The 121896-nt window shown below is 38.6% G+C and overlaps 2 protein-coding genes across 4 annotated transcripts; both read left to right on the forward strand.

Annotated features, from left to right (window-relative positions):
* Positions 1-50381: 50381 nt before the first annotated feature.
* Positions 50382-117265, forward strand: CPB1 (carboxypeptidase B1). Of its 3 annotated transcripts, none has more exons than XM_037407139.1 (11): positions 50382-50479; positions 96091-96166; positions 97806-97930; positions 100378-100477; positions 102389-102490; positions 103800-103901; positions 106259-106369; positions 106468-106558; positions 107311-107513; positions 115737-115821; positions 117038-117265. In XM_037407139.1, the coding sequence occupies exons 2-11, from the start codon at positions 96161-96163 to the stop codon at positions 117223-117225; spliced, it is 1113 nt and encodes a 370-aa protein (XP_037263036.1). In that variant the 5' UTR covers positions 50382-50479; positions 96091-96160; the 3' UTR covers positions 117226-117265. The 3 variants fall into 3 exon arrangements, with proteins under 3 accessions (XP_037263036.1, XP_037263035.1, XP_037263037.1); XM_037407140.1 differs by lacking the exon at positions 50382-50479 and adding an exon at positions 95914-95984; XM_037407138.1 differs by lacking the exon at positions 50382-50479 and having other exon boundaries at positions 95869-96166.
* Positions 50387-73883, forward strand: AGTR1 (angiotensin II receptor type 1). Its single transcript, XM_037407141.1, has 2 exons — positions 50387-50479; positions 66314-73883. The coding sequence occupies exon 2, from the start codon at positions 66367-66369 to the stop codon at positions 67444-67446; it is 1080 nt and encodes a 359-aa protein (XP_037263038.1). The 5' UTR covers positions 50387-50479; positions 66314-66366; the 3' UTR covers positions 67447-73883.
* Positions 117266-121896: the final 4631 nt, after the last annotated feature.

The following is a 121896-nucleotide window of genomic DNA, read 5'->3' on the forward strand; positions in this document are numbered from 1 at the left end:
ACATTTAAAAAATGACTGAAAAATACAGATATATTTTAAAGTTCTTTCTCCACAGAGCCTGATTCACAGTTCATGCCATGAAAAATAGTTTCTCGGGGGGGGAGAAGTTAGAAGTTGGGGACAACTGTATGAAAACAGTAAGTACAGCACTGGTTGCAAATATGGTAATCAGGGCTACACTACATGCCCTTCCTGATGGGATTACTGCTCCAGGTTTGCTCATTAAATTGTGAAGAGTTGGCTGTTCACAGTCTTCTGTCAGGTGCTATCTGATGACAGGAAGATCTTCCCAGCCCATTACAGCTACCAAGTGGCTTGACAAACGTCCTGCAAAACTGGAATATTGTATCTCAGCAGTATGCAATGGAGTTTTGCCAAATGCCTAACAGCCCTATTATTTCTCCCTGACAGGCTGTTTTACAGAGGTTATTATTTTCTGATTACACTAAATTAAAGTATGGGTTGCTGGACAGAACAGAAGGATATTTACATTGGACCTCTGGCATCATTATAATGAGATAAAGGGCAAATACAAGCCAGAAATGATCCACTCAGAGTGACATTACAACTTGTTATACTGTATATTTACCAAAAAAAAAAAAAAGTAAATTAATCCTTATTGCAATACAGATTCCCCCCCCCCCCCCCAAAGGTGAGGCCACCAAGAAATAAGATAAAGCAGCTAAGAATAGGGAAATACTGGATATTTCATTGAAGTGGGAAGAACTTAAGAGCAATGGGGCTGTAATAATTCAGACCAGTTGGAGATCCAGTCTCAGCAAAACAAGTCTTATACTCAAAGTTATTAACCCTCAAGAGTCAATAACATATATGCTATTAAATTGTGAGACAAATGTGTATCTTAACAAGTAAAAAAATACATTGATAACAAGACAATCCTGATTTTAAATAAACCTCAGACTGAACTTGCCCTACAGGTGTTTTGTGTTGAGGAGAAGTATCTGCCTACTGCTGTCATTTACCTCACTTCTTAGGCACATAGATTTCAAATCTACGAAAACTGAAACAAATGGTTTCAATTTGGCAGCATCAAGGTCCTATGAAAAGCAACCTCCATAGAGATACAAGCTATGAAATTATATCTAATAATTCACTCTCTTTTCTGTACCACTCAACTGGGCATGGAGCGGATGAAAATGGACATGGAATAGGCAGAGTCCCATTAGCCATCCCAGCATCATCCAACAAAGGTGAGGATGCATCCAAGAGGAAATAATAGTATGGCAAACAGAACTGGTTTTTTTCAGACAACAAAAGAGCAACAGTCTGTTTTTCTTTGCATACCTTCTGCACGGAGGGGAAAGTTACATGTGTTCCATAAGCAGCATGCTCTATTCATATGTTGATATACACAGCAAACAACCATATATTTTCTTCCAATTTCAAAAAGATCAGCCTAATTGTAAATGGTAATTAAGACATAATTATTCTAACCCCACATCCATTACCATAAAAATTAAATCTTCATGACATTTGTAGTTTCCAGCAATACAGTAAAATAAAGCTGCATAGAAAAGAAACAGGGCTTACATCTGTTATTTTAACCATGGGGAAAGAAGAATGGTACATATGTTAAAGATTAATCCTGATCAAATTACATAGAAATCTGGGCTCATAGCAATGCCAAAGATGAGGAAACTGAAAAAGCTATCAAGGGTCATATTTGAAATTTAAGAATCAGAACATAACAATCTTTCCATTTTAGTTCAGAATGCATCACTGACCCATGTAGGGACCAGCACTGCAGTACCAGAAACAATATAATGTTGTTGGTTTTGAGGCTGAACTTCCTGTGCAGGTTTTATTGGTATAACATCCATTTGATATCAGTAAAGACACTTCTGAGCTGCACCAGAATAACAACTTGACAGCTGCAGTTATTTAAATTGCTACCATTGCCCTTTTAGCTAGCCACAGCACAGAGCTGAACATCATCTTACCTGTAAGTGTAACTAAATTTTTTCTCTATACAACCCCTAGTATCAAACAGCAGTCCTCGTTTGACAAAAGCAAAGCCTACTGTCTTGTCTGTCTGCAATTAAAAAAGAAGTGATCATAGGAAAAATGAAACCATCAAATTAAATATCTTGATGACTTAATGAATAGAGTTATTCACGTGACACCAACTTCAACTTTACAGCTCCAGTCTAAAGTCTTTCAAAGCTAGCAAGACTTCCATTCAACCAAAAGGCATAAACATCATCCTAACAGTGAGATACTCAAGGATTTAAAACACTTATCACTATTACAGCTACACAGGCTGGGAAGTGAAAGGCAGGAGTGTCTTTCTGAGCTGGATTCAATGGTTTCAAACTCCAGGACCCAGGTTTGAAATACACAGGCTACCTGGAAAAGTCAGGTCCAGGCAAGACCCACTCTGACTCTTGATTAAAAATCGAGTAGGGCATTTAGTGTATAGAGTGAACGTCAGTTCTTTCTGGCTGTAATTTTCCTGCACCTAAAGTACAAAATATATTGGGTTTTTTTTTCAAAATTCAGTTTCTTGTCACATACTTGTTAGGCTGCAGATCCTTCCTGAACTATACCTGCAAGGTAAGTTAAGTGGTATTGCTTTGGCACTTTCACTGTATGGCTTCCCAAAGAGAAAGTGATCGTAACATGTCAAAGGAAAAATTAAACAATCCTCAAAATGTGTTCTGTACTCTATTAGTATTGTGACTAAAAATCTCATTTTAAACTTCTACATGTACATTCCATGTCATTCTTTGATTAAAGAAAATTCTTCTATATAGGAGGTCTCCACAAAGACCCTGTGAATAATACGTGTAACTTGATGCACAGACCACTAGTGAGGGTTGGTCAGCAGTGAATTCATGGAAAGCAAAAAGCAGAAAAAACTAAAATCAAGTCTGAATTAGCTTTTTATTTTCCTTTCTGTCCCAGACCCTAGTCCTAGCTGTAATTCAAACCTGGATGGTAATGTGCCAGAAATATCAGGACAGCTGACCACAACTGGCATCTTCTGAAGGGAGAATTGTTTTTGCCAAATCATACTGAACCAAGTCATTAGTTCCTCCGCATATACTACTGAAGCTTAAACAGAAAATCATAACCACAGTAATACAGGATTTCAAAACAGCAGCTTACTCCACAGAGACAGCTAGATCACAGAATCTGCAGTCGATCTGGTGTTCACACAAAAGGAGTGAAACAGTCGAGGTGAAGAACTTCTCGGACATGAAAAACAAACTATATCTATAAGGATGAAATATTTGCCTGAATACTTTTAAATGCTTATTTCATTGTGATTGAATAAGTTTTTTTCCTTCCCAAACCATTTTATGCTGCACTATTAAGGATTAGGTAAATGAGTTGTCTTGGGCCACCAATCTGGAGATTCAGCTTCGACCCACAAAAAGTGTTCAAACAACTGTTGCTTTGAAAGCATTCATCCACTGACTACTGTCAACCTGGGATTAGATCTAGAAGTTTGTTACTCCCGTCTCAAAAATACCTTTCACCATGCACTGTCTGAAGAGAAGGTGATTACATATAACATTAACAAATGTTTCAATTTCTCCTTCTGTTTTTAAAAACAAATAAAAAATACTGAAGTAACTAGACAATTCCAAAACATTCATGTTGTTACAATTAGAAACTTTTTTTAAAAAAGAAATAGAATTAGTTCTAAATTTATGCATGGCTATTTGGTACCATTTGGACAGTATTAGGTGAAGTACAAAAAGAAGTTCTTCTCCTTCCTGATATAAACAGTCACAATAGCCTCTTCAGCTTTTTGTTTTTGACACTGAATAAGTCATATTTCTTCATCTCCTCTTGTACAGGGAGTTCTCCCTTCTTCCGATGATCCTGGCTGGACATTCCAGTTTGGATCCACATCTTTCGATCATGAGTGATTTGAGTTGCTCACAACATACCCAGAGGTCTCCTGAGTGCCTGAACTTGAGTATCAGTACTCACGCTTTGAGAGTATTTCACTGGATACACATTTCATTTTTTCCATGGCCATGTCACACTGATGGTTCAATACTCTTCCTGTGTAGGAAGACTATGCAATCAGTGTACACAGATCCTCTTCTTTTGTGACTACTTCCAGCTGCAAGCCTCCAGAAGAGATACATTGATTCCCAGGTGCCCAGCCTTGGGGTTTATTTTATTGATTTTCTATTACTTTGGTTTCCAAGGCTGTCCTGTTCTTTCCTTTATAGTACAAAATAACTGTCTTTATAGTCCCTCCTAAATTTTTGTCATCAATAGATTTCATCAGCATAATCCCATTGTTTATGCCAAAGTCATTAATAAAAAACACAGAACAAAAGTAATTCTCCCCAAGACAATCCTTGAGGAAATAAGTAATCTCTATCCAGACAATCTTTTTTTCATAACTATTAGTTGTTGACATATTTTAAGCAGTTCCTTATGTGCTGTGTACGTTTTCTACCACTTACCATCATAACTAATAATTTGCCATTATTTCTCCCAGTCCCTAACTAATAGTTTCCCAGTGTTAGATTTAAATTGCAAAGACTCCAGAGAATAGTGAAGTATAAAGTATTTAAAATTTCTCCATAAACTGCTGCATTGAAAATATTAACTCTCTTGTTTGACCCATGGGGTGTGAATTATTCTCTTTTCCCTCATGCAAAAATAGATGTAGATCCCAGTTCCGATGAGACTTTGAAAAGAGCAGACAACTACGGAAACCAAACTTGCAAGAATATTTACAATATCCATCACATCCAGCAGAAAACTCAGAGAGTTCCAGCAGGAAACTTCTACAATATGGAGTTAAAGATTTTTCAAGGAGAATTGCATTATCTAAAACAAAACCATGTTGTATTTCAATTTCATCCTTCCTTAAAAGGGCCTCCATTAGATATCAGTATGTCTGAAAAGGCTGTGCTATGAATCCTTACTATGGTCAGCTCTATTTATAAACTGTCAGTTACATATTCAAACTTTTATGAACACAAAATCCAGAGAGTAATTTTGTATTCATTTAGGAATTATTTTTGAAAAAAAACTCACACATTTCTACAAACATTTACTTCCTATAAAGCAGCAGTCTTCATATATTTAACCGAAGCTTCTCTCAAAGAACACTCCACCCCCCAAAAAACCCACCCAAACCAAACCACCAACAACAACTCCCCCCAGGTTTACAGTTCCCTGAATAAACTATATTTCATAGTTATTTCCTAGATTTTTTTTTATTTCTTAGATGTTCTAACTCAAAACCATTTTTTATTATTATTTTTGAGACTAGTACTTTGGTCCACCAGTTCACTATTTGTTTACTCATTCACCATTATTTTTGCATCTTTTCTAATATTCACACCTTACAAGTTTAAAAGTCAGCAAGATTCATCCCAGTCTCCAACTGTATGCATGAAAATGTTTGCACTGCACCTGCAGCATGGAAGTAACACACATGGTAGGTGATAACATTTCCTAAGGTAATAAAAGTTCCTACGACAATGTTAGCCACGTGGAGTGGGAATGCTGGAACACAGTCCTTAGCCTCTATCTCTTGCGGTTCCAAATATTTTTAAATTAAATGCTATAGGTATTTGAGAGGTCCTCTCTGCAGTAGGCTGCTAAAAGCAAGAGATATCCATTAGCAAATTCCAAAATAGATTGTGCGAGGTCTTTCATATATTTTCAGCTTTAAAGACCAACAGACTGTTTTAAATAAAGCAAGGCTTTGGCAACGAATTTAAAGTTTCTGGTTTTAGCAGCACTAGCAGAAAGCCACAGAGGTTACGGCACAAGGGATCCAGGAAATCGATTTCTAAACTCAGTTTCCCAAGCTCAGAGAATAATAGCAGTTTTTGCTGTAAGAGTCCTTGACAGAATGCCCCAGTTTTCATACCCTTAACTGTCTGATTTTCAGGGATACAGCCACCTAAAATTCCAACATTTGCAAGCACTAGGAGCCTGGTCAGAGCCTAGGCTCCATGAGTCTTTGTATCTCTAGGAACAGTTTAAGTCAAGTTTTGTCCATCACATCCTTATCAGACAGCTGGAACCCAAAATGACAACATCTATTGCCAGCCCCCGTTACAGCTGCCTCTTTGCAAATTCTCACTACAGGTGTCTATCTCTTGCTAAATGTTAACTCTTCAGAAATCAACAGCATAAATATACCCCAACACATTTGCACACAGGAAGAAAGCTTGGCACAGAATTTCTGGTAGCAACATTGTGAACAAAAAAACCCCAGGGCTTGCAAACTATTAAAAAAATTCTGTGCTGTGCTGTTTCATTTGCATAGCCTTTCCTTGGGAATCCATTCCTGCTCAGGAATGACTGGGGTTCACCATTTGCTTCTTCACATTTTTCTTCCAAAACTACCTTAGCTCTCCCATCACTGGGAAGCATGTTCACTCCCTCTACCAATCAAAGCTTATGCCCCCCAGCTTCTCTTTCAAAGACCTTTTAAAATTATTTTTGTAATGGTTTCTCTTGTTATCAGTAACTTTCCAAAACTCCAACCACTGTTTCACTATTTTAAAAAATACTGGCAAGCTGTTGCTTACCTTCTGTTATCCAACTTTCTAGAATACCGTACACAACAGCAGACTTCCACTAAAAATAAAATTTCATTAAAACCTAACATATCCATTAAATAACAAAATCCTACCAACTTATAATGAAAATATGTAATGGAGATTCTTGGTCCTTTTGCATATTCTTACACTTATCACATATTATTTCTATGTTTCATTTCTTCCTCTATAGTGCTGGAGCAATACTTCATTGTTCCTGGTTTTTGACTGGTCTCTAGGCTCAAATCCTGCAATGTAGTGTATTTCTGAGGAGTCCCAGAGGATATTTTTCCTACTATATGTTTACAGTACCTTGCAGAAAAGGATTCCAATCTTCAATAAATTATTTCAGTACTATTTTAATATAAATACTGCTGCAAATATGTAAGAAAGTACCATAAGTTAAATGATTTCTTGTGTGGTCCTTGGGATCTCAGCCACAAATACCAGAAAAAGTACAAGAAGTAGTCTACAGAAATAGAAGGTTAGGAATTAGATTAAAAATAACCCAGGACAAAAGAATACCTATCTTATTTAAACTTAGGTTTAAAAATAAGATGGTTTTATTCTGTAGTATTAACCAAATACTCCAAGTCAGGTCTTGCCATGAAAAGAGAAACAGCATGAGTAGCAAAAAACAGCCATTAGAATAAACACCAGTGAATTAGTTTTCCATGGAAACTGAAAAAGAAAATAAAAGGTGCAAAAGCACAAAGTTCTGTAGGGAAATAAACTCATGACAGTGTATTACAGTGGATGTTACATGTGGTCATTGGTCATTATAGTATTGTGAGAATTTGTCACCACAAGATTTCTGTAAAGCAAGGAGCTGATGGAGCCGCTGGCTATCCTGAAAGATAGAGCTTTGCCAAAAACAAAAATACGTGAGGGTGAACAACAGAATAAAGGAATCAATAATAATTTGTAGTCATTAAGTCCCAATCACAGACTAGCAAGGATGATATATACATACAAAAAAAGTAACATTATTATATAAAATCAGATCTGGACCACAACAATGCAAACATACTGCCTCTGACTGATTTTAAGCATTTCTCCAGAGGCAGCCATCATCCCCCAAACTAACAATTGCAGATTAGTTTGTCCATAGACATTCTTACTTTGATTCCAATGGCTACATTTTCACCACTGATAAAAACACATTCCAAGAACGTTCTCAGCACTGACTCGTTCTCCATCCATATGGTCAATACAAAGGGTAGGAGAACCATGAAGTAGGGGGATTTGGCATCTTTAGTGTATCACAGGTGCAGCAATCAAGGAAAGAGTTCCCAAGTAGGTACCTCAGAAGACCTACCGAGCAGAAGGACACCACCTTATCAAGGAACTCAAAGATACCTTACTACTTATGTCTTGATCACCCAAGCACCAATACTACTTGCCCAGTTCCCAGCCCACCCTTTAATACAACGATGAACAGTTAAGTACATCATATGCAAGATACTAAAGTGCCTATGCTTCTCATCAGCACCCAAGTAACACTACCTGGAAAACAACGTAGGTAAATAATATTCATCACCAAATTGCCCTAACAGGCTCAAATTCAACTTTTTATTCCTTTTCCTCATGAACAGAGAGCATCTCAGGAGCCAAGAGTTGGCCTGACCAATCCCAGTAAAACTGGGACGTCAGGATACTCCTACCCATTCACCAAAGCCCATATACACCTTTAAAATCCTTTCATGGAAACAGAAGTGTGGATGTTTTGTGGAAGAGCTTAGTCTCATTCTAAACAAATATGGCAGCATACCAAAGCAGGCAACCATCAGCAAAGTGAGAAAGCTAAAGACATTAGCATGCATCCAAAGTCAGCATGCAATCAGCCAGATTTTCAGCTAATACAAAACAGCATTAATCTCATTAACTTCTTTGGCTCGTAATCGTCTTCTAGATTTACAACACACACATACCACACGTGACTTCCCCCATCAAATTTTTCATGAGCCAAATCTCAGCCTCACCCACCTCCTTCTCCCACAGCCCCTCGGCTGTATCCTGTTACCAACACAACTGGGCTTCATTATCACATCTTCCGCAACCCTGCAAAAGCACGTCCTGCACAAAGTGCTTCTTTTGCTTCTGTCTTTGTGCTAGAGAAGCTTGAAAGCACCATCTAATGGCACAAGTAGTATCTTTAATATTAACTTTTAAAACTGCTTCTAGAGTACCTTAAGGAGATATGAATTCATATAAGTAATTTTAGTGGACGCTTTCCATAGAATGTAAGGTACAAAAATGGGAAATATTATTTTACCCCACGTCAAGGACAAGGCATTGTACTTTACTAAGCCATATTTATAGAAAAGCGTACCTTTCTATATTGTATGTCAGAGTTTTCTGATATCCTCAATTTCCAAAATGGCTTAAATATGAAGTTCATTAGTGCAGTGACCACAGTTCTGTTTCTGCATTTAGAAGTGAACTGAGTGAACTCTACTGGAGATAATAAACAAGGACATTTCTGCTGTTAACTGTATATGAAACAAAACAAAACCAACAACAAACAAAAAAAAAAAAAGAAAGAAAAAAAAAAGAAAAAATGTGCTGCACAAGATATTTCAGGATCTTAGCTGCGGGCTGTCTCATATCGCTAGTACTTACTAACAGAAACTGGAACAACTGGAAGCTGTCTGATTTCTTACTTTATCCAGACTTTACCACTTGGCTAACTGTAACGTTCCCAACTACTTTCAAGAGTACAAATGAAATGGAACACCGATTTCATTCACAACAGTTTGGAGTGGATTTTGGCAGGACACTACAGATGGTTGTGGTCAGCCTCTGACTCTGAAGTAAACTGCTTATTATTTTATTCAATCCTGAGCAGATTGAATAAACACCCTTCTTGCCACCATTCTCACCACAAGCAGCCAGAACAGCAGTTAGTGATCTGCATATGCCTATTTATATCCTTTACATTTTAGTATCCAAACATGCAGACAAGTGGCACATTATGACAAACAGAACTTACATTGCTCCAGCACCATCAGTATTTTTATCTGTATAGAAAGAATTATGCAAGATGAACTGATGATAGTCTAACAGTAATAATAATTCTACCTTCTCATCTCAAATGTTTCTTTTCTGCAAAAATACTATTTCTGCAGGTAGAGAAACACAGACAAAAAGAAATTAAAAGATTTACCTACATTTCACACAGCAGGTCAGTCGCAGATCTAGAAACAGAATGCAGTATCCCAGCCCTGTTCCAAAGCTCCATTCACTCAACTGTATACAAAGCATATGTCATGCAATGATTTTAATCAAAGCAATAGCAAAGCATCATCTTCCCAGCTTCCAAGTCTTTCTCAGATGAAAAACTTAGAAATATTGGCAATGCCATTCTTCTGGTTCCAACTCCTTGATCTAGCTTTATTTAAAATAAAAATAAAAAAACCCAAATAAATTTCCTTTGTGAAAGCAAATATGCATAAAAGTAGGTCTCCAGCATTGTTACAGGAACTTGAGTGGCCTACAGGTACTAGACATTGGAAATATGAAACGTAAATAAAAATGTCAAGAGAATAAGGGACAAAAGAGAACATTTTCTTTTTCTTTTAATAGAACCAGCTTTAAAAGTGAGGGTGTTGGAACAATTCTGTCATACACAGGAACTTCCATGTAGAATTTACAGCTGCCAGCAGGCTATAAACTTTTAATACGGAGTGCACGACAACCAAACGTTCAGAAGTCACACAGCCTCCTCTGACACAAAGGAACAAGTGTTATTCCCCCTTAAAAGCTATACAAACATGGATCCAAACATGAATGTACCTGTACAATCTTTAATGTCAGTTATTCTTAGCTATTGAGACACAGATGTTGTCTCTAGCTAGGGGGTATTTATTTTTTCTTTCCTTCATTTAAGTCGTGTAAATCTCTTATTCTGATCCCTATTTTAATTTCCATTTGATGTTGCTTTATCTGTCTCTGACGAATGGCTACCAAATGAAGCTTTTGGAAAGGAAAAAAATCTACCTACTTTGAAATAAGCTGATATTGAAGCGATTTCCATATGAACTAGCAAAAAAACGTACCTGTAAATCCTTATTACCTACACTGCAGCTTCTCTATACAGCTTTATTTGACTTGCAAACTTTTTTTATTAGCCAAGTCATGGTTTTCCCACATGAAGATCTATTTCATGGAAGATTCACTTCTCTTTGGAACCTCAAGGCTTTCACTAAGACCAGATCCAAAGCATTTTGAAGTTTGACTAGGGCTTTGGAGTTTACAGTGAAAGATGTTTCTATTTGACTCAGATGTACTAACTATATGTTAGTCTCATATTTGCTTTGTTTGTTTTGGTTTTTTTTTTTTTTTCTTATTCTGACTGCAGAGAGAAAATACTAATACTAGCCAAATGAACAGAGAACCAATCCGAGCCTGGGATCATCTACAAACAAGGAATAGAGAACGAAAAATAGATCGTTCCATTTGTTACAGATTATAGCATATTTTTACAATGTGTTTTAACTTTTCCATGCAATTGCCTGTTATACTGGGTATATGCACTAAACCGCAATATTTATCATACTGAGTACTGCTTGTCTATCTTGTATTTGGAATTGCTTGCTGTGTTTATGTTTAAACCAGATAACGCAGATGGTTACCCCCTCCACAACTGAATAATAAATCTAAACTGTAAATCCCTATTTATTTTGACTGTCTTGACAAAACTTCTTTGAAATTATCATGTATTTCATTTAAAGGATTTTTTGATTTTCCCATGTTAAAGGAATCTCCTGGGAAGGAAAAAAAGGCACCTTCAAAACAAATAAGTTCTATTAATAGAAAAATATTTTTAAATGGTAAAAATGGAGCAGATTCAGAGCTTACTATTTTTTGTCTACAAATCGTTATTGGGGTATTTTTCTGGTTTTTTGTCCTTTAAATTAATATAAATAGGGCTAGTGGGAGAAATTTTTTTGCTTGGGTTTTATAGCTTGAATTGTAACTGAAGAATTACGTGCCATTGCATATTACAGTCTGTTTTCATTTTATCTCTACCAGTTCAACTGATGGTATGATTACCAAGTGGCTTAGCAGGTAGACACCTGGAAATTGGAAAATCTGTGCTCTACTTTTGTTTCTAGCACTGTCACTCAGTTTCTCTAAAACGCACTGGCATTACACAAGAAACAACATACTAAGTTTTGTCTGTTCAAACTTCATAATAAACCACAAATATACAAGGGGGAACAAGTTATTCAACGGATAACAAGTCAAATTATTATGACAAAGTCCTCAGCTCCAGTCATAGGGTATATCAGATCTCCTTACAAGATATTTGCCAGTCAGGCGTGCTAAAAAAAAAAATAGCATAATTAGATGTAGATCAGGATTGCTATTTAATTAAAATTAGGATCAACAATACAATGGACAAACATAAAATTGTTAAGAAAGTGTAAAAATATTATGCTGAATTCACCATAAGCATACTTCTGCCACTCTTGGAGAGGAGCTGCATTCACTTGGAGAGTGATTAGATACCCCGCAACACCTCCACACCTATTTCTTGTTCACAGAGCTCAAAGGGCTTCTGAAAAGCAAGAAAATTATAACTAGGTTCTGTTTACAGATGGGACAGCCAAAGGGCAAAAAAAAAAAAAATGTTCATGTAACAAGTCATTAGAAGAAAGAGGTATTCAACTAGTTATCAGGCCACTAACATTCTCAGTTAAACTGTTCACAAAAAATCAGCGCATTACAGCTGCAAAGAGGTGCTTGGTCTTTTTTCTTGCCCTTTCACGGTCCTTACCACACCTACACCCTAAATGTATTTCTCCATGGCAGTTTCATTTAAGAAAAACATGAAGTGAAAACCAGAATGTGAGAAGGATGCTATAGTGAAGACAAGCAGACCAGAAAGGTCACCATGAAGAGGAGCTTGGCAATCAAAGATGGAAAAAACCCCACTCTTCTGAGCAGTCTTCCAAGGAAGTAATTCTTGCATGATCACATCAGCACCTCACACTAACTTTAGAACACACTGCCCAAGTTCAACCAAATCTGACAAAGGCCTGTAGGTTTCAGACAAGAACATTCTGCAGCAAATGCCCGGAGGCTTTGTACAGGCCCATGGTGTCCCTAAAGCCACTTATTTCAAGTGCAGCAGCCAAGAGTCAGGGCTTTCCACAGACTTTCCAAGCAGTCAGGAGAAGCAGCAAACTTGAAAGAACATTGGCAGGTCAGTCTTTATATGCACAGCCCTGGTATTTCCTCCTGTCCATAGGCAGGAGAAATGTGATACCACACACAATGTAGGGAAGCCAAGCTTTGTTAGTTTTATTACTCCGAGTAATTAGTCATATGACTAATTATATGCAGAAGAAAATCCACAAAGGAGAAATAATAGACATTGTAGACTTTTTTACTGTTCATATTGATAAAGGGCAGGATGACTGGTGATAATTTCTTCTCCTTTACAGCATTTACTCAATTAACCCAAGCCCCTTACCCATATTCAGGGTTGTATCACATTACAAAGTGTCGAAACCTAGAGTAGAAAATTGACCAGATTATACAGACAGTACTCAATGTCTACATAGGCATGCCTGCCTGCCACCCTTCATATTTCCATGTTGCCAGGAACCAGCAAGACTGCTGGCAATGCTGACGTTTTTTTCCATATCACATTTTTCCTCTCATGAATTGATGCTTAGATTTCACTCTAACCTTTGGAGGGTGGGGGCCAGCACCTGGCCTATTAATTCTCCATTATTCTAAACATATATAGGAACAAAATATTATTTTTGCCTTTCATGGATTAAATGTTTGGGTTTTTTAAGTGGTGTACCTGAGAGTCCAGATATCCTCGCACATCATGATATCTGATGAAATACATCCCAATTTAAATGAATATGAGGGTTGGGACAGACTAAGACTGGCAAAACATGCTTAAAGATCTGTGGAGATGCATGGGAGGTTGCATATCCTCTGAAAGAGGCAAAAACCAGGACAACCCTTAAAAAAAAAAAAAAAAAAAAAAAAGCAGAATGACTCCCAGTAGTTAGTTTAAAAGAAATTTGCATGTTTGCTTCTGGACAGAAGCTAAGAGAGCACCAACATGGACTTTAAGAATGAAAATATTAGGACAATATAAAGTAATCACCATGCACTTGCCCTTACTAGCAAGGATAGTTATTTTTTTCAGCATAAGAACCAAAGTTTCATTAGATTTCACTAAAATTCTTTTTTTTTTAAAAAAAAAAAAAAAAGAAAAAGAAAAAAGAAAAAGCAGTTCTGGAACACTAAAGCATTCTGACTGAGTTCAAGTAAGGAACTAAGAGATTTACTCTTTAAGTTGCTCCATTTCTTTAAGTAATAAAGGGAGCCTTTCCATTACTTCAAGGGAAGCCAGATTCAGCTCCCACAGAGTTCAGGTGGAGGTTGGGCACTAAAATCCCATAACACACACAGAAGAGAACAGCCTTTTGTGTTTATACCAAACACAGTCCATAGAAACCACTCAGTGATGGCAAATTATAACATTAAGTGGACACACACACAAAAACAAACCCCAAAACACGTTCTCATAGGAACTGAAACTAAATCATTAATTTGGTTCTAGTTTGGTAAGTTTTGTCCAGCAATCATTTTTTAAAATATCATATGTCAAAACACTTCATTAGCTCATTGCCCAACATTTCAGTGCATTAACAAATGGATTTTGCTTTGGACATGATGCCTTAGAAGATACCAATGCCTTTGCAAGTATTAAATCAGCTGTTACCATGCAGCTGAGAGGATTTGCACCTCAGTCTTATTTTGAGCTCAAGCTTCAGGTTGGGTGTCTCATCCTATGGTCAAGACTATACTAATTACTGCCTCAGGATGTCCCTGGGTGGACATGCCCTTTGTCATGCAAGCAAGTCATATAAGTGATGTAAAATTTGTAGAAATTGCCTGGAAAGGGGGGAGGAGGGGAAAAAAAAAAAAAAGGGTTATCTGAAAAAATACCACTAATCACACAAAGCCACCATTAACTTATAAAAAAGAAATGCTGCCTACGCTTATTCAGAGAATGTAGCTCACCAAGAATGCCTTTTCCAAATAACTAAGAGTAAGAGATCGGTTGTGCCAAGAAGGAAAACACATTATTTCAAAGTTGTCCAGATCAATGGAATACAGGTTTGGAAAGATGTCAACAGCGTAGGAAGAATGAAATCTTTCTGTCCCTTTTATATGCTTCAGTTAAGCTGAATTTGCAATGCAAAAAACCTTTCAGGTATTCTCTGAGCCATTTCTATTGGTTGCCTTTATGCCCTTATAAATTATTTTTTTAAAATGTTTATGCCCCTCTCTCCTTCCAAGTGTTTTAACTCCACTATAAAAATCAGATGCTGTTTCACAGACAAAGATATCTCAGTCAAAATAACTTCTGGAAGAAGCACTTGAATAAGCCTAAGCAAACTGGTGCCAAACCTCCTCCTGCTTCTGTGCTGAGGGGGAGCTGGCTGGATACACCAGGATTACAACCACGTGACACTGCTCCACAAGAGCTCCATTTTGAAGACCTTTTTAGGATTATTTTGCATTACTCCATCAGTTTGCAAATCAGACTGTTCTTAAATGAAAGACTGGGGATAGGGGAGGGCAGAAAACCATAACATTACCATGTGGTGAATGTTTTTCTGTTAGCTGATGAACTCCTACAACACTTCCATGGATACCTCTTAGATTATTTTATATATCTATCACTAAAAGCAAAACCTCCACAAACAGATTTAGATTGGTAACACAAGGCAGTAAAGCAGAAAGCCTAAGAGAACCAGATGCAATTTCATCTTTAAAACGTTTCAGTTGACTTTATGGATTTTAGATTTAACTATTTTATTGCACAGCAACAAGGACTACAAGTGAAGGAAGAACCATTTCATAAAAGGCTGAATATATCCTTTGATACCATTTCTACATTGTCTTTGGTTTTGAAGAGTTTAGTAAAAAAGGCAGATCACTATACGTAGATACATATTGTGGCAAGTAGATCTAATAATTCAGTACTGAAAAAGTTAGACATGTATGTTCAAAGGCCACACCACACTTAAGCTCTGTTTTTATAGAAACTACCTCAGCACATATAAACACCCCTTAAAAGGTCTGCTAGCCAGAAAATTATGTTGGCTGTATGCTATGGAGTACTGCATTGGGTCTGGCTGAGCCCCACAGCAGCCCCCATAGTGCTGTGCTTGTATCGGTAGCTGGGACGGTGGTGGTGACACACCAGGGTCTGGCTGCTGCTGAGCAGCGCTCACACAGCATCAGGGCTGCTCACCAGTAGGCTGGGGGTGGGCAAGGTCTTGGGAGGGGACACAGCCAGGGCAGCTGGCCCAAATTGACCAAGGGGATGTCCCATAGCATATGATCTCTGCTCAGATATAAAAGCTAAGAGAAAGGAGGAGGAAGGGCAGGCATTTGTTATTAATGATGCGACCGCTACCCATATTGAAGCCCTGTTTCCTGGGAAGTGGCTGAACATCACCTGCTGATGCGGAGTAGAGAATAACATCTTCTGTTTTCCTTCACTTCCACGTGTGCAACTTTTGCTATTCCTTCATTAAACTGTATCTTGACCGACAAGTGTGGTTCTCCCACCCACCCACCCCCCCCATCTTATTTTCTCCCTCCCTGTTCTGCTGAGGAGAGGAGTGGTAGAGCAGCTTGGTGGGCACCCAGCATCCAGCCAAGGTCAACCCACCACAAGTACAGGTGCACTGTAGGACTGCAGAACAGAGTGCACCCTCTTGTGCTGTGCATGTCAGTCTCATATTTCCAGGGCTGGTATATAACTTTCACATATGTAATCCACTTCACCTTCCAAGCAAGAGTAGAGCAAAGGCTTTCCTTTTGTAACATGGATTTTGGCCAAAATGTAATGTTTACGAAATCAAGCATTTGAGAAATTTTATTACTGAGTATATTCCCAGAAAGAGGGGAAGCTTTAAACCATGCCTTATTCTAGAGTAGAAGTCAAGCTGAAACACCTAACTGCCTCTCCGCTTCCTGACATTTATTAGGTTGGCTTTATAAACCCAGGACAAAGAACAGGTAAAAGTGGTTGGACCCACTCTTTCAACATTTGTTAGCAACAGCTTTTCGCAATTATTTTTTTCCAGAAAATTCATCAACTAACAAAAATTGTTTATCAGCAGCTTGCAGATGTACGCATAAGAGAAAAGCAGTTCATGGATCACAAAACAGAGAATACAATTCAGAGAAAGCTTGGAATTTTCAGATCTACACAGAAATCCCCGCTTGCACTGCTGACCGATAGCTGCAATACACCCATGGCCTCCCTGCTCTCCTTATGAAGCATCAGACCACACATTCCCTACCTTCAGACCCAACACACAAATGCAAGGCATCAGACATGAGCAATTCACAAAGCCGGCGTTTTTGACTTTTTCCACAAAACAGCATGTGCAAAAAGTGACTAAAGCCATTTTTCATGCAGAAATATCCTGCTCCAAAGCATAGGGCCTCTAATATTAAAGTTCTCTAAAATATACCCTCCTGTTAAAAAAAAAAAAAAAAAGAAAAAATATTCTCTCAAAATTCAATACACAGTTCTGACTAAAAGCTTGCAAAATTTTTCAGTTTCAGATGAGCAACCATTACAGAAAATAGCAGAGCACACCAAGACACAGCAATGTTGTAACCATCCAAAAAGAGTAACAGGAAACAAACATCCAACTTTTGATCTGTACTGCAAAACACTCAAGAACAGCCTACAGTCCCAGCTCTGCAATAATTCATTAGGTACTTACTGTCAACTGGACCAAATTCTTGATCCTATTGAAGTCAGCGGCGTAACTCCCAATTCGCTACTCTTCACATAGCTCTCTGGCCTCAGTTTAGCTTGGGGATGTTTGTTTTAAAAAAGTCTTGAATGTTTCAAATGCGCCTCGTATTATCAATCAGCAAGACATTTATATTTCTCTTAAATGCAACATCTGGTATTAATCACAAAATAAGAATAATTTACCCCACATACCCATTCAGGAGCTAAATGGTTTTCCCTGGAAACACCAGCTTTATTGTGCTGTTGGGAAAGAAGAAAGCTTTAAAATATTACTTTCTGAATTAAATTTAGACACTTTCTGATTTCTAAATCTCATCCCCCTTACTGAATTTAGTAATCGATCCAGATACTTTTCTTGAAAGTTGTTTTTCTCCTGTCTCAGGGATAACAAGAGTCCTGAATCATCCATTCATTCCTTCATTTTTCACACATTTAAACTCAAATCTCATAATACTTCAGCTCTGACGCCAAGGGGAAATGACCACAAGTCTGATTGATGCTCAAAGAAAAAGCATCAATTGAACTTTACAGTGTTTTCTAAGACCAAAATGTTTCCTTCAGAGGCTTTAATAAAGGTCATAGGTTTCATTTAAAAATGGAAGAAATGTTTTTAATTTAAGCTATTAAAAAAATGACAGTTTCCACTACTAACACAAGAAAAAAAATCCTATGAGGCTGTCTTTAGTGTAAAAATCAACATCTCTCTTTTGATGAATCAAAATTAGGTATTATTATAGGACCCTGATAGCAACCAAAAAAAAAGATCAGAAAACGAACTCCTGGGGGCTGGAGAGGTGGATGTACTTTGCTTTACTATACAAGTACAACAATAGCCAAAATCCTTATCCAAATTAAAATGTCCAGCCACACTACAGCTCAAATAAATAATATTACTGGAAACAAGAGTGTAGAATTTGGAGAAGATCAACTACTTTGTGATGCTATAAATGCATTATATGCATAAGGTGGTCCTTCATGCACACAGACCAGCTACAGGGCATTGCAAGCCGCAGCATGGATTCCATCCTGCTGTTAGCTGGGAAGGATTGAAGTACCCTCATTAGCATGGGCCATTCATAAGGTCTGTAAATTGACTAAACTTCTGCACCTTTCAGCTAACAAGCAAGATTGCATACCTCAAGGTTTACGCGTACTTTTAACATCTTGTGTCTGATATGCCACTGTTCTGCATGGCTACACAGCACAAACACAGAACTTCACTTTCACCAGCTAGTTCCCATACATGGGTAGAAGTTGTACTGTGCTTACAGTACCATAGGTACAACAAGAAATCCAAAGAATTTTAGTCTCTTGACCTGTTCCTGATAACAAATGTTCTTTGTACCTCCTTTAAAAGCAGCCTCGACAGACAGCTCACATTATTCTTTAATGCCACTGGCCCCATGGCTCCAAATCTTTGTTTGCATCACTACTCTCAAACATATTACTGACATTTAATACTTATGGGAGAGGGAAAAGCTACGACCTCTTCTATCAGGAAGTTGTTCATCACTGGATTTTATCCAAGGGGAATGTTAATGATGATACAGAAAAGTGGTTAACCATTTTTCATAAATATAAAAGGCATCTCCTGTTAAGGATATGTTTCCGGCTTACTGTGGGAAATACACTAAGAGGTGACATATTAACCTCAGTTTGTTTATATGAACTCTTATCTTCAAATATGGACAAAACGGCTCCAAAATTATTCTACCTAACAGCTGAGGGACTATTCCAATTTGTCCACTCAAGACAAAAGGAAGGTTTAGACTAATTATGTGAGGGATTGGACCAGGTCCCTGTGCATACATTGTACTGTACACACACACTCCACACAGCAGCAGTAAGAAAAACTATTGAGGAGAGTACATCAGCATGGTCTCTGCAGCCACTCTGCCTTGCGCAGTATCTACAGCTTACCTTGATTAGGAATGCCAGAGGACACATCTCTGCCTATTCCCTTTAGCATCCTAACAGATATGGGCAATGGTCTCTGCCTCCCTCTCAATAGCCTTCCCAAGAACATCCAACATTTTGTTGGCTTTTTTGACCATTGCACGCTGATACAATGATTCCAGGGAACTGTCAATGATAGCTCAAAGACTTTCCTGAGTTTTAACTGCCAGCTCCAAGTCGAAGATCATGCAGGTGTGTTCCCTCCACAATGCATTACCTGCACTGCTTATGCTGAATCTTATCTACCACCTTTTTGTCCATGTAGTTTTGTAGAGTTCCTCCCTATCTGCTCTAAGAGTCAGTAAACTCAAGGCAGTGCTATCATATCACAGACACATCAAGTAATATCTGGTAACTGAGTGGTAAAAATGGATAAATTAAAATCCAAGGAGTTATTCTGGTTAAAAATGAGAATTTTGTTTAGAGTTATAATAGGCAATTATTGTTATATTTTTCATTCAGATTAGTAAACTAGGAATTTAAATATAGTCATTCCTTTCATGCAGTAAGTAACTAGGACTTGTGGTTGAAGGAATAAATTAAAACTTCATTGAGTTGTGTTGAAAAAAGAACGGTAGCACCAGCTCCACAGCTACTTACACAGTGAATACATACACGTAGCTTTAATTGCTAAATCATGACTTTGGCCAGACTTCTCTGCACCACTAGAGTTAGCTTGGGCAGCAGTTCATACACCGCACAGCTAAGACCAAGCAGGGTCAAATACACGTCCCATGATATAGCTCCCCATAAGCAACAAAGCATCAAGAACGTGACCTACAGTGTATCAGGTTTGACAGCACTTTATAGCTCCATCTCTGCGGCACCTGTGCCGTTGGAAGGGCACAGCCATTATGCTAGTGAAAGGAGCCAGCAGAGCTGCAGGGGGCTTTTTGCTTCCTAAGGAAGGATTCCTCTCACTTGCTGTTCTCTTAAGACAGCAAGCCTGCTCTCTCACACCAAGCATGCTGAAGCACAGAGCAGAGCCATAGAAGGCAGTCGATATTGCAAATTTTTTCAAAGAATTTTAAAGAAAAGTACTTGTATCTATTTTGGAGATCTCTTGGTCCCTCTCCAGCAGTTCCCTTTTGCTATCCAACTCAGATAATAGGAAGGTGCTCTTCAAGTCATTCTTAGTAAAAAAAAAAAAAAAACAAAAAAAAAAAACCCACAATCTCCTCCTTCACCATACTGGAAATGGATTAATTTTGCTGAACTTCAAAGCAATCAGCAATTTTATCAGTGTTAAATGAAATCAAATCCTTATTTACCAATGGAGCTGTTCACACAAATGAAGACAGATTACACAATAAAAATGTCCAGAGTTATAGTCCTAAATAATGTCCAATTACCATTAGGTTTTGTGTTTCGGACTTATTTTACAGAACGTTGAATACTGCTGTATTACAACATATTTAAAATCTCTGCTTTCTGAAATGTTACTGGCACAGCGTCTCCTGTATTTCAGAACTAAATTGTTTAGCAATTCATTAAATAAATCAGACAAATCAGATTCTAGCACAGCATGTAGCAGAATGGACTTGAGTCACTGGTATTTAAGATGCTTTGCAATTGAAAGCAAACAGGCCCTACCCAATTATTATTATGAGGTTTTTTACTTGTAATTTTGTTTATATAAATAGTAGCTCTTTATACAAACAGTAGCTGTCGAGTTGCATTAGAAGTGAATGTGTATACATGCAGAAGATATATATAACAAGGATTTTTATATACTTTGTATAAAAAATTATATATTATCTACACACAATGCACCTAAATTTTTGCATTAACAGCTTTTTTCAACATACTGTCATGAGTTATGAATCTTTATTAATTTAGGATTTAGTCTATTAGTGTCGTGTAAAGCCAGTTTATCAGCCCTTTCAAATCTACCAAGTTGTTTTATTAGCAATGTAAATCATTTGCTCTAAGTTGCTCTGCAAATCTCCTTTCCCCGCAAATGAAAATATGATTAGACACAGCACCATGCAGTACTTCGGAGGTGAGAACAAATGTATGAAGTGTGAAATAGATGTAGCAGTACATGAATCTCGCATTCCTAACAGCTGTTTGGCAGTACAATGTGTGTATGTGACAGTAATGACAACACACTGTCCTCAAGAGGTAATGAGACTTATATCTCAATGAGCACAGAAGATACATCATAGTTCCAGGAAGCCCCAGGACAGACATCGTGCTGCACAAAATGCATCACTTTGGGTTACAGGAAACCAGGGAGCAAGCATCCCTACAAGCATTGGGGATTTCCCTACCCAGGTGGGAAAGCAGTATTGATTTGTGGTGTGATTACCAAAGTGGCATGGTTAGAGCTGGTCTAATAATATATTATTCCTTGCTGTTAGGTACTGAAATGCAGGTCTAAGGCCCTACTTTGGTCTCCTTTAGAGCAACTGTATATTTAATTCTATTTGAGTGAGTAAATAGGAAGTTAAAAATCAGAGCCTTTTTCTTCTATTAGAAACTTTTGTCATTGCTGACAAGGGAACAGGGCAACACAACAAAGCTGGGATGACTACATCAAAGAAACCACTGAGAGCTTCTAGTGGAATACGAGCAAACAAGACGGTCATGCAAAATCTACTGCCAGAAATCCCAAAAGACACATCCAGCACAGAAGGGGAGCAAGTATCAGGAAAGCTTTTCTAGTTTCTATTATCCCTTCTCTCTGGTGAGGTCTTTCCAAAAACAATCCAGGTCATGAAAATTTAGAAATGCCATAAAGACCCAGTCATCCACAGAAGTAACCAGGCTTACTTGTGAGAAACCATGCTCTCCTCCAGGCAGACTTTTCATTTATTCCTGTTCTATCGGAACCAGCACCTCAGGCAACAGGACAGGCACAGCTGCCCAGTTCATCACACAAGAAGGACACATCCCGATACACAAAAAGGGGATGTGCTGCCTTGCTCAGCTCAGGTATGAGCCTTCCAGTGTGCAGCACCACTGGGACTGCTCAGTGAAGGTGCAGTGTCTCTTCCTCAAGGACCTCTTACCTCAGGTACCACTAAGTCCCTTCTCTTGTGAGGGGAGAAACTATGCACAGGGTGCCAGAGATGGAGTGCAAGATATAAGGCTCACCAAAATGCATCTGATTTTCATTACCCAGCAAAATCATTGGTACATGATTCCTCAAGTGTAAAGCAGTTGATTACAGCTCTGTATCGTCACCTATTCATTAATTTAAAATACTACATAGCTTGAAGAAAATAATCAATAACAACTTGTTTTGGGTTAGAAACAAAATGCTCTTTGTCCTGCATAACATAAGGGAAGATATTTGTCAGCTCACAAGGTACTACTTTCTGTTGCAAGCACAGGGAACAAACAAGCAAACAAACCCCAAAACAAACCACAAAAAACCCAAACAAAAATATGCAGATTGATGCACATTTATCAGCAGAAAAATGACCTGGAAGTTTCTGAAGGGCCAGCACTGCCTAAAAATTGTTGTTAAACCATACATACATGCTGGATCTCCTGCAAAGTCAGTATTTGATTGCACACAGACCAGCCCCATAGTCCTCACTCCTATCAACAACCAGTTAAAACCCAGTACTATTCTAACAGTATAAATGTAATGCACTCTTCAATAGTAACAGAACCTGTGCAAAATATGCAGAAAAACACAACTGTTCGTTTAACTAGGCAATGCTAAATGGCAGACAAAAGTAATTCTCATTTTTCGTAGAGCTATGCTCCCTTCTCTGTCTACTTTCCAAGCACAGTTTTCAGGACACAAGATGATACTTGTTGGTGTTTTGGTCTGATAAAAGTAAATTTGGGATGTCACAAATCTAGATAGTATTCAGTCTTTCCTGACTTCTCATAAAAATCAGAATAGTTGATAAGGATCACGCTCTGAAAAATTTGACATCATATTTTTTAGCTAAGAACCTTTTGCTTTTTTGTTTACTAGCAATTTATCCAACAGCAGGGAAAAAGAATAATCTGCTGGTCAGCCATTGTATTTCAGGGGGATTAAATGGGTTCTTAAGAAAGGAAAAGATATTAGTGACGAGGAGAAGTGAGTTCTCCCCAATTACCGCTCTTGAGGGCATGCATGGGAAGGACAGATTCAGAGAATGCTGCAAGGCTAATTGTTTTATGAGGGTTAGGGTTTTTTTAAAACTTTTTTTAAAGCAGATATAATCTTATAAAGAATTTGCCCAGAATACAACCTGATTCACTTTGGAGCCAAATGCCATATTTTAACTATTTATAAAGCTAATATCTAGTAAAATTAGAATTTATCAACACTACTTACATATACATTAAATGTCATACTCAGACCATTTATACTTCAGGGCAACTGTCCTTCAGTCAATGCACCAAAACATGCAAAAATATTATTTAGCACACGGGATGTCGCAAGATTCAGGCAGACAGGCACTTGCTATTCTGCTAGAAACTCACTAACGCATTGTGATTTTCTGAAACCTAAATCCTAAAAGCAAGCATGGCCGAAGGAAATCAGGTGTGTTTCAGATCAGGATCTTCTCCATATAGAACAGTAAACACCACACAGTGCTTGCCTGCAGATAAAATATTTCACCTTGCAAATAGAAACATTAGGAAGCAGATGGTTAAACAGCAGCAAAGCATCACACAAGGAAGAAAGGAAGGCAGACAACTTCTCTTTAATATGTATTTCTATGATTCCTGGATATAAGAGAATCTAATTCCCAGAGTAAAACTGATGAAAGGGCCAAAGCCAGAGACATCTGAAGCAGTAACAGAGGTCTGCTTCCATCTGTGTTACACAGCTCTGCCAGAAGCTAAGTCTGAATATTTTCCTGCAGCCACCTTGATGCTAAGCTTGAACATCGAATTCTACCTTGGACTCCAAGGCAAGTAAGGCTCCATAGGCCATGTTAGCTCATGGAAAGCCAGGACTCGCAATGGTCAGGTTTTGCTTTGTTTAAAACAGACAAGCTAAAGTTCTGCTGGCAGGCAGGTGTCCAGGATGAGACTGCATTGCACTCTTCCTCCTGAAGGAGGAAGACCGCGGTCAAGTGTGAAGAAATATGTTAATAAGACAAGCCAGAACAGGTAGATAATTAACCAAACGACTCACCCAACAGTCTGCAACTGGAGACCAGAGAGGAGTCCAGAGAGAGGGAGGGAGCTTAACTGAACAACAACTGAAGTGTTTCAGTTTTGAAACACTGATAAGTAATTGCAAGGAGGAAGGACTCGGGTGACCTGAAGTGAAGGCTTCACAGCTTACAACACAACACACAGCTCTTTGCTAAAAAAAATATGTACTGAGCCCTATATTTAAAAAACACTGTTATCAAAAAAGACAAACGATGGGGTAAGAATGATTCATCACAGCAGGTACAAAAAGGACGGGATTAATCAAATACACAAGTATCCAAAGTTAACATCCATGCGTGGTAGACTAACATATTAACACAAAATAACTTTCATAAATTGACAAGGTGTTCTCGGTGCAAGGGACTGTAGAACAACCAAATACTGAGCAATTCCATATGGAACAGATTTTCAGGACAACATTGTGAAAGGTGCATCTTCCAAAAATTCATTCCATAAGTGAGAAGTACTTTTTCCTACCACTGATTTCATCATTCCATCATGACCAGAAGATTTAGCAATAATCTGTGACATGCCACCTTCCACAGAAGTGCAGTTTTACAGTGCATCCAGATCCACTTTTTGCACAGGAGACAGAATTCATTGTAAAGAACCACACTCATTCAGGTACTGAGGCTGAGTATTAATTTTCTGAGTCTGAAGAACAGAACACAGCAAATACTGTTTATGCATTTCTAAACTTTAGTCAAGATCTCATTTATCAGTATTACTCCCTTTGAATTTGCTAGTATTTCTCAAAGTGGAACCAGTCTCACTGGATCTTTTATTTGACTATCGACTTTTGCTGGTGCTGCCACTGACCACCTTGGCAAGCATGTCTGCTCCTGTGGCTATGACCACTGCATATATTCACACAGTAAAAGAACAATGCAACATATGTTTTCACAAAACTGTTGTGACTAAGAGGAATGTGCTACTTATCATGCAATAAACACCATAATTAAAACCAGATATGTGTGTGTCCTTTATCCATTTTAATTAGCAAACTTAGAAACATGTAGGAGGCCAGACACAAGACAGACACTGACAAGGAGGTTTCTTATCATTTACTGCAAAATAAACAGCTGTGCACTTTACCACATTTGAGATTTTTTTCCACATACAAAACAAGACATGGCAAGACTGTACTCCAACCTGCCTCAAATGTATTTCTACAAAGCATCAAGTAAAACAGTTGACCATTTCATTGATACTGAGCTAGGTTGTGAAGTTCACTTCAACCAAAATACCAGCAACTCATCACAAGGCAATCTGGGATAATATTTTAATTAAATACCCCACGTTTGCAACACTTCCAATTTTACCAAAAGGACAAGTTAGCTATTGGTCTTGTGCTTTCACCACTCCAGTAAACCAAACAGAAAACTATCCTTGTCTCTCCCTCTCCTGCATGATACCATATCTTGCTCACTTAATTTCACAGTTATAACAAAAAGTGACAAGACATGCCAGACCTTGTGCTTCATTTTTTTCACAGGCCATTTACGTGCACGCTTTGGGAGAGATGGCCATATGGGCATCTGCAGTTCTGTTTTCAGTTTTTACAGTCCTCACTGATGAGCAACATCAGATAAAAAGCTATTCAAAGTCAACTGTGTGCCAGCAACAGAAAGAGAACTTGAAGGTGTCAGACAAATGACATTTCTCTTTATCAGCCTCATTGAAGGGGTCTTTTTGTATTATCTAGTCTGAAGTCTTAATTTTGGGAGGAATTGTCAAATCCAGTAACTTCAGTCCCTTATTGTTCATCCAAAGTCATGAAAATAATACAGATTTTAAACTATGGAACAAAAATCAGATTTAATTTTCAATGGCTTTTCTCTTTAACATTTAGCAGTAGAGAAGACCATCATATCTCTATAAGCCACATGAAGGCTCCAAGGATTGATGGTCTTCTAGATAGCTGACACTTGTCTAGCACTGCTAATAAGTTAAAATTTTTAGATAAAAACCTTCAAATTTTACCTTACAGTGCAAGAAAAGTAATTGCACTTTAATCTTTTCATAGGTACAAATAAAAGCGTAACAAGACATTAATTAGTTGCTTTATTTCAAGTCAAAGTTAGCTATTCTTTCAGTAGAGTCCTACTCCAGGAGGCAGCAATGAGGTGAGGTCCTCCAGCAGAACATGAGTTACTCTACAGCTTGCTACCCACATGGCTCCTAACCCTGAAAGCACACAAAAGAGCCAAACACCTCAAAAAAGCCAGAAGACTTACCCAAATCTGACATCAAAGTTAGAAACAAAAGCTCTCTCTCTAAACTCCTATTTATTGTGTTTAGTTTTTCCTCCTGAGAGGCTTTTTGTAATAATCTGAACTTTTACACATCATTCATTTTACAGAGATTTAGAATTTTGCTAGTCTAGGCGAAGGAAACTACGGTTTTTAAGTAACATTGTGTCCTCCAAGAATGCGTGAAAAGAAAATGAGAAGGGCAATAAATTAAAATAAGGCTAAAATATCTGTGATTGCACATACATACTCAGCTATCCAGGTCTTACTCAGTCCAAGTTTCACAATGCATAAAGGTGTAAGAGAAAGTACATATTCTGAGAAAAGGAGACCCAAAGTTCTCCAGCCACTCTCAGAAAAAGACTAATTAAGGATGGCATCTTATCCTCACAGATGAGCCAAATTAAATTACAAACATTTTTTTTAAAAAAATCACACTGCCTATTTCCTCACTAATAGAAAAGCATACAAACAATACAAAGTTCTCTGGCAGAAACTGCATTTAAGAATTATATGTACATGCCCACCACAATCTCCTTCAAATCCGTTTTTATAGATGGGAACATTAGCTTTCATTTCTGCCTCCCTTGTTTCCTGCTTTCCCTGCCAGTGTCAGACAATGTTTTTTCTTGTACCAGCACTGAGCTAAGTGTGAGCTCCCTAAGGCAAGACTAATCCAGTGGACCACATCTGCCTTACTAAGGGCATAATCCTTTCTCTGCAGTTTTAAAGGTCTTGAGACAACAGGTTGCCATTGAGAAATTTCTGGCTGGAGGGAACAAGGACTGTGAAGCAGACTTAACAAAGACAAATACATAGCAGTTAATCAAGAACATTTCTGCCAGCTGCTTTAATTTCAGTGTTCTGAGTATATCATGAGGTATTACATGATCTAGTTCTGCCTGCAACATCCAGACAGCCCAGGTTGCGAGGTGTTCAATGTTGGAGCTGTACCCAGCCACATTTATAACCTCCCAGTTTACTAGTGAGCAAAAGACACCAAAACCAACAAATTACCACACTAAGAAAAAGAAACCCTGGGTTGCATCACCTCTTCCTACTTCAGCCTCCACTTCCAGTGTTTGGCATTTTTCACAGGTGGGGCAGGCAGAAGCTAACAGCACTCACAGCACCTCATTAACCCCAGGTGGGCTGTCATTACTTCAAAGCTGTTTCCAATATTCAAGCATTTTTAATCATCTGCTATCTATCCCCATCAATCACAATCACCATGAGTGCCTTGAAGCCCTTTTCAAATTGATAATGCCTTTCTAAGATCAACTCTGAAACCTACGTTAGAGCAAGTGTACAGAAGTCAGCCAAATGTAACACACTAAGCCAGATTTGGGGAAAGAAGGTAGTTATGCAGTTGAAAATACAAACATCAGTTAGCCAGCCAGATACAAAATTAATCCAATTCTATATCCCTATATGCTTTAGGGAACACTTACATTTCTTTTTAGCTGGGAACATCCATATTAACCTTGAATAACGCTGTATGCTCTGATCTCTCAAAGGCAGATAGAGCTCCTAAAGGTACGAAAAGACTGATTAGAATAACAAAATATACTTAAGCATCAGTTTCCACCCTTGTGGGCTCTACAATAAGACAACTGGCGGAAGCAAGTTACACATCTTGAGCTGCAGGCATCAAAATTAATTATTTTACACCAAAGCATGCCTCAAAAGGGACCACTGTAATTAGGATAATAAGCATTAGTGCACATTGTGAATTTTATATGTTGGGTTTTTTTAAGTTTATAAATCCCTTTTGTACATGATCGTTTTGTTATTTGAAATAAAAACACAAGCCAGAAATTTAAAATCTTATTAAAATATATGCAGTTAAACATGGACTAAAGTGTACATAATCCTCTCCCAATTTCAGACTTTATAGACAATATCTATCATTCTAAGTCTTTAAGTATATTAATTGCATGGATTTTAAGTACCATTAACATTCATTCAATATTGTTATTCCAGAAAGCTTCCAGCTAGGATTAAGACCTTTTGGAAACAAAATTTAATTTGCAGGGAAGATAATCATAACATTTTAATCTATTTCAATGTATTAAAATTAAAGAAAAAAAACCCCAGCCAATATTGTTTTTAAACACTGGAGACCTGGCCCACAGTTTACAGAAATTAAAACCAATCCCTCCATTGATGGCAGAGTGTAGACCACGCTATAAGCTAACTGGGGCCCCAGTTGGGGTAGTTCACTACTTATTACACATTTACTGCTGCATGGGGGGTGCGAGCTAATGCACCTTTTCATACTCTCACCACCTCATCCAAGGCCCCTAAGAGAGGGAACAGATGCTGAGGTGGAAGCAGACAGTGCATTGATTGCTTCTTTTAGGATTAGCATTAAAGTGTGTAATATATAACATTTAACCCTCACAAAACACCCTCTGCTCCTGCACCTTTTGATCAGCCACTAGCACACTGCACAATGACAAAAAAGATTTTACCTTAAGCCAACAGAACATTTATAATCATTTGACTTTGTAGGAACAGCATAGATTAATCTTGCTATTGTTTTTGAATGTGGTATTTGTTTGCTTTCAAAAGTGCTACAAGGCAACATTAGGTTGTTGTGCCAGATACCATATTTATAATTACATCTCAGAGTCAATTTATAAAACAATTTGTTAACATACAAAAACTGTTGCTGGTAGAAGGAAAATTTTTGAAGGGCAGTTCTGCATGTAGTCACTATGAAATTCGTAGTGATTTCTCTGAAAGTTATGTTTGTTAACCTCAGGCTTCAAGCAATTTTTTCTAATTAATAACCAATTTCCTCCCTAATTTTCTCCAAAATTTTAGTTGTCACAATATGTGCAATTTCCTCCCTCAGATTATTTCATCATATCACAATTAGCTTTAAAACAACTATCACTTTCCACTCAGAACTTGCTATGTTTTAGAAGTGAACAAAATTTTTTTTTCTACTTTTAGATCTGTTGTAAAACCTAATTAACATCTGTAAAGTACTCCAATATCTTGGATACAGACTAAGTAAGTGTAGGAAAACAGTTGTTATCAGTGCTCATTAATTTCTTCAGGAAAGCGGAGGGGGAATTCTTCTACCAATTTCTTTCCACTGTTCCCTTTTAATAGGAACATTATATGGCATAACATTTGACAAAAAAAATCACAGTTTTGTTGTGAAGAACTGTGACATGTGTTCTTTGAAATATCCCCTTTAGAGAGGGGATGTGCATGCTGCAAGTGCTGCCTGAAAGAAGAAAGGAAAATTCCACTGAGAATTTAATCTGCCACTTACCATTGCTGAAATAACGGCTGATAACACAGATCACACTAACTAATCACACTGTTAACATCTCTTTCCACATAAGTTTCAATATTACTTAGATCTCACACCTGAATCCATCTTAGTTGTTTATGTTACAGATATACCCTTCAGGGCGCAAGCATTTGTGATCCAAAGCTAACGGAAACCTTTTGCTTTATGTTGGTGGGCTTTGGGTAAGTCCCCTGAGCTCCAGACAGTGACAGAACACGCACCTGGGCTGTATGAGCCAGCAGCTATGAAGTCCTCATCTACAAAATAATAAAGGGAAACCTCACAAAGGTAAACTTCCAGGACTAGTACCATAATCAAGTAATCTAAGGATGCAAAACCAGCCTCAACAAGTTTATGTGCAGCAGAACTAGAGCATTTTAATTAACTAACAGAAATGTTAAGTGGTGGGGTTTTTTATAAAGTAAATAAGACACACATCTGTGAAGACCTTCAGAAGACACATTTCATTCCATGTGTAGGTAAGGAGAAACAGCGAAGGGAGGCAAACAAAGCATTGGTGATTATATGACACTCACCAGTGTGAAAGAATACAAGGAAGATAAACTGAACTATGTAAATTTTAATCAGCAAAACAAGCGTGTTTAGATTTGTCCCAAATGAAAGGAGGGGACTGACTGCAGTAGTATCTGGCTTATGGCAAGCCTCACATCATAAATGCTTTGGATAAATATCTGCTGACCAAACCCTGACTTGTTCAGGGCTTCCCAGTAATCATTATAGAACAGACTAACTTTGGTCTGCTTCAGAATCTGTTTGTAGCCTACACGAGGAATCCAGACATACTGAAGACTAGCTGAATATTGCGATTCATGCTTTCACATCTACCTGAATGGATGACTGCCATTACCACAAAGAAAAAAGCAAGCTCTAAAACAGGTGAGAGGCTTAAAAACAGGAGGCGGCCACTCCTGGACATATCAAAATTGTTGATAATTTTTAGGAAGCAGAATAGGAAAACAGCCGAACAAATGCTGACACTATGCAATGCTTATAATTCATTTCAAACAGGTGGTGACCAACCTCAGCACACACAGGAGTACATGAGTCATTATAACTCTATACAGCTCCTAAACTCCAAGAGTACAAACACTGGCAAGGGCCTCTCTTCTGAACTCTGGATACAAACCAGAGGTAGAATATTGCTATAGGGAAGAAAGATGCTACTGTATAAAGCATTTTCCAACACAAATCAAAACCCCCAGACATTTACAAAGGAATACAATTAGACTGTGTAAGACAATATACAATCCAGCTGCCGCTGATAGCGGGGTCTGGACTTGATAGCAAGTTGAACTTCCTACAAGCCTATACCCCAAGACCTCAGTCGCTTGGTTACCCCTACACAGGCAAAATGCAAACTGCCTAAAAAGGCTGATAGAAAATGCATTTTCCTACCACCTACCTACTGCATTTCTGAGAAGTTAACCAGGCCTTTTCCTAACATCTCTATCAAATGCACATCAATTTGCTACATAGCCTATAAAACTAGCTTTTGCCACTCCTTCTTTGGCTACCTTTTGGAAACACAACTACAATTTACATACTCAATCACTAGTTACATTTTAAGTTTCCAGATACCTAATGGTTCTAAAGCAATTAACTTCTGGAAGTCACCACAACAGTAACCGTAACACATTTTGTTCATTTCCATATTCCTTACCTGGATCACCACATCCATTTTTCTCCAGGTGCTTATGCACCACCTGAATTCTTTTCTTGTATTGATTGTATTTAAGGAAAGAGTTTCATTACATTTCTGCAGGTCAGCCCCAGTTTTTAATAACTTTATGCCTTGCTGAGGGAGTAGCTTTTGACACACACTACAAGCAGTATCAAACCTTTTTGAAGTCAGATACATGTTTACATTTCCTCCAGCCACCTACCTTTTTCAATTTTTTTTCCAGCTTACTTATTCCCCCACTCTAGAACTGGCATTTCATATGCTTACTCCTTATAAAGCCTGTTTTCTTTCAGATGCTTGACCCCTAAGTCATTGTTTCTCTCTATCACCCAAGTTTTGCAGCTGTGGCTCCTCATCATTCAGCTGGAGTTCAGCCCATTCAAGCCCCTCATGAGCTGGAGGATTTAACCCTGAAGAGGTCCTTCCATTTTTCTACAGCTGACAACAGTTACTCTCCTTAATGAATCCTAGTTATGGCTGATTTCTACTTCCTCTTATTTTCACTATCAGAATAGGTCCTCACCAAGTTCTTCTCTTCTTTCCCATCCATTTATTTCCTCCTAAGTGAGGCACATGGATGCACTTTGGTGAGATTATCGCAATTTAGCCCTCTCTCCCATCTTTCCACAACTGTATCAGCTGCTTCCTTGGGGTCTTAGCATTCCTATTCCTTCTTCCATAAAATAACTTTGCTGTGCTACATTTTAAGCATTCGGAATATGCTGGTTTATCATTTTCAAAAGAAAGCCATCTCATCTGGCTGCTCCACCAGATGGGACTCTTCCCACCGCGTGACAGGACCCACCGTACCTCATGTATACTCCAGTCCCTGCTAACGACAGAATTTAAGTACTCAGCTCCCCCAGACAGGAGTTTCAGTAGCCAGATTCAAACATTGTGGAAGTTCTGCCCATGACTCTTAGAAACTGTTAGCTTTTGTTTGTTTACTTACATAGTCATGGGGTTGGAAGAGTGAGCATGCCCTCCCCAGGTGCATGGTGTTGACTCCCTCTAGGTACCATCTTCCAAACCTTTTCTGTAACCTTTTATGCATTTCAACCATTTTTGTTCCCCAGTCGCCATCTGTGTGTCCTCTCATTGTATTTAAGCAGAACAGGTTTATTCATTCCTCTGGATTTGTAAGCAATTTTTCAGCTTGTGAAAAGCTTCAAACAAAAGCTGCCATGTGATTTGCCTTTTGGATGTGATAATTGAGCTATCCCAATTCTTTGTTCACACTTACCCTGTTGGGTTAATGTATAGCTCTAGTATGATGTCTCTCTAACACAAATAGTTGCCAGCAAACTGGTAAGCTGAGGCACATTAAAAAAATTAATACTACAGGAACCTCCCACTTTCTCCATAAAGCAACTTATCAAATGGACAAAAACAAAAAAAATTATCTGTGAGCTCCAGTAAGTAACTACAGGCACCCCAGAGACAACACAGGACAGCATGAAATACATCAGGTAGTTCACACCTTTTTTCCATAAAATCATACCATAAGAAAAAGGAATATGGAGTATTCATGTTCATATAACCCTTGCATTTAAAGACATGATAGAATTTGGGTGTCTGAATTGGCAGATATTCTTTCCAGAAATATTTTGGTTTTCTGATCAGTTCTTTTTCCATTTATATTTTATTCAATTCCACCACTTTTTTAAAAAAAAAAACATTTTAAATAAAATCCTGTTGCTATTTGTTTCTGCCAATTTTGTTCTACTGAATTCAGTTTTGCCTACAGCAGCATTTCAATTCAGACTTACGACTTTCACTAGTAAGGCCAATTAAACTGCATGATTCCACTTTCATTTAACCTAAACAGAATTAACAGCTTACCTCAAAGCAGATTGGTTTTTTCTAAGTCATATTTTAAGTGATACAGGAATGTGAAAAAAAAAACCCCAGCAACAACAAACAGAAACAAAATAAAACAAGACCAAGTTACAGATAAGAAAATACTGTGTTGTCCAAATGCATTTGCGAGCACTGGCTGTTTTAAGAAATGTATTCCATGAAAGGCTCAAAATGAGCCTTGGAGATACTGGAGATAGAATATTGTAAGCATCGGTGATATTTCAGCAAAATTAAATACAAACATGGCCAAGGAGAGAAAAAATAATAGTAATAATTTCTGATTTAAAGAGCCTCCTTATCAGGGTCTGCTCCTCCTTCACAAGCAAAAAAGTGTCCTAAACTCTTACTATGAGTTCCTACTATCTACATCCTACTGTACTTAGCTGAACTCTTGTTTTTACTACAAGTTTCCCCACTATCAACAAGCTATAGACATATCACTAAAACCAGGAAGAAACATACCAGACAGGATTTTAATCCTTGTATTTTCCTCACATTATCTCTGTGATCTGCCTGTAACAGAGAGACCGCATCTCCAAGAAAGCACATTGCCACTCAGCTGAAACAACCCAAGCCATTTGCTTTTCATTTACCCTAATTTAATACATCTGGGGGCAATCCAAAGACACCTGACACTGGTATTTGGTTACCAATTTTCAACCTGATCATCCCTGTATTAGGTTTTGGGATGCACGTACTCTCTTTCCTCGGCAACAATATAGAAGGAAATGATGAGCACTTCAAAAACTTGCATTAGATTCACAGACCTTAATGCTGCTTTAAGATACCGGGGTACTATAACAATAAAATTAAAACAAACCAAAAGGCTTTTTTAATTGAGAGTGCATGGAAACAGGCAAAATACCTGCTTGTGAATTTATGTTCTTCCTTCTCTTTCATTTCCTGATTATGACAGGCTTTTCTACAATGCTAATGCTCTCTTGAAATAGCTCTTAAAAACAAACCAACCTTATGCTTTTACTTTCTTCAAAGCACACAAGCAGAGGAGATCCCAAAGCAATGAGCAGAGGCAGAGAAACCCTGTAAGACTCCCTTCAGTGAAGAAAGGGTTGGAGGTGCTAAGGCAGCAAAAGTATGAGGAAGAAAAAGCAAACACAGTTAATGGAAGAGGAGAGCAAAAAGACAACAAAAGAGATGGGACATGATCACTGCTAAAAGGTGGGGTATCTTTTACAAAAGACAATGTAGTAAGCTGGTTGCAGGCAGCCTTCAATCAAGATACCTATGGAGGAAAGTCTGAGGAATGCACAGCCAGGTCCTGCTTTGCCTTAGAGCAGCCTGCCCAAGAGCCACGTTGTCAGAATGTCCAGAGGCTGATCTCTGTGAGACTCCAGCTTCTGAAAACCATCACTGCCTATTTCTGTTTCATCCCTGCTTCAGACACAGCATAAAGAACACAGGAGCAATGTGGCAAGTTTCTTTTCCCAGCTATGAAAATCTCTCCCTGGGTGCTATTGGTAGTCTGGTATAAAGAAACAGACACATCCTAAATTGCAACACAACTGTCAGTCTGACCCAAGATTTTCATAGTTTGAAATCTGTTGTACACATATTATTCAGTGAGGCAACAAATGTTCTTCCTCCCATCTCTGTGACTTTCTTAAAATCAAGGTTCTCATAAGTGTCAAAGTTTGCAGTGGAAGTGAGACCTGCCAGATGTGCCAGATAGCTTTTGTACTGCCAGCTTCTCCACATGTGATTCTGGAGAGTTTGTATAGCTGTAACTTCTAGATAAGTAAAAGCCTATCTTCCTGACACCAGGTTCTCCCACTTCACTCCAAATGAAGACTAGTTTTTTTTTCTTGAACAAGCACATAGAAATAAATATGAAAACTAGAAAAGAAAATACAGTCTGGGGAGAAAAAGAATGGTATGTTTTTGGCTCTAAAATAAAAAATCAGAACAAAGTATACTGTGCTGATTTCATGTTGCTCAGATACAAGGCAAATTACCAAGAATGTTGCTGATCCTGTGAATTGACAAAGAGTTATAATCTTACATAGCTGCACTTTCCTGTATGGATTCTCTTGTTTTGGGTTAATGTAATTAAACTAGAACAGACATTGTTTGCAGTTAACTTGCCCTAATGTTGAGGTAAACGTCCTGTGGTTATAACCCTACGCTCAAAGCTAAAAACCCAAATACTGCAAAGGAAACAATAGTTCTTGAAAAACATGCATAATCTTAATGCCCATATATAGTTATTGAAATATGAACAAAGACATGTACCTCACACTTTCAGACAGGTTTATAGGGTAGTATCAATTCACCAAGATTTCTATGTGCTTATATTTTAGAGTTACATGGCACAACTGGGAGGTAGTAAGCATGTCTTCCACCAGTTGTTCAAAGCACTCTACATTCCTTCAGCGATAAAAAGACTGTTCCAGCTGAGCTGTGTCAGCTCTTCCTTAAGAAAACAGTATCCAGATCCTCACAAATTGGTCAGGAAAACATGCTCTGGCCTGAATATAAACTGGGAATGGCAAAACCACATTGTTTCCCAGACAGTTCTGAAAATTGACCTTAATGGTTAAATGTGTTCATGAATACAGCCTCACTCCCCAAGTACCTGTAGGAAGCACACACATTTCATTCAGTACATTTCTAAAAGATTTATGTGTCTTTGTGCTAGTATTTTGATTTTAGCAATACTTCAACATACTGACATCACCCATTAGATGATTTCAACATCTAATGACTGCTGACTTCATAACACAGAATGATTCTGACCCTCTACATGTGTTTCAGAGGAGAAAATGAAGAACATCAGTCATTATGACCAGAATTGTCCTCCTAAGCCTAGTAGTCCAAGCTTCTACTATAAAGGGCAACCACATCAAAAACACAGATCTGTACTTTGAAAAAAAAGAAGCTGAATGACAATTATAACACACAGCATTCTTTTTTATATATGCTTATGTAAATGTACAGAGAATTTGGGTAAGTATAGACTGATATGCTTACACGTCTATACATTTTTATGTTTCTTTGTGGGTATACTAAGAAAGGCTTCAGGAAGTTATTCACCTTCTGTAATTCATATTTTCTAAAGACCAAAGCATTCTAAATGCTGCTACACTTTGGTGTTAAAAACTTAATAATATAAACTTATTCAATAAAAGCACTTTAAAGAAAAAAAGCTTGGTAACCATGCTGTGATCCTCTGCTGGTTTGCTGTTCTCATCCTCATATTTACATAGTTCATGTTAATCAGTTAAGCCAGCCCATCGCAATAAACCAAACATCACAGTAAACAAGCTGAAGTCATCTAAATTATGAACAAGCTAACATGTTCTTACCATTCATTAAGGTTGCCTAGGAACTAGTTTTACTTTTTTGAAAAACAGTCAATGTCTGGATAAACAACTCAGCCCGAAAAAAACCATAGAGTGAAAACAGATAACATCTGAAGGCAGTGAAACCAGTGACAAAGGCACACCCTGGCCTGGCCAGGCTGTCTGAGAGCACTGACATAATGACTTACAAATAGGGATAACAGCGTGCCCTGGCCAAGAAGCCACCTAAATTGGACTTTTAAATCATATGTAATCATACAGAGATATGTCCCAATTCTTCGGATCATTAACAACCAAAATTAGCACAACTAGGTCTTCTAGACGTTCATTAAACATGAAAGAAGATGGTTCCAATTAGCCCCATTAATTAGCCTTGTTCCCCCACCCTCTGCCCCAGCAGTGTTCCCCATGCTTTTTAATGCAGTACCCTCTATGATGTGTGGTGGAAAAGCAGGGAGAAAGAAATGCAGCAGAAACGTCTTTTACCCCTGTCACCCAGAGCTCTTGCAGATAAGCTCCTGCTACATGAGCAGATACAGGAGATGGAGGGTTCTGCTACAGCCTGTTCACCCAGGTGCTTTTCCAACTCCGCAATGGAGGGACTTCAAAATGCATGCTGAATGTGTAAACCTGTGAATCTCTGGTAGATTTTATGCTTTGAAATTTGGAGCAAAACTAAAGTTCTGCCTCCAGTGCAAACGCTCCAAACTGGTGGAGTGTTTGAAAATTACAAGCTGATCTAGACTTTCAGTTTTTGGAAAATATAGATTTGTGAGCACCAATACAATATACTGAGAAGTTAGCTTTTGTCTTGCAAAAGGTGATACAACAAGGATACTTGTTAAACTATTCACAGGAGTAATGAAAGTATAAAGGACCTGAAAAAAAGATAGGATCCAAGATGATTATTCCAAGTTCATATTTTTATGCTACAGTCATATGCTATTTAAACAAATCAAGTATTTCATGTGCACTGAAACACTAGAATAGAAATTCTCATTAGTGATCTCGTCCAATGATAGAATCATTCTGATCAGGTAAGTTGCTGCAATGAAGCAATGGTGTATTTTTAAAGGTAAAAATATTCCTTAGTTTTCATTCTGTCCTAAATAACACAGCATACTATTGTGTATAACTTTTACCACAACATCTATTTTATATCATCTTTCAGATCAATCCAATTGTTCTAGGCAAGTCTTTTCCAAACTTTTCCCTTCACAGGAGAGGCCAACTATTTGCTCCAATTCAGAACACACATTTTGAAACGTGGAGATTTCCTGCAAAATGGCAGCTCCCATTTTCTAGCCATTCACACATTTTCACATTGAGTATTAATTGCCTCTATTTTCGCTCTGCCAGGACATAGTAGCCCATATGTAGATGTAAGTAGTGAGATAAGGCAATGAAGACTCAAGCTCTTTGATTCTGTAGTTCTTACACACATTTTCAGTAGCATACTGGGTACTTTGATTAGATCTTGACTGAAGTGATGGATTTGCGAGGAAGGGTTACTTCCACAGTAAATCAGGTACCACTGCATAGTTGGAAACTCACACCTATTATCAACATGATCATTCTGATGTGTATTGGAATTTAGTTGCTTTTTCTCTTACTTTAGAAAATGTTTGCTCTTATTCATAATAACTTGATTAGAAAGTGATGATTCTCAGACCATAGTGGTTTGCACATAGCACTGCTCTGGGGCTGAGACAGTAGGGGGTTTGAATTTTCACTCTGCTATAAGCCTCTTGAGGATCTCCAGCAAGTTAGAGTGATTAAATGGCCTAATTCCCTTATAAGATGATGACAATAGTACTTCTGCCCTGTTCGTTTTCATCACACAGGAATAGGGCATGGTTAGGTTTCTGCCCAGTATGTGCCCGGAACAATTGGGTGTTCAGCCACAATGACAATAATCATTATCCTCACTTTTAACTGCTTTGATGAAGGGGCGGGGTGGGGGGGGAGGATAGTTTTGTATAGAGAAGCAAAAGAAGCTGCTTAATACCTGTGCGTTAAAAATACCATCTTTTACTCTCCTGTTACTACATCTCTTCTTCAGAAACAGCAAGACCCCCTTCTAACTAGAAAATATTTTTTTCTCCAAGCAATCTGCACAGAGAGGAAAATCAATCTTTCTGTGCTTCTGTTTAGCTCAAAGAACACGGTAAATAATGTTAAGAAGGTATTATAGCAGTAATTCTTGGTAAATGTACAGAATTCCAAAAGTAAAAACTGACTTCTAAGTCCTTCCACAGTTAGATTGGAAAAAAGAATTTTTCACATAGTAATTAACACTGATAACACTGCACACTCTCCATTAAATTTTAATCACAATGATTACGTTCAACAAAAAGTAGAGGCCAGCTCAAACACCAATTTTTGTTTCTCGTCTTGTTCCAAAGTATAAATGTGTTTTTATGAATACATGCTGTATTTAAGTTTACCACAGTGGGAAATCTTGTTTGTTGTTTTGAGAAAAGGCATTTTAAAAATTACTAATTACACATTAGTTCAAACCCATTTTTTCAGAAATGATTAAGCAACTCAAACAACATCTTTCTTTGCCATAACCACAGCCTTTTCCAGAAACTGATAATTTTATGATCGGTTAAAAATTAAATGGGATAGTTCTTATGACCTGCAAGAGCCTTAAATCACTAATGTGTCAACAGAAGGTGCCCAAACCATCCTGTTCTACTGCACAATAAAAGAAGCAAATATAGTCACAAATTTTACAACTTAGATTTCTTTATTTCAGTATTTAATGTTGCTTCTAAATTTTAACTCAGTGCTACCATGAACATAATTTTTACTTAAAGTTTGCTTCAGAATAGATGAATTTACTCAAAGGAAGGGTAAACAAAGGGCTACAATGTGTTCCCCCACTAACAGTACTCAATTCAGTTCACACGTAGCACCACATATTGAGAATAAATCACACAGCCTCTCCAAACATACTTTACCACCATCATCACTGCTTCCAGCTCTAAGGAATTTAAACATAATTCCTTTTACAGGAATACTTTCTTGGCTCAGATTCTGCCTTTATATCACTTGAAGCACAAATGATGCCACTAGCATGACATTGTGTGATCAGAGCTGAATCTGGAACAGGCACGACAGCTAGTAACAGAAATGGGAGCCAGGCTTCACAGACTTTTTGATCATGATCACATTCAGCGTTCACTGTCTTGTGCTGAATTTTGTAAAAATATTTTTTTTAATAACATGATCTGTGTAATATTTTATTTAACGGTATCTATCATTTTAAAAAACACATTTGAAATATAAAATTTTGCTGCCAGTTCCCAGAAAGAACATGGCCACCACGATCATGCAGAATGGGTGAACACCTCAAGGCCAGATTTAAATAGCAAAACCACGCTAAATTGTATCTGTGCCTGCGATGAAGCACTTATTAAAAAGCGAAGCCTGGAAGTCTGAGGCAAAAAGGCTGATTTCCAAAAGCATAGCAATATGTTTGATAAACAAAGGATCCCAAATACCTGCCTCCTCCCCAAAAATGGCATACTTTTAACTCCAGCCTGACATTTCTCTGAGGCACTCAAAAGAGGGCTCTTAGCTCTCTCTGCCCCAGTCAGGTAAAAGGCAGCATGAGCAGCCTTATCAAGAGTGCTCTTCGTTCATTTAAACAAACAGCAGATTTTTGACAGGAGCAAGACAGACAAGTGAGGAAGGTAAAGAAAAGGAAGGATACAAAAGAAGGAAACACGTCATGCAGTGAAAATCCCCTCATTCCTGTCAGCTTTAATATTAAACTACACGATGGGTCCAGCAAACCAGGGTCTACTTTACATCCAGTTTGGACACAGATCCCACACAGGAAGACAGGTATCTGCTTTTAGAAACTGCCAGTCCTGCAAGCAGCCTCTGTGAGGATGCAGATGGAGTAGCACTCAAGCAGCAATCTGGCCTCCCTGCATTTTCTGTCTGCATCCCACACACCTGGCCTGTGCCTGCACACTGACTGCAACCCTGTGGACTGCAGAGCAGTGCAAGCACAGTTCAGGGAGCCCACCCCAGCCCCTGGATGCTGCCTTGCCAGCCTGGGCTCGTCTGGCTCAGGTCTTGCTTGCCAGCAGCACAGCACCCAGTACTTGCTGCTGCTGTGGAGATCACTGCCTCAAAAAGATGCTGGTCTCCGTCATTCGGTTCCCTGGACAGTGAGAAAATGACATGGCTCTGTCACCTCTGCTTCCTACAGATCCTCTCACTCCCCTGGGAGCCCAAAAAACATCTATAGGGGGACACAAAGTTTGCACCGAGGCAGCTGGCATCCTCCTGTTGCAGAAAGAGCTCTGGGAGAAGGGTCAGGGTTCTGCATCGATATGGTGACCTGACAGTTTCATCAAGCATAGATTAACTCTAGGAATAAAGAGGAGTCTAAGTCCCCGTCCCTCCTCTGCCCACAGAACCATCAAATACTACTTCCTTGTTAGTAACGGCAGATGCCCATGCAGGGCTGGAGGCATTGCACCCACTAGATACCCACAGGTCTGGTACAGTCTCACGGCAACCCAGACCTAGAAGGCAGCCAGCGTGCTTGTGCTGGCCACCTGCACAGCAACCCCTGCACTCCAAGCCCCATTACACATGTTATATCAGCCACTGAATTCAACAGTCCAAATCCCCAAAGCAGTTGCTGTTGTTGTTAAACTAATGACCTAGAAAAATTCAATCTAGATTAAAAATATGGTTCTATTGACCTGTTTTATAAACTTTAAAATTGAAGGCATCACACCCTTCTCACTCAGTTCAGCTTCCTAAATTCATGGTAGAAGACAAACAAAAAATCTACTACTTATCTATCAAAATAAACCCAGTTAAACTTTAAAGTGTTTAGAAAATGCTGAGATTTGAAACATTGGCTTCCTTAGAGTCTTCATATTTTCCAGCCTCCGCTTTTGCTGTATGCTATGATGATTATAAGGGATACAATTAAAACATGTGAGCTGAGGAAGACTACAAGTTAAAGCATATAGTTTCCTGGAAAGAGATTAACTATCTTAATTATTCAAGAACCTTAACAGAAAAAAAAAAAAAGTAATAATAATAATGTAAATTTCCATAGCTCTGGAGAAGCAGACCTTGTGGATATTAGCACCACTGCTGCTCAAAGGTCTGCATATGACCTCCCTAGCCTGTCCCAAAAGACAATTTTCACTCTCCGTTTCTCTCCTTCTGTCACATACACAAATACGTATCACTCTTACTAGAGACTGCTAGCTGTAGCAAAACCTTATGGTCTCACATACACAGCGGATGACAACAGTAATATATGTTTCTATTCCTACAAGACAAGCTGCTAACATTATTCCTACAGCTGATCAAAAGCAGGGCAGTGAGAATTACAATGTTAACCTTTTTTTCAGAATTTTCTTTCCTGAATATTTTCCAGTAACCTTCAGTTGTAGTAGACATGAAAGAAGAGAACACACTCTGAAAACACAACTCATTGGCAAAAGTGGATAAAAATTTCTAAATAATAGATGCACTGATTTGGGATCGATTCTTTGTACTTTTCTCAGAAAAAAAAAAAAAAAAGATATAGATATGTAAACAGGACATGACTGAAATACTCATTATGGTAGAAGGAGAGTCTTTTGACAAGTCTTCCTAAATAAACATTTGTAAGTTTTCTTATCTTCAGGCAAATCACTAGCACACTCAAATCGCCTTGCTACGAGGACATGTACAGTTTTCCACTACAGGCAAAGACTTACATCTAAGCAAATGCACAGCTATATCCCATGTGCAAAAGTCCAACCTATTTCCTGAAAGAGGCAACAGTGGGAAAATGCATCAGAAATGCATGTTCTTTTGAATACAATGAATAGAAACAGCATGCCACATATCTCACAACCTGCGGTGCTTTCCTTAAGGCCTGGCTCTTGACACCCAGAGGCATCTACATATGGAACATTAGCTTTCAACAATGAAAATAATTTTCTACTCCTCATTCTTGCAGAAGGATTATCTTGAAAATGTGAAAAAAAAAACCCCCACAACCCAAAGGTTCAGGTGTGAATCATTGCAAACATATTAGTAAAAATCGGAGGGTTTCTAAGGCAATATGATATTGAGGTCCCAATGAAGATTTGTTTTCAACGATTTATTCTAAGTATAGTACTACTGATTTTAATAAACAATACTATTAGAAGAGATACTTAGTTGAGTTGATAGCAATAAAATTGCCCAGTCCAGTCACCTTCTTAATGATAGCTGTTTGCTCTAACACAAGCAGTAGAACGAAACCTGCTTCCTGAAGCCCTTTCTTCATTATAGACACCTCAATCAATTCTGCTGGGAAGAAGCCTCTTTATTTACAGCAATTCAATGAAAACAGGATTCTAATCATCAAGTCTATTATTCACTGGATGTTCCTGTAAATCACCTTTCTATAGTGAGTGCATGTTTCAATGGTCATAATGTTACAAATCTGTTACTGGGATTCCAGACACAAAACTGCTGATAATGAGGATATTTTCCCAAAATTACATGAAATGACTTCTTCTCTCTTATGCACATCCACCAGAAACAGACTGAACTCAACAGAGAAATGAAGGCCCAAATTCAATTTTACATGATTCTTTTAAAAAAGTCAATTTAAAAAACAAGTTTATTTTTTCATTTTATTCTTGTTAAAAATACAGTTATCATCTACTGTCTGCATCCCTTTCCTGAAGAGAAGTGATGATGGAAGGTAATAAAGTGAACTGATTCCAGGCAGAGATTCACACATCCAGAAGCATTTTGTGTCTCTAAGTAGTCTGTGTCTGATGCTGGCATTGGGATTTGGCTTCAGTTCTTTCAGCTCAGCTCTGAAACAACTGAAAGATCACTAGAGGACAAAACCCTGCAAGCATCACCTTATGGAGATCTCCTCCCTGTCAGCTCCATCCAGCAGGTTTTACCATAGAACAGCCTGAGGCAGAATTGTGCAATAACTGCCAAATGCATTGATGCTCAGTAGAGTTTTGTAATCAGTCACACATGTAAAAGAATTGTTTGGATATAATAAATATGTCCCATATGTCAAGAGCCACATTTAATACAACCAACAACATACATGGGAATAAAAGAGCACACTGTTGTAGCCAGCTTCAGGGACTGTAGAGGCCTGAGTAGTACTTACTGGCAAGTGGCTTCCAGTCCCTGTCATGATAAATCTGTGAACACGCACATAGTTCATCATTAGAAGATATCTCAGCACGATCTCTCCAGAAAGGAAGCCAGTTACAAACTCCCCAAGTGGCAGGGGGTAGCATGCTGCCAATATAGACTGCTTCTATCCTGACTGCTGTTCTGATGAAAACGCAGATCATTTTTCTTGACATGACACAAATAAGATCAGGGCAAAAGATTATGTCACAGGTGAATTAGTGTGTCTGCGTAACGCACTCATGGCCCATCAGACACAGGCTGGAACAATTAAGTTTGTATCATGTGCCTCAGTTCTGCATTTCTATCTGAGCCTCTGATTGAGCTAACAGACTTTCAAAAACAAATTATAGCCAAACAAGACCCTACTGATTATACGTGTGCAGATGCTGAAAAGCAATTATTATTCCAGCTGAAGTTTCTACTGCAGAATCCAAATGTTTCGTCTTCATTTGACTTCTCCTAACACTAAGTAGATCCTAATTACTCTAAGTCACAAAAAAGTTACACCACCAACCGTTGAAAGATATTATCATCCAAGGTCATGGTGTCTTCCTTAAAAGGGCCTTCAAAAACACAACTAGGTGTATAAAAAGATTAGCCAGCAATCTGCAGTTCTGTGGTTCCCATTGGAAGCATTAGCTCTGTCTGGTACTATGGTCAAGATGACCCTAAAATAAAACAGAACTTCCGAAATCCTGTTCTTGATGAGCATGACAGCCTCAGAAATTCTGCCTGAAAAGTTGCTCCCCTCCTGTTTAAGAGACCAAGAGAAACAAACCATCCAACACAATCCCTTGTACACAAAGTCCTTTTTTTACATCAGCCAGCAGTGACATGAAGAATGCAGCTCTAGGACATGTATTCCAAGGGGGATTTAACATAGCTGTTTTCTTCTCCCGTCTACTCCCAGAGAATAAACTTTGACGGATTTATTGAAGCAGTTTTACATATATTGCAACAGTTAGTGATTCGCTAGTGATCTAGTTAGAACATTCACTAGTGATGTTCTGAACATTCCAGTTGTGCTTACAGGCAGCCCAGGGGATTGCGAGAGAAACTGAAAACGTTTGTACACCGCTTGCGACCCCTACTTCAGAAAGTTGAAGGCAAAAGGAAGGAGCGGGCATCCCGCAGCCATCCCTCGCACTATCCAGGCAACCTGGGCGAGTCCCTGGGCGCCGGCGCTGCGCTGCCCAGGGCCGGGAGACACCCGGCCTGTCACCCGCCTGGGGGACCCCCACGCAGCCGGCGGAGCCGTGCGGACCGCTGCCTCCGCACCGCGGCGGGCGGGGGGGGAGGGGGGGGCGCCGTCTGCGGGCGTGCCAGCGGACGGGGCGGGGGTGTAGGAAAGCGGCGGGGGAAAGTGGGCGGGAGACGGGTCAGAGGGGTCTGTCCCGGGAGATGGGTGGGGAGACAGCGGGCGAGCTGGGCTGTGCCGCAACGCCCCTCGCTATAAACCGGGGGCCGCGCAGCGGAGCGGGAGGAGCGGCGCGGCCGGGGAGGGAGAGCGCGGAGCGCAGCCGAGCGGAGCGTGGTGCGGGGCCAGCGCCGTCGGGGCTGAGCCGCCCGCCCAGCCGGGCTGCGGCCGCTCCGAGCCCGGCCCCGCCGAGCCAGGTAAGGCGCGTCCCCGGGGCCGCCGCGGGCGCGGGGCCACCGCCGGCTCTGCCGCCGGCTCTGCCGCCGGGGCCCCGTCGCGCCGCGAGCGCGCTGCCAGGCCCCGGGGGCAGGAGGGTGTCTGCGGGGCCGGGTGGCGCCTCCTGCTCCGTTCGCACTTGGTTTAGGTGCGCGGGCAGAGGAAGCCGCGGTGCCGGGCGCAGGGCAGGCACACAAGCCCAGTGCCCCGGCTCGCCCCTCGAGGCCCCCTCGCTGAGCCCAGACGGCCGAGTTACACCGGCGACAGCGACAGCCCCGCAGGCTGGGGCCGTGCCGGACGGCCGGGCTCTGGGGGCCTGGCAAGATCGAGCAAAGGCGCTCGGGGGCAGGGCACGGCGCTCGGGGCACCAACACCTTCCCACCACCAAGGCTCCCGGCAGCTTAGGAGAGGCAGCCTTCCTATCTCTGGTCAAGATCAGATGAGCGCTTGAAGTTTTCATTACTGTGCTAAGCAAATGGTATAAATTAATCAAAAATCACTAAAGGTGATGCTGATGACTTTTGAGACTTGTGCAGATGCTTCTGTTTGTCAGTTTTAACAGGCAGTACAACTTCCACCGGTTAGCAGCCAGTAATGGTTTCATCAAAATTGTGTAGCATACACCTTCCATGACCACACTTAGACCTTTTCTGCAGAAAAAACTGGAGGGATTGGAACCAGAGATTAAATTTTAGTTAAAATGCCCTTCTGTGGTTTTTTTCCCTTCCTGACATCAGCCAGCTTCTAAACTTAGCTTGGACTTAAAACCGAAACCAGACTAGAAGTTCTTCAGCATGGTCAGGTGAAACCCTGTAATGTATTTACTGTGCTCCCATTCTCCATGCATTAACACTTAAAATATTATCAGTTATTTACAGGCACACAAGCCCTGTATTCTTCCAAGCAAGTCAACTGGCATATCAGTAACTAAATAAGTCAATCAGATCACACTGTGTACAAGCAGTATATCTGCAGGAACCAGTTACCAGTTACGCCCATTTCCCTATTTCTGCAAACCTACTATAATTAATTAGATGTATGGCAATAAGCGACAGCAGGATTCTGTCCAGAGCGTGCTACAGTTGACTCTAAATTTCCATCTCTTCCATTAAGTAGCAGTATTTGTTTCATTTGTGTTGTGGATGCATGGCATGGGACAGGCTAGTAAATGGGCTCAGCAAAACCACAAGCCCCCAAAAAGGATGAGGGTTAAAGAGGGATTTTTGTTAAGAGGGGATGTCTTCTCTGCCAACGTGATTAGATTTTTGCCTGAATAGGAGGACTGAGTATGGCCTGAAGCAGGTAATTACCATGGTGATCTAGAAAGGCTCTTCTAGCTCTGTTTTAGTGTCAGACCAATGTTTCGCACTTTGGAATACACAATCCATTTTACTTGTTGCCACAATAATCTTTTAAATTACAGCATCTTTCAAAAATACAATGAAGTGCCCACAAATTAAGCTTTCACTGATGTATTAAGAATTTTAACTATATACCTTTCCAGAAAGAACGTGGTTTCTGTGTGCTTTTCCTCTCTACAACTTGAACTACACAGCAGAGAAAACTCAGTTACAACTATGGAGTGCTTCCTAGTTTATGCTGGTAAACTGAGAAAGCAAAGTGGCCCTGTACAATTAAGAGAGGTCATGTTTATCATTAAATTTTAATATAGTTGGTTTCATTCTCCCCTTACTTTGTGTCAAGGTAGTAGAGAGAAACAGTTAATTCTCACGCTGGAGCAGAGCAGAAGCGTGCCCATTTTTGATGGTGTGAGGTGTCTTGCCTTCTTGCTTGGAAACACTACCTTGTTTGGGTTGGACAGCACATGAAACTGCAACGAGAAGATACTGGTTTAAAAGGCAGTAAATACCAGCCTGAAATGCCAGTATCCACAGCACTGCAGAAGTGAGGAGTGCTGCCTTTCAGTTTAAAATGTCACAACTCCACAACCTGCTTTTTACAGTCATCCTACAATAAGAAGATGCATGATTTTTATTTGTGTTACCCACTGAATGAATATTATCTGTAACTTTATTAAATATATGAAAATTTATCGCATTTTTTTGCCATTTATAATACTGTAAAAACAGAGGCAGATACAGAATGTAAACATGGTGATTATTTATACTTTCTAGCATAATTCTGTTGAAATGCATGGACTATCTTTGCAGATGTGGAGATATATGTCAGAGTTAATTCTGCATGTTTTTAAAAAAATATTTCAGATAATAGGCACTCACTGAATTTTCTTACACTCCTAAGTTTTCTGCAAGGTAACTTTATCCTCAGTGTTTGTTAAAGGAATACATTTAGGTAGTCCTTTTCTTTGGCACTGCCTATGGTTCCTTACCACAGGTCCAGTATTTAATATGTAATGTAAAGTTATGTAAGCTACAAACTCTCAATATACTGTTCTAGTTAAACTCTTTTTTTATACAGAAGTATAATATTAGTTGAAATGTTTAAGCAGTCATAAATTACTCTCCTTTGCTCACTACCTCTCCTTTTTCTCTGGGCTTTCTTGAGGTCCAAAAACTATTAGTCATGAGGAGTATACATAATGTCTCCCATGGCTATTACTGCCCAAATTTTAGGGCATCTAATCACATTGGGAGAAGCATCCAATTGTTTCTGAGTGGTTGGCATGTATCTGTGTTCTCTTCACTCCAAGTCTCCTTTTCTGCCTTGGTGAGTTCATGAAAGATCATGTTCTGTCTTGACTTGGATAGAGAACATGGATGTTTATGCATTATTTTATTCAAATACTATGGCTGACTCAAGTTAGGTGGTTGATCTGCTTTTTTTAGCTGAATGTAATGGTTATCTTCCGGGAGGCACATCAGTAAGAGGAGAAAGACTGAAATTTTATTTGGGTATGTTATACCTAAAACTGAATTGAGGAAAGTGGTTATCAAGATTCATTAGCATATGAATAGAACTGCTTGCACAGTGTATTAGATACACCAAAGAAAGTTGCTGAATAGCTAAATCAGGGGAGGGGGGACAGATGGCAATGAAAAATAGATGCCTCACCTGTTTCTGACAGTAACAGTAGCAACTCAGGAACTATCATCTTTCTCCAGAAAGGGAAGTATAATATCGGAATCCTTTCAGAGTTGCAAGCATAGTAAGATTTACAGATTACAGCTGGGAGAACTGGGTCAGGGTATAGCCTGGCCACTACAGGCCCACAGCAGTCTGTTTGGGGTAGGCTCAATTCATGTTTAGCAAAATCTCTAGCCTTTGGATAATTTGTTTTTCAAGCCTTATTTAGTTTACTGCTGGTGTTTGTGCCTCATGCTTTCAGTTGTGCAATAATTCCAGCAGAAGCACAGTGACACAAATGTTGTGTTCTACCTACAATGTGTTCCTCAAATACTAATTAATAATTTTGCAGTATTCTTGGATAGCAGTTCTGATTTTTGGACAGTTTTTCCTAAGAGAGACTATGGTATTTTTAATAAATCAGCCTCTGTGTTGTTAGGATCAAGTCTGAAAACCTGGGTAAGGGAAAATTGCAGAGCATCACAAATAAATTTTTAGAATTCTTGTGGGATTCGGTAAACAAAATGGAAAACATGGATCACTTATGAAAAGAAAGTGGAAGTAAGACTTACTTTGTTCTGTTCACTAATGTGGTATTAATTTCCACCATACTAACAGGAATAAACAGGTTGCTTTGCCGATAATTAAACCTCAGCTACTTATCTGGAATTAAAATTTTATGTAAAGTTAAAATTTTGGCATGTATACATGAGGCGAGTTCAAATACATTGGAGAGTTTGAGTGGGTGGCAATGTCATTTACTCTTTGATCTTAAAGGTGTATAGAGCTCATGCGTGAGGCCCAGATGCTGCAGCCTGAAGATCAGAAAGGCTCCAGCAGAGCTGTTTTCTTATATACAGCCACAATTGCACAGAAAGTTACTTATCACAGTATCATTTTCAGTCTTCTCCTTCTGGTCTGAAAAGCAAGCTAGTGTGCTTTTGCTAACCACAATATTTCTTTTAGTTCCCTTTCCATCAACAATTTGTCTCCTAAGATCACTTTCACCAATAGACAGTCATTGTGCTCAGACCACTTGTACCATGTTCTGTACCATCTTCTAAAAAATAATTTGACAGATGTACCCTAGAAGAATCTATGTCATTTATGAACATTTTAGGGAATTTAACAAATCTGACAAACAAGGGGAGTTATGATACTTGAACTTGATATTTTTTTTTACCTCAGCTGTAACAAACAAGTGAAAAGAGGTTATCTTGGCTAAGTCCTAACAGCAGTGATTGTTTGAGACAAAGCACATATGAAATAGAATGGCTGGTCTAATAATTTATGGCCTTATCTTCAGAGAAATGATGGATTATACTAAAATTACTTTGAGCTTTCAAGTGAATTGCAACTAAAGGTAGGAAAATATCACGCTCCAAATGGCATGCTGTTAGTATTCTCTGTTGCACCATCATCTGAAAGAACTACAAATTTTGGGCTGTCAGGTGTCTTTTACAATTTTCATTCCATTTAGGTTTTGTTTGATAGCAAAACCGTCCAGGTGTCTGCTATATAACAACGCTAGCTGGAATGCTTGGTTACTATTTGTGGCGTTTATCTCCTTTTATTGTAGTTGAGTAGCATTTTTCTTACAGGTACAGAAAATGGGTAATAACTGAAGCCGACCTCACAGCAGGAAGGCGAGATCAGATTGGCAATGCATCAGTGAGTGGCATGATTGAAGACAAGACAAAAAGTGGGCTACAGCAAAAGGTAACTGGCAATATCTAAAGAAACTGGTACTGAATTTGGGCAAGGTCAACATTTAGACTGTATTTCACTGTTTGAGTTGAAAGCTATAATTAGAGTTATGGCTAGAATAAAGAATGATTTAACCAAACACCTAATTTCAGCTAATTCACCTATTCCTTTCTTTACTTCTAGGTCATACAAGTTTGTCAGTTACTGATAGATTGTTGGCTAGTGGAATGAATGCTCACTAGATGAAGTATAGGAACAGAAATAGAAAATAAAACACCATTCCTGAGTCCCCTCAGTTTTCTGAAAATTGAGAGGGATACACTGAATGAGAGTACTGTGCCTTAGCATTTCTAGCTCAGAGGGACCCAAACAAATAGTAACACATTACAGAAAACCACTGAACAGCTATACTTTTATGTTAGAGGGCTTATTCAAGGGAGAAAATTCACTCGTTTACTTCCTTTAAAAGACGCTTTTTTGGCAGTTATCTTCCATTTCACCCTGCTTTAGCATCAGTACAGCCTGGTCAGACTCTTCACTTGAAGCAGGCAGCACGTACAAAGATGCAGCCTGAACTTGTTTATTGAGGATCCATGCATACCCCTCCCAATCCAAGTTTATAGGATGTGTACCTTTTAATGTTCTTCTGTATAAACTTCTATTGATTTGTGCCTTTTCTCCTTTCTCCCCTCATTCTTGTTATCCAAGCCTAAAAATTTTTACAATTCCCCCCACCCCCCCAGCCCTGAGGTACATTGAGCCTAAGAGTTAGGCTGCTACCACTCACATCGCTCAGGATTTCCTCCCTCCTCAGGTTCTTTGCTTAATGTACAACAATCAGAAATGAAAAGCATAGGACAGGAATCAACATGTGTTTTCAGAGTGGGACTCTTGTTCTGCTGTTAGATTTCTGTCTATAGTGTTTTCCTTTTGGCTTTCTTATTAGCAGCTTACCATGGTAAGACAGTTTTTCTTTTTCTCAAATCAGGCTTTATTTCAGGTAGAAGATATTTCTTTACCCATGGCCTTCCTAAGAAGCACTTCAAATTAAAAGGGTTCAAAAATATTTTGCTTTCAGATATATTTTATAATGCTGTTCCATGTTCTTAAACATACCATCCAAAAAAGTAATGTCAGGACAGGACAGCCATACATCCAAGCATTTGCTCAGCTCAGTCGGTAATTTTCCTAGCATTAAAGTAAAGCTCATGTGGCACCTTTTGGAGAGCACCATGTTACCCTTTCCAGGCATCTGTGCAGTTTGCTTGAGAATTAAGACTGCACTTCGTTGGGGATGCACTGATTTACAGTATCATAGCTTAGCTCACACTCCGGCTTTTAACAAAGTTGGGGGGGGGTTGCTTCCTCTGTTGCTGGTCCTTAGTATCCACAAGGAATGTCTCAGAGCCAGGACAGTAAAGAGGGTTCACACTAATAAATTTTATTTTACTGGAGCAATATATTTTACTTTGGGGAAAAAACAGGAAGCAAGCTGTACAAATTTGACAGAAAATCTATTTTGGTATCATTCTATTAAGTGTGCTGCCTTCCAGATGAAGCACGAAGGATCACACTGTCTTGTTTTTTCCATGGGTGATACCTTTCACACTGACATGGATTAAGGTGTCTGTATTTGACCTTTCATTCTCTTTGATTAACCCCTTAGCATCTCACTAGTCCAATTGACTTGTACAAAAGTCAGATACATTGTTTGTCTTTATATTTGGCTACTCAAATTTTCTTCTATTCTTCATAATGATCTGCCTTTAACAGGAATTTTGTGCAAGTGAAAGCACAATTGGGCCTCTGTTTTCCATGTTATACTTACTAACAGTTACAATGATACTAACTTCTCTTGGGCTTAGCTGCATTACCATTTTAAAAGATTTTTTTTTGGTCTGATGGTCTGAATAAACTCTTGTACTTTACCAGTTACTCATGCTGTTTTCTTTCCTTTCTGCCTTTGGTTCCCTTTCTCTGACCCTAATGAGGTATTCATTAAGAAGCCTCCATGCTGATCCTTTGCTTTTAATCTTTTAACTTTTCCCTCCAGGCTGTTCCTAATATTCTCATTCAAGGAAGAAAAGTCTTTTCTGAGGCGTATTGCCATTGTGTGATATTTTCCCACTGTAAGGATACCTAAATTAATTATATAAAAGGAAAGTAATCAAGTGTTTCAATCAGACACAGTGAACCAAATCCTATTACGTATGGCTGAATTATGACACATGGAAGACAAAGCTTCCTCTGAACAAAACGTGTTGAAACCTAACATCCATTTCTTTGCACAAATCCACAATACATTTGCTTTTGCTTCCCCAGTAAGCCAAATGCTATTTTTCAGTACAAAGTCAAAAGAAAGAAAAAAAATGTTCAACATGAAGTTGATTTTTCCCAAAGCCATAACACTTTGGCTAGTGAGAAGTTAGGTGGAAATCACTAGCCATGGTATTAGAAATGTAATGATAAAACTTCCACTTTAGTTGGTTTAGTTAACATGACAGATACTTTAGACACTGGTGTGTCTGTGTCCACGTAGACATGCTGCATCTGTGTGTTTGCTTCTTTTTCAGTTAACATTTTCATTACTCGGAACAAAAGCTATCAGTCACTTCAACCACATTGGTGGTAGGTAAGAAACAGGGATGTGATTTGTTAGAGGTTTTTAGATCACAATGTGCAACATGAACTACTCTCATCCAACTCATCTAATTTCCATTAGGTTAGAAAGTAGAACACTGTGGAGACAGATCTCTCAATTTCCGGGAGCAGAAGCAGAGAATTTTATGTGTTTCTTTTCTCTCTCACTTTCTGGCAGATTTAACTGTATTGCTCTGCACAGTGCATGTCTAAAGCTTGTTATTCATTAATTTACACTTGCCTTCTATTTTTGCGGGAGGGTGGGGGAGTAAAAATAAAAAGCACATTCTGCAGAAGAGATTACATATTAAGCCTCTAGACCACTTAGGTGCATCGTGGCTCCACCTTGATGATTTGGCTTCATGGCAGGAAAACGTCTTTTGAGGGTTAATGTATAGGTAAGGCCTCACACACATCAGAATGTTTCTAAGCCCATCAAAACATTACCCATTTGCTGCACAACTTGGAGCAAATCCATGTACATAAGCTTTCCCGTAGCACCTTTCTTACTATTTTACAAGAAAGTACGGAAAGGCAGTTCCTTGTACCAGAAAAGCAGAAGTAATGTTACCTTGCAGAGTTCATTGCTCGTCAGGTTATTATCTCACTTTTAACTAAGAAAAGCTGTTCAGTATCTTAAGCTACATACATAATGTTAATTTTTGCGTCTGCATCTTCTGGCTTAGCAGAAGAGTAACATGATTGTGGGAGAGTAGGCAAGACAGCACCCTTGTCCCTGAGTAAACAGAACTACTAGGACAAAGCAAGGAAGCCTCTATTTGGACTAACTTGAAGTTCCACAAAGTCCTATCACCTCCCATCTTTGTCTACAAAGTAGTTAACTGTCCCATACCCTTCTTCCTACAAACATCTTTGCCTAGAAGAAGCAGCGGAAACCTAATTAAAACATCACTTTCAGTAGTTTTATACTAGTAACACCACTGATTGAGTCCTTCACAGTAAAGCTATAAAATAGAAAAAGATTACAAAAAATCCTTTTGTCCCAGAAATAGGCAATTTCTTTCATGAGGAAACAATTGCAGCTTTGGCCTTTCTGTTACATTTTTTTATTGTGGTCTCTGCTAGTGAAAGATAAGATTCTGACAGTGATTGGATATTGCTGTGAGCATGTCACCATGCATTAACCATTTTAGAACATTATCATTTCTAATTGGGATGCATGAAATCCCATTTTCTGCTAAATTATCAACAACCACTAATGTATCCAGGAGTGTAAACTTATGGAAATTTTACCTGTTTTCACCCAGAGGCTGGTAAGCATATACTTACTGACCTCACTCAGTACCTGGACTTTCAGAGTAGATTGTAAGACCCTTTCTTACAGTCAGTCCTTAACGGGCTACACTGGTATTTTTATTTTTTTTCTGTCTGCCTCTCTATGATTATACTTATTTTCTATCTTTAATGGCACATGTAATTTTGTTATTTTTACATTCTTAACATAATTTTAGAGGCATTTTATCCTTCACCGCATTTTTTTCCTCCCTGGACCAAAAAGCAGAAGAGGCCCAGGTTTCATGGCACAGTGTGTTTCATTTCAGACACACTCCATTGCAGTACAGCTACCCATAGTAAACTAAAAGATATAACCATTTACCTTTGTCATTGGCTTACCTCAATCAATAAAAGCAGTGAGTATGGAGAGTCTTCATCACGGGAGGCAGTGGAGTCTAGAGAAGTGAACTGTGTACCTGTTGCTTCTCACAGCTGCCTGTGGAAGTAGCACCGCATCCCTGTAGAAGAAGAGCCTGTGTCGCAGAAATTGCTTTGGCCAATAGCCATGTTAAGTGATGCACATTTCTAATATTTTAGCATTCAACTTAAAATACAATGTTAGAGTTTTATATGCTGCAAAAACTGGGAGGAAGAGCCAATATGTACACATGTCTTCATGTCCTGCGGTAACAGTCTATGAGCAAGGATTCCCCATAAGACACAATGTTTTGGGTCTCAGTTCTGTAAGCCATAGTCTACGTAAATAGCTGTTACTCTCAATATCCCAAAACATTACTTACACCATAACTGTGACCATCAAATGATAAATCCCAGAATGCAAACAATAACCAAATAATAACCTCTACAGAGGCAAGGATTTCATTTGGCTCCCAAAAGTAAGATACATAATTCATGAGGTTACCAACCTCTCACTTCTTTCTACTGTATAAAAATAATTTCCATATTCTGTGAATTTTCATTGTGTCTTTTAACAAAAGATGATCTAACTCTCTCTTTCCTAATGCATCTAATTCATTAAAACCTTTGTGTCTGGATTCCTTAGCAAAGCCCAGTCTCTTTCCTCTACCCATCCAAAATGTTCTGTCTGCATCTTCCATATTGCCTATCCCCTTAATATCATGCTTCTCTGAAAACTCATTCACACAACACCAGAAGAGCAACAATCTACATGAGAGACTTCCAGCATTTGCCTGACCTAGTCTGTAGTGACCTTAGTAGGAGCTGCATCATCCTCTCCACTGAGGGTAGGTTTCCCAAAGTTTGGCCGAGTTTCAGGAGCTTTGTAACATCTACATGGTAAAAACACATAGTAACTACGTGCTTTTTTTTAAGTTAGCAAAAGCAGATTCCTTTTTACAACAGACTGTGCCTTTTGGTAACAGAAATGATGCATTTCTGCTAGAGGATTTTTTACGTTTGTACACTCCACGCTTTTCAAGAAGTTTTAAAGATAAAAAGCTCGCAGTGGGAACATGTTCCATCAAAAGGCTAGCCCCAGCATTGCTGCAAGGCAAGTGTCTTGATGCCTCAGTGAAACTAGAGAGGGAACAAGTGGCTGAAGTACAGACAAATCGGCTGGTTTAATCACAGAAGGAGATCAGCCTATAAGAAGAGAAATCCAGGAAACCTGCCTTGCCTTTCCTTGAGCACTGGAGGTGATCTCAGTTTGGTAATCATATTGACACCTTTTCAATAGTTCTGAATTTCAAAATAGGCTTACAAAACTAAAGATCCTCAGTTCTGTAAAGGATCTTTATTTGCGAGTGCTGTTTGATCCTGTCAAAGCCAGTACTTCAGCAGTTCTTAGCACAAATTGCATCTAGAACTGAAACTTGTCTCTATAAATTCAGATGTAGTTAAAAACCAGTAAAGCAACAAGCTAATTGCTTAGACATCTCTGTGCTGCTCAGAGCATCACCTCTTCCTTGAACAGCAGAAGAGAAGGGGTCCATCTTACATTCGTAGCAGTTAGTGGAGACAGACTTTATTCCTCTCAAAAGGCCACTCTCCAGGTGATAGCTACCTTCTACTGACCGGTGAAGCCATTGACTAATACTGAGATTATCTGGACAGTGAAACTAAGAACTCTTTCAGTGTTGATTGCACAAAGACAGTCACTCCAGCAAGAAATAAGAATGACCAGAGACAAAACAGCATGGAAAATGTCTTGTAACCCCTTATTAAGCTCTGTGCTTGAAATCACAGTAATATAACACAGTATTTCTCCTACAAGCTGGGAAGGAGGAACAGTTGTTACTGCTATTTTGGTATACTTCTGGAGGCACCCACAAGCTTCAGTGAAGACAGCTGTATAACATTAAAGGCAGATTAATAGGTACATGAAATGTCCAGTAGGTCAACTGGTGATTTTATATATCATCTGAAAGGAGGTAAGATATCTCACACATTGTATCCAATCTGTTCTGTTAAAGAGGGCATAAGGGCTTTCAGCAGTGCCTTTTATTTCAGTAAGATTTTTGCTCTCTTCCCTCTCCACAGCCTTTTTAATACAAAAGGCTGCAATACAGATTTGGATCAAGCGCAGAATGAATATAAAATCCCTTATTCTCAGGTTGGAGGAGTTCACAGTAGAAGCTTAAGGTTCATTCCATATGGAAAAAATGGGAGCACTAGAAATTTTGGGTGTGTGGTTAGGTATCCAGAAACTACATTTGTGTACATTGCTGTGTAACTAAAAAAAGGATACTTTAAAACTTCTTATTCCATGGAACTAAGCTATTAGAATAGAAACTTAAAATTCATCAAATTATTTCACTCGCTTAACAAACCTGAATTTGATTTCTGTCTTTTATTAAAAATGATCACATGGGGCACACTATATTTTATATAGGCAATTCCAGCTGCAATAAAGGAAATGTGTTAATCCATTTGTTTACTATCATTCAGAGAAAGTAACCATGCAGCACGTAACCTTTCACAGCTCAAACTAATCTCACTTTTATTCGTTCTGGGACTTGATGGCTTAATTCTTGTTAAGTGTTAACTCTTTTGGGTACATCCAAATACCCTAAAGATACTACATAACCAAGCATCAAATCTAAAGTTACAAATGTGCAGTAAGCTGTATATTCATAATAAAACAGTACCTTGTATTGTGTTGTCTTTCAAAAAAAGCTTTTCATGTCAGTGCTAAAAACCTTAGAAATTCTAGTCCGACCTTGACCTGGAATAGATTTATCTTTTATTTCCTGGAATCTAATGTGCAATAAATAGCATTGTTAGCAATATGAGGAGATGACATGTCCTTGGTAGGCAGACTTTAGGATAGCCTGCTGATTATTGATCATTTTTATCACCTAGGAGGGCATAAATTTCCTTTTTGGTAAAGCTAATGGCTAGAACAGAGCTGCAAAAATCCATGCTAGATTGATGATAATCGTTAATGCCTTCATTTCAAAGTCTTAATATGTCCAAGTGTCTTCAGCCTCTGAGAAAGAGGCAATTCTTTATGCTGGGGTATAAACAAGAAGAGCAACTTCATCCTGATATAACAAATTTTCATATTTAAAAACCTCATTCAGCTATAGGTTTAATAACCTAGATAAGGAAAAGGCGATCATCATTCCTGTCAAGGCAGAGCAACTGATGTGACTGACACAAGGGGATATCACGTGGAGATTCACCTTTCAGGAGTCTTTTCTGAAGCTCAGTGTTTTCATGTCCAGTTTCAGAAGTACTGAACTAGAAATATTAAGCTAGAAATATATTTTACTTTGTTTAATTATCTTTCCAGTTTTAAGTTAACTGCAGTGCAGATAATTTTATGTTCACATTTCTTAAGACATATTAAACACCAGAGGGTTTGCAACGCATTTGTGCAGCTGTGGTCAAAGAAAGAAAACAGAGATTGCTCTGATGGATAAACATGAAAGAAAGAGACCAGAAAATTGTGTGGAAAAAAATCTAAGATATCTGGAGTATCAGGTACACTGTCAAGCCAGAACCAGTGATCTTTAAAACCACCACCTCACCGATCTTCTCCAAGACATTAGATAAATACACAGCGTGTCGAGAATGGTTAATCCCTCAGTGTTTTGGAGTCCAGTTCTACATTTATTGAACTTAAGAATGTTTTTCATCCCCTTAGCAGAGAAAAAAATTACATGTTTATAGAGGAAAAACTCCCAGAAAACAATGTTTACTTTTAGACCTAAAGGATCTGAAATATAAAACCTATAAACTAAAATACTGGAACTTACTGTCAACTGAAAGACTTTTGGCTAACTATAATGCGTGCTGTGTGGATCAACCAGTCAACAAATCTTTGTACAAAAAAACCCTTAATCATTGGTATGCTAGCATTCACTAGACCCCTAAGTTCTAGTGAGGTTGAGCAATCCTGCCTTGGCACTAACATCTGCAAGTAAAATTTTATAGCAATATGTACATCAGGATTTCCCAAGGATTTCTGGGAAGAAAAAAAAAAAGAAACCATACACGAGAAGGGAATTGGCAGAGTTAACTTTGGCAAAAGAGCTAAGTAACAGGAAGAAATACTTTCAATGTGTCTGGACTCTGTAAGTACTATGAGAGTGTGTACAGAGAGTACACAAAAATTACCAAACTTTCACTGCTGCTGCAACTGCTAGAATTCTAACTGTGACATTATTACACTGTGGGCTGTTACAAAGAGCATGCAAAAATTTTGTCATGTGTTACATTGTAGTATTATTTAGCATTTAATGTCCCCCCAAAGTGCTCAGATTTTAGTTATTTCTGCACAGCCCTGTAAATTAGCGTTGTAGAGATGGCCTTTCACTTTACACCATTTTTTGCCACATCCATTTCTAACACAAAGTCCTTGAGCGTGCGAAGATTTGTTTTCTTTATTCTGCATTTTAAATCTAGCCAACTGCCTGCTAGTTTTCTATTTCTACATATCACTTCTATTCCCTGTAAATGCTCCTATTTTTAGCAGCTTCAAGATACAAATGTCATATGCTCATACTCAAACATCCCTGAAGTGCATAGATATGCTGACACTGTAGAAGCCATTTGACATAAATATAGGACAAGACACTGATTATATCTACGTGTCTGGCACAAGACTATTGTTAATATAATTTTTTTTTTGTTCTACTTTTCTCATCTACTAGTTTCAATAAAATAAATGTCACCATAACAGTGTTACAGTAACACCTGCCTTCTCTATCTGGATTGAAAGCTGTTTGCCTTTACTAGCGTCAGAGAACTATTTAGGTAAAAAAAAAATAATTTGAGACAGAGTAACAGACACTGACCAAAGGAGTAATGACAAACTCAGGTATATTAGTAAAAAAGGTGAGAAGAAGAGAGCTTAAAAGTGTTAGAGATGCTTATATTTTCCAATTGTGAAATTATGTACAATTCATGAAATATATACAGCACCTGAAGTCTAAAAATCACCATTTGGAATTTAGATAAAAAATGTGTAGGCCCACATTGCCTTTCAATTTCCAAAAATTCCTTAAATCCCTTTTAAAAAGGCAGGGGGGGTGGGGGGGAGGAGAAGAGGGGCAGGGATCAGAAGTAGTTCTGAAATTATATTTTTAACAATAACAGTATCTTCCTCCAAAAAGGGAAATACATGTTTGAGTCAAGTTAACCTAGACTTGCCTAGAATTACTTTAAAGAATACTCCCTGGCTGATCCTTGGGGAAAAAAAAGTTGTATGATTAACAACATGCCTAGTTAGTTTTAAAATATTCTTAATTTGGCTCAGAAACTTTGGAGAGGTTAAGTTGCATATGTCTTTGAAAAAATGTCAGGAACTTGTTCCATGACTTACAGGTACAAGAACTGGACTGAAGGTTAGCCAAACCAGGAATGCACTAGAATAAAGGAAATTAGATATAAGCTAGTACATACTAAAATAAACTTAAAATAGTTCATTCCAGTACATTATATAAATGTAGAAGTTCAATGGTGGGTATTTTGCCTTGTGTTTGCATCTGAAATAATCTCGAAGGAAGAGGATATTTTGAAAGTGGTGGTACTTGAATATAAAGCAAATCTATCATTTTAAAATAGGAAATACAGACCTCTAGTGGTCAAAATATATGAGTTAAACCCAAGCGATTTAAAAGTCACTGTGCTTAACTGTGTTACTTTCCTTTTCCTTTACATTCCCCCCACCCCGCCCCCATCATTCAAAATCACACACACACTTCCACCGTTCAGTCATCCCACCAGCATTGATTTTTCCCAGAGGAAAAAGCCCCTTCATCTGTCCTTTTCTCACATAAATGTTATGACACAAACTGAGTACAGTTGAAAGATAATTGGGAAGTGAAGGGAAAGTTAATGAGAGCAGTCTATGAAAACAAACACAAGAGAGATGTTCATTCTTTTCAGAATAAATGACAAACCCACAGAAGGTTTGTCAAACCCACAAATAAACAGAAGGACAGACTCTTTTGAAGTATGCTGGAGGAAGGTCAGAGTACATAAAGCAGTTAGCTCTGGTAGCACAAAATAAGTTAATAAGCAATTTAGAGTTTTGATATTATAGAAGAACCAGATCCTAGAAAGAACATAGGCAGTTTATATTCCAGGTATAAAGAGCCAGCAGAAACAAAGCAGGCCAGCCTCAGTTCTTGCAAGGGGAAGGCACAAAGAATCCACATACAGGTTAGAGAATTAAAGATAAAATACTTTACTCAAAAACAAACAAACAAACAAACAACAACAACAACAAAAAAAAAACCTACACCACAAAATTAACAGCAATTTCAATAGACTGGCAGTTGCTTCCTGGAAGACTGACCGGGAGGACAGCTATTAAATGAAAAAGCACAGGCCAGTACAAGGTCCTGCAAATTGTTTGTTCTCATGTCAGACCACCTCCTGATCCAAAACTGGAAAAGCAACAGCCAGCTTGACAGTTACTAATACAGATCTTCTGAAGCTCGCTTTCCGTTCTTGGTGCTCATGACCTGATATACAGACAGTGCTCTGGTCCTATACTGCCTGTTGCAGTTCCATTTCAGTAACATTTTGATTTATTGTCGTTTACCATGAAGTCAGACACTGACCTCTGTGGAAGATAGTGGCAGTGAACGCAGCAGGCCTAAGCACACTGCAAGGCCACAGTAGATTGAATTATGTGCCTTTTTTTACCCAAGTGTTTGCATTTCTCTCACCCTCCACAATGCACCTATCAACTCTGGACTAAAAACACTTAGGAAAGCTGTGAGTGGGGAACACAGACTGTTAGAAGGAGAGAGGCAGCAGAAATAAGGGGTAGAAGAAAGGTAAATTTATGGCTTCACAGTGGTACTGCTCAGGAACTCCAGAAAAGCAGAGATGATGCTGAAATAGGCATACAAAGTAGAAGTAGTTATAATCGTTAAGGCAATGAGGATAAAGGGGGTGATTCTGCTGGATAGGAAAATAAAAAAGGCTGTGAAATAAAGCATGTGGGAAGTGTCATTAGTTTCTCAGCAATTAGAAGAAGGTAGAAGAAATTGGGAAAGAGGGAGGATGGGACTAAACTCTCAAGATAAAGGAAAAAAGCTTATGCCACCAGAAAGAAATAAACATAGCTAATACATTGAACACATTGTTCCAAACATTTTTCAGCCTCTCTTCTCCCTGTGCAGTAATTTTATATAAAAATAGAATGAGTCGTCCTCAAACACGGAAATATCTTCTCATCTGTAAGAAAAGCAAATAATCCACCTACCATCAGAAATAAAAAATCCTCATATTACCTAATGGCGAGGTGGCTAAACTGTGGCAGGGTTGCTCAGCCTGAGTTTATTTAGCCTTTGTCAAAGCAAATATCAAAACCACATTTTTGTTTAAAATCTGACTTGTGACACCTGCTTACCTATTTATAGCTGATTAAGCTCTCACAGAAAGCCACAATCAGTGCTGTCTTATCTTTCAGTAGGCAAAGTGCTGTTTACCTTGCATGAGCTCAGTATCCCTTGTCGTTTCCACAGGCAGTTTAATTAGGACGCATGTTCACCCAACAGAAGCAATGAACAGAGTGGTGAATAATAGTTGGTAGAGCAGTCTGAAGCATTTCATTATCAGTGACTTATTATAATCATTGTAATTAAAAAAGATAAAAGGTCAAACAGGACAGTAACGTACAACAGGGGTTTGCTGCTCACCAGATAATTTGCTTTGAGATTGATGTTGCCACATCATTCACGGTTGCATCAATTCAATCCTCCTAGAAAAAGCTCCATGTGTATCAGCCTTAAAATGATCCAATTATTATTACGTTAACTCAGATCATTTGAGATTCTTTAAATGGAATTATCAATGCACACAGTTTCAAAACTTGCATTTAACTGGTTTAAGCTGCTCTGGTGAATTCTGGCAGCATAAAGCTGTACCAGCCATCTATTTCTGTAATGTTTTTAAACAATCTGTGTACTTCCAATGTAGAAGTATCTGCTTTGCATAAAATGTGTATAACCATGATCCTGGGACAAGCAGGTAAGCTGTGGCAAGTGAGAATAACAGCAAAAATGACAGTGGTATAGAAAAGAAATCATTGCCTGTAAGGAGTTCACATCACCATGGCTGCCCTGTCGCACCACTGTGCACTGCTATGGTCCCTTGCCTTCCAAAACAAATGATGACTTCTCCTGTGTTGAAGCTTTTCCTAATGCTGTGAAGTCACAGATATCCTCAAGGCAGCAGATCTACCTGAGGCTAGCTCTGAAACTTTAAAATTTCCAGGAAATTTAGAAATTCAGCTTGGGATTATTGGTGCCTTCCTCACTGTGCTTCAAATGTAGGGCTTTCATGAGGTTCATTCTCACAGTAACATTCAAGCTGTTTTCAGATATACATATGGCAATCTGTATTTATTTACACTAAAGCAACTACATTATGCATTTGTGCTTCCTTTTCACTTGCTGAAAATAGTGATAATTTCTTTATTGATTGTAATTCTTTAGTATAATTTAAAACTGAAAACATAAAAAACACATCTTGTGCACAATTCCACAGACTTCAGTGTTTTACCAGAACTTTTAATTCTGGAAGGTTTACACAGATAAATTGAAGTATCATACTATTTCCTGACCAATTTTCTGTTTCTTCATGGGAATTGTTCTGCCTTTTTTAATTCCCAAGCACTCTAAAATAAGCTCAGGGAATTCAATACCTTAGAGTGTCAGACACAAGTTTACCCAACTCAGTTATCACATTTCTGAAAACATAATATAATCATTATTACACTTTCTTGAAAGTACATATGCTATTAATTGCATCAACTAAAGCTACTACTGGCACAAAAAAAGTACAGGCCACCATGTAGGCAGAACAGGGAAACTGGAAGTTAGACAATGAAACACACTACACCAAGGGTGGATGAATTGGCCAAGAAAAGTGCCTTGGTACCTAGCACTGCACAGAAACAGTCCCATTGAAGGGGGAATATTCACCATCAGCTACATTAGTCTTAGCAACTGAGTCTGCCAGGTAGTACACAGAGAGCAGGATGCACTTGCCAAATAGCACCACCAGCTTGTTCATCTAGTCACAGAGAAAGGTCTTGCTCAGCCTTAACTGGGCCCTGATCTACTTTACTGCAAGTCTAACTTGCAGTGGTGATTTTCTTAGTAGAGACTTCACTACAGTTTCATAGTGCAAAGCTCTGGCATGTAATCTCAGTGGGTATGTAAGTGAGCGAAGGCTATGATAATGAATAGACCATGCAGCACTGGTATGTAGCTGGGATAGGGCAAATACTGTCAGACCTTGATGTTGCAGAATGTATCAGTCACTGTCAAATTTCTGTGGGTACTTTCACAACCAAGGGATGAGATAAGAGGACTTATCCTGATTTTTTTTTTTTTTTTTTTTTTTTTTGTTCTCCCTGTCCTACAGATAGCATGATCTTCTACAGAGCCAAACACCATATATTCTAGATTTGTCACAGTTTGAAAGCTAGGAAGTTTTGCTCAGGATGTATTACTAAGAAATGTACAACATTCTGATCATGTGTGACAGCGTATTTGCCTGACTTGTTAACTTCATAAACGTGGCAAAAATAGCTGATGTCATTTTGAGGTATCTGTACCAACTGAGGCAACAAGACTAATTCACAGAATTAATTGGAGAGACTAGGATGTGTTGTGTTGCACATCTTGAATGCAACTAATAAAACTTGCATCAATAGATATTCCTAACTTGACAGAATTATCAAGAACCTAAATCTTGAAATTACCCTGCTACCTTTATGGAAACGAATTATTTTTGTTCATTTATTATGAAGCTCAGGTTATTAATGCAAACAGGTAATAAAACATGAGCTAAGATAGAGAAATACTGAGTCTTTTAAAACCATAAATTTAGAGCCAGAAGGTGACCTTGCTCACAAGGTGCTGTCTTCAACCCATATTCTGGGTTCAGTTCCTGGCTTCTCTTCAGACTTCCTGCATGGGCTTTGCCAAGACATATCCATGCCTCTTCCCTATTAAAAAGTCAACCCATTTGGAATAAGGTTTGTCTCAGAACAAGAACATGTCAGACACTTAAAGTAGCATTCTGCATTTAACTGGAACATCGGTACTGAACAACAGAAATAATGAGCCACCACCTCCATAACAGCATAGCCCATATTTCTATAATGACAGGCATCTTTTCTGACCGAATGCATCTGTACTACCCAGGGTCCTAGGGTGTGTATATTTATCTATATATAAAAGTGACTTACATTTATAAGGGGTTTGCTTGTTGTTGGGGGTTTTGTTGATTTTTTTTTTTTAAAGCAATTGTATTTCATTTCATCTCTGTTTGAGGCAGCACGAGCTGGGTTTGTCTGACAGCTGTCAAGATCCTGCAGACAGGAATAAACACTGCAATAGTAACTCCCTATAATTATTATTTAAATATCCACTATTTTTGAGAAAAGATTGTCTATTTTTAGAGTCTGGAAAAGATTTAGTATCAGACTCACAGCCTATTACCTTCTTCCTAAAGTCAGAAGTCATTAATAAGGAAATCGTTCTTGCAGAACACACAAGGCCTGGCAAACCGAACAGTTGCCCTGTAAAGGAGGTTTCATACTGTTGCCATTCATTTAATACAGTTCAGAAAAAAATTTCCTACACTAAGACTAAAACTCTTGGATACATAAATTTTGTCGGTAACTGAACAGGTAAGAGGAATTGTTGTTCCCCCTTGTGCCCTTCTTAAACTCTTTCTACAGTTATTAATATGCAGCAGATCAGCACATCACAGATTATTTTTTTCCCTCACTAGTAGTTAAATACCATAGTTCCAAGCCAGATGGGGAGTTAAGTAACTTCTGAATCTTTAAGGTATTTGTGGTACAACAGAACACTAGATTGTGTGAGTGTCTTCACTGTAAAAAAAAAAAAAAAGTCTCAAAAACTTAAGGTAAATATTTAAAAAAATAATTTATAGTGATTCACATCAGAGATCAAAATGCATACCTAACCTGAATTCACTTATTCTCTTAATGCATTACACTTTGCATTTACAGAAAGAAATAGTATTCAGAGTGCATAAGTTTAGTTTCTGAGATATTTGAGTAACTTTGCTCATTATATATATCACCTATTTATGGAAAGAAAATAACCTAAAGACTCTTCTGAATTTAGTTATCTGCTATTTTGAATCTCTATTATTTTATGACACACATTCACTAACCGGTCTTATTTTAAATTAGAACCTTGTTAATTGAAAGGACTTTGTTGATTTTGTTTATGTTAAAAAGAATGGAATGATGATCAGCCAATACATAACATTCTTACCTCAGTTTTATTCTGCAAAGTCTATATTAAAATAGAAAGAAAACACTTGAAGCTGGCTTCAAGTCTTTAATTAATTTAATTAATATCTTAAATTCAAAGACATTGACACATTGCGTTAAACACAAAAACCTGACATTTAATTGAAACTTTAAAAAATTTTAATCCTTGTAATGAATAATATTTTCTTCCTCTTTTCCCCTCCTAGGTGTAAACTTCATAATTTCTCCCTGAAACTAGGTTACAGCTGAAAAGATCAAAATGATTCCAAATTACTCTGCTGAAGAAAACATTAAAAGAATCCATGTCGACTGTCCCATTTCAGGAAGGCACAGTTACATCTACATTATGGTTCCAACTGTTTACAGCATCATCTTTATCATAGGCATATTTGGGAACAGCCTGGTCGTTATTGTCATTTACTGCTACATGAAATTAAAAACAGTAGCCAGCATCTTTCTTTTAAACCTGGCACTGGCCGACTTGTGTTTTTTAATAACTCTGCCACTCTGGGCAGCCTACACAGCCATGGAGTACCAGTGGCCTTTTGGCAACTGTTTATGTAAGTTAGCATCAGCAGGGATAAGTTTCAACCTGTATGCCAGCGTGTTCCTCCTCACATGCCTCAGTATTGACCGGTACCTAGCCATAGTACATCCAGTGAAGTCCCGAATTCGACGTACCATGTTTGTTGCCAGAATAACTTGCATTGCCATCTGGCTTCTTGCCGGTGTGGCCAGTTTGCCCGTCATCATTCACCGTAATATATTCTTTGCGGAGAACTTGAACATGACAGTCTGTGGTTTTCGGTATGACAACAATAACACAACGCTCCGGGTGGGGTTAGGTTTATCCAAAAATTTGCTGGGCTTTTTAATTCCTTTTCTGATCATATTAACAAGCTACACCTTAATTTGGAAGACCCTGAAGAAGGCATATCAAATTCAAAAACATAAGACCAGAAATGATGATATTTTTAAGATGATTGTAGCAATAGTATTTTTCTTCTTCTTTTCCTGGATTCCTCATCAAGTGTTCACTTTTCTGGATGTATTAATTCAATTACATGTAATAACAGACTGCAAAATCACTGATATTGTGGATACAGCTATGCCCTTCACCATCTGCATCGCTTACTTTAACAATTGTTTGAATCCTTTTTTTTATGTTTTTTTTGGAAAAAACTTTAAAAAATACTTTCTTCAGCTAATAAAATACATTCCACCAAATGTCAGTGCACATCCAAGCCTAACAACAAAAATGAGCTCACTCTCATATAGGCCACCAGATAATATACGCTTGCACACTAAAAAGACTGCTGGGCCTTTCGACACAGAGTGATGTGTTTTGTAACATACTTTTTTTTTTTTTTTTTTTTTTTGACAACCTTGTGAACGAAGCAGCAAGAACGACAAAATTCATCTGCAGCCCTGACCATCACAGCTTACTGCTCATTACAGAAACATCAGATCACCTCAGAGAAATCACACTGTAAAGATTTAGCAGTGGCCTTTTATTTTACATTGTGAAGAGGATTGCTTGGTTTTCATTTGTTTATAATGGTGGACAGGCACGCCAGAGTTTCTGCCAGCATCCTGCTGTTAACTCAGAACTACAAAAGATAGAAAAAAACTCCTAACCTTAAGTTCAGATGTCTTTTTAAAGGAAAAGCTTGTATAAATTACATGAGTTATAAGTGACCCATTATGCACTTACATGAGATATTCCAAATTTTGTTCAAGGAGTTGATGGAGCTACGCTGCTTGTTTTGTTGGGGTTTTTTTAATGACATAAATGTAATATCTTATTTATAATATATTTTCAAATGTATGCCATATAGAGGGGCCCAATTTTGAACTCAAATGGACATTTAAGGCCCTTGAAATTGGTCTTATTCTGATTTATGCTACTATTTCTCATTTTTAAAATGACAATTTTTTCATAATAATATATTCCATTAAATGCATATTTATTAAATATAGAAGATATTTTTAGATTTATATTCCTACTCATAGATTTCAACCATTGCTTCATAAATTTACATTTATATCCCAGTGGGTATTTTTATAGTGGTTTAAAAAAGTATATATATATATATATACACAGACACACAAAAATGGTGTTCACTCAACCTTTCCTCATAATATGCCATGCTGACTTTGAAGAACATTACTTATGGAGGGGGTTGATTCCATACCCTGTGTGAATTAAAGTCTGTTTTTGAAAACTGAATTCTGGGACAGAGGTGATCAGAAAATTGCAAACTATTTTTGTATAATAACCAGGGCACTCAATGAGAGAAATTACCAGCTAACCAATACTACTCAATTTTTCAAATTCCTGGACATTTAATAAACTCACATTATGATAAGCAAAACTGTGACAATACTTTCATTGTGGTTTAACTAATAATGCTTTTAGTCACATCACAAAACATCCGAGAGCAAACTTTACTCTTCGAATTTATGGAATTTCTCTCTGTTATACATAACTAAGCCTAGAGAATTTGCTTCCTGTAGAACCTTTTTTTATATGTATGGAAAAAATTCAAATTTATACTAGCATAAATCAGAACAAAAGTCTGGTTCAAACTACCCATACAAATGAGGGGGGGGAAGGTGATAAGCACTGTAGGAAGTTTCAACTAATGATATCCTCATACATCCTTTTTACCTCCAATAATGAACTCCAGAAAATACTTATTCTTGAGTCACACTCATTTATTGTCTTCAAAGATAGATGAGTTCATAAATGCTTTTTACCATAACAAAACTTAAGAATACAGACAACTTCATGACCCTTGAGACGCTGCAATATTTATAATCTAGACAATTGTATATCTAATGTGTCTCTGTCTCAGGTTGAATTATCCATATTTTCTGATTATCAGTCTCTTGCATATGCACAAATATTTTAAATTATTTTTACTTTAGGGAATTATTTTAAATCAAAACAACAAAAATGTTATTTCTATAGTTTAATAATTTTAAAAGAAAAAAAAAAAAGACTACAGCAGTGTCTGGGAATCTTTTGCCTCTTCCTGCTCTTTCATTCACTTATTTTAAGGCAAGTGTCTTCAGTTTTGCCTTTGTTCCAGCTGCAAAATTGGAACAATCTTTATTTATATATGTCACAAGGCACTGTGAGGATTCAGTAAGACTTCTAAAGCTGTATCTTACAAAAAACTTTAAACCTTTAATGAAAGTGCATTAATTTAATTGCAGGCTAGCATCTCAGAATTTGAAACCTGAAGGTGTCATTTAATGACACAGTTAAATTATTATATAGAATGCTTTATATGTAGTTTACATCTATTCTTACATGTGAGACAGCCATTTGTTAAAAATGAATATGGCAATAATCACATGCATTATAAGTCGCATACAGAACAGTACCACTGTCTCAGCACCCTGTAAGCTGACGATGGACTGACAGAGCTTGCCATTTATCTGTATGATATTGTTTGCGTACACATGCTGAGCAGCATCGGGAGTTTCCCATGGCAGAAACAGTGCTCTCAGACATAATGCAGCGTGCTGTGCTTGCCATCTGCTGGATGCAGCCACAAATTTGTTTCTCATCTCAAAATTTGTTACAGAAAGAGATAGAAATATTTCCCCTGCCTCTTGATGGCTCTGGAGATCCTTACCCGTGGCAAAACTCCTGTGGAAATGAAATACAAACTCGGCCATCTGGGAGGCACTTACACTTCCTTGACAGGGGCTAAGCTAGCATTTCCTCATCACCTGCTGATCCCATTGGTCACTGAAATCCAGTGTCCCCAGCAACCACAGAAGTAGATCATTTGCAAAACATTGATTGCATTACTACAAAAGCCATCCCAAAGGGAAGAAATATATGTAAGTATAAAAATAAAAATCAAAGCGTATTTGTGCAAGTGATAACTGAGTATTTAGCTGAAAGGACTCATTTATCACCGAGAAGAAACAGCAAAAACCAGTAGTGACCACAAACAATAAAAATGACTGTATTACAGCAGAGAATCCATTGCTTAGTGGTTTTGATCATTTCATGCCAGATCCTGCATTTTTAAGAGACTGTATCCCAGGCTGCTGGTGCCACCTGTGCCTGTCTGCCTCATGGGGAAAAAGCATGAGCATGCACATTTGGCTGGGTTGCTGCAGGAAAGGTAGGAAGGGATTGCAGCTGGTGTGCTTTGAAGGCAAGACTGACCCTGAGCTGACAGGCAAAGAAAGTGGAAGGCAAAGCTGCTGTTAAATAATGCTGGGACATTTTTGTTCTCCTAAGGGGTAGGAAAGAGGTCATCAGCTGCCAAATAATTTGGATCCTAATTTAGTGTTTCCTAAAAAAAGAAAAAGTTTTTTCCAGAGATAAAACTCACCAACAGCTCTATCTGGGCAGCAGCAGAGAGCAGATGCTTTTGGAGCGAAGAGTTACTGTGTACAGCCACATCCTGCAGTTTCAGGCATCCCCACAGAGTCCCGACCTCACAGCTAATGGAAGAGTCCCTGTTGCATACCCACACCACTTCCATCATGCATCTACCTGTGACCAGTGCAGGTGCTGAGAAACACATTGCTGCACATTAGATGCCCCTGCCCACCTGCCTGCTGAAAATACTGTACGAGAGACTTGTGCATGGGGTATGCAGAGCAGCAGTGTAAGAGAATACAGGATCTGGCCTTTGTGGACCCTTGGCTGTAAGGTCCCTAACTGAGGGGCAGGTAGGAGATGGCCAGAGTATCCTTTGGTGCAAGAACCTACTCCTTGCTCACAGAGAAAGGAATAAGGTTTGGCTCTGTATGACTTTGCCACCTTTGGGCAACTTCAGGTTGAGACCTCTCAATATCAAAATAAGAACTAGCTATGAACAAACTCCCATTATCTTGAAGAACATAAAGTTAATTAAGATGCAAAAGTGTGCTGTTATTTTTAAAAGTATCCAATTTCATTCTCAAGGTGAGCAAAATAAAAGTACTCGACGAATCCTTAATCTGTCCTTGTGCTTTCCTGGTGTGAGGAACTCAAGTTAGTATTAATGGGGACAGCATATAGCCCTAAATACAGGCACCACAGTTCCTGTTCTGTCACAATTAAATTCTGTTGACTTGCTTGAATGAATACTTTCTTTCTGCTGGCAGAATAATTACTAAATCACATTATGTTTGACATGGACATGCATAATATTTATTTATATTTATTGTGTGATAGTACTTTATATGATTCATGTTCATCTCTCTGCTTGCTTGCCCATTATATGCCTGTCCTAAAGGGTACTATATAATCTGCACTGGTTCACCCAAATTCCAACAAAACCATTACAGTTACAATGGGGCTTAATTTGGCTTCTCAGTTTTACAAATTTCCTCACGTTTACATGGTTAAGAGACTGCAGAGTAAGCCTGAGGCCAAAAGTCCTTGAACCGAATTACTATTTAGGTGATGGTTTTCATCATCTACTTGCAACTGTGACAGCAGCAAAGAATCCAGTAGGATTCCCAGGTTTGGTTTAGTTTTGCTTGCATAGCTTCAGCAATGATTTACCTTTTACTGACCTCCTTTTTCAGTAGAGTGCAAGTATTCCCAGGGAGAATTTTGACATGGAAAGGAGAAACAAATACTTTGGAGGGTGTGGAAGAAGGCTTAAAGCAGGGACTTACTGATTTTGGAAATATTTAGTGTTAAATGTAAATACTTAATTTTAGTTTTGCAACAGATTTAAGGGAAAAAAAAAGAAAAAAAGAACCTAAGAATACATTTTTCAGCTAAGTAGCAAAAATTTCCAGAAATTCTTGAGAGGCTTTTTGAAGTTTCTTAACAATGTCCTGCTCAGTTTAGAACATATCAGACCATTCTTGCCCCACTCACAAGGTCAGGGTCCCCAGCTCTGCTGTTCTACATGATATTACAGGCTTGGCCAGACCATCATCCCACCAGCTTGTGCAAAGTGGTCAGACTGTTCTATCAATCAAGTCCATTTCAACAGCAACCTCACTGCCAAGGCTGAACTAACAAATCCTCAATGTTAATGGCAGAGCTGTCAAGCTCATTGTCACTGGCAAGTTCTGCAGATGTGATCAGACACTCAAGAAATAGGTATAGATCACGTTTAAGAACAGCATTGTGCGATCTTTTTAGTGGAGTAGTGCCATGGCCTGCAGCTTTAGAAGTACTTGGTAAATTAAGTAACAAGAACTAGATATTATCATAGAGTCACAGAATCGTTTGTGAAGTGGTAGATGTTAATGTTTTCTATTTCAGTAGAGATAGTTTTATATTGTAGAAGTTCACTACTATTATATAAGAACTTTTATTGTCTGAAGTATTATTAAAAACATACATATCGTCAACAGATGTCTTTGTGAAAGCCATCTCGACTCCAAAGCAAAGAGATATGTTTGTGTATTACTGTATCTACACTATTATCAGTGTATCTATAGCTATGTATCTTAGGCAATAACATCCTTACCAAGTTATTTTTATTTAATTCTGTAATATTTTATACCACCATTCCTCATTCCTTTTAATTCAAAGTCTAACCCAGTTCCACCTAAACTCTTGAGACAAACAGGCTGTGTCTGCAATTCATAGCGGAAAGGATACCTAGCTAGCTCCAAAACCATGTGTAGAACAACAGTGCAGTAATTCACTTGTGTTTGCCAGAACTGGCTAAGCTGAAGTTTCCTTTGAGTGGATACTTAACAAATTGCTAATTTTCTTATATACAGGTTAGAATTTAAAGTAGAATTTAGGTGTAGCTTTTTAGAAGCTAAATTAAATTCTAGAAACAGACTTACGCAGAATATCGTGTCAAATACAGGATCATGCTACATTATGAACAATGACCCTGAAAAGCCAGGCTCAGGCTGCCTGTAGCTGGGCGTTCGCTGTAAATATAACTACTTACTTGGAATAAGCTTTGGTGTTTCTATGCAGTGCCACATTGTACAGGGGCTTCAGTGGAAATGGGATCAGGTTCCAGCATACTAAGAGGGGAATCAGTGCTTTTTTGTTTGTCAGAAGAATGGTAAAATGGATCACATATTTCCATTTTGAACTTGTATGAAAATAAAATTGAATTTAATCTTGCATATCCCTAGTAAACCCTACTTCATACTCTGTTTTATAGTGTCACACACTGGAAAAAGTGAAAAACAGTTAAAGGCTGGGTCTATGAAATTCTTATAGATTATCTACTGAATACCTTACTTATTTTCTGTGTATTTTAGTTATTCCCAAAATTTATATATTGGCAGTGCTGTGATCCTACATTCAAGCACAGGCCCCAGTAAAGGGGGAGGTATACATACCCTGACAGACACACAATCCCAAGGAGCTTTGCAGCCTAACTGGAGGGTGACAATTGTTAGCATAGGGTTGAAAGCAAAGACTGTTGCTGAACAAATACAAAACTGTGAAGATATTTCACTCTGCCATTAGTTTAAAAAAAATAAAATTGTTTTTTAATTTAAAGTGAGCCAAAAAGCTTCTCTCTCATTGACAATAAGAAAACAAAAAGAGTAGAAAAGAAAATACTGAAAGTTTTTATGTTACGGGTTAGGAACAACCCCACACATGCACACGGAGACTTTCAAGCATCTCCAACTAATATTCTCAAGCAAACTTAAACTTGACCATTTTTATGAAATTGAATTAATAACCACAAATGTTTAGTCAGTGGCCACATAAGTGATTAGCAGCTGATTTGCCACCGTTGAACTTTCCTTCAAAAAAAAAAAAAAGTGAAATTATGCATTAGAAACCCATGAGATAATTACATGCCCAGAAAAGGAAGACAATGGACTGCATATAGGCTTCCATGAGTTTTGCCTACCTAGCCTGAACTCCTCATGCTTAGTTTATCGCAAGATAGACAAATACACCCCAAAAAAATGCAAAAAAAACCCCACAAAACCCAAACCACCCTAAAAAAACAAACCAGAAACCAAAACAAAAATAGAATAATTTCACAGAAATATAGTATATGTTATAGTAGTGCTATGTATATTTAATTTTGCTGAACACCTATGAAACACTAAGGGATCTAAAGTTTGTTTTCACAAGGTTTTATTAATTTAAGTAGCTTTTTTAAGCTTTTATAAGGATTCAGTTTTGTACTGCAAAAAAACTCCCAAGTATGATAAAAATTTGCAGACCCAAAGCCCTTTCTCTGTGTTAGAGCGCCTATAAAGTGAGGGAATGCGTATGATACGTGGGATACCTGTCAAAGACAGAGCATAAATAAATGTATACATGATGTAATTTCACTTATTAGAGAATTTTTAATGTTGAACCCGAGTTTTATGATATGATTACTCTGGATGGAAATGTAAAGTAGTACGCAGAAAGGCATGCTTTACATTATATACTAGACTGTACTATACAACACTTGTTAAATATAGCAAAATTGTGTGTCTGGGATTCTTGAATTTCTCTGCTTAGAGACAGTAGATATGCACCACTGTTTCAGAAAAAAAACTATCACATTTTAGACAGGTTTCTGTCTAGAATAACTGTGCCAAAAAAAGTAAGCATTTTTCAAGAAACATCTACACCAGACCAATAGTATTTTGAAATACTAAAAATAAACAATCCAAAATAACTTTCAGTAAGGGTTGGGTTAACTTAATCTTCACACCATATGGTTAGATAGTTATTTGTAGGTTTGATGAGGAACAAAAGAACAAAGTCTGACAAGAACACTGGATTCTAAATGAAAATGTAAATTATCTGCACAGCTCATGCCCCAGAAATTCTGAAGTTGCATGTAGTTTTGTTTTGATCAAACAAGGTTTGTGACTCAATATTTTGTTAATTAAAGAAAATTTTAAATGTCTATTGGAAAAATACTGTACTTATTCCTAATAAGTCTAGATAATATTCTATGAAGGGATATGCTTCTATAGTTCTTTCACTTGTGGTCTCCAAGCACCTAACTTCAGTTTTCTTGTGGGACTCACCACTCACTAATGTGCATTTCAAATGTTTCAAGAGCTTGACAGATCAGTGCCAAAATGTCAACATTCATTACTGTGATCCACAAGTCCACATCAGATTTAAACGTGGAACTGAATCACGATAGTGTCAAGACACTAGGAAATTATACAGTACATTAAAAAAATAAAAATCTAAAGGCATATTCCAATTTTGACATCTTACCTCCAGCCCAGAAGACAACCGCAAACTTCATGTGCAAGATAAAATTTTCCTTATACTTCACTGCTTATCTTGGAGCTGTTTAACGGCTAAATTTTCTGTCAAGTTAATTCAAGTATTTTGACAAGGTTATTCCATGACAGAACATGCCTTTCTCTCTCCTGCGATATCATTTGATTGATGATCTGCCCGTATCACAGGAGAAGCTGATCAACACTGCAAAGCTCCATAACTTCCAGCTACAAGCAGATCATCACCCCCAACGTACAAACTTGCACAGAATATTAGTGTGCTCAGCACATGTTAATGAACCCAGTTTCACTTACTGCAAACAAAGTTTACTCGTTTGGCCCAATACAGCCATGGAGGCACAGATATCCAAAAAAACCTACTGTAGATAGGGACATCCTTAAATTTCCCCCACAATGAAATACCTGAAATGCTTGCAGTATTACGTTTACTGATAATACATAATACTGCTATCCGGCACATATACGATATGTGCCACTGCTACACTCCAGCATGCTGCAAATATGCACTAAAATACGCTATGGGTTGTTTTATTTGGCAAAGCCTTGTATTTAATTAACCATGTCTACATTTAACTTTTTTTTCCTACTGTATGTTCTTGTCCCAACTCACAGAGGATATTTCATGCATAGCTTTTAAGTTCACTGTAACAGTGGAGAAAAACACATGGGTAGTGCTAAGGATGCACTTCATAACCACATTAATCCCACATTGTTGTTAAATGTGTGTTTTCACAGAAAACAAAGGAATCTAAGACTTTCTCTATATGGTTTACATTTAGGAAATGTCTGATTTCCCAAAACCATAGTGCAATTCTCTCAGGAGGTCTCTACCAAATTTGAAAACAAGCAAACATTCTTACACACAAGTTCCGAATCATGATTTAAACATTTTTTAATTTAAACTAGACTTCTGGTCTACTATTCATTCTGCTGACTGTGCATTTGACAGGATTTTGCTGGCAGTCATTTCAGTATGTATTCCTCCTTCAGAGTACCTCTAAGTAACAGGAGATAAAATATTTTTTTAAAAAGTAGAGGGAAATCACAAAATACACAGAACAAGAAATATTTGAAGATGGGTCAATGCATGTGTGGTTCCTAGAGCTGCATTACACACTATTACTTTCATTAAAAGTGGGTAGATTTCAAACTAAGAACCTATCTAAAAGGCAGAAGTTGTCTGGAGGCTCAATATTACTGCAGGCTGTTTGAAAAGTGTAAATCCTCAGGCATTACAAGAATCAAAGTTGCAAGCGTGCATTTAAGTACACTTTAAATCCTTTGATATTCTACATTTTGACTTTCAAATTCCACCTTTTAATAGCAACCATTGCCATTGATTTAGAGAAGTCAAAGCAGTTCTGCAAACATTGGCCATAAACCTGTCGCAGCTGTTCGTGTGAGCAAACACTGCAGTCCAAACACCTCTCCTAAGATTTCTGTAGTGCAGTACTGAAATCTGTTTTATTTCCATCAAAAATGGTATTGCTGTATGGACAGGATTATAAATTGCTAGCCTGTTAATTGAGACTTTACATTTTTAAGATTGGGGAGAGGGGGAAGAGAGAAAAATGCAATCACATGCAACAATACTGAAGAGCTTTAAGAATACAGGGAGCGGTACTGTGGTGAAAAAGAAATTTATCAAACAAGCATGAACACTGGTTGAATCCTGTTCATGCTGACGTCAGCTGGAATTTTACTATTGGCTTGAATGAATAACACTCCGTTCTAAAAAGTCTCACATGCTACCATTAATTTTAGAAACAGAGTAAAAATAGCATCTGAACAATCATTTTATTTCCTCTTGTATAGAGGTTAAAATATAGCATGCAACCACAAGAGAACTATTTGCATCATCATGGCATATGCACTGTGCAATCAGATGGGCAGCTCAGCACAAAATAGATTAAGTCAAAATGACGGAACCAAGAATTTGATCCATCTGCTTGGAAAGGTGGTTTTAAATACCGACAAGAATCTAGAAAATACAAAAGGAAATAAGGTATTTAATTTTCATGCTATGAGGCAGCTTCCTAGCCACCTTCTTTGGTTTTTATAGTGTACAGCACTTCTTCGTAGCATATATTAATCAGGAAATTAACCTGATGTTATTCTGCCTTACTATCAGAGAGTTTGAAATCATTTGCATTAAAAACATGTACAGTGTTGCTTAGTAACAGAGACAGTGGAATAAAGCCATAAATTGGGAGGAGGAAGATGAGGCCGGAGGAAATCATAGCAGCATAAAAACTTTTATTGGCACTTAAGCATATTTTTCCCTGATTGAAGCAGAATTCATGAAGCAATTACAACCCCATGACAAAGGCTGGTAATGATTAGCCCTTAAGAACTACTGTTATTTTCTGACAGTTCAGAAGCTGGTTTTGTTTATTTCGGGAAAGGAAACATCAAATCTTTGGACTATCCAACACACAGATTAGCACCAGCTAATTATCCAGTGCCAGCATTTCATTGAAGCGCCCACTGTGGAATAGAGGACTTATGTAATGATTTGTAATTTTAATTAATTCTTGTCACTCGATCAGGGTTTTTAAAGTAATAACATGTACTTCAGTACCTGGTACTTACATTATGCTGCACAACCATGGAAAATACACAATCCAATTATAGTGAAGGAATTATTGGAGAAAAAGAGTTGTGAAACAATTTTTGTAAATTCATCAGTAAAATGGTGGTGGTGGTGTGTCTTAATTTTTGTTGGTTTGGTTTGTGGGCAGGGGGTGTGCACATGGAGGGGGTGCATTTATTACAATTGGTTTCTCATTTAGAAAAAGCACAGATCCCATGGTCTGTTGTCATTCTCCATTTCACATGCCTCTTCCAATTAATCTATTATTTATTTAAGTATAACCCTTTTTTTCCCCAGACAAGGCCCTCTGTCTTAGTATTCTTTAATATTCTTGATCTTTGCTTTGATTTAATCAAATTATTTCAGTAAACTTTGAAAGGTCCAATCCCAACCCAATTGTTTCAAAAAATAGCTCAAAACTTTAGACGACCAGCTTACTCCAAACACCACTTCAGAGCCCACCATCAGCACGTAACCATAAAGCCAGGTAAAAATACAGCAGCCCCCATCCCAAATAACCAGCCACGTCTGTCAAACAAGCAAGTATTGCTGGCCACGTTCCCTATCTAGAAGAGGTGACCACCTTCCTGTGCTTATGCCACCAATTTCCACAAGGAGCAGGGTTTTCCCATTCTGCTCTTCCAAGTGAGGGCACAGAGCTGCATGGAGTTGATAGAGAGCCCCACCGGAGCAAAGCGCTCCGATTTCTCTGTTGTCCTCCAAGTGACATGTGTATCCTGTTTCCCCTGCTTTGTTGTTGACCTCCTTGTTATGTCTCACCTTAAAATGAAATGTTATGCAGGCAAGGGAGACAAGTGCATCCATTTGCTCTGCAAATTCATTTGTATATTTAAGATGCTGGATAAACAACAACACAATAAACTGATCTTAAGAAACTCAGAAAAAAGACAGTTTGTATTTGAGCCATTGGAAAACTAGATATAAATATATATTTAAAAAGAGATCATTTCTTATTACAAAAGTGAGTTTACCTCAGAACCTACTCAGTCATAACTTTGAAGTCAACATGAACCTCTGATTATTTCTTTTTATATAGACCCCTTCCACAGTTTAAATACCCTTTTTGATAGATTATTTTTAAACCTTTTCTGTCATCTCAAGAACAGAAAAGACAGAAGAGGTAAAACTACTTCTCTACAAGGATTGTCATCTACCACATGAAACATGCATTTAGAAGCAAGTACAGAAAGAACTACAGAAGTACAAAGTATTAGAGAAGTACTGATTAGACTCAGGATAACCCTACTTCTGTTTATACATGTAGCCTGCCATTTGATAGAATACATTTCCTCTCAGGCAGCTGTTTTGAGACTAAGAAACCATAATATAATCTTTTAACCACAACCTTTAAAATAGGCTGCTTAGTTTACTACATCGTACCCATCAACCCAGCATCAAGTCCATCCAAAGTCACAACAAATTTCAGGTTTCGTTGACAAATTGTTAAATACTTCCCAGTTTGCCAAATTTTCCAAGAAATACAAAACTCCATAAAAAAAATGCTGCTGTGAAAGACAATTCTGTGCAAAGTTAGATACACAAATAAAAATAAATCAAGCTAAGACATCGCCCCATGTGATTTCCTGAGGGAGAATACCCCATAGGATTTCCCTAGCTGGGAACAAAATAATAAGAGACAATCTGTGAATTAATGCTCAAATCCAAACATAAGGACTTTATACACCAGAAGAATCACTTTTATCCCCCCTAAAACTTTTTAAAAAATGTAAGTACTGTTATTTATCAGCTCCCTAGAGAAAAATATTTGTGGTTTTCTTTTAAAAAATGATGAAGCAAAACAGATGCTGCAGTGCAGAGAGCACAGCAAAACAAGGAACAGTTGTTCGCTCGCTCTCCAGTGTGCCATCCACATTATTTGCAATCATGCAAGACCTCATTAGTCCATGTGCTGAGCCAGGATGCAGCCCTACTGCCTTGGGAGCCACACACGTGCAACTGAGATCAGGATTTGGCCACATACTTTCTTTCCGGGCCCAACAAGCATGATCCTCGCAATATAAATTCTTACAGATGCATGGACAAACCGGCCACAGCGTAACTTCGCTGCTGGCAAAGCTCACGTTCCCTGCATTGGATACGGCTCACAGAGAGCACGTTTGCTTCTCACCAGGACACTGACCAATAAAATATGAAATAAGACTGCCTGTTCACTTCATTTATCAGCACAAAGGGCAAGGATCTCTTAGTAATTCTGTCACATCAAAGCCCACCAAACAACCAGCTTACCCCAGAAAATGGTTCTGTCCTCTCACTGCTGGGCAGCCAGTGGCCACCAAGGCTGCGGCTTTAGTCCTGTGGCCTGGCACGAGCCTGCAGCCGAAGGGGAATGTGCTTACACCAATCTTCCACTCCCCACAGCACAAGGAGTTTGTTTTCCACCCAGCACAGGGCTCACAGAGACCCCAGCCCAAACAAGTGCCCACCACAGAGGGGAGACAGCCTGAGTACTAAGCCCTCCCAGCCTGCTGCAGCCTGGCTCCTAAGAAGGCCACCTCAGGACCCTGAGAGGGTGCCTTAATGAGTCTGACAAGCACCACCTGAGAGAGCTACCTCAGGGCTCTGAGAGGGCACCTTCACAACCTGAGGGCCTTAACAGCCCTGACCAGCACCGCCTGTAATGTCTCTGCCCTACCCTTGGCCCAGGACCTGGGTTCAGCCCAGTCTGGAGCCGTCTGTCCCAGCCCCAGTGACATTCAAGGACTCTGGTCTCCATCCCTGTCCCAGCCCAACCTACCCCCTGCCTACCCCCATGTCCACGGCCCTGCCTGGCCATCCTGGGCTGTGTCTGGCCACGGGGCCCTCACCAGGCCCATCCTGAAAGAGGAAAGCTGAGAAGTTTGAAATTATTCTGGTCGTGGTCTCTGGGGCCCAGAGCCAGCTGTAGTAGAGACCAGGATGTAAAAGTTTTCCACACTTCAGAATTCGTAATGAGGTGGGGGCTTTGGCTGGGATTGCCAAAATTATTTCATTCTGTTTTAGCATCTAGCAGCTTTTTAAGACGGCGTCTCCCCTGGGGGCAAGCCCGAGTTTAGTTGGAGATTTAAGGTGATTTAAGATAAACCAAACATTTCTCCTAAACCTAGTCCACCTGATAAGCATTAAAAAACCAGGCAGGGAAGAAATGTGCAGCACAGTCTGGCTTGGCTTAGTGATAAACCCCCTCAGCAGGCAGGTCCAGCAGGGCGCTCGCAGCCCTGAACCTGTAGCTCCGCTCCTTGACCATTTTCTTCTGTGCTCATTAGACCAGAAACCAGACCATTTCCACGTTTCAAAGTTCAACCAGTTTTATCCATACATTAACATTTTTTTGTCAAAATGTTACCATTACCTTTTGCAATGCCTATGAGGGGAAATGTTGGCATCAGTAGCCTGGAAAATTTTAAGAACAGGTGGTTTGGGCAGCTACCGGGCATGGCACAGTTTATCCAGCTTTGGGTCAGAGCGGTGGACTAGCTAACTCGTGAGGAACTTTCCAGCAATTCAGAGGCTACTTCTGAGGCAGACAGCAAAGTGATGGAATAACTCACTTATCAGACATCAGCTCTGGATTTCTTAGTTCTTGCTGCAGTTCACAACAGCAGGCAAAGTCACTGCCATTTATTAGAAACAGGGCTGGCCTTGTGCTAAGGTCGCGGTTCGTGATACCAACAACATTAATACACAGTAGACAAATAAGTCTGTGATAAGCTCGGAACAATTAGAAAAGGCCTTGGCAGAGCTTCAGCACAATTGGAGATGGTTTTTGGCTTCTTGTCCCTTGGGATGGTGTTCCTCTAATAGGTGGTGTGTCACAGGAAATCTTTAAGAGCAATACTCTTGAACTACCCCTGATTCTTTCAGAACTTGCCGTCTTTCCCACCAGACAGCTTACAAACTCTCATAGCAAGATATACAGTACAAACATGGCAGGAGGGACTCTGCTTTGTGCTGTTATTTGTACATTCTAAAAGAGGCATGAGTCACAGTGACTTATATTTATGATGAACCATTTGTATTGTGAACAGGTGTGCTTTACAAGGTTCATCATTTTCCCTGCAGAGCTTGTAAAACCTTGGAAACACTGATGCTAGAGACCTGAAAAAAGTATAAAATTCTTCAAACCTTGCAGATTTGCAATGAAGAATGTTCTTAGATTAAAAAAAAATGTGATTTATTTGACTCTACATGTAATATGTAACTCCATTCACTCCTCCAGCCCTAAAAACCTGGTCTAGCTGGCAAACAAATCAGAAATTACTCCTTTCCGGATCCATACAAGAGTTATAAACAACAATCTGAAAGAATTTACTTCTGAATGATACTGAAACAAGACTTCAGGGGATCTAAGACAAAAAAAAAGTAAAAAAAAGATTTCACTTCTGTTATTTAGAGAACTTCAATTTTTCTTTTAAAATAAACAATTTTTTCCTTTTTCTCAGCACTTCATAACTGCAAGGCTACTTCTTAACAACACGATGACATTTTTCCTAAATGGGCACAAACCTTAAACAGCTATTTTATTAATATGCAATTTGGGACAAATGGGAGGGAAAAGCAAATAAGTACCCAAAATATTAAGCGTTAATGCAACTTCAAAAAATCAACTTGTAACATTATATAGCCCCCTGTAATAATCTGCAAAGAGCTCCATACAGCTTCATCTTTGTGACTGCATGGGATTGTGGCCTAAGTCAGCATTTCTCAAATGTGGTCCCTAGGAAGCAGAATCTTTCCTCCAACTTGCCAGATGCTAAACTGCATTAAAAGAAGTGTAACATACATTAAACCCTTTTTCCATGTAAGTAATTGCTTCTGTAATGCTAGAAAATTATGAAAGGAATGAAGGTCAGCACAATTTCTGAATGGGTGGAAACAGACTACACAAGGCAATCTTTTTCTAACCATGTGGCCTAGCCCAGAAACAAGCTTAAGAACTCCTGATGCAGGTCTATTTGCAATGCAAATTTTTATATTTTTTTTTAATGCTTTGTGTTTGTCAGGGTGCTTATATATGCTTCCATAGTTTGTTTGCATTATTCAAGTCTCCTAGCCTTCTGGCTGACTGCAGTTCCTCAGGGCAGAGTGAATTATAAAAGAAAAATGGTATAAATCAAAAGTCCATGTATATTACACTGTGGGGAAAAAAAATATAAAGAAACACCATGCTCTTGCCACCTAACTCTCAATTATAGAAAAATAACATCAGTGAGAAAATTACTACTTTCATAATTACTCCTCTCAATAACTGTTTTTTGAAATCCCATTAAAAGCTCTCAGAGTGCATTTTAAACTTTGAGGCAGTGAAGTAAATCAAAGTATGTGAATGTTTATTCTTTCTTATTAAGGAAGCTGCACGGTATTTGACAGCTACAGGCAATGTGAATTGTGTGAAACTTGTAGGATCATAACAGCAATAAACTTGAAGCAGTATGTGTCTTGATAGATTTAAATACAAAATAAGAATGTAATGTTGCCAGTTAAATGGATTGTGGTGTTTTTCTCTCCTTCTCAGGCCAAGCATGCAGTGTTTTAGACAAGAAACAAAAAAGCCCAATGGTTAGAAAGGAAAACGGTATTTCTTGTAGTCATGAAAATGCAGCTCCCCCGTGTTTTAACCAAACTGTATTTGGGAGGGGTGGGGGGAATAATTTTAAAACAAAGCCTGAATTAAAGAGGTAGGAGGTAGGACATGGTTAAATGGATTAGATCACCTCTGGAACACAGACTTTCACCAGGAGCATGTGTATTGCTAAACATCAAATCTTCAATATGGAAACACTTCTATGGGTACGAATAGATCAGAGGCAGGGTTAATAGATGACACTCTCTCTTTAACAGAGAGATCAATTATAGAGAGACTAAGAAAACCTTTTCTTTTGTCATTCTGTGCGTTGAACAATGAGTCCAGCAGCATATCTGTTTCCTATAAGGCATGGGTATGTCTGCTAGAAGTAAATGTGGAAAGAATGTGATCTCTTAGTATCACTGGCCCAGCCTTTGCAATGAAAAACTCATAGAGAAGCAAAATATCAAGGAAGATGTTCTGCCTGAAAGCACAAGTTCCTCCTCCAAAGCAACATCTACCCTTTGCTTTGTCAATTTTCCAACAACAGCTGCTAGTTATCTGTCATATTAATATGCTTTCAATATACTGTGCTTGAAGCAGCTGGATCAACTTGAAACCAATTTGGAAAACATGTTTATAGAGAAAGACAAAGGAAATGACCTGTAACATTGTAGACACAGTATGTTCCACATGAGAGCTCCATCAGTTGAGTTTTTACCAATTCAGTTGTTTTATTATCATCCAAGGTCTCCAATTTTCATTGTGCTGCTGTTACTGTCTGGGATGTCTCTGACTTCCAATCTCTCTTCCCAATATTTTCTGTGGTTCTTTGGTCCCAGAGGAAAAGCAGCAGTAAAATCAGACATCTAAGTGAACAGTTCCACCACACATTCCTGTGCATCTGCAGCAGAGTGCAATGACTAAACTAGGATTTGCTTACCTAGCAGGTGTGTGAGAAGAATGAACAAGCAGGTATTTCCTTTCTTTTGTGGCTATGAAGAAACTAGAATGATCTTCAAAGAATAAGTTCTACCAAATGGTTCAAAAGAAATAGTTTTTCTTCCAAGCAACTTCCCTGCAAAATGTGATGAAGCTTCCTTGTAACAAAGTGATCCAGCTCCCACCCACTCACCACTCATGCCATCAGAATTTAGTGAAATACAGGAGTCAGACAGAACACAGTTTTAACTATTTTGGATGTTAAGAGTCACATTGTAGAATGTAATGAAGGAGGACATTGATGAAAAGAGCATTCTCTCATCTTTCATTCTGCATAAAATTTTTTACTTGATCTAGAATTATTTCCAGTAAGGCAAACTAGTCACTTTTGTTTCATGAACTTTGAGGTTGAGAATGTAAATCTGAAAAAACAAAACAAAACAAAAAATCAAACAAAACCCCAAACCAAAACCCCACAAACAAACATTTTTCCTACAAGTGCTGTATTATTATTTTTTTTTTCACTTTTCATAATGAAATATATACGCACCTTTAAACAGATGTTTGATAAAGGAAGTACTCAAGGCCCATTGCTCTCACTTGGTACCAATAATTGTGAATGTTTTGGTTGTTTTTGCATTTGAATTCTCAAGCCTAAACTCAAAATCTCCAGGAAATTTCATTTATGTATCCATGTGATTTTAAAATGGAAGTCAGAAAGCAACCAGTGGCACTGCTCATTGAGGTAATGAGCTATGCAAAGTGTCAGTTAACTAGAGAAAAGATTAAAGCATAAGACTGACTGAAGCACTCAGCCCTGCATGTTCTCTATCAGCTGATCAAGTTGCTGTTCTGCAGAAACAGACTTGTTTCAGTTGTGGTCAAGAACAAGCTGATCATAAGCATCTGGTGCAATGCCATCACGGAAAAGCCATTGCAATGCTACAATGTGTGACATGAAGTGCTGTCAGGAGTTAGGAAAGCACTTTGCTATTAAGCAAAGTCTCCAGTGGTTCCTCCTCTGGAATGCTAGTTTGGTTACCTACAGTTAGAAGCAAGACTTGAGAATGAAACAGCACAGAGCAAGACAGTGAGGAATGGAGTGCACGCCTCTTAAAAAGGGCTTCTTTAATCCAGCAAATACTTCAGTTTGTTTAGTCTAGCAAAATAAAATCTAAGATGACATAGGATTATTCCTCATAAATACATCACAGAAACAAAAATGAAGCTTTTCTAAAGCTAAGGGATAATGCTGATACATAAATAATTGAGAATCAGCTTATCTTGAACAAATTAAGGTTATAAATTAAAAGGCAGTTTCCAACCATCAGAAGCGTGACGATCAGAAACAGTTTTCCAGCAGTAGTAGTGGGGTCCCTGGGCTGAAGAGACCTAAGGTGGCACTTGATATGTTTGTGAACAGAGTAACAGTGTGACGCCTGAGCAAGCAAGGAGCAAACCTGGTTTTCAAGCACAAAGATCTTGTTCCCCTGGCAAACTGCATTACACAGCTCCTGGTCTTGATACATTCATTAAACTGGAATGTCAAGAGAAATAGATACAAGACCAAATTTAGTGTACAGTGAACATCTTGGTGGTCTATAAATTTAAATTTTTTTCTTGCTTTTACTCTGTTCTGGCAGCTTAAGGGAGCATTTATTTAAATAATATTTAGACATACAGTAAGTAAAGTGAGCACACATACCTTGCAGGGTATCTGAGCATGTAAATATAAAATCTTTACTAATGACAACCAAATTTTTTAGATTGAACTGCATCTACTAATAAATCGAAAGCCTGCTGATAGTGCAGTAGAGATAGAACGAGACTTTTCTAATTCCAGTCTCCCTATCGTCTCTTATGCTCAACCTGGCTTCCCACTTTTTTTTTATCATACCTTCAAAATTTCTTATCTCTGTTTTACATCTGATCAGCCAGGAGATAAAGAAAATCTGGGTAGAACTCAGCAGCCTCAGTTTTTAAAGACTGTTTCTAACTTCTGTTCAGCACGTTGGTTGAACTGCTTTGCCATCCAATTTGAAACATTGCTTTTCCATGACGCTGCTGATACCTTGATGCCAAATCTTACATAAAATATTTGCTTTCACAAACAGCATTTTTTCAGCTCAGATATCCTCATTTACTGATAGGAAAGCTCTCAGTCAGAGTAATTGTCTCACTTCTGCCATATTATAGAACAGAAATGCAGAGAGAGCATATTACAGCAACCTTTAATATATCAGTTTCAGCAAGCATGTTATCTGTTACCCTGAATCTGCAGAAAAACCCGCAGCAAGCTTGCATCAGGACTTAAGCTAGCAAATCTGCATTGCTTTGCCTGTGCCACACAGCCTCATGAGCTCAAGAGCCTGAAATATCAGGCAACACTGCTCCATGCTCCATTTGTTAGTGCCAAGGGTTTGAATGGGTTTGGAAATGTCAACAGTCCAACAGACCCCTATAAACATTACCGAGCATGAAAGTACAAACAGCAACTCCCCTTGAGGACATCTGGGGGCTTTCTATCTATAAAAAGTCTTAGAAAATCTATAAATCCACTCCTCTATAAAATATCATGAAATATCATGGAGTTCTGCACTGCAGAACCAATGAATCCTTACTGGATTTTTCATCCAAAATAGAAATCAGAGAACAGCAGAATTTTTCCTCTTGGGCCTAGATATTCTTCCAGCAGTGCTGTTAGCCAAACCTCTCCTACAAATTACACTGCCACTGAGTATATAACAGCCCTTGCCTATATATCACAAGAACTGTAAATCTTAAACATAAATTTAAAAAATTAAATTAAAATTAAAATCCAAATATTATATATTCCATTAATAAATTATTTGCATGTGTTATTAACTAAAAGTATCATGAATCTCTCTAACAAAATCAACTCTGCACTTCCAAGTTTAAATCAAATAACCACCAGTAAAGCAAGTAATAAAAAAAAAAAAAGACCTCTTGTTTAATCTTAAATACCTTTACATTTAGCATAATTTAGAAGGCTTATTTTGGGATTGCATAAACAAAGATACTTTTCATGCCTACTAAATATTAGCATAGTCTATCTCATATAATGTATACCCCATTGGATTACTCCACATGGATCAATAATAAAGAACAGAACTTCCCATTAGCAAATGCTCTAACATCCATCTAAAGACCCTAAAAAGGCCAGAGGGAAAGGGGAAAGTTTCTGCATTTCAAGGGTTCTGGGATATGGCTGACAGCCTTACTGGGTTTCATTTTTATTATTTAGCCCTGACAAAACCTCTCAGTTCAAGCTCCAGAAGCTTGCTGTTCAGTGAAGGGGAGGTACTGAACATCATGACCTGTTCTTATTTTCCTGGACTGAATAATAATTACCAGTTTCTTCAAATGTGTGAGCAGTGCCAGCAGTTTACCTAGTTCAGAAAATAGGATGGGACAAAGGCACCATAAAGCAGACAAAATATTTAATTAAAAACTATGTATGAATCAGAAACAAGCAAAATCCTAAACTTTACATATTCTGTTGTAAGCCTTCCTGTGAGAAAGCAAAGTCAAATGTGAGCAACATAGTGAACAAACCAAGAGGCAGTTTTGCTTAGGTAGGAAGACCTTTGGCAGCAGAAGAAGGGGGAAAAAATTCCCCAACCCTTCTACAAACATTCTGCTGCACAGTAGTAAACCCATATAATCACATCAGGGAAGGAACTTCACCTTTTGCTATGGAACATCTCAAGGCAGGAGTATTACAGGGTTTTATAGAAAAAAATAGTATTTATACATATAAAATTGATTTTATATTCTGTAATTTTATATATTTTAGTATCATTTTTCTTCTCTTTGGCCAGGCTCTTGGACCAGATCCTCTGATGACATTACACCAAAGCAGCAGCTAAGCTGCTGCACTGCATGGCAGGAGTCCTTAGTCATCACTGAACATCACAGGTGTGATATACTGACTGCAGAATACAGCATGGGGCTTTGGGATACCTTTTCTACCATTTCCATGAAGCACTACAGCAACATTTCCACATCAAAATATATCTTTTTTTTTTTTTAACCTGTTTTAAATAATTCACAGAAAATGTAAGGATTTCAGGTAGCTGTGATGTTCAGGAGGCAGTGGATCAAAGCATGGTCTCTCTCTCTCTCCTCCTCCTTCACACCTTCCCAGCAGATCTGATTTCAGGGTTGGAAGCTGAGAAGTGCAGAGAAATGTAAGAAGGAGACATAAATTAGTAGCAAAAAGCCTCTGTCTAAAACTGGACCTGCATGGTCCCAGTGCTTGAAATACCTGTATTACAAACTAATTTTACAAACTGGTTGCAATCAAGTTGGTAAAAATAATACTGTTTTGATCATGCTCTATCAAGCAAAAAAGCAAAATGATTGAATTTAAACATCCAGACTTGCATGGGTGTAACAGCAGAATCTGGACACTGAGTTTAAAGCAGCTATCTTATCTTTGATGCCTAAACATTTCCATGTGTACAGACAAAATTATTTTCCAAGAATGGTGTTAGTTTATGTTCTGCAGCTTGCTTTTTTGCTTCGTCAAGGCCTTTTCATACAAGTTTAACAGAGGTGTGTCCAACAATTAATTTTCAGATAAATTCATGAAAGTGAGATTAGACTATGGCTACATGATGAAATTGTTTGCACTCTGTATGGTTTTCTTTGTTTCGTGAAACCTACTATTTATGGAAATAGAAAATTATTCATTTCTTGAGAAGTCCAGTTTCTATGGAAATAGAAAATTATTAATTTCTTGAGAAGTCCAATTTCATGTTTAATCATTTGACTTCCTTCTATGAATAAAAGGAACTTTTCACGTAGACAATATCCATGCCTCAGTCAGATTTGATTCCACAGATTTCAGTAGCATGCATTTGATTTATTATTTTTTCCCTGTGATGTCTCACAAATAGCTAATACACTTGCTTAAGTCAGACAGGTTCTCCACTCATTTTGAACTTCATTTTATTACGTGTTCACAGAGAAACAAAGAGTGCCAAAATTAATTCGTTCAACTTAATTTGCTACCCCATACTCATAATGAGTGAGCTTTCCCTATAGTTTTTGCAATTAGTGTTTTAATAATGTTGTTCAAGCATAGATTATAGTCCAGTTGCTTTGGGAAGAGTTTTATGAATACTTCTGATCAACTAAGAACCATGAGTCTTCTGGAAAAGTGTTACATGAACAAATTGATGTGCAGAATACCCGATTAATCTGTTTGGAATTTTTGGTTTGGTGGTTTTTACATGATTTTTTTGTTGTTTTTTCCTTTTTTACAATATGACATGAAATGTAACTCCAAAATCTGGTAGAAAGTAAAACAGGAATTAATTTTAATGATGTTTTAATATATATGTTTTGTTGGGGAGGAAGGCAGAGATTTAGCTGAAGTTCTACTTGATCATAGTGGAGTTCTATGTTCTTCTTCAGCTTGTGAATTTGGGTTACTTGAATAATTTTAAATTGAAAATTTTATTCATTTCTAAATGGTCTTGTTTTTCTGAAATGGCAGAACTATCTGACCTTTGCCCAGGTACAACAGCAGTTGATACAACCTGCCTCTCAGCAAAGGACACCAGATATCAAAATCATTCAGAGTGGAAGGTTACTATCCAAGTGCTAAGCTTCAAACTTCAAGTCTACAGATGAAAAACAAGCTATGCAGGAGAAGAACGTTCACCATTTACATGATCCATGAAGGCAAACACATACAAAACCCAAAACAGAACAGATTGATTATCCAGCAATCTGTAAAAGAAATTTCAGTTAGGCCAAAGTGTGGAATCAATCTGCTCAGTCCACTTGCTGATGTTTTTTTATGGACCTGGACTCTCCTGTTGTCATCTGTCTTTAGTCCCACTCACAGTGATCCTGCTGTGCTGTGTTAACTCTAGTATAGCATCACTATCTGGATCATATTTAGCTGGATGAAATGGAGATTCATCTGTCTGTCTAAATCCTTCTGTTAAAACTGGAGGTGAATGATTGCACATTGACAGCCTGATTTACCTTCAGCCCCTGCAGAGTCCAGAATGGGAACTAGGGGAATACTGAGAATGACAATGTGCTAACAACCCATATTTGATATCCTGGAGAGGCCTCAACAGTGGGCATATACTCCTGTATCTCATTACAGAATAGTTCTAGCACTGCCTCAGCAGCATCTGGTTCTTGCATTGCTGGAGACATTATCTAGGCATAAATGTGCTGATCTACACCAGAAGAGAAACTCCTACACCCATCAGATACTGCATGAAGATGAGAGTTTAAAGTTTAACTGGCTTCTGTTAGAATAGCCAGTGTCTAGTTGCTCATGTACTTTTTTAGATTATAAACTTTTTCCTGTAGGTGTGATCCCTCACTAACTACCACGTGCTCATCTCAGTGCTTTAAAAATTGTAAGGGGAAGGACCTTATGCTTTTTTGCATCTTTGAGCTGTTGCTGAGTCCTCCCATGACCCTGCTAGCCTTACAGATGCCACAGAATAGGCTTGAGTATGAGAACCTGCCACACTTGTGCATGACAGAAAGCCCATCCCAAGAACAAGCTAATTAAGCAGATGTCCTGTGTCAGGTCAGTCCTTCTCATTGCTTCATTAAATATCTTTTTTTTCTGTTTGGCACAGAACAGATTGTTGGTGCTTGGTTTCTGGCAATTCTGGGACTGCCAATACCTTTATCCACTGCTTTTATTTTAGTGTATTTCACACTTTTTTCAAGCAAATAAAAATCTGAATGTATATGGTATTACAACAGCTTCTAGCTAGGGATATAAAATACTTTCTAAACACTAAGCATCTGTGCATTGATCATGTAATGAAGCTGCAATACACTCAGTCTTAATTATGACTTAGACATCAATGGTAAAAAAATGATACTCTTTGCTGGGTAAAAAACTGGCTGAATGGCCAGGCCCTAAGAGTGGTGGTGAATGGAATTAAAACCAGTTGGTGGCCAGTCACAGTTGGTGTTCCCAGGGCTCAGTACTGGGGCTAGCTCCATTTTAGATCTTTCTTGACAATCTGGACAAGAGGATCAAGTGCACCCTCAGTAAACTTGCAGACAACACCAAGTTGTCGGGGTGGGGGTGGGGGTGGTGGAAGTTGTTCTGCTTGAGGGCAGGCAAGCTCTGCAGAGGGGTCTGGACAGGCTGGACCAATGGGCCGAGGCCAGTTGTATGAGGTTCAATGAGGAGAAGTGACAGATCCTGCACTGGGGTCACACCAGCCCCACACAGCGCTACAGGCTGGGGCAGAGCGGCTGGGAAGTGCCTGGTGGGAAAGGACCTAGGGGTGCTGGGTGACAGCTGGCTGGGCATGAGCCAGCAGTGTGCCCAGGTGGCCAAGAAGGCCAACAGCATCCTGGCTTGTATCCAAAAGTGTGGCCAACAGGACCAGGGCAGCGATCGTCCCTCTGTATTCGGCACTGGAGAGGCCGCACCTCGAATGCTGTGTTCAGTTTTGGGCTCCTCACTACAAGACAGACGCTGAGGTGCTACAGCATGTCCAAAGAAAGGGCAACAAAGTTGGTAAAGGGTCTAGAGTTTAGCCTGGAGAAGAGGAGGGTCAGGGAAGACCTTACTGCTCTCTACGACTACCTGGAAGGACGTTGTAGTGAGATAAATGTTGGTCTCTTTTCCCAAGTAATAAGACAAGAGGAAATGGCCTCAAATTGCACCAGGGGAGGTTTAGATGGGGCATGAGGAAAAATTTCTTCACCAGAAGGGTTGTCAAGCATTGGAACAGGCTGCCCAGGCAAGTGGTTGAGTCACCAGCCCTGGAGTTATTAAAGAGAGGTACAGATGTGATGCATAGGGACATGGCTTAGTGGTGGATTTGGCAGTGCTGGGTTAATGGTTGGACTTGATATTAAAGGTCTTTTCTAACCTAAATGATTCTATAATTCTATTTCACAGGAGATACTTTGGCAAGATCCACCAACCCTACAAAAGAACAGTTACACATTTCACTGTTTCTCACCTGATGCGTCAATAGCAGAAGTAGAAACACATCCCAGAGTCATGAGAGCTACCTTTTTTTGCTCCATACCCTAGATCTTATCACTCCCATTCTTTCCTCTCCTTATCCAGTTCCTGTTCACACACATTAAGTAGCATCCGCAAATGTGGAGGGGAAAAAAAAAAAAAGATACCGACACATAGATACAAAAATAGTAGGATATAAACATGTCCCAGAGCACTAAAGCTGAAAAAGCTTTTGATGACTTAAAAGATGCAATATTAATAATATATAAAGGCAAAAAAAGTACCAAGAAAGCTTGGAGCACATGCTGGATATCAGATTCTGCTGATCCTGACCTCTTCAAAGTACTGCCAAAAATCTTCAGAATATATTAAATAGTATTAATCTTCAAAACTAAGGTTAGAACATATTACCTTAACAAATGAATTATGATAAGGGGGTCCTCACAATTCAAACACATGTGTCTGGTCTGGGGCACATGTTAGGATTTTGCTATATTACATACATAAGCAGTGTTAAGATTTGGAATTGAGCAGCTTCTCACTGATCTTTTAGGTCATAATAAATATAAAACAATATTGAAAAGATCAAATTGTCAATCAAGGATTATGAGAACTGGCAATATTTTGTGACTAAAAGATAGCAGACTTTTTAAAATATAGCTCAACAAACTACCTTATTCAGGAATTCTGTATCTACTGAAACTCCTAGAAAAAGACATTATTTATCCTCAGAGTTTTGGACTCGGTTTGATAACAAATGGGATGAAAGGCTTCATAGGATAAAGGAGGCTTCTGAAATGCTAACATTGATGTGTGTTTTTTCCATTTATCAGTCTGTGGTTAGCCTTCATAAGCTTTTCAAAGTGGAGTACCAGAGTTACTTCTATTTCTAAAACTGAAATAAGAAATTACTACCAAAATGAATTTCAGCTGGAATATAGCCAATTATTAGCATCAAAACATTTTAGAGCTCATGTCACTAGACACAGGGAATACTCTTTGTGAGTGACAACATCATAGAAAACTTTATTTTTAATCATCAAAAAAGCAAACAACTGCAACAAAATTACAATAACTGCTGCTTTTTCTCAGCTGTGCTCAAAATACATGTCCTGAAGGAAATTACTACACACTCTCCTTTTGAGATTCAGCTGGTTTTGTTACTTTTTTGATTAAAAAAATTAAATTTTTCTTCTGAATCTCTTCAAAGAGATAGGTAATACTAGCCTCTGCACTCAGTATCATGTAGTAAAGGCCTAGGTTTACTCAGCCATGGCCAACTGATGTGCTCTTGGCTTGTAATCAGCTGCTAAAAAGAACAGATGGCTTAACCAAATTTAATTTGCTATTTTATTTATCCTTATGCTACCCCTTTATCATACAAATATTAAACGTTTATATTATACAGTTAGAAAAACAAGACAATGCTTAGAGCTAGTTTATGAGCTAATCTGATGAATAACCATCAATCCTGAGATGTAAAATAAATCACTTAAGTAGGATTCCAGGTCATTGTTTTTTTTTTCTGACAGATGGAAACAGCAACGACTGTCATTAGAAATTATAGTATTCAGTAATGCTTGCCAGCTCAGCCGTTGATGGCAGTAATGCTGTGTCAGTGATTGTTTGGAGAAAAACATACATACAATAAAAAAATCCCATCATCTCCAACTGCATGAAAAAGCAAAGAATTTCTTAAAAGTAAGCTCAAGCATTGAAATCTGGCAGTCTACTATTTCCAAGATGCTTCTCAGTGCTCGACAGGGAATGATGACATCTGCAATTTGTTTGATTACTTCTTGTGATCATTTATTCATTGTGAGATCTGGGCTTGATCATCTCCACGTTATTGTCTTAGCAGTGTTCATGGGATCAGACTATTTTATCTGATACTGTAGACCTCATCATCGTAAAGTTAAAACTTCTGAAGACTTTGCAGTATTGTTTTGGCACTCTGTCAGGATAACTCCTGCTGTCATCCTTCTTAGGAGACGTGACTCAAAGTAAGTTTATTGCGGGGCAAGAGCCTGCAGTGCTACAAATTAGGTCATTAATTGTAAAGTAAGTTCAAACCCTATGGTTTGGCAAAGACGGTTTTGGATAAATAGGCTCAGTGCATTTTTGGAGTCTCCTTTTAGGAACATATTCGTCATGGGTCATATTGTTAAGTATAAATTGCTGCATTTTTGGTACCTTTATTTTAATAATGTATTTCTAGGTATTCTGTATATAAGGCTGCTACAGCCTTACTGAGCTAACTCCAGAGAACCTCATAAAAAATCAGGTGCAGAGTCTAATGCCACATTCATGCTTAAAATGGTCATTGATAATTCAAATTTCTGCACTTTGAAACTGTAACTGTGTATTTAATCTGAGATGAATATACATTAATTTTCCAATATTTTTTTACATATTATATGATACACACACACACACACATATATATATATATATATTTCTGCAAAATAGCAGACATGGAGTCAAAGAACATCTTCAAGATTATCTGTGCCTGAGCCCCTTAATTTGTCTGGTCACTTAGGCACAACAGAAAACAGAACTGAGCTCATAAATTCAATTCTTTATATATTTATACACTGATTCATTTAGAGGCTCCCTGTTGAAAACATCAGTCACCTCAGGACACAGCATCAATAGACAATTAATATTACATTTAATGCCAAGTACTTGTTAATGAAAACTAAACAGATGCAAGTGCAGTGATGCAAACACACTACCATTTCTCAGATAGTTTAGGCAAAACATGAAAGGTAAAGTAAAAAATGCTTTTGCATGACTATATTTCATTTGATCTTCTTAGCCTACATATAATGCCCACTGTAGTGCTTAACTTTAAAGATATTTACCTCTGATCCTTACATGATCAATGAATGTATTATGTGGAGCATATGTACAACTCTGCTGCTACTAGAAATTTCTACACTCTTAGTTCTGCAGGCACCTGCCTTACTCATAAGTCTCAGTGAAGTGACTGAGGAAAGAACAAGTCCAGTACTTCTCTATTGGGGAATAAAAGATAATTGGTACATGCCGACTGGGTTTCCTCTTGCTTTGTCAGCCCCATGTAATTCAGCAAGAGAGACGATACTGTGCCATTAAGACCAGTTATACTGCAACAACATCTGATAAGACATCTACCATTACATAATGTAACAATAAAGTATCCAGCAACCAAATGAGTGCGAAAAACCCAAAATGAATCAAAATTCACATGCAACAGAAAAGAACAAAGTAAGTTAAATTCACTTCCTCATGTCAAGTGTTTATGCAACTCAAGTAGCAAGATCCTTCAGCCAGCCCACCCCCCTTGAGACTTTCAGCTGTTTTCACAGGTGTGGAGTAAAACACACATTATAAAAGGTATGCAAATAAAACAAGGTCATCTATCAGTTGATCACTGAGCTGTTCTGCTGTATAGCTGATAAAAAGCAGGACAAAACAGGTTATAAAAGCAGCACGGAAGAGCTAAAAACATTGGGGGGGTTTCCTTAAAAAAAACCAAAACATGTGGGTGCTCTTACTTCTAATAGGTGCTGCAGCTGTTTCTGCTCACCTGCAGAATCTTGCCTTTGATGGGTAAGAACAGACATCAAGTTTCATATTTGCACAATTTCTTCTGCATGAGCAGAACCTTCCAATTGACTTACCCGTTTCAAACCCCGTCTTTCTCTTCCCCTTTCAGGCAGAAGGTGTTTCGTGTGATTCCACAAAATGATGAGCAGGTGGAAATCATCAATTCCCTTGCCAGCAACATGCAGGTAAAGAACTTGGGGAAGGGACTCTATTGTATTTGAAAGGAATGGTTTTCCTCTTGTTCAACTAATGTGTGTCTAAAAAAAAAATAATCATGCAACTGAATTAAAGACCTAATCTTGATTCCATTCAAGTTAAGCTGTAGTGTTTCTTCAGAAGGAACAGGACAAGGTGATAAAGCTAGAGCTATACAAATACATTACGATACCTTTTTAGAAGCTAGTTAACCCAGTCTGAATATCAAAGGGCCTACCAGAATTTATTAATAAACTAATCTGAAATGCTGTATTCAGTGTGGGGTACTTTCAAGAATATATTAGATAAAACATGGAAATTTCAGCTACAAGAACTTTTACCATTGTAGGCAAAACATTTTGCTCACATAAATCTAAAATTCCACACTCCCAACAAACTGAACTTTTCTTTGGCCTCTAGTTGCTCATGTCATGTTTTCTTCTCTGACTTTCTTTTAAAGCTTCCTTTCTCTCCTACCAAGCTGCATGTTTCTTACTGACCTTGATGTAGAAATATGATGACACAATGACATAAGGAAAAACAATAAAGATAGCAAATATGTTTTCAATATTTTTCTTCAGCTTTGATGTTGTAAAATAGCTGTTGGTGAAAAAGACACCATTATCTGTAGGATGAAAGGATGGTATTTTTAACGAAGTACAGATGTGGAGAACTATCATCAACAGGCTAGCATAGCATGCTGGAACAGTATTCTGTAGAAGAATATACTATTGGAATGGTGCTACCCTTATTAAGAAAGCTAACATACCATGCTTGCTTTTAAGTGTGTAGTATAAAAGGATTGCTTGTCTTCTTTTTCTTTTAAGTAAAGAAAAGATCCCTGAACTACCATTGTTATATAAAGGAATCAGTTAGGACTGATATAGTAGTATATTCTGGAATAGTCATCTCACTTGAAGACACGTAGTTCTTGAATATGCCCATCAGCCCCCAATTTCCTTTACATTCACGAGAAGAAAGGCTTAAAAGGCACTAGATTTGCAAACCAGCTTTGCTTTCATTGGCCTTTAACAGGGCGCTAAATCCAGAGGTTTGGAAGCTGACTTCAACAAAAATATGTGATACGGCAATAGCACTGTTGTTTGTCCACCCAGAGTTAAACACCTTTGAAAGGCACAGGTTCCTTGTACCAACTTCAGTGAACTGAGTCTTAAAAGTACTCATAGAGACAACAGTCTTTCCCAGCTAATTGACATGAAGTATTCATGTAGCATCCCTCTGCTACTGAGTCAGGAGTCTGTCTCTGTCTAACACTTAGAGACAGAAGCCTCCACTGAAATATGTACAAAGAACGAAAGAAGTTGTAAGGATAGTTACAATATTCATAAGTGTATGCATTCAGACGCTGTAGAATACTTGACATTTGTGAAACTGTCACTGCCATCTCCAGAATTCTGCCATATAAATTGCAGGGCCTAATAAAATCTTCTTAATCATTTTCCAGTTAAAATTTAGGTTGATACTTCTAGCAAGCACAGTCAGGTCAGTGTAATAGGATAGGAACAAAATTTGGTATATTAATCACAATCAATATCACCATGACACATACACCCACCTAAAAATCACAGCCATACGTATGTATTTGTTTATTTATCGACCTTATTTCAGGTTGACTTTTGGCAGCCAGACTCTGTCACACTGGTAAGGCCAAAAATGCAAGTTGATTTCCGAGTTGAAGCTGACAAGTCCTTTGAGGTTGAAGGTCTTTTGAAAGAAAATGGAGTAGAATATAGGTAAGTTTGTTCTCACTACTTTATTTTGAATAAGAAATTAAATACGAGGAAAATGTGTTTGATCTTTTTGTATTGGTCAACTGATCCTCCCGTCACAAACTTCACCCCTCCTGTGGATGCCTCTGCTGGGTTCAGCTTCCCTATGGCAGGCAGTTCCAATGGACTGTAGGTGCTCCACGTTAAAGGTGTGGGGTGGAATGCTGACAGAGGTAAGAGGCAGGAAGCAAAGGCTTACTACCAGGAACCTCCCAGAGGTGGAAGCTCACTGCAGTACAAAGGCTGGAGTATGGAGGGGATGAGAAAGATTTCCCACTAAAGGTGAAATGTAGCAAAGGTCTAGAAAGAGCCACAAAGTACACCAGACAGGTTGGCATATAGTATCGGGGAACTGAAGTCAGAAAATGGTGAGCTTCAAGGGCCACCATGAGGGGCTTCCCACTGAGTCCTCTAACTGCAGAATAATAGCTAGGGGAGCAAAGCGCCCAGCTGGTGGCAAAGAGAAGACAGTTATCAGGTGAAGGGCCAATGGGGTAGGGAGAACAGATTTCCAGGACAGCCTTGGGCTTACTCAAGTTGCACAGCAGATGCATGGCAAGGATTTCTCCAGTGAGAAAGCTCGTAATTAGCTTAAATATTTTGTAAATATATTACCTAGAAGAAAGCCCTGAGTTTCCACAACCGAATACAACTACCCGTAAGTGGAGGGAACAGATTACACTGCCACATTACACATCCCTGGGAACAGAAACAGTGTGGTGAATAGCACTAATGGAATAGTGAGGAGAGAAAAAAGCAGGACCAGGCAGCTGCTTATACTTCATATCTTCCAGTCACTATGCAAGCATTAACTGAGAATGAGAAGTTGACTTTGGGCTGGGGTGGAGTGGGGTTGTTTGTCTTCATTTTAGCTTCACCTGAGCATTGCAAATTGGCTGAGCCCAGCTTGATCATCAGGCTTCTTTGATGTGTAATGGATATTCTATCATCATGTACTTAGACACTGAAAGTCACTGTGACTTGATCGCAGTCTCACAAGTTCAACTGACTGAGTGCAGAGGTTTTGTCTTCCAGCCCCATTGTTTTTGCCACCAGATCAAACGCTTCACTGGACACCACACAGATCTCATGACACATAACTTTTATGATCTGCTAAATCCAAGGGTAATCCAACCCGAAATTTACTGGCCTCATATTAACCATGTCTGATTTGGATGCCGCTGGGGGAACAGAATCTAAAAACACTCTAGAAGAAATCGTGTTCAATAATGTCACAGCCCACATACAGCACAGGAATCCGATTTCAGTGGAATTTCCTCTTTGGCAAAGGAGGAGTTACTATACATGTTTTTAGTTTTTCCTATAATACTCATGAACTCCCTCAGGTCCATGCACAAATCTTTTGATTGCAGCAAAGGCCAGAATGTCTGGAAGGCGTCCCTGACAAACTTGAGTGGAGCGTCCTTGTGACAACCCAAGCTGCTACAACTCCTTTGAAGTGCAGCTATGGTGCCCTGACATCATGTCAATGTAGTCACTTGCACTGTTTGTTCTGAAGGCTGGTGGTGCCTCACAAAAAGGCCTCTTACTCTTCTATCCAAATCAGAAATTATCAAGGACATATCCTGGATGAGTAAGATTTGTAAGAATGTTAAGACAAAGAAAAACAAGAGGATTTCATTTTTTGATAGCCAAGGTTAAAATATAAGCAAAAGGTCCTCAAGAGCATGCTCAGTGATGAGCTGTGCCTTTGTGTCAGCCCCAGGGAAAGGTGAACAGGAGAGATCCAGCCACTCCAGACAGGATGCTGGTGTTTTCTCACTGTTGTGTGTTCTAATTTAATAGCCCTATTCACATGCAGTAAAGTAGTTTGGAGGATGGATAATGCCACCTGCAACAGAGTTGTCCAACCACACCTAAAATTTGGAAGCTTGGTTTGACAGAGAATTTAATCTGGCGAACATTGCTGGGTTGCTGCATGGGACTGTTACTTTGCTGCAGTTTAACTCTCCTTCAGTGCCATAAGCTCAAGAGAGAGCCCCTTTTCTTATTGAGGCAGAAGCAACCTGGCAATACAAGGTCAGCCCAGAGCTCATTTTCTGCACGCACTCTGTCTTAGCATTGCCATTCTTCCTAAACCAAACTGTTGCCACCCTGGAGGTTTGTTAGTATGGGAGTAAGTAGGCAGGTGCTCGTTAGGGGGAATCTATTGCTCCCTGATCATTCTGGTGGCAAAGTTGAGGCAGGAAGTACATTGAAACTGGAACCTAATATATCTTATTTTCAAATGCATAGAACAGACCACCCCATCACCATCCCCCACCCCCGGCATTTCACTTCACAATCCATGCAGCTTTAATTCCAGGAAGACCCTGAAATGTCCACCTGGTGCTTCCTTTCCTGCTAGTAAGTTGTATGTTTCTCTTTACGCTTTTCCTGGTGCCTTGCAGAGTTTTGATTGACAACCTGCAGGCTGCACTGGATGCCCAGTTTGACAGCAAAGCTCGTACCACCAGACACAGCTATGAAAAGTACAACAACTGGGAAACGGTAAAGTCTAGAAGTTTACCACTTTGTCAGCTTGGTACCTTAACCTCTGTAGTAAAAACAGCTTCTGATATGTTTCTAGCCCTCTTTCTTTTTCCTCTTCTGTTCCATCCATCAATATGATAACTCTTTCTCTAAACTTTCCTTCCTCTTCTCCTATATTGCTCATTACTGACTTAATCTGTATAACCCATCCCCCTACACCTATTTCCTCTACTTCTGCTCACAGTGCTGCAAAGAAACTAGCAGAAATCCAATGACCAGGCTGCCATGCTTCAGTACTGATTTGCTCTTTCCTTTTCACTCCTCCCACCTTCTCTGCTAAAAATCTTGATACCATTCCCTGCCCCAATGCTAGCCTTCATCTTCCACCATAAGCTCTCCAATCCTCCCTACTTTTTTCACAGCCATGCTCATTTTTCCTGACATGTAGCATCTTGACCATGTCACTCTTCACATCTTTGCAGTGGCTCCTTATCATCCATTGCATCACAGTTCTTATACTTGCAAGTATGACGATCTCCCTTTCATGCCTTTCCTTGCAAAAAACTCTCATTTTTGTGCCGATCATTGCCCACTAAGCACCTGTTACATTTGCAAACAACAAAATTTGTATTTCGTCTCCAGGTGGTATCTTTAGAACATATACAGAACTAATCAATTTTCTTCCATTAGAACTCTCTGAAAAAAAGAAAAAGTCTCCTTTTACAAGGCTATTTAAAAATAAGAACAAAACTTCTTCTGACTCTGCAGAGGTTATTGGCATGCAAAAACCCACCATCATCTATAATGTCAACCATTATTTCTAATATTTCCTTGCCAGTTTGTCTAGATCTGTCTGCTGTTTCCTGCCTTTTCCTTAGTTTATAGATAGCTGTTTGGGCATGGAATGCTTTTATGTGTGGATGTGACAACTTTTTTGTGAGCTCCTGAAGGCCCCTATAACAAAGGGAATCTGGTCCAATATTAGGATAATGAATGCTGTTACTACTTCCCTTAAATAGAATGAAGGAGATATTCTTTATTTTGTATCTGACATTAGTGAACAGTTCCTATAAATCCCTGTCCAGCACTTCTGTCAGTAATTCAAAAATTATGCTGAATAAAAGAGCCATGACACTGAAAAACACTACAACATGTAGAAGATTTAAGACACTCGGTCTACGTAGCTTAAAAAGAAAATCAGTTTTTGTTAAGAGAGTTTAAGGAGTGACTCCAGGTCTTGCTGGAGTCTTCTCTTCTCCAGGCTGAACAACCCCAGCTCTCAGTCTGTCTTCATAGGAGAGGTGTTCCAGCCCTCTCCTCATCTTCATGGCTTCATGCCCCTCCTCTGGACTTACTCCAACAGGTCCATGTCCTTTTTATGGTGGGGGCCCCAGAGCCGAATGCATTACTCTAGGTGGGGTCTCATGACAACGGAGTGGAGGGGGAGAATCACCTCCCTCGACCTGCTGGTTACACTTCTTTTGATGCAGCCCAGGATACGGGGCTTGCAAGTGCAACTATCAGGTCATATTGAGCTTCTCACCAGCCAATACCCCTAGGTTCTTCTCCTTAGGGCTGCTCTCAATCCATTCTCTGCCCAGCCTGTAATTCTGCTTGGGATTGTCCCAATCCATGTGTGCACATGGCCTTGTTGAACTTCTTGAAGGTTGCACAGGCCCAGCTCTCAAGCCTGTGAGATCCCTCTGGATGGCATCACTTCCCTCCAGTGTGTCAATCATACCACACAGCTTGGTGTCATCAACAAATTTGCTGAGGGTACACTCAATAATTCTTGGAAATCTACAAACTGTATTAAATATTAGGTCAAGTTAGATGCCCTGAAGGACCATTCTGGCTTGAATTCTGTGAATCAATTAGTCTGGACCTGAGGAACAGAGATTCATTAAATTTAACCTCTTTATTAAACAGATAGCTGCTTGGACTGCTGATATTGCTGCTCAGAACCCAGACCTTGTCTCTCGCAGTGTAATTGGGGAAACATATGAAGGACGGCCAATGTACCTTCTCAAAGTAAGTGCTTTCATTTCTTTGTGACAGACTTCCTCTATTAACCTTCACAAAAGTATGACATCTATTAAAACACCAACGATGCTGAGATAGTATTATACATTTTGCAGAAAATCTAATACATTTTGTTCACTACTTCTATGATTTTTTTCAACCTTTAAGGTTTTTTTTTCTAAAAAGGGGCATAATGAATTATTCGAAGTTCAGTCATATAAATTCAACCACACTCCCGAGAGCTATTTGAATGACCTTTATGTTCTTTCCATCTGTTGTTTGTAAACCCATTTACTCTGAAAAGATCTATAAATGTCAGTCTTTCTAGCAATAGGCAACGAATTTGCATCTTCATTATATGTAATTTCATGCCGGTTTTGGCTGGGGTAGAGTTAATTTTCTTCATAGTAACTAGTATGGGGCTATGTTTTGGATTTGTGCTGGGAAGCGTTCGTGTTTCAGGATGTTTTAGTTCCTGATGAGCAGTGCTTACACACAGAGCCAAGGGCTTTTCTGCTCCTCATACCACCCTGACAGTGGAGCAGGAGGGGACACAGCCAGGGCAGCTGACCCCAGCGATATTCCGTACCATATGGCATTATGTTCAGCAATAAACTAAGGGGAAAGTGGGCTGAGGGACGGTTGCTGGCTGACTGGCTGGGCATCGGTCAGTTGATGGTGAACAACTGTTTTCATTTGCATCATTTGTCTTTCTTGGGTTTTATTTCTTTGATATTATTATTGTTGTTGTTGTTATTATTTCAATTATTTAACTGTTCCTATCCAAACCCATGAGGTTTCTCTCTTTTACCCTTCCAGTTCTTCCCCCTCATCCTGCTGGGGGCCGACAGTGAGCAAGTGGCTGTGTGGTGCTTAGTTGCTGGCTGGGGTTAAACCCTGGCAATTTTTTTAGCATAAGTCTTACAAATATAGTAGATACAATGCCTCAAATAAAGGCAAAAGGATAAAGATTACGTGCCCAAAATTGCATAAGCATTTACAATAATACATTATTGAAGCAAACAAGATCAGCTTTTAAGAAACACTACAGGAAATAAATCAACACTGCAGAATAATGAAATAATTGGAGGGGATGGGGGGGAGCTTATCTACATTAATAAAAATGAAATTATTAGAAGTTTGTTATTTTAGCTTGAATATCATGGTCAGCTACAGCTGAGAACACTCTATAGATTTCCATTTAATCAAGGAATGCTGTATTTGTATAAAGTTTGACTGGTTAGGTCAGCAAGCTGACTTGTTCTGAATACAAATTATTTTGTTCAAGACCTGTTTTCTTTCTTGTCTTTTTACCTAGATGGGAAAAAGTCATCCAAATAAGAAAGCCATCTTTATGGATTGTGGTTTCCATGCAAGAGAGTGGATCTCCCCTGCTTTCTGCCAGTGGTTTGTGAAAGAAGTCAGTAAGCTTAATGATAAAAAAAATCTTACAAATTGCAACTATGTTTAAGAAAATCTTAGTGAGCAGCAAAAGCTGAGGTCACTGCAGATTGCTTTTTTACCTCTAAATACCTGTCTGCACATTCCTTCTCTCACCTCAGGTGGTGAGGGTGTAACTAGTTAAACCAGATCTTAGTGGTTGGACCTGCAATCTTTCAGCAGCTTAAGACTATGTAAAAGCACGTGTAAGAGGGACTGACCACTGCAAAGGTTATTACCAGTCTATAAACTCCTTTTTACACCTGTAGCCAGAGAAAGGTGAGAGATAAGCAAAGAAGTCTAGTAACACTATAAACATAGTCATGTCCTTTACATAGTGGTAAGGAGTAGGGAATAAGGAAATTCAACAGCACAACAGACAGGGTGGGAACCTACCCTCAGCTAAGCACAGAGTGCACAGAGGAAATGTACCCAAGAGAGAAGGAAGACTATAGATGAAGCTCCCTGAACTCCACTCAGGAAGAGTGAAATGCATATACACCCCTTTGAGCTTCCACTTCAAATTGTATGGAATAGTTTCTAAAACATTAAACTATATTGAGGAAAGAGCTGCACAGGTAAAACTAGCTTCACTTCAAGCTGGGATACTTTAGGCCTTGAATTAAACAATTTTATCTCCTTTGTCTTTTCCTTCTCCTCACCATCAATACAAAGCAGGTGGGACCAATCAAATGCTGCATAGTCTTCTCTACAGAGAAGAGGTATATTCCCCCTCAGCAGGGGAAGATCATTCAGTTTAGCAGAATGACTCATTGATTTAATCCCAAATTTTGTAAGAATTCCTGCTTGAAGATGAAAACAATCAACAAAACAAAACAAATCCAAACAACAGCAAAAAACTCCAACCAAAACAAAACCAGAGGCATCAGCTGGAATTTAAAACCCAAGTAAAGGAAAGCCAAAGTATGTGAGTGAGCCATGCTGGCAGAGCCATCGGTGGCAAGTATAATCTGTTTTATCAGACAGCCATGTGGTTTTGCGTAGGAAGGAGGGGAAATTGGAAGTGACATCTCAGTGGAGTCAATGGGAATGTGATTTCATTATCTCCTAATAAGGCTGCAGACAGTATGTGCTACCATTTTTCTCTTAGCAATTCACGTCACTACAGCTGTCATTTTCACTGTCTGGTCACTTAACTCATGGGTATACCTGACACCAGCAGTGGGCTCTGCTCAATAGATCCAAGTGTGGACAGGCAGAAGTGTTTTAAAAGCATAGTCCTCTAAGTGTCATCAGCGGTTCACCTGGGATTGCTTCTAGACATAAAAGAAAAGCAAAACTAGAGAAAAACACAAGCAACATGGATTGTTATATGTATCTCAAAAAAAAAAACAACCAAAAAAAAAAAACCAACCAACAACAGAACAACCCAAGCATAAAAAAAAAAACCCAACAAAAAACCAGGAAACAGTAAGTTCTAGTGATCTGAAACTGCTCTTCTAGATTCTAAACACAACCTTCCCACTTGCTAGTTACAGGACAAAAGATGCCTTTCTCCATTGCATTGCTCCCTGTGTTATCCTTCACGTCCATGTAAAGGAAGCATGGCTGCAACATACTTAGAGCAAATTCCCATGATCGTTGCATGCTCCCTTGACACTGATACGTATCTGTGAACAAACATACAAACTGCCAGGCTATGAACAATCAGGATATACAGGTTTATGGAAGCAGTTCTTATGTCTGTTATTCAATATATATGTCTGGAAAAGTGCAGGGGAAAATCTGCCTCCCTATGAATATGTGCGTCCACAGCATTATGACTGGAAATGTGTAAGGATGTATTTTGGAACTATTGTCTATAATCGGTCATTGATGACATTTCTCTGAAAAACAAATTTAAAAAATGGGAATAATATAATGATTTTTCCTTCTTGCATAAATTAAACCCAAACCTTTAAGGTGACAGAATGTAGGGAGAACATATGGACAGGAACTTTGCTCTCTGTAAACAAGAAGCTAGTTGATGGAAATCTCTTTTCAGTGATTTATTATCCTCTTCAAAATCAACATTGCTTCACCATATAATATCTACCAGAATGAGATGACTTTCTAACAAACAGCAATGTGGTTTGGGTCACTGTGAGTTGTCTAAGTATATGTAATTTCACAAAGCTGTCATCTCATGTGATGGAGTGACCTGGATGACTTTGCCCACCCCATTTCACAAAGCTGTCATCTCATGTGATGGAGTGACCTGGATGACTTTGCCCACCCCATTCACTAATTCCTGATCCAGACCCAGGCCTTTAAATACACACTGGAGATACAGATCTCTGAAGGCATCATCAGCTTTTTCTACTTTTCTCCAACTAGGCTGTTAAGACCTATGGAAAAGATCCTGTCATGACCACACTTCTCAACAGATTGGACTTCTATGTTTTGCCTGTTTTTAACATTGATGGTTACGTTTACACTTGGACAAATGTAAGTACGTTCTTCTTTCTCAAGAAGAGTATTGCTGGAAAAGCCAACCGTTAGATCTTTCTCTTAGTTTTGATCTATGTTTCACCATTCTATTTCAGGACCGCATGTGGAGAAAGACACGTTCTAAAAATGCTGGTAGGCGTTGCATTGGTACAGATCCCAACAGGAATTTTAATGCTGGCTGGTGCAGTAAGTGTCTCCTAACAGTATCTATAAGTGATCATACAGACATGTAATAGCCAAAACACTTAATTATGGATTTTCCCTACCTGATGGTTGGTCCAGCTCAAGCTTGAGTCAAGACCGCCAGTATAGCATTGTGGAGTAGCTGGTGTTCAATTCTTGGAGCTGTTTTGGGCAAAAAACAGACTAGTGTCATTGGTATGGCTACTTCTATGAACATATATATACACACACATACATGCATGTATATACACACATATACACTTATATATACTTACATACACTTATACTTATATACACTTACACAGATGTATACACATATATATACACACACACACACTTCTTTGAGTTCAGAAAAGAAGCCAAAAGAGTTTCCTTTTGGTTGGTTTCACTATGGGGAGAGGGGTCTCTCGAGTGGTTTCCACTTGGCTGTTTCCTGGAAGCATCCTAGAAACAGAGGAGATACGCAAGGAGCAGGCTGTGAAGTACTGAAGCAAATCGGTATCCCAAGTCACATAACATAGGACTTTACATCAATACTCACGTTCTTCCAACTATGCACACTGCAGAGGGCATATTTATTTAATGCTATGTCATGTTGCCCAGTGTTTTAACTATGCAATAAAACATTCTCTTCTCTGATACAGCATGTGTGTCACTACGATTTCCAAGGCTTATCTACAAAAGCAGTTTAACATGACTCTCCTAACAACCAACTTTTTTCATTAAATACTAACTAAATTCACCTTTCTTCCCAGCTGTTGGGGCCTCAAAAAACCCCTGTGATTCCACCTACTGTGGCTCTGCACCTGAGTCTGAAAAGGAGACCAAGGCTTTGGCTGATTTTATTCGTGAACATCTTTCTACAATCAAGGCATACTTGACAGTTCACTCCTATTCCCAGCTGCTACTGTTTCCTTATTCATATAATTACAAATTACCATCGAATTACGAGGAACTGGTAAGTCTTTTTGTCATTTTGACATAATGAAAAGAATAAGTAAAAATCATCACTTGCTATTTAGGTCCATTTAACTTGAAGCAGTTTCCTTAACATCTGGAAAGAATCTGTACTGACAGTTTTTTGAAAATCCTTGTCTTTCATAGCAAGAACAAGGGAAACCATGATGACTTCAAGATAGTTCAAGCACAGGATAAACTTTAGAGCCTTTTTTAATTTCCACATACACAATGAATTTGCCACAAGGTCAGGTTTGTCTTCCAGTCGTGCTACACAGAAATCCACTATGCTGTGCAGCACTGCTTCTTCCCAACTGAAGAGGTTGCTGTGTATGTAGCTTTAATACATTACATAGAACATTATGCCCTCTAACTCAAGCTAACAGCTTGATAGATTGTAATAACTATGAAATGACTGAACTGATATCATCAATAGTAGACAAGGATCTGCCTACCTTTTCCTACCGAACCTTAGTTCTTACTGAAGTTCTTACTGAAGTAAACTGGTGAAACTCCTATAAATACAGGTTCAGGACAATAAGGCAGTTTCTGTTCAAAAGTATAATTAAAACCAGTTAGACACAAACCAGATAAAATTTTCATATCTGAGGCGTTTCTGAACAGGCATGGACTCAAACACACCTTTTATTTGGAAGAAGAGAGGATTAATGTGGTGTTTTAAAGGACAACGCTGCTTTTATTCATCCTAGAGAAAGGCCACACTCTAATGCCATTTAAGTAAGATAACAAAGGTCTGGAATGTATATTTTTTATCTTTAAAAACAGAGAGAGGGGTTACAACTATTAAATGTGTACAAAATTCATAAACATTTTATAAGGCCAAAAATCAACAGTCATGAATAATAAAATTACTTCAGTTCTCTGGCATATTAGCATTTAGAAGCTGTTGGCAGGGAAAACAACATAGCAAAACAAACAAGTCTTGATTCCCCCGCTTTCTTGAATGCTGCCAAAAGTCCAAGGCAACAACACTGTGTGTTGCTCTGCTGTGCAGGTCTGACAGATTTATGAGTGCTCCCAAATAGATGTCACCATTCTGAAGCACAAACACAAACTCAGGCCAACAGTGAAGTTCCGTGTTACATTTTTTACAGCTTTAAAGAGAGGATGAAATTAAGATGAAGATTTTGTTTTCTTGATTTATATTTCCAGAAATTTTTAGTTGTATCTATGCCAGGGAACTGCAGTAATTTCTTGTCTTCAATTTTTATAAAAGCTTCACATTTCACACATTGCAGTTCAGTCTAAAGTAATAAAACAACACAAACCCCTTGAAGCTGCTTTGTTGTCAAGATCACAAAGTTCCCATGTGTTAAAAATTTGCATGACGTTCTGCCCAATTTTTTGAATCAAGAGCAAATGTGATGAAACATAACTAAAAGTACAGCATGTTTCTCACAGTATTAAATGGAAAAAGTTTACATTGACAGCTCATTATTAAAACAATCCTTAAGAATAAGAATGAACCTGTGTGCTTTTCTAGGTTTTAAAATTCCTTTATGAAATTAAAATTGTATATTAGCAATGTTCTATTATAAAACACAGTAAAATTTAATGAATTACCCATACTAAGGTTCTGCAATTTTTATCAATAAAAACTGTCCCGCCCTACAGGACAATTCTGCTATTACCATTCAGCATCAAAAATAAATAGCTCAGGAATGCAGGTTATATAGTTCTCTTCAACCATTTGATTTCACTTTGTAAGTTAGTCTTTCCAATATCACTTTATCCTCTATTTTAAATCAGGCACACTGATCCCAGAGGGAGTTCCATTATTTTCTACTACAAAGTAATGACAAATCTCACCACCACGACAAGGTGACCTTATCAGTGTTTTTCACATCTTAATTAAGGGAAAATATTTCCTCTATTGGTGATCCCAACAAAAAGACAGCAGGATCCCAGAGGTGTTAAACATGTGCAGTATCTGATTTTAACAAGGGAAGACTCCTTGCCAAAAATCCTTCTTTTGGAGAATGAGATCAGATATCATCCAATCAACACTGCCGGTAGTTGGGATAATTAAACAGAGGGGGCCTAATTCACTCCAATGGCAGTGAATTAAATAGAACGACTGACTTAACAGGCTCTGGGTCAGGTTTGAAAGTGCAGCTTTTCAGGTTAGTTCAAATAACTAAACCATATTCATTTAATCTGTGACTAAAGAAAATTTAAGATTTTCAATCAACATTTGTGCTTGCTTGAAGTGAGGCAGCTACAAAAAGAGGTATTATTTTTTATGCCAGTTGTGTTTCATGTCTAGGTCAGAATTTAGAGAAATGCTGAACAATTAGAATCTCAATTTTTAACAGAAATTGTTTGGGCATATAAAAGGATCATGAAGCATTTTGCAAATGAAGAAGCAAAATGTATAGTGCCATTATCTTAGCTGTTATTTTTATTCTGACACATCTAATAAATTAAAGGAAACATAGTTGCAATTTCTTATCTGTTTCAGTGAGCAACTGGACATGTGCTTAAACAAAACCTCACGACTGCTTATTATTAACAACATTTTGTTCCATTGTATTTAATTAAAGTAGCATAATATTGTGCGGCTTATGCTGCATTCCGATGTCTGAGATATAGAAGGGCACAAAAATTGGGTAATTTGAGATCGAAGTCTGCTGAAGAGAAAGATCTGGGGAATACTTATATATCCCTTTCCTGCGAGTGTACTGAACAGCATGTCCTTGCAGATCAAAACACTTTTGCTGTTCACAGCCTTAAGAAATCACCAGAAGGCATAAAACTGTCCTGGTTTTGCTTTCTCAGGTAGAACAGGGCACTCTGCAAATCCCAGACATCCTGTATGCTCCACTGCATTGCTACAGCAAATCAGAACAACCTCGAAGTTACTGTAACTTACTCTGAGTCAGGGATTAGAACTATCCCTCAACTACCCCTGGCTCTGGAGTATAAAACATGATGAAAGTCATGTATGTTCCTTCCTTCCCACTCTTCTCCTTAGACACAAGAGGATCCCATCTCTGAGGATCTCAACCACACAGCTTACAAGGATTTTCCCAAAAACTTTTCTCCCTTTATTGAGGGTTGTTGTTTTGTCCCCCTCAGATGTTGCACAAAACTTTCACTGTTATTCAAACAATACTTGAACAACAAAAATAAAAACACCCAAGACAGTAAAATCTAGGTCAGGAATTTCTCAGAAGTTACACAATATTCTTGGGATGACACCCTGAAAGAAATATGTACTCCTTTTGGTGAACCACATCTTCCCTGCTCCATAATCCTATTGACTCATTCTTTACTATACCCTGGTGTGTTACCCTGCACACAGAACACACACTTGAATCCATCTCCTACAGAGAACAAAAGCATTAGCTTTTCACAATTTAAAAACGTGCTTGGCAAGACCAGTATCTCCCCACGCCCCAAAAAGGTTCTTTTCATCTTCATTTTACTATTCACATTTTTGTCCTCTGGCAATAAAGAACTCTGTATTTAATCCCACTTTCATAAACAGTTCAGCCCATACTTTTTAATCAGTTCATATTTTGGCCTTAGCTTCCTATTCAGTCACCCTATGCTTTCCTCATTCTCAGCAGACAAATCTAGCTTTATCAATTCTTATTTGTATCCAAATTGGCTCTGAACTACAATTTGATAGAGCAGAGGAATGTGCGTCATGCCCTTCCTTCCTTTTCAGGTTCAATTCCATCTCCCAGTTAAATAACAAACTCAGTGCCAAATACATGTCTGCAGCCAGCTCATACTCACTGCCAGATTAATGTATGTATATTATTACAGTTTGGCAGGCTGCAGAATATTCATCTACAACACAAGATAATTTTCTAGACACAGGATTTCAGTTTTTATTACTTGAATGCATACTGGCCACACTGGTTATTGTTTCAGCTCACTGAAATTAACCTTTCATATTGCATTGGTCTAGCATTTCATTTCCTCTTGAGTGCTTAAAATAGGATATAGTAGAAAGTAAAGATATGCCTGGAGTCTGTGCAGCCTGCAAGAGTGAATTTCAAATATATTGCATGACTTTTTGAATATCAGTCTGATTATTTAACCTGATGCCTGGGAGCAGGGTCCTGAATGTTTAAGATACATGAAGACCCGTGGGTAAGAATATTTGAACAGCCAAAACCCTATCCTCTAAGAGACTTGGACATAGCAGTGAGGAGTTGCAACCTACGCTGTTGTATCTGTGCTGTTGCAAACTCCTGTGACTGTACTACTTGTTACAAGTAAATGTTGTTTAAGTCAACTGGGAAGCACAACAAACTGCAAAGGAGGCAGAAAAACAGTATTTGGAATTAGCTTGACAGCTGCTCCACCAAGTTGGCCGCAACAGATGTCCCACAACAGAACTGTTCTGTACTGACAGTCTTACAGTTGTGAAAAGGATGATTTTTAGTAGCAGCATCCTCCAGATGAAGCTGATGTACAAATCTGGCTGAAAAACAAATCTCCAACAGGTGTAGGGCACATTTACCTGAACTCAAGTCACACTGGAAACCCTCTCAACAGGGATCAATTTCTTAAATACTCTGTAAGACTGCCACAGAGAAACATGCTTGCAAAGAAAAAAGAAGCAAAATAGTGAAGTCCTCCAGTTACCCGGATTCCCTGGACTCTTGGGGGATATGCTTAACTATAAGCAACAACAGAATCAGGAACCAAGTTGTACATCAGTCCACCAGTTGGACTCTTTTGAGGGGAATCTGTATTAGCAAAACAAGGAGCCTCAGAAATTTAACTTCACTTGGCTAAAGCTAACTTTGCAAGTATCACATTTACAGCCTTTCACTCCAGAGGAAGCTGAGGATCACATAAGTGGCACATGAGACTGAGGTGAAGTGAAAATGCAGTTTTCAGCCTTGGGCAAATCAGTTTGCAGTCCAGTGAGGGAAGAGAGCAAGAGGTCCATCAATTAGTGAAAAGGCTTCTGCAGATCACTGTCAGACTGTGAGGGCAAAAGGAGTTGTCCACATGCAGCAGCTGTGTAATCAACATCCCTGAAGTGTTTCTAAACAGCTGCAATTTGCTGGCAAATCTAGCCTGATGATACAAGAGTAAAATGAGGGACATGCTCCCCAGAATATTACCTATTATCACACAGAAGATGCTTAGCCTAATAATTTATCTTATTAGGTCAAAACTCCAGATGTGGTGAGAAGAGGCCATAACATATTTTTTCAGTTATTAGCTTTTAATGGAAGATAGGTTTAAAGGTTGTGAATTATGTAAGATAATGGGAACTGAGAACAGAACTCTGCTGTATCACCAGCCCATGCACTCTGTACACAAGATCAAGGAAAATATTCGTAATTGCTGTGTAAACACAGATGGGTGATCAGTTCAGGGAATACTACCTTCTGCTGAAATGACCAGCCCTGCCAGTTCAGCTGCAAGTCAGAAGCTGAAAAGCCATTTCTGCTTCCAGTTACAAGGTATTAATTTGGAGTTGTTTCTAGGACTTCAGGGCACACTTCACGGCACCAGTTGTCTTTCTGCTACTATAGCTTTCAGCAAAATTTTCCTTGCAAGAAAGGTATTATTAGTAGTAAAAAAACAACCAACACTTCCCCCCCAAACACAAAAAACAACAAACTCCAAACAAACCACAACAATTCACTTAACCCAGTTGTGCAAAGATCTAGAAAATCACTCAACAGAAAAGAACATCCTCAAAGGTCAAAAAGATACCAACATTTCTCTTTCCAGACGTATTCCAAATAACTTACAGGCTTGAAAATCCAAACCACTTTTCAAATGCTAAATATCACTTGCCCATGTGGAAAATGTTGGGCATTATTTATATACCTGTGCATAAATCTCCATGTTACTTTTACAAATGGTAATTGTACTACTTTTTTAAAAAGAAAAAAATTTTCCTCATATTTTGTATTTATACTCACACTTATTTACTTAATTTTTATTATTCTTGCTGGTTTATATTTTTTATTATTATTATTTAAAGGTGACTTTAGTTCCTATAAAGTTGAATTTTTATTTTTTTTTTACTTTGGGTTTTGTACTATAAATTATTAGAAAAGCAAATGGTAGAGAGTCACTTAAAGGAAAAAAAAATCTGATCTCAAAACTTCAGTTTTATTTCATGATGAAGTCATAAATGCTCAGTCATGTTTTTCACTTAGAGAGGGTCATTTAAAATACCACCTCGATCTCCAGCCTGGAGAGCTTGAGGAGGTTGTTTATCTGTGTTCCAGGCTCTTAACAGCTGGAAATCTCAACTGCTCTTTCTACAAATACCTCTTTTTACAGCTACCTGGCCAATAATAAAAAACCCCTCAGGTAAAAAGATTTCCTGACATACTTTTTCTGGTATGTGTTCCGGTATGATTTAAAGCCATCATCTGGCAGCTGAGTGAAAGAAATGCCCTATTCTTCTAAAAGGGCAGCTCTGCTGTTCTATTGTCCCTAACACACAGTTTTTACTAAAGAGAGAGCACATACTAGTTACCAACAGGTCCATCTGTAGTATCAGACTACCTTTTCAAATTTAATATCCACTTCACATATATTTGAAAAGAGGAAGAGTCAGTTTACATTTAAAAAATTCATTTACTATTGAGAGATTTGACTCAATCTCAGCTGCTGATTAAATGAAGATATAAACAGAAGAGGACTAAAGAAAACATGGTATTGCTATCAGTAGTCTCCAACCTCTACAATTCCCTCAAAATGTGTTAAAAATTATTATGAATTTTAGAAAAATCAGCTTGTTAAGGGGTTAAAAAACCCCAACCAAACAAAAGAAAAACCCACACTGGGGCAGCTGGTAGTTCAGCTATCACAGTCGCTCAGAATCCAACATTGTGAAATGCAAAGTAACAACATTCTCCCTACAATTGCTTCTGTTTGCACCACAGAGAGTCCAGAAACCAAGCGCCCCGTTAGGTAAAGCCAATGTTATCGGTGGAAGGACAAGCTTCAAATACTGGTCTGCCTTGTTCAAATATTCTTAGCATGCTGAATGACCACAAATTCCTACAGCAAACTCCCATAATTCTAGATGTTCAAAATCCAACATTTGGGAATGGGGAGACATTTGCTGTTCTGCAGTAAAATAGGTGGTCAGTGCTAATGCAACAAACATTTTGATGCTGTGTTGCAGAAGTTGAGAAAGCTCTCTTACTTAACTAAGATTTTCCAAACACATTGTCCAATTTGCCTTTTCGAGTAATTCACAGAAACACTTGAAGCGTAAGGATGAAAAGAGAATATTTTTCAATATATATCTTCCACTGGGAAGTAAGCCAGAGTATAACCTACAGAGAAAGAAGGAGCTTGAGGAAATTCCTGGAATATTAAGCCATTCAGCTGCAAGCTATAACAAAAGATATGGCAACCCATTGCTTATTCTTATACTGAACATCTGCTTTCAAAAATCATTCATATTTATCATCTGTTAGTAATAGTTTTCATGTTTTATTACCAACATGCTGTATAATGAAGAACTGAAAATACCACATGTTCCAAAGAAAAGTCTGTAATTTTCCTTGATGCAAACATATAAAGCTTCATAGTACTATTGATGGGCCTGATCCAACCCTCACTGAAATCAGTGGGAGTTGAATGAGTCCCTCTGTGCACAGGAAATGAATTGAAATTAATGATCCTACATATGGTTCCAGGGTAATTTATGCCTTTTCTGGCTGTTAATATTTATAAGACCTTAATCTGCTTCCACTTGTATCAGCGTTCAACTCCACTGACTAAGCTGACTCTGCTCTGAATTTATACTGCTTGAATAGAAGGAAAAGGCTGTTGCATGTTCACAATTTACTGTATGAAGTTACTACTATTCTCTTAGATTCTCTTATCTCTAATTAAGATTCCTTATTTAGTTTTAATCGTGTACAAATTTCTTCTAAATACAGAAAATCCTGTTACCTATTGTCCCCTTACCTATCCAAACTATACTGGACAATAGCTGTACATAGAGACAGCAATACACAGACTGGACAATACTCCATTAAAGCTTGGAGAGCGAGTTCTTTACTGATAAGCTCTTCACAACATAACAAGCTGTGTCTTCTCAGCTACTGGGATCTAGTCATACCGAGAGGTGAACAACAGTTGTCAAATAAAAACTTCTCAAGCATGGCTCTTCAGTTTATTTAACAATGTATTTGCTTAGATTCACTCCGAAAGCTTCTGAAAATCTGCATTTATCATTCTCCTTTTCCTACAGAACTCTGTTGCTCGTGCTGCATGCAAACAGCTGGCCAGTTTGTATAATACCAAATATACATATGGCCCAGGAGCTACAACAATCTGTAAGTACTGGCCTAAACATACTAGCCATCTATATTAAGCGCTACTAAGACTATCAAATGCAGTTTTCTAGTTGACTGTTGTTCCCCTTCCTAAGTAGTCCCCTTCTTTCTTCACATGCATATACTCAGAGGTATACATGTCATCTGTCATTTCTAAAATATGGGATGATATATTCCTTAAAGATCCCAGGGAGTGTGCCGCCGCCCCCCCACCCCGCCCCGGAAGGTAAAGTGATGTGACCGAGTGTTTAGGAACTCATGTGCAAAGCGTGAATTCCTAAATCACACACAGCTTAGATTTAAACATAAAAATCTCAACTTTCTGCATTTTCAGTGTCTCCAAGTCAAAGTGAAAAGATTATGTGAACCCTAAAGAATTGGCTTCAACTACTATAGCCACACAGATAATTATTTCTTTTACTTTGCATTACAGTCTAAGACAATTCCATTTGTCTACCCTTCTTGGAAACTCAGCTGTCAGGATATGGCCTTTGCAGTTCAAAAGCCAAGCTGAGGTTGCCAAATCTAGATTTCCAGAGCTTCAGTATCTCCTGTATTTAAGATCTCCTAATTTACTTAAATATGTAAACTACTCTTTTCCCTATTTCTCTTCCCTTAAATAATGTAAAAAACCTTTAAGAAACAGTTTCTCCCATTTTTTAGAGTATTATGGTGATTATTCCTTTAAAAATATTTTGGTGGTGCTTAGCAATTCTGGAGGCTCCTTCCTTCCATAGCAAAAGAGACTTTCTACATTGTACCAAAGTACTGGAAAGGGAGGATACCGTTTGTCCAGAAGAAAGATGGAGCTAATATCCCAGATCTGCAGTTCTTTCATATCTGTATGAATCTCAGAAAGCTACCCAGAGAGAGGGTATTTGCTTCTGATACCAAATCTATCTAAACAAACCCATGCAAGCATGCCATTCTCTGTTCCTGGACATTCCTCCCATGGGCTCCCCACAATATTGACAAGGAGGGAGCAGTTTAGCTTGTTTACATTAGTTTGCACACATCAGCTGGAACAAAGCTCACAAATGGCCTAAAATCACAGAAGCTTTTCCATAAGCAGGAAAAAACAATTGATTCACTGATTCTTCCTTTTTATCTGTCTTTTCTGCATTTCTGGCTACGTGACTTGACTCCAAAGTATATCGCATTTCAATGCGTAGCCACACTTTTCCACTTAAGCTTTATTTTATTTCTTTACCAACAGATCCTGCTGCAGGGGGCTCTGATGACTGGGCTTACGATCAAGGCATCAAGTACTCTTTCACTTTTGAGCTCCGAGACACTGGTAGATATGGTTTTGTTCTCCCTGAATCTCAGATAAAGCCAACCTGTGAAGAGACTGTACTTGCTGTTAAATACATTGCCAATTATGTCCTTGAGCACTTGTATTAGAATGGAGTTCTAAAAACTATTAAAGAAGGCTTTATTCAAAGATGCCTTCCTTTTTATTCTTCCCTAACCATAGGTTTTATTTCTCTTTACTTAATGTTCTCAGTCATACCCTTAGTCCATCATAGATCAACAGAACTACAAGTTTGTCAAGAGGAATTACATCTTTTATTAAGGCAACTGATAGGGTCAGGGAAGGTCTAGGGAAAAAAAAAAATCACAAGAAGCTTAATCAACTTAAGGTAAAGGTTGCCTTAATAATTAAACTTATCTGTACACATAGCAGACAGGCAAAGCATTAGAACTTATACAGTCTGAACGCTGTATTAAGGAAACCAAACCAAAACAAAACCAGCTAGGTGATTCACATCCAACCATTTATTGCCTTAATGGCCTCAGTAGTAAGGAAGGGTCGCATCATATACTATTTAAATTACGTTAGCTGTGATATGCTCTTGTGAATTTTCTCAAAACCCACCCTGGATGTGCACCATCACTGAAAACTGGTTTGGATCTGAGGTCACTGCTAGTCCGATCTGAAATGGGCACTGAAGCTTATAGTTACTATTAGTTTTAAAGACCGAGACTTGATACAAATCATGCTATAAACTACCCTGCATTTAAGGTTCTCACTACAGTAGCATCTCTCAAAATATTCTCAGCGCCCTGGTGCTTCCTGGGGCCCCACATGTTCCTACTGTCATGAACAGAAGAATCATAAACAGCCATAAAGACCAAGTCTGGTTATAAATGATTAACTGTTTCTTTCATGAGAAGCTGTAAAGAATTATCCCCCTCCAATCGATTTTCTGTACAGGTAATGTGGGTCTGATTGGGTCAGAGTGAGTGAGAGTGATAAATAGCCACTCTGGGCAGCTTTCTCATGCAGCTGCAGAAAATGTGTTTGGCATTTATTAATGCTGTTTAGAGCTTGGCTAATACGGGACACGGTCTGCAGAAAGATGGGGAAAAACCTTATGTCAACACAGAACCTGGCTGATCTCCCTGCCATTTCTGGAAGCTCTGAACAGAGATTTCCGCTGCCTGTTGATGCTCCTGGAATCAGCACTGTTTCTGGCAGGTCTCTAGCTGACTCAAAACAGCCCATGAAACGCATCTTACAGAGAAAATGGTTCTTCCAAGAAAATCACCAAATTCAGACCTGTCAGAAACTACATGTTCTTTTTTGCCTCTTCTCTGTGGAAGCAGACAGAAAGACAAGCTTTAAATATAATAGCAAGCTTATATTTAAAATGACACTTTCATTTACATGTATAAGAAAAAGAAAGGAACACATCCACTAGCCCACTCCAATTAGCTCGGCAGTGCTCAGATTGAACTAGTCCTCACACACGACTGATCCATCTGTTTTTGATCACTGGTGAAACTGAACCCCTGTGTGAAAATAGCACGTACCAGTGAAAAGACGTGTCATTCTGTTTTGCAACAGAAGTTGGGGGAAGGGTAATCGGCATTACTAAAAATAGCACAGGATGCAAACAGAACATACTGGCCAGAGCCAAACATGTCACAAAGGGCAGGGAAATAAATTACTCAGAATATAAAATATTTTTGGCTAATTTTAACTAAGTATTAACAACCACCCAGGGACTATCCTAATTATAACTGTATTATTTAGAGAGATATCGGAGGCCTTACCACCGACTGCAAGGTGAATTGTTGATACTCAGCACCACTCATTACTAGGAAGGCTCTCTGTAGGACTGCAGGCAACCAAACACACAGTTACAAGTGCAGCTGAGGGGGAGGTCACGGCGCCCAGCAGCTCAGCAGTGTTAGGGCCACCCCAGTTAACTCAAAACTGTGACTCCAAGGCAGAACATGGCACACGCTGTCATTTGGTAGCACTGACATTCACGAAGTCAAGGCACAGCAAAGCAGTGATACGCAGCTTTTCTGTGCCGTCTCACTAGCACCTCTGATCAAACTACATACATGCAGAGAAGAAGAGCAATTAACCATGATATGTCATCCATGCAGCTTGGAACATCAAACAAAGAATATATGGGAGAAATTGAAGCAGGAAAGGACATTCTGCTAGGAGGTAAGCTGTTGGGGCTGAGACACTGAAAGAAAACATGGAGAGGAAGCAAAGGGTCAGCAACAACTCACAATGCTTCAGACTTGAGCATTGCTTTCAAAAAACATAGAAAACCTCCACGCAACACTGATTGATAACATATTTTCAAAGATGCCAGTGTAGTTATTTGGAACCAGCTCCTCAGTTATGAAAAAGTTCTTACAGAGAACCAGGACAGACACAAAAAATAAAAACATATTATACAGATGATGGAGGTACATTGTGACATTTGTGAAGGGTGGGCTTTTCCAACAATTCTAAAAATCCCCAGTGTTCTCCAAACTGAATCTTTTCTTCATTTCTGAAACCAAATAAATCTGTAAAGGAACAGTAAATATTCTACCAATGTTAAAATATAAATAGAATCCACCTCACAATTGATCTGTGGTTTCGATTTTTCTTTAATTGCACAGTTTAAGCTGAGTCTTTACTGAGAAAACTATAAGCCTACACTGCAGTTTTGTAGCATATAAGAATATTTTTAATCATAATCATGTTTATGAAAAAAAAAATAAGCCATGAAAACAACAGGGGAGTAACTCTGCAGCCTGGACATACCTGGGAATTTTGTGAAGAATGGAAGACTCTATCAAAGAAATACCAGTAAACGTGCACTGACAGTAAGGAAGGTCGGCGGTGTCCTGGGGTGTGTTAGGCAGAGCGGTGCCAATGGGACAAGGGAGGTGATCCTCCCCTCCGCTCAGCCCTGGCGAGGCCAGATCTGGAGGGCTGGGTCCAGTGCTGGACTTCCCAGTACATACAGGGAGACAGGGACACACTGGAGCAAGTTCAATGAAGGACCATAAAGATGATTGAGGGACTGGAGCATTTGTCGTACAAGGAGAGGCTGAGAGAGCTGGGACTGTTCAGGCTGGAGAAGTGAAGGCTCGGGGGAACTCATCTATGAGTATAAATACCTGATGGTGTAAAGGGTGCAAAGACGACAGAGCCAGGCTCCTCTCAGCAGTGCTCAGCAACAGGACAAGAGGTAATTAGCACAAATTAAAGCACATGAAACTCCATGTGAGCACAAGAAAAGACTTTTTTACGGTGCCGCTGCCCAAACACACTGGAACAGCTTGCCCACAGATTTTGTGTGGAGTGTCCAGCCTTGGAGACTTTTAAAACTTGACTGAACACAGCCCTGGGAAACCTGCTTTAGGTGATCCTGCTTTGAGTAGGGGGTTGAACTGGACGGTCACGAGTGGTCCCATCCAACCTCAACTGTTCTGTGATCCTGTGAAATTAATGTCTGCCTAATGCAGGTCAGCCAAGGACTGAGATGAACAATTTCAGCTTTTCCTATTTGATTTATACTGCTCCTTTAATTAAATAAATGGAAAATGAGAATTCTGTTTTCTTGGTTAAGAATCACATCAAAAAGCTGCCATCTTTCTCATATTAAGCTATTGTTTCACTCAATACATTCAAACAAGCAATTCATTTCAGTGCTCCAAAACTCAAAAGGGATCAAGAACTGATGAAGAGTTTTAAAGACAATGTATTGTCCACGTGCCAGGTCTCCCAGGAGTGATACTGGAGATACCAGACCCCTCACAGAGGAATGTCCCTTCAGTGCATATCACAGCTCCAAAGGCCCAGCAAAGGCAGCACTTAGACATTCCGGATTCTTTAACATACAAGGCAGGTAACTTGTACACAAAAATGAATGAAGTACCGTAAGTCCTGACAGCTGTGAGAGAGTTAAACATGCACTTCTGGGGAAGATTCTGCTCAAAGTTTTCAACCAACTGCTGACACATAGTGGTAATTCAGAGAAGGAAACTTGTTCTTAATGTTGTGGACTCAAGTGCCTCAAAAACTGTGCTAGAAATTAAACCTCTGCTTACAACGCAGCCTGTTCCGAACTCGGCTTTGCTGACATATGGCCTCAGCATGCTTCCTGTCACTTTGAATTTTTCCAAGGACAGATGTGGGCTGTGCATTGAAGCAGGTTGTCTCTGTGCTCCCCATTGCAGTCACAACAGCTGCATTACAGCTGCATAGTTTTTTACCACAAGAGGAGAGGAAACAGCCGAACGCCACTTTTGAGAATGGGACTGCATCCCTGTCCTTTACAGGAAGGATGCTAGGCTACTCACAGTAAATTTTGCAACCACAGAAAACAGGGAATTTGCTATTAATAAATTAATATATGCAGCTTAGCCAGGAAATAGGGAAATATTGCAAAACACCTAAAAATTTTTCTTCGAATCTTTTTAGAACAAAGCATACCAGTTTATTGGCAAACAATTAAGTGTTTTCTTTCTATGTTTAACAGAAGACCTAAGATGCTTAACCCTGCAATTCTTAAAAAAAGTATGAAGTACATTGCTTTAAATAAACTCCGAATTCCCCTAGCTTCATGGGGAAAAATCAAATATCCACATTTCTTTTTAATACACTGATACATTAGGCCATGAGCACCAGCATAAAGACTGTAATGATGAAAAATGGAAAACAGCTGAGGAGTAACCAGGTGTCATCCCTGCAGATCCCTGTGCTGCTGCTGACATGAGTGAGTGAGGCCACAAAGTACAGTTCAGTGTCACAATGATCAACCAGTTCACATC

The sequence above is a fragment of the Falco rusticolus genome, chromosome 13 (assembly GCF_015220075.1).
Source record: "Falco rusticolus isolate bFalRus1 chromosome 13, bFalRus1.pri, whole genome shotgun sequence".
Classification (NCBI taxonomy): Eukaryota; Metazoa; Chordata; class Aves; order Falconiformes; family Falconidae; genus Falco; species Falco rusticolus.

Coding starts and splice junctions, on each gene's coding strand:
- AGTR1 (XM_037407141.1), top strand. CDS start 66,367: ATGATTCCAAATTACTCTGCTGAAGAAAACATTAAAAGAATCCATGTC.
- CPB1 (XM_037407138.1), top strand. CDS start 95,981: ATGGGTAAGAACAGACATCAAGTTTCATATTTGCACAATTTCTTCTGC. Junction 102,491..103,799: donor GGCCAATGTACCTTCTCAAA/GTAAGTGCTTTC, acceptor CTTTTTACCTAG/ATGGGAAAAAGTCATCCAAA. Junction 103,902..106,258: donor GCCAGTGGTTTGTGAAAGAA/GTCAGTAAGCTT, acceptor TTCTCCAACTAG/GCTGTTAAGACCTATGGAAA.